Source organism: Hippopotamus amphibius, chromosome 1 (genome assembly GCF_030028045.1).
Source record: "Hippopotamus amphibius kiboko isolate mHipAmp2 chromosome 1, mHipAmp2.hap2, whole genome shotgun sequence".
NCBI classification, from domain to species: Eukaryota; Metazoa; Chordata; class Mammalia; order Artiodactyla; family Hippopotamidae; genus Hippopotamus; species Hippopotamus amphibius.
This window is the reverse complement of record NC_080186.1, coordinates 87,539,308-87,683,486: the sequence shown is the minus strand read 5'-3', so window position 1 is coordinate 87,683,486 and position 144,179 is coordinate 87,539,308. Positions and strand designations below refer to the sequence as shown.

General features: G+C 36.8%; 2 protein-coding genes across 5 annotated transcripts; one reads left to right on the top strand and one right to left on the bottom strand.

Annotated features, from left to right (window-relative positions):
* The first annotated feature begins 28,884 nt into the window (after positions 1-28,884).
* FRRS1 (ferric chelate reductase 1) lies at positions 28,885-75,603 on the top strand. 4 transcript variants are annotated; one of them, XM_057731740.1, is made up of 16 exons: positions 28,885-28,931; positions 38,793-38,990; positions 40,009-40,145; positions 41,864-41,958; positions 43,586-43,733; positions 46,852-47,034; positions 52,417-52,515; positions 55,006-55,153; positions 62,591-62,704; positions 64,044-64,156; positions 65,792-65,878; positions 72,074-72,171; positions 72,414-72,472; positions 73,297-73,440; positions 74,585-74,646; positions 74,727-75,603. In XM_057731740.1, the coding sequence occupies exons 2-16, from the start codon at positions 38,795-38,797 to the stop codon at positions 74,817-74,819; spliced, it is 1,776 nt and encodes a 591-aa protein (XP_057587723.1). In that variant the 5' UTR covers positions 28,885-28,931; positions 38,793-38,794; the 3' UTR covers positions 74,820-75,603. The 4 variants fall into 4 exon arrangements, with proteins under 4 accessions (XP_057587723.1, XP_057554765.1, XP_057603133.1 ...); XM_057739282.1 differs by lacking the exon at positions 28,885-28,931 and adding an exon at positions 29,070-29,089; XM_057698782.1 differs by lacking the exon at positions 46,852-47,034.
* Positions 75,604-85,441: 9,838 nt separating this feature from the next.
* Positions 85,442-133,644, bottom strand: PALMD (palmdelphin). The gene is made up of 8 exons (XM_057720747.1): positions 133,285-133,644; positions 115,592-115,672; positions 110,818-110,942; positions 93,192-93,306; positions 93,019-93,052; positions 92,788-92,901; positions 89,957-91,051; positions 85,442-85,801 (listed from the first exon to the last, which is right to left on the bottom strand). The coding sequence occupies exons 1-8, from the start codon at positions 133,327-133,329 to the stop codon at positions 85,758-85,760; spliced, it is 1,653 nt and encodes a 550-aa protein (XP_057576730.1). The 5' UTR covers positions 133,330-133,644; the 3' UTR covers positions 85,442-85,757.
* Positions 133,645-144,179: the final 10,535 nt, after the last annotated feature.

The window sequence follows — 144,179 nt, the reverse complement described above, 5'->3', positions numbered from 1 at the left end:
CAGACTTCTCAAAACAAAGCTTTCAAAATGGAAGAATGCATCAGATATCCTGACAATAACAGTCATCGGTCCGTCTCTACTACCACAGGGTAAGTTCTTGAGGGGAGAAAATATCTTTTCTCCTTATCCCCAGTTACCTAGAACTGGAGATTGTTGTAAACATTTATTAAAACATCTTGGAGGGTATCAAAGAACATCAGTGTTTCCCTTGCCCTTTCTCCCCTCTCTTTTCCCCAAGAGAGATTGAATCAGACTCAGTAACTTCCTTTATGAAATATAAATATGAAAGTATCCAAGTTCTGCAAATAGTGCAAAAGTGAGCAATTGTGCATTTTAATTTGACTCAGTTTTGTTGAATTGAAATATTTAGATTTTGGTATTAAGAGAGGATTGTACTTTTTTTTTTTTTTTTTACCATGTCACTATTAATTACTTACTTGTTTCAAAGCTGTATAGACTCATGCATTATTTAATTCCCAAAAGTTAAGTTGATACGCTGTCTGAGGGTAGATATACAAACTGTAATATAAAGCCAGAATTGGAAAATAGAGGTACTTTGACTAACTTTTCAAAGTAGGCTTTAAGTTATAGAAAGCATCACATAGTATAGTGTGAAAATAAAATTAGATGACGTGTAATCTATGAGTGATACCTGCTTTATAGATTCTCAATTTGATGACCAACATAACCTAATTTACCAGAACACTTGACTGAAGTGTTTCACTGATGATCAAGTAAATTCTGAGGAAAGGTCAATGGTATAACTACAAAGGGCAATCTATTTTAATTGCCTAAGGTTTAAAAAAAGCCCTCTTCTCAATTTACAGTAACTGTGGGAGTCATTTTCCTGCTTACACAGTGATAAGTGGCTTGTATATCATGAATGCAGCATAGTGGATAATCAGCAAAACTTTAAGGTTAAATTAAATTAATCAGCACTTTGGAAAGTTTATTCCATGAACATAGGTAACATGTTCTGTCAAGGCAAATGATTTCTTCTTTGATTATATAAAAATATTAATAAGCTTTCACTTTTTTTTAAATGTTTTACTGAAAAGAATTTAGGTAGAGATTCAAACATAGTAAAATCTATGTTTTAAAAATATTTGAGAATCACTATGTTGTGCACCAAGAACTAATATAGTGTCATAAGTCAATTATACTTTGAAAGCAAACAAACAAACAAATAAGAAAACTGGTAGAAAAAGAGATTGGATTTGTGGTTACCAGAGGAGGGGAGTGAGGAGGTGTTGGGGGGAGGGATAAAAATTGTTAAGAGAGTAAATCCCAAGAGACCTTATCACAGGGAAAAAATATTTTTTTCTCTTGCATCTATATAGAATAATGGATGTTCACTGAACTTGTGTTAATCATTGCATGATGTATGCAAGTCAAATCATTATGTTGTACAACTTAAACTTATACAGTGCTTTATGTTAATTGTATCTCAATAAAACTGGAAGGAAAAATGGATAACAAAATATACCTGCTTTAGGGACTTCCCTGGTGGAGCAGTGGTTAAGACTCTGTGCTCCCAATGCAGGTTCGATCCCTGGTCAGGGAAGTAGATTCTACATGCATGCTGCAACTAAGAGTTCATGTGCTACAACCAAGGAGCCTACAAGCCACAACTTAGGAGTCCGCCTGCCACAACTAAGACCTGGCACAACCAAATAAATAAATAAATAAATATTAAAAAGAGAAAACCTGCTTTAGGTCTGAAAATAAATAAATATATAAAGTAGTTGATACTAAAAATAAATAAATGAAATAAAGCTTTTCTTTTAAAAAGAAAAAATGAGGCTTAAATTTGATAATAATAGTATTTTTGAAGTACAAATATATGAAATATATACTAAGTTCAGAACGGATTCAATATTTAGCCTTTGAACTGATTTTGTAGATCATATATTCATTTAACATATTCTCTAGGTCCCATCTTGACTTCTCTCCCTGTCCTTCTCAAGGCTTATTGATTTTCCTTTTTATATTTTAAAATAAAAATTTTAAAAGTAATGAAAATTTAAGGCAGTATTGCAGGTAAGCTTAAGAATGCTCTTCACAGCTGTCCTCTTCCCTAATTGGCAGCTCAGTCCCAGGGACTCTCACTACCACTCTAAACTTTAATGCTTAGTGTCTAGCCTCCCAGGTATCTTGTGTCCATCTCTTCATCTGAGATACTATGAGCATGGGCCAAAGTGGAATTTCTCAGCAGCACTGAGAAACATTTAGTGAAATAATGTGATTTTTTTGGTATGAATATTGTGGAACCAATTTATACTTTTTGTGTATATTTTCCAAATTTTCTATGTTGGAAAATGAATATTAAACTATATGAATAATTCATAGTCAAATATTCATATGGTCAAATTTATGATGAGTTGTATCATCTCTGGGTTGACAAAGTTCTTTGATACTTTAGTATAATATTTGTCTGGAACCTACTCAGTGCAAGACAATCTAATTGCCTTATGATCTTGTAATTATCTAATTGGTTTATAATATCAAAAATAGAAAAGATAGAAATTATTGAAGTATAGAATTAGTTTTCCTACAAAGAATAAGTGAACCACAGGATATTGTGACTTTTACAAGTTCAGTACTCATGTTTTATTAGCCAGTACCTAGAGGAATATTTAAACCTATGCAAGTTGGTTGCGTTTTATTTGGCAGCATAACCACAGATCAGGATGTCCCTTTAATGATGTCCCTTTAATCCTTTGGGTTCAAGAGGCAGAATGTGATTTTTTAAAAGTATTTAATTAATTAATTTATTTGGCAGCGCCCAGTCTTATTTGCGGCATGTGGGGTCTTTTTAGTTGCAGCAAGAGGAATCTTTAGTTATGACATGCAAACTCTTAGTTATAGCATGTGGGATCTAGTTCCCTGACCAGGGATCGAATCTGAGCCCCCTGCATTGTGTGGACTCTTAGCCACTGGACCACCAGGGAAGTCCCAGCAGAATGTGTTGTTAACTGTCACTTATTACTCCAGGCTTGGAGAAATTGCTTTTAAAAGTCATTTATTCATCTGCTAAATTAAACTTGCAATATCAATGATAATATTTGATACTTATATATTACTTTACAGATTTTCAAAGTATTTGCAACATTCATAATTTCATTTAATCTTCACAACAATTTTGTGATGAAGACAAGATAGTAACTAACTCTGTGCTGTAGATTAGAAAAATGGTGTCCTGAAAGGTAAAGTGATTTGTGTAACATACTCTGGCTAGTCAGTGGTAGAGGGGAACTCATTTCTAAGGTTTTTGATTTCTAGGTGTGGTCACAAGGTATTAGGGACTACATACAGACAGAGGGAACATATTAGAACATACAGCTATTTTTTTTGTAGGATGAAACAGCACAATTTCAGAGATGGCATGGATCCTGTCCAGGCTGGCATAAATAGGCAAGGATTCAATCTGATTGGGTAACAATAGCCTTAATTACAATACTTTTAGTCAAATGACAGAATCTTTGTTCTGAGGGTGGAGTTGGACCACAGGTAGTAGATACAGAAAGATGTATAGTGAAGAGGTGGGGAAGGGTCGCAAAGACTTCAGCATAATATCAGGGCCCCCAGAAGCCATATTGTGTAGGATCTTTTGCCAGGTTCCAGTCTTAGCTGCAGAATTAGAACACAAGTCAAGACTTGGGTAGCTGCTTGGTCTAAAAGATTGGAGAAACAGTGAGAATTGGGCATGGTGCTTGAGGAGGAAACTGCTGCTATTTAATAGACTGGGGAATGTCCCCCAGAAGTGAAACAGAAGGAAAACAGGCTAATTGTTGACGCTTTGACATATTCCAGGCATTCTCATTAGCAGGACTCAATGTGCTGGTTAAATGTCTTTAGTCTGCCCTCTAGGCAAAGCTCAAGTGGGCAGGGGCAAGAAACAGTGCTCTTTTTCACTTGAAAACATGGTTCAACTTATAAGGCATGTGCTTTACCTGAGAATAAGTGAGATGCTCTGCTCACACAAGTCCACAGATTTATACCTGTAAAGTTTCCATGTAAAATGTGTGCTACTGCCTTTTATGATAAGTCCCATGTGTAATTTCATGGAATGTTGACAGATGAGCATATACTGCTTTATCAGTGCTTCTGGGATTATCTGAAAAATAGCACAGGTATTCTCATGACAGGTTTGTGTTAAAAAGTTTGATTAGCCTAAGCAAAAATTAATTCAATGACTCACATGTAAAGTTAACAAACTCTTGTTTCTCCATGTCACTAATTTTCTAGTCTTGTGAAGGTCTGTACATTTCTATGGCTGAGTGAATATGTGGAAAGTTTCTATTTGGGTTCCCAGGATGCTATGTTAAGTCGGGTGTCATCAGTGTGAAACTTTGCTATTCAAAGTGTGAATGAAGGACCAGCAGTATTGGCATCACCCGAGAGCTTATTAGAAAAACGAAATCTCAGGCCTAATGTTAGGCCTACTAAATCAGAGTGCATTTTATCAAGATCTCCAGGTGATTTGTGAGCATATTCAAGTTTAAGAAGCACTAGTTATGCCTTTGAAGCTCAAGGTCATGTGTTCCTAAACCTCCATTTTTAGGGACCTTCTATTTCCTGCCCTTCCAGAATCTGTAGGCCGTCAGCTAGCCAATTCACTTGATGTTTTTTAAATTCTAAAACCTGTGACACTGTGTGCCCTACACTGTCTCTTCCTTATTTTGTCAGAGAAGGGAGAGTTTTTTCTTTTGCATTCCCCACATTTTTCACCTCTTTTTACTTGATGATTTTTGTTTTTGGAGACAAAGCATTGCTTCTAGCTTCCAGGGGACATATTCTCTCTCTGATCAACTTGAAGACTTTTTCCAACTGCATCTCTCTAAATAACATTGAGGTACTGAGGTTCTGTTTATTGCTGAATTCAATTAGAAAGGTTAGTTGCCACTAATATCAATATTGCATATTTTTAGGTAGGTTTAGAGTGAAATAAAATAAAATAAAACCACCAAAAGGACTATTTGGTAGCTTACTCTGCTGTGTTCAACTTTTTGTTTTGTTTAACTTTTCATATTATAGAAATCTTGGATCTCTGAAATTTCCTCTCTCTCAGCAGTAGCTATACTTTCTGTGTCTTAGTGATAAACATTCTGTTATTTTATTCTAGAACTCTAAACAATTAAAAGAAACTCTTTATTGGACATTTTCTGCTCTCTGTTTTCTTAGCTTTGTTTTCTTTTTTTTCCCATCTTGTTATAAAAGGAAAAACCCCTCATGGAATATGTTGCCATTATGAAATTTAGGTATTTGTATGTATATTATTTTTGTGTATGTATGAGAAATCACATTCAGAGATATTCTCTGTAAGCTACACTTAAACTTTTTTAGTTCGTAAGTGCCAATAGCATTATGGTTTGTTTCATAAGAGCTCTCTTCACTTTGAAACCATATCCTCTGTTTCTTCCTTTTCTTTAAAAACCACACAGGATAATGAAGAAATAAAGTGAAGGAAGTCTGCCGAAATGTATACAACAAGCTATTGTAAATGTCATTTATTGAATAATATATAGAATTTTGTGGCACAAGGGCAGAATTGTCTGAAAGTAACCCCAAGAGCTTACTCTTGGTTACTGAACCACTGGACTATCTGGAACCAGGAATCACCCTTCAATCAGTGTGAAAAGCCACACTTGAACTCAGCCTATTAGACTGATGGCATTATTTTACCCTTGCAGGAACTACAGATTTCTATGGTCACTGCTGTCCTCATGTGCTAGGCAGCTAGCTTTCACAATTACTTCCTTTAAATACATGGCATGCAATCTAGACTGCCTAACATTTAAGTTGTGTGCTTATCTCTTCTGATTAAGGTTGCTATCATGCTTGCCCTGTAAGAAAGGAAAACAACAGTGAGTTGAGGGCTCTGCCCTAGAATACTGGACCAAGTGTCCATCAGATGGCCAGGGGCCCTGTGTGCTTCTTCTTGGGAAGAATGGGAAAATCAAAGGACGTGTGACTTTTCTTGTTTCTGACTCCTTGCGTTTCCTCGATAAAGCCTATTCTTTTTTTTTTAATTAATTAATTAATTAATTTATTGGCTGCATTGGGTCTTCATTGGATAAAGCCTATTCTTTAGTATGATATTGTAAAATTCATCCAGAACTCTGGTGAACCTCAGGGGACCCATTTTGCACAGCGCATTTAATTGATGATAATCAAAGCTTTGTTCTGCATATCCTGCTTTGGGAGAGTTCATATCTCAGTTTGCATATTTGTAGCATAGGTTGAAGTCACTGCCATATTCCTACTTTGCCTTGGATAAAACATCCTTCTATTGATGGCTGTTACCTCATGCATTTTCTTCTCATCCATATGTCTCCCTTATTCACGTCTCTTTTTGTCCAGCAAGATTCCATGATGTACTGTTCAATAGTACTGTTGCTAATAGCTTAAACTTCCTTCCCCTTCTGTCTTCTTTGTGGCATCTGCCAAGGAGTGCAGCCATAGATAAACCAACTGTCTGCTTTCTCTGCATCTGTGCCTGAGCAGCCAAGCACTGCTGGAGCGAGTTACACAATAGGGCATATTGATATTATGAAAAATTAATTAAAGCAATTTCAAACTGTACAGCAATCCTGTAATGATTCTCAGTCAAGCTCTCTCCCACTTTCCATAATGATTATTTCAAGCCTTTTCAAACGTTCTTCCTCTCATCACCCGTGATTCTCATAATATGTTCTTGATTTTTATTTTATAGAGAAAATAGACACTTTTAAATGAGAACTCCATCACCTGTTCCATTATCTATCCATACTATTCTAGTTTCCTTCTGTTACAGTATGGATGTAATTATTTTTGCTAAGGCTAAACCCTCTCCTGTTGCTTTTATTTTACTCCCTCCTACCTTCTAATGTACCTGAAGTTAGGGTTATCTTTTGTCTAAATATTCAAACTCTCCTTCAACTGGAGCTTTTAAAAACAGGATGAAATGCCTCCCAGTTAAGAGAAAGAAAGAGAGGAAGGGGGAGGGGGAGAGAAAGAGAGAGAATTTCCCTTGATTTCTTCATTCCCTTCTAGATATTGCCTTATTTCCTCTGTTCAGAGTTTTGAAAAACGGTTTCCATGTACTGTTTCTATTTCTTTCCCCCTAGCCATTTCTAAACCTTTTCCAATCTAACTTCTACCTACATCGCTCCATCTCAGGATTTCTTAACTTTGGCTCTATTGGCATTTTAGGCCAATGTTTTATGTTTGTGGGACTGTTCTGCACATTTTAGGATGTTTAGCAGCATCCCTGGTGTTTTATTCACTAGATGCCTGTAGTGGCCCTCCCCCCGCAGCTATGACAACCAAAAATGTTTTCAGATATTACCAAATGACCCCTGTGAAGCAAAATTGCCTCTGGTTGAGAATCATTGCTCTATTCCCACGGCTCCTGTTAGGTTACCAACGACTTTCACGATGCTAACTAAATCTTATTGACTGATAACTCAATAGTATCTGAAGTTGTTAACCTCTCCTGTCTTGTAACATTTTTCTCTTGCCTCAGTTGACAACATTCTTTTGATTTTCCTTTTACCTCTCGGATTGTTCTTTTTTTCTTCCTTCCTTCTTGTTTTCCTTTCTTCTTTCCTTCCTTTCTCTCTTTCCTTCTCTCTCCCTCTCTCCTCTTCCCCAAGCCCTTTTGTTTTCTCTTTCCTTAAATCTTTTTAGGTTCATCCTCTGCCAATTGACAATTAAATGTTGGCATTCTCTTCTACTCTGCTCTTTTTCTGGGGACTCTAATCCCCATCCAGAGCTTTAATTGTCACCTTTATACTTCTGCTTCAAGCTTTGATGAACTGGCTTCAGTATGCTGAACAGACCAACCCTCCCACAACCAGCAACAACAAAAAGCTGCATGCAAGAATAGTTTATCCACAGCTTGTGAGCCTTTATCTCTACATGATAACCTTCTCTTTTAGAGGAAACAAAAAAATCTGCTTCTAGCTCTACCCTTTTAAATAGAAAATTAGCTCTTTATCAGAATAACGTAGATAAAGCTGAGTGATATTCGTTACACTGGGCTAGATGAGCCTAAATGATCTGCCCCCCACCCTTACCTCTCACAGCTTCTTCCCCTCCTCAGTCTCATTCTCCATTATCACCCCTCCTGTGTTCCTACTTGAGGCAACTAGCTGTGGTTCAGTAGTCCTTTGTTCATGCTTTACCACAGGACTTTTTTTTTTAAGCTCTTTATTGGAATGTAATTGCTTTACACTCTTGTACCAGCTTATGGGGTACACCAAAGTGAATCAGCTGTATTTATACACATATCCCCATATCCCCTCCCTCCCGCTACTCTCCCCTACCCTCCCCATCCCGGCCCTCTAAGGCATCACCCATCCACAGGACTTTTTTATTTGTTGTTCCCTCTGCCAAGAAGACTCATCTCACCCGTCTCCGCAACTTATTCTTTCAATCTCAACTCAAGCAGACTTCTTCAGGAAGCCTTCCTTGTTCTTCCTGACCAGCTCCAACCTCCTATTATGGAGGTCTTCAATAGCCTTTGTACATCTCTTTCTTACTGCATAGTACAGGAGCAATTTTGCATTGACTTGTGTGATTAGTGAGGTGAGTACAGTTGAGTGTTTAAGAGAAAGGATTTTCAAGCCAAGACTGCTTGGCTTGGAATCCTGGGTCTTAAATTCTTTGTGCCTCAGTTTTCTTATCTTTAGCATGGGGATAGTAATAGAACCTATTTTAAGGGTTATTGTGAGTCTTAAATGATTTATTGTATATGCAATGCTTGGAAAAGGGCCTGAACCATAGTAAGCACTATGTAAATATCAGTTGTAATTTTGAAAAATCTAATTTTCATCTATCTCTTCCACTTATTTGCTCATTTTTTTTCTTCTGTGCCAACATAGTTCATGACACATTGCAGTCATGTAGTAACTGTCAGAGTAATGTAGAAATTAAAGTGTTTGGGAAAAAAAATGCTACATAACTACAAAGCACAATTGTATAAATGAAAAAGTAGAGATTCTGCATTGTGTTTTTAAAAATAACTCTACTATAGTCATTCACTGTTTTTAACTTGTACAACCTATGCTAGAAGGGAAATAGGTGATTTTTTTAATTCTAGGAGAATTCAAACAATATTTTATGCTGGGAGAGTTCATTCTAACAGAATCAGTGAAATCAGAGCCTTTTAGTTAAAATGTTACTCAGATATTTTATATTTGAAGAATATATTCAAATTCAAATTCTCTGTATTAAAAACACAAGAAGTAGACATAATTTTTCATAACAAACCTTAAAAACAAACATCTTAGTCTCGGAGTTAAGGGTTACATAACAAAGAATCATTTTAGTTTTTAAAATATCACATAAGATCTTGTAAACAAACTTTTAAGGACTCAATTTTTTTTTAATAAACTTATTTATTTATTTTATTTATTTATTGGCTGCGTTGGGTCTTTGTTGCTACACACAGGCTTTCTCTAGTTAAGGACTCAATTTTTTGATTACAAGATACCAAATAAATACAAATCTGACAAGTAAACCTGGTTCTGCAAGCATGCACATGAGATTATTTGGTATGGAGGTTGCTGGGTTTTTTGAATCATTATGAATTATTAGACATTAATAATTAAGAAATAACCATGCCACACAAGCAATGATAATTCAATGCAAAAAAACCTAAACCCAAGAAAAAATATTGATAGAGTAGTATGTTGTCATTTGTATTAGTCAGCTCAGGCTGTCATAACAAAATACCACAGACTGGGTGGCTTAAACAACAGAAATGTTTTCCTCACAGTTCTGGAGGCTGGGAAGTCTAAGATCAAGGTGCCAACCGATTTTATTCCTGGTGACAGCCCTTTCCTTTGTTTGCAGACAGCTATCTTCTCACTGTGTCATCACATGGTGGACAGAGAGAGGGCTCAGGGGTTTCTTCCTCTTCTTATAAGTGTACCAGCCCTATCACGTTAGGGCCCTACCCTTATGACCTCATTTAAACCTTTATCACCTGCTCCAGGCTCTATCTCAAAATACAGTCACATTAGGGGTTGGGGCTTCAACATATGAATTTTTGAGAAAACACAGACATTCAGTTCATAACATCATTTAAAAGAAGGAGAGAATATTTTTATTGGGGTGAATATGCCATAAACTTTCAGAAGAGACTTTTAAGATTGGCTTTAAAGGTTTTGGACTTGCAGAGTGGGTAGGGAAATTATACCATGATCTGAATATTATATGTGGAAAGCAGAAGGGATGTAGGATCTGTGTAGGGCTAGTGAGAATTTCAGTTTGATTGGCTTCCTAGTATGTAAAGAGAAAATGAGTGAATTTCAGGTCATTGAAAAATTTGAATGATGAGTTATGTAGTTTGTACTTTATTCTGTGAGCAATAGGAACCCACAGTTTTAAAAAGGAGTGATATGATCACAGCTGTTCTTGAAGAAGATTAATTTGACAGAAACTTCAAGGGGCTAAAATTGGCAGTTTACTACTGGTCTGGTTAGGAGGCTATATGAATAGTCAGGAAAGAGGTAATGAGAGCCTGAGCTATAACAGTGGTAGCAGGTATTCACCCATGAGTAAGACATTGACCTTTCTCAATAGGCCAGCATTCTAATGGAAAAACATACAAATAAACTAGCAATTGCAATATAATGGGATAAATGCTAGAATAAGATTCAATTCACCAGAAACATATAACAATATTAAACTTGTATGTACCCAATAAAATATACTCAATATTTACAAAGCAAAAGTAGATAGAACTACAGGGAGAAACTGATAAATCTACAATCACAGTGGACTATTTCAGCACATATCACAAAATTAATGTTAGGATAAGCAGATAAAATATTAGAAAAGATACAGAAGATTTGAATAATGGAAATAACTGTGTCAATGTTGGCTCAAATCAGAGAACAGTATAGCCTTGGGGAATAATATATATCCAACAATTAGAGAATATATGTTAATGTTGTTTCTCCTTTTCCCTTGCCCAAATTCTCTTTTACAGTCACCATTTCCCAACTTTTCAAGAGAAATACCTCTTACCCATCCCAAATCTTCCATGATGTATCACCCTGGGGTATAAAATCTTCAGAGGAACAATCAAAATATTGAAATTGGAGAAGGCTCTTATAATCATAAACCTTTCATAGACCACTGTCTTTTTCTATCTTATATGAATGTCTAGTAAGGGTGAGGCATGGCATTAGTAAAGGGGCAGTTTGATCCTTTTGGGGATATTCCAGATTCAATCGCATGGGACAGTTGGAGTGATGACAATGGTTGTTGACTGCCTTACCTCTTTCATATTTTCACTATTATCAAATGATGAGTTACTCCTGAGGGAGTCATATCAGAGCAACACACTCACTCAGGTAGGTGAGGAAGGGGGGCAAGGAGGACCTGGCAGAGCTCACCTCCGTGCTGTAGCCCCCATGCCATAGCTTTAGCCTGGCCAGTCAAAGGGCTGGAGCCTCTAAGGGCTTGCCCTGGCAAGAAGCACCTCCTGAGAAAGAAACTGTGAGGAAATGATAGATGTGGCTTAACCAATAACTGCCAATAATGATGAAACAGAAAGCAGCCTTTCTGAATTATCAATAATAAAATGTATCAACTATGTTGAAGAAAAATCTTGATTATCTTTCTATTTTCCCATAGAAAATGATATAAAAAGGTATTGTCATTTGAAGAGATGATGAAAAGTATTGAGCCACAAAGTGTAGAAAAATTGTTATAGAGCTATTAATTAATTGTTTTTAATACTATTATACTTTCCTAGGCTATATGATGTTTGTGGAATTTATCATGCTTTTTAAAATATATAATTTGTCATGATTTTATTCTCATATTACATGAATGTTTACTTTTCCATCTATTTTTTAAAATTTATAATGTTGTATTCTTTTTTAAAAGAGGTCTACAGCTCATATAGGCTTCAGGCTAACAAAACCTGAATCCATCCCTGTGCTTGATACTTTTTCTCTCTATTTCTCTTCCTCTTTGTCTTTCTGTTTTTCTCATCATTCCTTTTCATACTCTTAAAAAAGTAGGACCTGTACTAATATATATAAGGAATGTAGAACAAAATATTTTAAAAAATCACCTATAATACAGTACCCTAAACTTCAGAAAATCAGCTTTATTAAAGCAAATTCCCCCTCTCTGATGTTACTGTTATTCTAATTATCAGATGCAAAATATATACTTAATATATTTTAAATTTTATTAACAAAACTTTCATTCTCATCTACTTACGTATAAAAATAAGATTTTTTAGTGCTATAAATACAAATGAAAAACAGGAATAGCTAAATCCTGACTCATTCTAGTAATAAAGTAGTATTAACACAAGGATAAATAAACTTTCAAACATATTTTAAAAATATTAGATGGTCAACTTAAAAAATTCTTGAAGGATACATTGTTTTTCAAATTTCTTTTACGTGTATATAGGCAAAAACATTTGGAGACAACTGATCTAGGTAAATAAATATGGAAGGCTATATAAATCAATCATGCAACTCCTTTAAGGGAGCTGCCATCTATTTTTAACTGTCCTGTTGGCAGATTTCAGCAGACAGCTGCATCAAATGGATGGAGGCTGCCTGAGGGTGTGAAGAACACTGTGTTGGCCCACTTATTTTCAGTTGTGAAACCTTCTTTACAAACCCTAATATTTAAAAAAAGTAATTGAAGCTAACATTTTTATAGTTTGGGGTGGAAATAGCTCCCATTAGTGCTGTAGAACAGAACATGGGATTTATAGGCCTATATTGGCAACAGTTCTGGTCTATTTCCCTCAAGGCCTTCCTTTTATTTGTCCAGAAATCCTTGTGTACTTATCAGTCCTTAGGAGCCAGAGAGAGTGAGGTTGGGATTGATCCAGACCACCTTGGTGCTGTCTTGTTGACAAGTCTGCATTGGAGGTAAGTGTCTTCAGTTCAGAGTTTTTCCCTGCATACCTGGGGCTAAGTCCCTTGCTTTAGGGGTGCCTAGGAGCTGGAGCACCAGCAGTAGCTGATTTATGAGGATAGGCAATCTCACTTCCCTCATACTATTCTTAGAGAAAAGGAGTCTATTCAAACTGACCATAACTCCAGAGTCATTGTTCTTTTCATTTCTTCCCCCAACCATTTTCTCTGAGGTTGAATCTATCAGATCTGTCCAGGAGAGCATTAAGAGAGTTAATTGAAAAGATGGTTAAGCCTTCAAGAAGCAGGACACAGGGGCATTTTATTTCTCAGTTGGATGCTTGCTGAGCCACAGAACATGTAGGTCTCCCATGGAGCTGTCATGGAAGTATGGTGATGAAATTATTAGGAGAATTTGGCTTGTGCCCTCTGGAATTTGGGACGAACATGAACATGGAGAGTGATGCCTAGAAACCTAGAGATTTTGGAGGGAGTCTCTCTGGATTAGCCCAGGCTTGTGGGACTTGAGGAGATTGGCACAGAAAGAAAGGAGGAGACAGTCCCTTATCATATCCATTTGAAGAGGACCCAGAAGTTCTTGACACTTCTCAGAAAGAAGCATCAGACAAAAAGGAAAACATAGACTGCCATATAGAAAGAGAAATTTGCTCTTTTGTACCTCAGTGGCTTAGAATACCTAGAATTTCCTGGCATCTACTGCCACCATGTGGGTATTTACATTTATTGAATTCAGACTTGAGTATTTTCCTGTAAAGGCTGGTCCTAAGCCAAAGTACAAAGAATTTTACATATGTTTTAGTGCTCTTCAGCCTCAGATTGGCTCCTAATTCCCCTCTAGATTCCCTGTGCTCTCAGACTCATGATAAGGTTCCATCATTAAATATTCTTCTCTTCTGTAGCACTACGTTAAAGTGGTGTTAAAGTTATACTGCAGATACTTCAATGACTGAGTTTTTGATAAATCAGTCTGAGGCAGAGAGACTCTAAAATGGTCCCCAATGATCTGTTTCCCAGTGTTTATCCCCTATGTAACCATTTTACCTGTAGTGTGGGTAGGACCTGTGTCTAGCTTCTAACCAACAGGCTATGGCAGAGGTGATGGGGTGTCACTTCTGTAATTACATTACATAGCACTATAACTTTCGTATTGCTAGGAGACTCCCCTGACTGCCTTCTGGGCTTGCATGCGTGAAGCAATTATCCACATCTGGAAGGCCCAGTGAAAAGCAACTGATGGCAGCTAGTGGCTGTCAGCAGGCAAGAAACTGAGGACCCCAGCCCAACAGTACATGGATCATTGAATCCTGCTAACAACCATGTGAACTTGGGAGCAGATCCCTTTCCAGTTGAGCTGTCAGATGAGATGCCAGAAACCTTGACTGCAGCTTCATGAGAGACCCTGAAGGAGAGGACCTTGCTAAACTGTGCCCAGACTCTGTGAGATGACACATATGTGCTGTTTTTAGCCACTAAATGTGTGCTAATTTGTTTAACGACAACAGATAATGAGTACACAGTTCTTTGGTTTTGCTTACATCACCCCTTTCTTCACAGGACTGCAATATAAGTCCTTGGAGATTGTTCTTGAAAATAAGTATAATTGACAGTCACCACTCTGCTCAGAATTGTCCTTCTCCTCCCACCAAAGCTCTGTTATTAAATCAGCTTGTTGTGCCTGATTCCTTTGGGAAAAGTTCTCTCTCAGGTGATACCTCAGCTCCTTACACAAAGAGAGCTCTGTGGAGTCTGCCTATATCATTCCCCAAATAAGCTTGGACAAGCTTAAATCCAGCAGTGGTACAACTTGGCCTAATGCTGAAAGCTCACAACTTGTCAGATAATTTGTCAACTTCCAGATGCATTACACTGTTGTAGCTATAGTTATTAGATTGATATTAAACTTTATTCTTAATTTTAAAAATGTTTCATAGACCATGAAACGATTAATGTGTAGGAAAGTGGTGCTAAAAGGTGAGGGTTGGGACAGGGAATGACCCCCTGTCATTACAGACCATTAATTTGATCCCAAAATACAACTACGAGTTTTTTATAACTGCACTAAATTTCATGCATGTTATTGTACAGCCAATTATGCTATGTCAAAGACATGTCTCTGATAAACCAGTCTGATAAAGATAAAAGCAGTTAACCCATAGTAGTTAGTTATTTATTAATCTAAGCTGCCCCTAGTGATTAGCATTTGATTTCCCCATAAAACATCTTTTAGTTTATCCATTCTAGAATTTTCTAGAGGCTTGTCATCTAGCTCTGCAGTTTCTAGAATTTAATTTATACCTCTTTTTTGAAAATCAGAATAGTATTTAGCTCTGCTACAGAGGCTTAAATAAACTCAAACTCAAAGTACTATCTTATCTTTTTAGCATAATTGAAACAAGCTTGGCTGTGGGGCATTGCAAAGAGTTTTCAATGGTAAGAGTAAAGAAAGTGTGTGTGTAAGTAGCAGATTATGCTAGAGAGGTAAGCAGGAATCATATTCTAAAGGGCTTTGAGTGTTATGCTATAGAGCTCGGACTTGATTGTGAAAACAGATTTTCAATGTAGAAAATATTTTAAACAGGAAAAGATTTTAATCAAGGAAATGATATAATGGTTTATACTTCAGAAAGATACATACAAACCAGTGTAGTGGATGGATTTAGAGGGGTACAAGACTGGAGGCAGGGGGACCAGTTAGGAGGCAAGAAGCAATGAGGACCTGAATTAAGATAGAGGGGGTAGAAATACATGGAAGAAGATGAACAATATTTTGAAGGTAGGATAGTATTGATTTGAAGATCAATAAAATGTAGAGGATATGTAAAAGGGGAAGACTATGTTGAGTACCAGATTTCTAGCTTGGAGAATGGGTATCCGGAAAAATAGATTTGTTAGGGGAACCACTGACTGAAATTGCCCACTCTGGTGAGGCATGGTAGTAACCACTTGCATGAGTTATCTGACAAGAGAAGGTCCTGGTAAGGAATGCAGAACTAACAAGCTACCACCAACCAGAAGAATTTGGGAAAGGTCAAAAGGAGAGAGGAGATGCCAGTCCATATGTCCTCCCAACCTCCGAGAATACTTCTCGCAGGAATCCATCTTGGCTGAGTGATACGTGAGCCACCAGGTAGGGCCCTGAGTCAGAATGATTGGCCATAGACAACCTGGAAACTAACCCCATTACCATAAAAGCTGAGACTGCGAGCCGCGTGGCAGAGCGGTTCTCCTGGGTTGCCTTACCCTGCTGCTCTCCGCCCAGGCGCCCCTTCCCAAGAAAATCTCTTGCTTTGTCAGAATGTGTGTCTCCTTGGACAATTCATTTCTGAGTGTTAGACAAGAGCCCACTCTCAGGCCTTGGGACAGATCTGTTTCCTGCAACAAATTTATGTATGGAAGTCTGAGGAAGCTTAATGTTTAAGCCTTAAACTTTAAGAGTATAGATGGAAGTCCATGTAGGAGGCTGAGTACAGGATGCCAGGGCCATCAGAGGAAAACTAGGAGAAAGTGGAGTCACAGTAGCTAAGAAAATACCTTAGTCATCAATAGTATTCAATGCCACACAGAAATCACATAAGATGAAAGTTATCTTTTGAGGTGGAGAAGGCTGTGAACAGAGCATGTTTGAAGGTGGGGGACAGTAAGAGTTCAATTTTGAACATGCTGAGGTTGAGATGTCTATTAGAGATAGTAGAACATATGAGTTGAGACTTCAGCAGAGAGATCAGAGCTAAAGATGTAACTTTAATTGTTGTGGACATGGAGATGTGTTTATAGTTGTGAGATTGAATACAATCTTCAATGGAAAGACTGTAAGGTGAGGAGATGTCCAAGAACTGAAACCTAAGGTGTCCTGACATTAAGAGGTCATGGGAAAGTGGAGAACATAGCAAAGGAGACTTAGAAAGATAAACCAGTGTGATAAAGAAAATCACAGAGAGCATTTTGTCCTGGGAGTCAAATGAAATATATCAAGGTAGAGGGCTGGTCACCACGTCAAATCCTTCTAATATGTCAGACAAGATGAGGAAGATGGATTTAGCAGAGCACAGGACATTGCGACCTTGACAAAAGTAGTTTCCATGAAGTGGGGAGGACAGAAGCATATTGGGGTGGGTTTAATTGAGAATGGGAAGAGAAGAATTGGAGTCAGAGAGTGTGATGGTTAGTGTTATGTGTTAACTTGACTGAACCACAGGGTGCCTGGATATTTAGTTAAACATTATTCTGTGTATGTCTGTGAGGGTGTTTCTGGATGAGATTAACATTTGAATTGGTAGCCTGAGAAAAGCAGATTGCCTAAACATACACTTACAATATGATCTAGCAATCCCACATCTAGGTATTTACTCAAGAGAAATGAAAACATTTGTGCACACAAAGACCAGTATGTGAATGTTTCTAGTGACTCTACTTATAATTGCTGCAAACTGGAAACAACTCAAATGTCCTTCAGCTGGTGAATAGATAAACAAACTAATACATACATACAATGGAATATTACTCAGCAATAACAAGGAATGAACTGATACATGCAACACGGATGGATCTCAAATGCACTATGCTAAGTGAAAGATGCCAGATGCAAAAGGCCATAGAAGCTATGATTTTATTCATATGATATTCTGGAAAAGGCAAATCTATAAGGAGAGAAAACAGATTGATAGTGCTATTGGTTGAATTGTGCTGCCCCAAAATTCATATATTGAAGTCATAATTCCAGTATCTTAGAATGTGACCTTATTGGAATAGTGTCTTTACAGAGGTAATCAATTTAAAATGAAGTCTTTATGGTGGGCCCTATTTCAATATCACTAGCGTCCTTATAAAAAAGGAAAACGTGGATACAGAGACATACAGAAGGAAGATGATATAAAGAGACATAGGAAGAAGTCAGTCACTGATAAACCAAGGGGAGAGGCCTGGAACAGATTCCTCCCCCACAGCCCTCAGAAAGAACCAACTCTGCTGACCACTTGATTTCGGACTTTGAGATGTAGATTTTCTTTTCTATTTTTTTAAAAAAATTAAAAAAAAATTGATTGATTTTGGCTGCGTTGGGTCTTCCTTACTGTGCGTGGGCTTTCTCTAGTTACAGCAAGTGGGGTTACTCGTTGATGTGGTGCGTGGGCTTCTCATTGTGGTGGATTCTCTTGTTGTGGAGCACAGGCTCTAGGTGCGGAGCACAGGCTCTAGGTGCAGAGCACAGGCTCTAGGTGCGTGGGCTTCAGTAGTTGTGGCTCATGGGCTCTAGAGCGCAGGCTCAGTAGTTGTGGCGCATAGGCTTGGTTGCTCCGCGGTATGTGGGATCTTCTTGGACCAGGGACCGAAACCACGTCCCCTGCACTGACAGGCGAATTCTCAACCACTGTGCCACCAGGGAAGTCCTGAGAATGCTCCACTTCTTGATTGTGCTGGTTACATGAGTGAATGTATTTGTCAGAAATCATAGAACTGTACACTAAAAAGGGAAAATTTCACTCTTTGTAGAATTATACTTCTATAAACACGACTTGAAAAAATTAACCAAAAAAAGACATTAAAAAAAGACTACTTTTAATAATTAAATATTGGGAAATGACCAAGGATATTTACATTAATGTTGATCATAATAATAAAACAGCAGAGCAAAACACAATGTCCAAAATAGGAGATTATTTGAACAAATAATAAAGGCAAAGCCAATAGATAAAATTCTTTCCCTGACAGACTTTCATTTCTAGAAGATGAGAAAGCCAATACATAAATAAATAAATATATGAACATAATGTGGGGTAGTGGTAAGTTCTGTGAAGAAGATAAAGCAGGGTAAGGGTAGAGAATTAAAAGGAGCACTATTTTAGATACATTGTTGTGATGTCAACTTTGCTAGGTATAATCCCCAGTTATTCCATCAAATGCTAACCTAGACGTTGCTGTGAAGGTATTTTGTATTTGTGATTCAAGTCCATAGTCAGTTGACTTTCAATAAGGGAGACTGTCCTAGATATCTCAGTGAGCACGATGCGATGATGAACATGTTAAAAGGTCTTAAAAGCAGAGACTTCCCTGAAGAAGAAATAGTGAAAGAGAGAAAAACTTGAGAGAAACTTATTATCTCTAAGACCATGTTATCTTAGAGTTTTGTTAACCAAGGAAGGGGCTACATTTTGAATCACACATATTCTTACTATATTTTTAAAGGGCCTGTTTCAAAAAATTTGGTACAGTGGGTCTCAAATTGTAGTCCATAGACTATCAGCATTAGCACTGCCAGGAATCTTGTTAGAAATGCAATTTTTCAGGTTTACCCCAGTCTTCCTGAATCAGACAATCTAGAGGTGGGTTCCAGTAATCTGTGTTTTAAGGAATACATCAGGTGATTCTGATGCATATTAAAGCCTGAGAACCATGGTTTAGAGAAAAGACTGATGTCATTCCAATGACAAACACTCTAATACAGCAACTCTTGGGTCCATGAGAATCACCCTGTGCTTAAGTGCACAGTTCTGAGTGCCTTCCCACAATGTCTGCCCAGTAGGTCTGAGATGGGCCCAGAAATCTCATTTTAATAAGTAGGTAATTCCGACAAAGGAAGTCCATAGGTGACTCTGAGAAACCATGCCCATGTGTCATTTGTTAGTCTCCACTATATTCAAGCTCTCATCAACATTGGACACGATGGACCTCATCCACGTTTGGAACCACTTTCTACATTTTGGGACTCACCACTCTCTCTGTTACCTTCCTACTTTACTGGCCACTCAATCATTTCTTTTACTGAACTTGCCTGTTCTTCCCAACATCTAAACATTAGTGCACTCAAGACTTATTCTTTAGACCTCTTCTTTTTTCCATCCATGCATACTCCATAGTGCCAATGACTCAAATGTGTATTTTCATACATGTATATCAACAGATATCTCCACTTGGATCTTTTAATGGCATCTAAAAATATGTCCAACACTCAACTCTTTTTCTGTACCCTTCAAACTTTCTCCTCCCCTGTTTCTCACCAATCTTCCCATCCAAATAGATGCCACCACTTCCAATTTCTTCCTGTTTCCTTCAAGTTTTCTGTCTTTGGATTCATCAAATTTTCTCTGTCCATCAGAATTGACTCAAGAGACATGGATCTGGTTATTGCTTCCTTTGCTCTCAATGAGATAAAGTTATTAGTAATTCAGGTCAAGAATTTATCCAGTGTTATGAATTTAGAGTCTTATTGTCAACATCTTAAAAGAAAATATCCCATTTCAGTCTAGAGGAGAGCAAACTTGCCCTACTGGGGGCAGCAGAGAACAGTGTGTTAAAGCTTTAGACCCAGAGAAGGCACTGGGAGTGATAAGGCACTGGGAGTGATTAGTCACTAAGCAACTCTCCTAAACACTCAGATCACTGATGTGATCAGTACTCAGCTCTGCTGTTGGCTGATGGGAGGTAAGAAACTGGAGGAGAGTATCAGATGAGTGAAGATGTGCCTATCAGAGTTGAGACCAATGGACAGACATGGCAGTCATCAAAAAGAGACAGCTGCTCCTGTTTGCTCCATAGGGATTATTGAAGTTTCCTGGAGAATCCATAAACTACTGAGATTATTATCTTTGTTGACTCCAGCCAGCCCACTCAATGGCACACTGTCCAGACTGGACTCTTAGCTAGCTATCAGTGAATTAGCTTATACCAAAAAATTCAAAAAGATTCTCCATTTCCAGATTGCCTACAGTTTTTTTTCCTCTCCCCTTTCTCTTATACATTCTGTTTTTGCCTTTGGGCCTTGATAGTCTAATGTCTGTGGGAAGAAGGCCTACGTATAAATATTGTAGGGGAGCAAAATTTGCCACCCCAAAATGTGTCTCTTTGGCATGATGATTAATTTAGGCTGATTATTTTTAAGAAACAGAAGACTCAGGAAGTCTCTCTTCTACATTCCCCTTGGCTGCCTAAATAATCTAGATAAAGGGCCTGTTTCCCGAATAGAACTACTACCAGAGAGATGGGCTAGGTGGGATGGGGGTGGGGGGAACTCAGCTGGGCCTGGAGATCAGGGTCCACTCTGTGTCCCATAGTCTCTGCAGGGCCCAGCAAACATTTATTAACCAAACATTTACTTTTCCATCTCTATGTCAATTACCTTCCTCCTCTATAAAGTCTTCAAACTACTACCCTCAATATCCTCTTTTGTCTTTAGCTGAAGATGGTATCTAAGGAGAGGATTTAGGCCATTTTGGCAAGTTACTCAGTTTTTGTGGATCTCTCCCAGGTGTACATGTTGTTAAACTTTTGTCTGATTTTCTCTTGTTATTCTGTCTCATGTCAATTTAATTCTTAGACCATCCAGAAGAACCTAGAAGGGTAAAGGAAAATTTCTTCATCCCCAACAATATTGAGAAAGAAGGAACTGATAACTGACTTGGGGAGATTAAAAGCAGTTGATTTCAACATTTTGGGCTGTTGCCAACAGTAAGAAATACATTTTTACCTCACAAACTAGGACGTATCTACTCATAGTTATAATCAGAAAAGCTCATGAAACAGCATTTATTTACCCTTATCATATAAAGGTTTTCTTCTATGGTATTTGCCTTTCTGTTTTATTTCATTAATATTTTTCTGATGGTGACCACTAAAGATTTTACAATCCACTAACAAATGGGTTGTGGTTCTGAGTTTATAAACTCTGAGCTGTAAAATATGAAAAAGACAAAAGGTTGGAAGTCATCTCCAGGTTTAGCTTGAGTGGTAAGGAAAATGGGTGCCACTAATTGATAAAAATAAAGAAAAAATTGGAAAATGGAGTTGATTAAGTTTCCTGTGGCTACTGTAACAAATGTGAAAGGAAAATAAAAATGGAGTTGGTGTTGCTAAGAGATCTCTCTAAAATGAGCCAGGAGGACATTGAGGACGTGTAGCTTGTGTACATCTTGGCCTGGATGAAATCTGGCCTTTTGATTCTTGTCTCACTCAGGATCCTTGTTGGACCGTTACTCTAGGGTTGCTCTTGGCAGCCTATCTGCTTGTTGGGCCCTTGCCATAGAGTAGCTCATGATTCCTTGAGGACAGTTGTTTCCTGACTTGCGTCAGGGGTGGTCACGGTTCCTTGGCAGCTGTGTGGCTTTTGTCTTTGTGTGACTTTGACTCTTTCTCTTCCCCAAAACACTCTTTCGGTTTTCTCTGAATCTGTGTCTCCCAAATTGCAATTCCTAAGACCCCAGATAAAACTCATTGTCCTTTGTAGCCTAATATTGATTATTGTTCGACACAAATTACTCTAAACTTGGTAGCCAAAACAACAGAAATTTATTCTCTCACAGTTTTGGAGGCTGGAAGTCCAAAATCAGTATCACTGGGCCAAAGTCAAGGTACTGGCAGAGCTACACACCCTCCATAGGCTCTAGGTGAGAATCTGTTCTTTGTCTCTCCAGTTTTTGATAATTGCTGGCATTCCTCTCCAATCTTTACCCCCAGGGTCACATGGTCTTCCCTTCTTTTATGTGTACTCTCCTGCCTCTCTTTAAGGGACACTTGTGACTACAGTTAGGGCACACCTGGGTAATCCAGGGTAATCTCTCTATCTCTAGATTCTGAACTTAATAACATCTGCAAAACAACCCCACCCCCCTTTTCTGAGCCATGTAAGGTAATATTCATAGGTTTCAGGGATTTGGATGTAGATAACTTTTTGGAGGCCATTATTCAGCCTACTACAAGTATTGGTAGAGGAGAAAATAGAGTGAGTTCAGTTTTTTGAATGGTGAGATGTTCAATTAGCTTGAAAGCAGGAAAACAGGACTGGAATTTATTATTATTATTATTTTAAGAACTTTTATTGAGATACAGTTAACAGACAATAAACTGCATATATTTAGAGTGTACAATTTGGTATCCCAATCTCCCAATTCATTCCCCCCCAACCCTCCCCACTTTCCCCACTTGGTGTCCATATGTTTGTTCTCTACATCTGTGTCTCTATTTCTGCCTTGCAAACCAGTTGATCTCTACCATTTTTCTATAGTCCACATATATGTGTTAATATACGATATTTGTTTTTCTCTTTCTGACTCACTTCACTCTGTATGACAGTCTCTACGTTCATCCATGTCTCTACAAATGTCCCAGTTTCATTGCTTTTTACAGCTGAGTAATATTCCATTATATATATGTACCACATCTTTTTTATCCATTCATCTGTCGATGGACATTTAGGTTGCTTCCATGTCCTGGCTATTGTAAATAGTGCTGCAGGGAACATTGGAGTGCATATGTCTTTTTGAATGATGGTGTTCTCTGGGTATATGCCCAGTAGTGGGATTGCTGGGTCATATGGTACTCTATTTTTATTTTTGCAAGGAACCTCCATACTGTTCTCCATAGTGGCTGTATCAATTTACATTCCCACCAACAGTGCAAGAGCGTTCCCTTTTCTCCACAGCCTCTCCAGCATTTACTGTTTGTAGATTTTCTGATGATGCCCATTCTAACCGGTGTGAGGTGATACCTCATTGTAGTTTTGATTTGCTTTTCTCTAATAATTAGTGATGTTGAGCAGCTTTTCATGTGCCTCTTGGTCATCTGTATGTCTTCTTTGGAGAAATACCTATTTAGGTCTTCTGCCCATTTTTTGATTGGATTGTTTGTGTTTTTGATATTGAGCTGGATGAACTGTTTATATATTTCAGATATTAATCCTTTGTCTGTTGATTCGTTTACAAATATTTTCTCCCATTCTGAGGGTTGTCTTTTCATCTTGCTTATAGTTTCCTTTGTTGTGCAGAAGCTTTGAAGTTTCATTAGGTCCCACTTATTTATTTTTGTTTCTATTTCCATTACTCTAGCGGGTGGATCAAAAAAGATCTTGTTATTTACGTCAAAGAGTGTTCTTCCTATGTTTTCCTCTAGGAGTTTTATAGTGTCTGGCCTTACCTTTAGGTCTTTAATCCATTTGGAGTTTATTTTTGTGTATGGTATTAAGGAGTATTCTAATTTCATTCTTTTCCATGTAGCTGTCCAGTTTTCCCAGCACCACTTATTGAAGAGGCTGCCTTTTCTCCATTGTATATCCTTGCCTCCTTTGTCATATATTAGTTGACCATAGTTTATCTCTGGGCTTTCTATCCTGTTCCATTGATCTGTATTTCTGTTTTTGTGCCAGCACCATGCTATAGCCTTGTAGTATAGCCTGAAGTCAGGAAGCCTGATTCCACCAACTCCATCTTTCCTTCTCAAGATTGCTTTAACTATTCGGGGTCTTTTGCGTTTCCATACAAATCGTAAAATTTCTTGTTCTAGTTCTGTGAAAAATGCCATTGGTAATTTGATCGGGATTGCACTGAATCTGTAAATTGCTTTGGGTTGGAATTTATTATTATATAAAAAGTGAGGGCTGTAATTATATATTGGGTGTTTATTAACATCAAGGAGAAAGTTGAAACTCTAAGAACGGAGGTGTTTATGGAAGCCCAAACCAAACTCATCTTCATAAAACATACAGTGTTGGGTATTGGACAAAGAACTTGCTCAGGTCAGATGTCTGGAAAGCTACTGTTTGCAGGCACATGGGTTTACCAGGTAACTGTACCCCTTCTTTCCTTCCAGGCTTCCTCTTCTTTCTTCCCTTCCTCCCTTCCTTCCCTTCCTTCCTTTCCTTCCTTTCCTCCTCTCCCCCACCCCTTTCTCTCTCTCTCTCTTCCTTTTTCTTTGTTTCTTTCTTTCTTTCTCATCCACCTCAGAAATCACAATATATTACAGTAGATATTGAATCACTTTGTACAAATATAGGTTACTGCCTAGCACAATATCTACCATATAGTAGGTACTTGACAAAATATTTGTTGGATGATTGTGATAATTCTTTATTTTTAAAATGACCTTTCACCTAAAAATCTAGTATTTTTTTTTTTATTTTAGTCCATTATGTGCCTCTTCTTGGCCATCAGAAACCTGCATTCAGAATATGGCATGAGACCTCAGAGAATATTTGGTTCTGGTTGTAACCCCTCAGTTTTACTCTTGAGGTAACAAAAACAGAGAGGATAAGTGATTTGTCTAGAATGATCTAGTGCTCTTTTCACCACACTCCTTTGCATTTTCACATTCGTTTGAAGCTAAGCTTCTCTTGAGTTTACCTGTCAACCTGAAGAATGGGGTAGTACTCTAGGTCTTTCCCCTGTTGGTATTTATTTTCTTCAAAAGCAAAATGCTTCATTCCATTGGTCCCTAGAGTGATTCATCTAATCACAGCCTTACACAGTAGATCTACTCTCATACCTTATATCTGCTCCCCACTATTCCTTTGGAAATATGTAGTGGAATTTCACTACATATTTGGATTATCACTACTAACAGGTATAGCAGGGCTTTTATATTTGATAGCTGGAGTACTGGAATGCTTAGCCATTCTGCAATGAGCAGGACAGTGTGTCACAACAAGGAAATATCTCACTTGAGAAGAATTACTAGAAGACAATGTTCTATTCCACAAAGAGTTATCCTCTATATATTTACATTAGAGTAGACTTTTATGACTTCAGATCATCTCCAAGTTTTTTTACAGTGAAAAAAACTATGGTGAAAGTAAAGATATTTTTCAAGAGATTAATTTTATCTTGATAAGTTAAACCTGGGTCTCAGTAATAACATTAGTTACCTTTTGAAGACACATAATTCTAGCCAGGGGTTGGGTGAAGTGGCAGATGTTCCTTAGGATCACTCATCAGAGAGAAGTCACATTATGTTGAGTAATTTAAGGAGTAGGCTGTGTTTAGAGGAGCATAATGTGAAGTGACCTGGAACTAGTGAGAAGAAAAATATGAAGAAGAATGTTGCTACTACTAATCTAATGCTGAGAATGGCTTTGTGTTGTCAGAGAACATGTAAAATAAGGATTTAGTGAACAGAGTTTGCCCAGAAGTTCATGGGGGGACTTCCTGGTGGTGCAGTGGTTAAGAATCCACCTGCCATGCAGGGGACCTGGGTTCGAGCTCTGCTCCAGGAAGATCCCACGTGCCGCAGAGCAACTAAGCCTGTGCATCACAACTATTGAGCCTGCACTCTAGAGCGCGTGAGCCACAACTATTGAGCCCATGTGCCACAATTACTGAAGCCCACGTGCCTAGAGCCCGTGCTCCGCAACAAAAGAAGACACTGCAATGAGGAGCCTGTACACCACAATGAAGAGTAGCCCCTGCTCGCGGCAACTGGAGAAAGCCCGTGGGCAGCAAGGAAGACCCAGCACAGCCAAAAATAAAAATAAGTAAATAAATAAACTTATTTAAAAAAAAAAGTTCATGATCAATCTTGAAACAATTTCTTATTGTAAAGCACTGGTAAGATGGGGCATTTTATTTACAAATCAAAATTTTGGTTTTCTTTAAAGCAGGATTTATTAAATACTTTTGTGTCAGGCACTGTGATTTATAGATATTATTTCATTTGACCATCTGTCTAGGGAATCTGGACTTTCATTCATTCAGTAATAAGTGATAAGTGAAGGTTTTTTGAGCAGGAGAATTACATGATGTGAGTTATACTTTAGAAAGATTAATATGATAGCATGTGGGATGGCTTATTAGGTTGATGAGAAACTGGAGGCACTTAGTAGATAATGACCACAGTCCAATTGAGAAGTAATGAGGACCTACGCCAGAATGATGGCAGTGGAGATAGAGGGGATGAATTTGGACGAGATGGACATAATTAAAGGCTGAGTGAGATTGAGTCCAGTTTAGACAGTGGGTCTGATTTTATTGAGTTGTGGCAGGGTCTAATCAATTGGAGGTGTTTTACTCGAATGTAATTTTTAACGAAATGCTGAGTATAATAGGAAGGTTTATAAGTTTGGCCCATCAGCCCTCATTCATACTTGGCAGTGAGGCTCAGTGTAGGGAGTTAGTAGCTCTGGCTTAGAGCCCAGTCTTCTCCTGTCTGGCCTTGGGCTATTTACTTAGCTAGGCACATCCTTAGTCTTCTCAGCTGAAGAATGCACAGAACAATTACCTTTTACCTAGAGTCCTTGTGAGACTTAGAGATGATAATTCATGTCTCTTGGTCAAAATGAAAGCTCAATAGATGGTTATTATTATTCTTGCTATACTTGAATATTTGCCTTATTCATTCTCATTCTCTTATGAGTGTGCAGTGGATTTTTCCAGTGGCTGCATGATGTGTTATATGATATTGCAACAGATTGAATACAGAAGCAGATGTGAGAATCCAGCTATCTTCTATTAACCCAGGCACAGAAGAGAACTGTAAAAATTTAAACACTACTACTCGCTAAATTCTTATTTTTGAAAAACACTTATAAAAGAGTAAAAAATATCATGTCAACATGTAATGAGTTTATTATTGTCATTTGTCCATAAATAAATTTGTGGAATTTGTGAATAAGTATTAAATATTTCTCACTGTTAATTTTTTAATGCAATAGATATTGACAGATATCAATAGATATTGACAGATATCACCCCCATCACCAAACATCTCTTAGAGGCTGCAATAATTTAGGAGTTGCAAAGGGGTCCTGAAACCAACAAAAATTGAGAACTGCTAATTTAGAGATATGAGAGTGGGATCCAATAGGCTAGTATCTACTTCTCAGAGTCTAAGGTCCATCGAAGACCTTAATAAATTGGGTTTCCTTTCTGGCAGCTGACAAGTAGCTGATTAAGAAACCCGGTAGAGGTGAACTTCTGGGAGGGAGTGATAAGGGGAATCATAACTGGGGACTTTCAGGGAAATGATAGGCCTGGAAAGGGTGGTTTTAGATAGCTCTAAGCCTCTCCATTCAGTTTTTTCTGTTATACCATACTGCTTCCTAAGAGTGCTATAGGATGAAAGGTTATGATAGTATATTCTAAGAACTATTTCTTTTATAGACTTTTTATCATGCTTTTGGCATGTAAAGTGTCCACTGTGGACTATTCCTGGAAAGAGTCTAATTGTAACTAGAGAAAGTTATGTCACCACTTCACACTTTATATGGAAGGACTGAAGATCAACTGACTTAGTTTAAGTTCATTCACGTTCCAAGCCTCTTTAGGAACAGAAAACCAGAGCTGCATATTCTTTATTTAAAGCTTCTCCCTAACATCCTGTAGAGGGGGCTTTTGTTACTTGTGACAAGTTCCTAAAGAGAAAAAGATTAAAGTGATGGTGTTCCTTCCCTACTTTTCTCCCCTTTTGAAATGGTTTTAGAGAATTTACTAGTGTGATTGCCAACCAATGATCACAGGTCAAGGCGTGTATGACAAAGTCTATTTTCCAGTCTGCACATGTTAGTCATGGTCTGAAGTGTTTAATATTTTCAGAACATTTTTTCCTAGGCCTGATTTTTTTTTTTTTACAAAATAATCTTGAAAAAACAAAGATTAAATTCTTAAAAAGAAATAAAAACAAACAAAACTTCTAAATTCCCAGGTAAATTTGCATAATAAAAGAATTCTTTTGGGTTATGTCATTTACACTTCCAAAGGTTTCATTTCTATGCAGTCTGATCCTATTATACCTTTTATAGTTAATTGGAATAGTTTGCTAATTACTGCTATTTTCTAGATAGAGTTACCAGATAAAATAGAAAGTAAATTTGAATTTCAGGAAAACAATGAATCATTTTTTAATATAAGTATGTCCCCAGTATTGCACAGGACAATACTTATATTAACAAATGATTGGTTGTTTATCTGAAATCTTAATTTAACATCCTATACTTTAATATGCTAAATTTGGCAACCCTTACCTAAGCACAAACAGGTTCTTTTGTCTCAGCATTGTATAGAACAGGCTGTATTTTCAAATGGTTCTATAGTTAAAGACTTAATTTTCTCAGTGAAACAGTTATTAGTTGGTAAAAAATGTTCCTTTGTGTAAAACAGAACGGTTAATTCTCAGAAACTGAGGCTTAAGACTAGCACTGATCTTGCAAATCCAGTTTTGCAGCTTAGTTTCTGAAACTTTCTCTTCTCCTTATGGGTAAACTGGCTCCACCCACTGAAATAAGATACAAGCCGTAACAAAACCGGAAGTTGGATAGGCTGCCTTTGCCTTTTCAAGGTAAGTGTCTCTTGTTTTCTTGATGTCCGAGCTCTTTGCAAAGCGCTTAAAAATTGAATCCAGCTGGGTGACAGTACTGAGCGAGCAGGCGCCTGTGCTGACCCGGGCATCGGCGATGCAGGATGGATGCTTTATTAACAAACTGTGTTCTGGAGCTGGTGAGCTTGTGTTGAGCTAATGAGTGTTCACTAACGAGTTGGATTAACAATAAGTCCTGTGACTTTGACTACGGAGCTTTAATCCCATGAAAAGGACGATCGTAAATAGCGACGTGTTTGGGATCATGAAAAGCGTTGATTTAATTCATGCATCAGTGTTTTTGTTTATCGTTTTTTGTTTTTAATTTTAAGCAATGGAAACTCCCTTTTTATTTAAACCCAATGGTGTAATTACCTATATGGAGGTTATTTATAACCTTATTTGATTTTTCAAGTGTTTTTTAATTTAGGAATCTTAGCTCCCCCCACCCTCATCTCTGGTGTGCCTTTAGAATTTCAGAGAGGCTCTGGGGTGACTAAGTGTGACCTCTGCCCGTAATTTTTTTACATCTTGTGCTGCCCTAAGGGCAAAGGGGAGTTTTCAGTTTGTAAATGTATTATTAGAAGTATTTCTCTATAAAGCTAAACTTTTTATTCAGATATTTTCTTTTTTCTCTGAATTAAAGAAAAAGTGGAAAGATTTGAATGTTTACTTGGCTAATGGAGAGGTGGGAGGCTAAAATTTGGTCTATTGATTTACTGAAAACAATGAACTAGACTTTTTGAAGGATGGCTTTGTTTAAAGGGATGAGTTCTACTAAGTCTTTTAATAAGCCAATATGTTGATTCTTTTTGCTAGCTGTACCTTCCTTTTCACATCTGTCCACCTAGGTAATGTCAGATTCTCTGGAAATCACATTGTATTGCATTGTCTTGAGTGCTGTTTTCAAGGTTGTTTGCTAGTCATTGTGAAAGAAAATCAAGTGGTAGGATGCCTTTACTGTCTTCAGAAATTTGCCTTAAGGCAAGTCAACCAGTTGTGGCAGAAAAATGTGATAATATTTTTTATTAGCAAAAAACCAAAGCTTATGGAGCTTCGCAGAAGAGACCAATTCCAAGGACGAAAGGATTTTAATGGAAGACCTGGTTTATGGTGGGCACTGTGAATGTTTCGTAGATGTTATTTTATTTAGTCTTCACAAAGGCCCTTGATATTGGTAGCATTGTCTCTAACAAAATGAGGAATTTTAGGCCCAGTGATGTTAAATAATTTGCCTAAGGTCAGTCACTAAGGTGGTACTTGCTGAATCCGAACCTAGGTCCATGTGATTTCAAAGTCCTTTATTACTACACACTGTCTCACAGGACAGAGTAGTTGATAGCATTTTAAATGGACCTTGAATGAGGGGTAGAGGTTTTATTTATTAAAAAAACAAACAAAAACAGTAAAAGTAACATAGGATGTTTGAAAATAGAAAAAAGAAAAAAAAATCTGAACACCTTACAATTAATTTAATGTGTTTATTTACAGTCTTCACATATGCATGTTTTGCAGTTTTTTTTAAAATTATGAAGCACTACCTGCTTTAAAAAAATATGCAAAATTCAAAGAGGATTGAAAAGAAGTCCACTCTTCTACCCATATTGAAAACACTTTCCTAGGGTGTAACCACTATTGAGAATGGTCAAAGCATGGTGTTTTTTCTTTTCCCTTTTCTTTTATATGTATTTGGTACATTACGTATCATTTCGTAGTTTGCTTGTTTTCATTCCTCATTGCGACCTGAGCGACGTGAGCATGTTTCCACCTAAGTACATGCAGATTCATGTCTTAGGATTCTGTGGAAAGAGTTTACTTGTAAAGCACTTGAAAGAATGCCTAGCTCCTAGAAAGCAGTCAGTAATTATTAGCTGTTATTTCTGGCATTGTCTACTCTCTTTCGTTCTTTTAAGTGGGTACACAGTATTTAATTTTTTAATTTTTTTCATTAAAGTATAGTTGATTTACAATGATGTGTTAGTTTCACATGTGCAGCCAAGTGATTCAAATACACACACACGCACACACACATCTATTCTTTTTCAGATTCTTCTCCCTTATGTGTTATTACAAAATATTGAGTATAGTTCTCTGTGCTATAGATCCTTGTTGGTTATCTATTTTATATATAGTAGTGGATACACAGTATTTTAGAGTTTGGGTATAGCATAGTATATTTTTGTAACCACCTAAATTGTCTTAAATTTTTGCTATTACAAATAATCCTTGCATAATTGTGTGGGGTTTTCTCTTTCTTTCTTTCTTTAAATTGAAGTATAGTTGACTTACAATATTATATTAGTTTCAGGTGTACAACAGAGTAATTCAAATTTTTATAGAATATACTTCATACAAAGTTATTAGAAAATATTGACTGTATTCCCTGTGCTGTTTGTTATATGGGTTTTTTTTATAGGATAAATTCCTAGAAGTGAAATTCCTCAGTCAAACGTAAAACATATTTTAGTTTAGTAGGAAATTGTCAAATTTCCTCCAAAAATATTGTGACAGTTTACACTCTTCAGTGTAAGAGCATGCTTATTTCTCTACATGCTTGCTTCTATTGGATATGATCAGTCTTTTGCATTTTACATGAAATGGTAGGCAATGTACCTTTTTTTTTCTTACATAGTTCAAGCACAGTGTTCAGATATTTTTATATCTTTTTTTTTCCCATTTAACATATATTTATTTTTACATGAGTAGGAATTCAATGGATGGCATAATGGAGGTCCCAGTTAGAAGACAGAACTGTGGGTAGAAAAAAAAGTGAGGTATTTGTTCCAGGATTAAGCACAAATGGTACATTGTTGCTAGAACATGGATTGGGCTGAATACACATTAAATGGCTAATGCTTTGGTACTTAATTGAATAATTCCTGGAAAGCTGTGGAAGGTTTTGGGGGAGAGGAATGATATGATGAGAATTGTGCCTTAGGAAAATGATCTTGTGGTGTTGTGTAGGACAGATTAAAATGGAGACAGGGAAACAGGGAGGCCAATTGAGAGTATTTCATTAATCTGGGTGACAGGTAATGATGAAGGCTTTGTGCTTGAAGGTAGTGTCCAAATGGAAAACAGCAGACAGATGTAATAGAGGAAATGGGAAGTAGAAGAGAGAAGCAGAAGAGATAGGTAGGCTTACAGAAGGGTGGAGACCATTCCACTTAGCACATAATATTACTTTTAGGACAGGACTATTGTGAAAGTCATGTGGAATGATCCAGATGAAAGCTCTCTGTGTAATAAGATATTTGCTTCAAATCATTTTTCCCGAGAATGAATAAAGAAAATGGAAAAGTTGCTTTCTGATGATGCTATGATTAGAGGAATCGGAATTAGATTGGAAAGCTCCCAGTTCCTTTTACTTCAGTGGTTTTCCTGTACCTTTCCTTTTACTTAAACTCTAAATTCTTTTCAGAATTCTTTTCAACCATTTTAGGTTGTCAGACCTGAAAGATCTCAAAGTGGTATTCAATGTGCAATTTTTTATGCTCTTTGTTTTTTAGAACCTTCACTGAAAATGTCATAACTCCAGTTGTTAATTTAAAAAAAATCATTTTTCTCTGTACTTCCTGCAGAATGGAGTCTGAAACATTTTTATTTGGGGAAGTGAAAATATTTGACCTGTTTCACAGTGTCCCTATAGTTTGAGATTCAGCTATCAAAGTCAATTTAACTCTTGATGTGAAAATTCTCTATGAAGGTAAAGTTAAATTACTGGAAGGAAGGGGAGCAAATTTTCTGAAATACTTCAGAAGGCTTGAACAAATTAAATGCAGGTGAAAGAAATATGTGGCAATCTCAGTTGTTTAATCTCAGGTGTTCAGAAGAAATTAGTACATACTGGTGATATGGAAAGTTAATAGTGATAATAAATGATGGCAATTACCATCTATTGAGAACTTAGTGTTTGCAGGCATTGTACTAGTTGTTTTTATATCTGTTCTTTCAGGAGCTTTACTTCAATGAAAGACATCTCTACGTTGCTTCTCACACTCATAGAGTGGACCCAACATTCTGAATTAAGTAGACTAATTTAGATTTCACATTTGTCACAGTATGCCTCCACTCACACTGTTTGTTGTGAAATTTGGATCCTTGCTCCCTCCCTTGGATCCTTCTCTCTCCAGGGAGGGAGCAATGATGTGGAGTGAAGAGAATGCAAATGTTGGAGTTAGATTTAGGTTCTCAGCCTAGAAGTGTATGTGATTTTGGGTACATTCCTTGGTCTCAGTTTCTTTATCTCTCAAATGATAATAATATCTGCTTGTTGTATGGATTACATCAGATGTACGAAATTCTACAGCCAGAGTGTGGATAATTTTTGGCTCGTTCTCATAGTATCTACCAGTTTCTCACCAAATGTGTGGTTCTTTTTCTTTTCCTTCTTCCTCACACTATGTCCTGTTTCTTCTTCCCTTCTATAATAAAACTGTAATCCTTTCCTTATTGTCATAGAAATTTCATTGCTTTCTGTGTATCTCTTGTGCTTAGTGTTAACTTTTCTGATTTTATCAATGTCCTTATCCTTCTCTGGTCCTATCTATTTTTCTAAAATTCTTTCTGCCTAATTCTGCCACTGTACAAGTGAACATCTATTTGTACCTCTAGCCCCAGTCCTTCTAGGTTTTGGTCACAGGCCTACCAGGTTTCTGCCAGATCCCAGATGAAATGCTGAAATTACATGTGCGCTATGTCTCAAAGTTAATTTTTAATTAATTTTGGAGTTTCAATTCCATTTTTTAATGGCAGCAATATTATAAATGGTGGTTCTGTTTCTAGGCCAAAAGCCCAGAAACAAAAGCATGTTTAACTCGTATTAATTGAAAAATTTTATACTTTTAACAAAGTAAAAGAATATAATGCCATTGTAATTTTAGTAATAAAATAAAACAGTATTGAATAAGAAGTAGTTATTTACTTTAAACATTGTAGAATGTACTTGATGAAAATTCTGAATGGAGCATTTAAGTGCTCTAGGGATTGCAGTGTATTTATATTATGATTATGATGAAATAAATATTCACATTTTCAGGCTAGACAAGAAAAATTTAAACATAAAATTTTTTCTCTGCCCCTTTGGCCACCTCCCTCCCCTCTAGTGTGCACTATGCATCTGTATTATGGGTTAACCATAAGGCAGATATACCTGCTTAACCATTAAGGTCAGTTTTTCTTCTGGCAGATATACCTGCTCAATCATTAAGGTCGATTTTTCTTCTGGCACCAGGCATGTAACTCCTTGAAAGATAGCATTCCTTTTTCAGTTCAGTAAGGGGTTGATTACCCATCACTCACCTTGTACATGCAGACATCTTTGGTAAATTTTATGTGCGATGCCAATATATTATTTCCCTTAGAGATAGTGACTGGTGTAAAACAAACTGGTCAGATGAGCTGGGGAGATACTGGGCTGCACCTAATGGAAGTTCTTAGCTTAAATACTTACTTATAACCTTATTAATGTTACTAGCTGTATTATTTGTATTCTGCCTATTTTACATGATTATTGTTTCTTGCATTACCAAATGTGTGATTGAACTTCAGATAAATTTGGTGAAGATTAGGAAACCTGAAATGATTGACCAAATATATAGTACTATAAGATCAATGATTGTAATGGTATAACTCTAGTTGTGGGAAGAAGCAACAAGAGGGAACCATTTCCTGGACCATAACAGACTAGTAAGACAGGTGGTCTGGAGGCTCTTGGCTACTGTTAACTAGGTCTAGTTCGGTAATAGCATATTGAGTGGCCTGTCAATGAAATCCTTGCTATCAATGAGCATTCTTACTGCCATGGGACAAATTGGTCACAAAATGCTTATCAGGCCTTGGTGAAAATTAAGACTAAAAGGGAAGGGATTGTAAAGAATGCTGCCCAACATCCACTTTTACAAGAATCAAGTCGTCGGCCACTGCAGTCACTGACCTACGGTACACCTGCCCTCTGAAAGGAGTTCACAGAGAAGATCAGGATGAGGCACTCTGTGCTCTGGGAAAACTGGCAGAACAGGGCTTCACATGGTTAGATATGTTCAGGAGAAAATTTTATGAACCCAGTTTCTTGCATCTTCCTGTACTTAGAAGAGCACTAAAACCGTTCACTAAGATATCTCCTCCTTGTGAAAAATAGTAACTTTCTACCAAGATGTGTACTTTATTGCATGTAAGTCCCTCTATAAAGTCACGTAATACTTACTGGCCTCCCACTTTACCTCTTTGGAACTGTTCTTAGAGCTTTCTGAGAGACTGTCTCCTGGGTTATAATCCTCAGTTTGGCTCAAAAGGTTTTTCCATTTCTTTCTCGGATTGACTCTTGGTTAATTTTTTCCTGGTATAGGAGGTCACTGTGAGAAGGCAAATTTATTAGCCGTATTTATAGTTTCTGTTCAGGTTCACAAATGAAATAATACAGAAGAAGACATTTTCCATTGGATAAGTCCATCTCTGTCTCCAAAATCCTCCTTGTGGCTTGGCTTTTTTGTTTCTTCTATAGTTCTCAGAACTCTCTTTTTTTTTTTTTACTGAAATCCCTGATACTCCTAAATTAGAACTTGATTCAAGACTGAACTTTAATGGTCTGTATGTGCCATAAAGTAAAGTTTTCAAACTTCAAGGTTAAGATTCATTGGTAGGTTATGAAATAACAATTCAGTAGGATGTAACCAGCATAAAAAAAAGGAAGGAATAGAAAATATATGAGTTTATCATGTGTGGTAAAGGTAAATAGTCTCTTGAAATGTTTGTAGGATCATAATGTAAAAATATTTCTTACTTTGGGTGTGGTAAAAAAAGTTAAAAAACCCCATATCATACAACAAAAAATATCCTTATCCAAATTACTTAGATATTTTACAGTAAACTCTTTTGGTTAAGTTTTTGCTTTTTTGTGGCTTTTCATAATTGAGAAAACCTTGTTACCTCGTACCTATGCATTAATTAAGACTCTCAGTGCTTACACTCACTTCTTGGATAATGTAGAGTGGGTGTTACTCGCGAGTTCCCACAATTTTTTGTGTGTATGTTAACTTTTGAACTCCTTTGATGCCTTCATTTAAAACAAATGACTGGTAATAAAAGCTAGAGCTTGAATGCACTATAATTAGACTAGATTAGTTGTTTGCTAGCTTAATCATCTGACATGGTTTTAAAAGATGTGCTTTCCTCCATATTTCCTTTTTCTCACATGTCCTTGGAGTCACACAATAAAAAGACATTTAATGACCAATTTATTTAAAAAATCCTAATTAACACATAATCCTTTTTCTTACATCTAAAAATTTTTCAGCTGGATTCTTCTCTTTTTATCTGAATTTAACTTTGTTGTAATAAATAAGTTGTCCTGACTAATGTCTGTGGTTCACAATCACAATAATAATTACACATTTGTCCGAGTATAAGAATTTGGTATTTAAATAATAAAGAATACACTTGTTTTGAAGTTTTATTTTTGTATGAGACGTATGTAGAGCATGGTAAAGGCAGTTGTTATACCTTTTTACTAAGTGCCTGTCTTTTAAGCAAGAAAAAAAACTGTAAATCTCATCAGGTTTGGTAATACTTTGGTTAGAAAATCAGGATAACTTCTCTTTTAACCTTTTAAACTAATAGATCTGTCATTGTCCTGGGATGACAAAATGCAAGTTATGATTTCTTTCTTTTTATTCTCTGTATCATACTCATGGTAGAATGTGAATATTAAAAACCTGTAAAGATCATACAGAATTGGTGGTAGTTTTTCCAGTGCTTTAAGGATGATCTTGTAATATGTTAGCTTATTATCCACATTCCATAATTTTAGCTTAAATATTTCCACACATATAACTCTATTCCTTTTCATGACTATGCAGTCTGTTGGCATAGATTGGCTAATGAATTAATGTATTCATTTGAAAAAGGTTGTTCCTTAAATCGTTAACTGGGAAACCATCATTGGCCATTGTTATAAAAATAGAACTTTACCTTGAGTGGTCAGTATCTGACTAAGGACAAAAATTTTTGTTGTCTACTTCTCTCTGACCTTGTTTGTTGTATTTTCCTAAGGAATGACAGATAGTGGTGTCTTAGTCACTTCCCTTTCCCATCTTATACTTCATGCTCTGATAATTCCCAGTATGCTTTTCCACTTTGCTTTCCTAAAATCATAATGTTAGGACTGGCCCTGAATTTACTCTAGTTCACCTGTTATATTTTGCAAATGAAGAAACTGAGACAGAGATTAAGTGGCCTGATTGATGTTATTTAGCTACTTAATGCATAGCAGAGACTAGAAATAAAGTCTTGTTTCCACTTTCACCTGATAGGAAGTCAGTGCCACATAAATATTTGCCAAACCAAACTAACTCTTCCCATTGTACCATTCTTTAGGTGAGGCACATTTCTGCATTTAATTTTTGTAACTTGGCCAAGATCACATGGTTAAAATAATGACATTGATCCTCTCCAGTAAACCTTGTGTGGTCCTGAAAGCAAATCTGCCCCTAACAAGAGGACCTGGAAGCCATGTTTGAACAGAAAATTTTCCATTGCTCCATTCTTTAGCAGTTATTTTCTTAAAATATTGTTTTCTATAGTAATTAACTGTTTTCAGAGTTATGCTTTAACTCTGAGTCTGCAGAGAAATCTTGTGCTTCTCTTATGATATAGAATTTTTCAGAAGCTCTTGATTGGTTCATTTGTTCCTTTTGCTCATCTTTAAATGAGAAGAATTCTATCTAGCATCAATGTTTGATAAAAGATGGGGATATAGAGCTGGACCCAAAGCTGTCTACTTGGTAGCTACTGGTATAATATGCAGGGCTGGTTAAAGAGTGTAGCCCCAGCACAATTTCTGGTGTCTACCAGGAATTTCTGTAGTTTAGCTCTGGCCCAATGTGGGGTTTATAATTTACATGACTATAAAAGGATAATTTGTTCTAGTGATTTTAAGGGTGCTTTATTTTGCCTATGACCAGAGTTATGGTATAGAAAACTCGCATTTCTATGGAGAATGAACTGTCTCTTGAGCTCTTCTCATCTGCAGCCTGTCCACCGTGTGGACTTTACTGCCATATAACATGTCCCTGCCCATCTGCCTCTAGCCTTGTTAAATACTATGATTTGCAGGTTCTGAATATATGCACAAAGCGAGGTGGCTGATGTGGGCTAGACGAGGGTGGGACTGGTTTTCTATTAGGCAGATGGTAAGAGGCAGATAAATTGGATGAGAGAAGAAAGTTACCTGGGCTAACAATCAAGTTTCTTAATTCAGAAGTGTTTGGGCTATAGGTAATAGAAATATTACCTCTTGCAATTGGTTGTTATCCTCAATTTTCAGTGTTGCAAATTAAATTGTCACCATGACTAGTTTAAAGGGAAGTTGGGAGAAATCTTTTCAGAGATTTATTCAGGTGATGATAGTTAAATCCAGAAGAACCATTGCTTATTTGTTCTTCAAGTTTTCTAGGATGAAGTAGAACAAAACCTTTTGCTTTTATTGGATTATTTTATTATTTCCCAATCATGCTAATGAAAGCTAACATTCATTATCTTCCTTGTCAGACGCTTGGCTGTATCTAAATTTTATTAAAACGGTTTTGAAAAAAGCATTTTCGTTTCCCTATTTTTCAGGTAAGGATGGAGCTTTAAGGGACTTGCTTAAAGTTTCACAGTTGGTAATTGGTAGAGCTGAGATTCAAATCCAGGGCAAACTTCACATATCACATTCTTTATGTTATATATTTTTGAGAATATGGCTGATTATTGAAAACAAATATTTGTCTAGAACTTACTATCCTGTGATATGAAAGCTTTTATATTTTAATTACCTTTGAAAATAATGTGCTTTTAATCTTTTAGAGATGGCAGTTCCTGGATTTACCCTTGGTGCCTTCACACTTCTGTTGCACATTAGTTCTGTGGCTAATTTTCCCAACGGAAAGGTAGCGAAGTCATGCCTTGGAATGATTCCTAAACATGGCCATACTCCACAGTCTGATCCTGTTCACCACATTTCCGTGAGTCAGATGACATTCAGGCCAGGAGATCAGATCAAAGGTACTGTGCTCATATTAACTATTTACATTTTGAATTTTATTTCTTTACTCTGCATTGAATCTTTATTACTATTGGATTTATATAGTTTCATTTAATCTGTTCATCTGCTTTTATAAGATACCATGATCTTATACTTCTCATTTTTGTGTTTGACTACTACAGATGATTGTATTACTTAAGTAGTATATTTACTACCCATTCAGAATAGGTTTTTTTTTTTTTTTTTTTTGGCCACACCACACGTCTTGTGGGGTCTTAGTTCCCCGGACCAGGGACTGAACCCGGCCCTGGCAGTGAAAGTGTCAAGTCTAACCACTGGACTGCCAGGGAATTCCCCAGAAGAGGTTTTAAAATATGTTTTTGTCATTAGTTAATTTCATTAAAAGTACTATTTACTCAATAGAAGAGGAAAATAAAGCTTATTTTATCTGGCTTAAGATGTTAAACCCCTATCCTTCTTGACATAATATAATCTCTTGTGTTTCCCTAATTCTTCTGGCAAAAGGTAGGCTGAAACTTCGTAGTCTGTTAAGGATGTCTCTATAACAGCATTTTACAAACTCTATTTTCTGCAACTTTAGAAATGCAAAATATTAATAGATACGCTCTAACAGAAAGGGTGTGTGGAAAAATAAATTTGGAAAACTCTGTGTGTTATGTACATTATATTTCTTAGAGTTTCATACTGCATAGTAGAATGTTAAAGGCCCTGAGGGGTTTGGAGTAAAGACACAAGTATTTGCTTTCAACCAGCATTTTTCAAACTACTTTGGAGCCATGGCCCACACTCTGACCATAACCTACCTTTTTTTCCCTGTAGAATGGCTATTACATCTCATGGAATAATGTCCTATGAAACATGGTTTAGAATTTCTTTGACTGTAGGATGATGTCTACTGTTTTCTCTCCTGGAGTAGCTTTCTATATGCACACCTGATTTGGCGTTGTGCCTCCTTTAAACAGTTTTTTTTTGGGGATGTTGCTAAACTCGTAACTTATCTTTTTGTTTGTTCCTCAGTTACTTTGTCAGGGCCATCATTTAAAGGCTTTCTCTTAGAAGCACGTGATGCTGAGAATTTGAGTGGCCCTCCTGTTGGCTCCTTCACATTGATTGACAGTCAACTGTCACAGCTTCTGACCTGTGAAGATATACAGGTTTGTGTTTAGTTTGAAACTGATTTCTGTCAGTTTCCATAGGTCTTTTCACTACAAGGTGGTCTTTGCAAGATAAACAATGATATTACCCATGCATTGCAGGCATCTGAATAGATTCACGATGATCAGACTTTCCCCCTAGTTTTTCTACTGGCAATATATTTTTATACAACATCCTAGAAAAGGTAGGGTCGTAGCTTGAAAAGTTTATGGCTTTTGATATTTTGTATAATATCTGTTCTCACTATATTGAATTTTGAAGGCTGTTAGTATTGAAGGTAGAGTTCTAGAGTGGAACAGAGGTCTAATTTTTGTAATTAATTAATTAATTAATTAATGTAACGAACATTTTTATACCAGGAACTTTCCTGCATGGGATATGGTGATGAACAGGACTTGTTCTTTGAAGAGCTCATAGCCTTATACATAAGTAAAGTATATGGGCATATGCTATATGGCACATAAGCAGAACTTATGGCTATAGGACAGACACATAAGTGGAGCAGTGTGATGACTTAGATTAGAATCTTATGCAAAGTGTGTGAGAAGCATAGCAGAGGAGCCACACACAGGCAGGAGGGAATTGAGAGAGAGCTTTTTGGAGGATATGATCTCAGCTAGACCTCAAAGAATGAGTAGGAATTTGCCAGGTGAATGAATGTGGGAAACAAGTTTGTTCAAGAGAAAGGAATTACTAAAATATGATATTACATATTTAGAGGGAGGAATTTTTTCTTTTGCTGAATCTTCTGCATTCTATTTTTATCTATTAATAAAAAATTAAACTTACAGTATAAATGAAATAATGACTGAGTAATGTTCCATTGTACTTATGTGCCACATCTTCTTTAGCCATTCATCTGTGGATGGACATTTATTGCTTCCATGGCCTGGCTATTGTAAATAGTGCTGCAGTGAACATTGTGGTACATGTATCTTTTTGAATTATGGTTTTCTCCAGGTACATGCCCAGTAGTGGGATTGCTGGGTCATATAGTAGTTCTATTTTTATTTTTTTAAGGAACCTCCATGCTGTTCTCCATAGTGGCTGTATCAATTTACGTTCCCACCAACAGTGCAGGAGGGTTCCCTTTTCTCCACACCCGCAGGGTAGGAATAGAGATGCAGACATAGAGAACGGACTTGAGGACACCGTGGGGAAGGGAAGCTGGGATGTAGTGAGAGAGTAGCATTGACATATACACACTACCAAATGTAAAATAAATGGCTAATGGGAAGCTACTACAGAGCACAGGGAGACCAGCTTGATGATTTGTGAAGACTTAAAGGGGTGGGATAGCGGGGTTGGGAGGGAGGCTCAAGAGAGAGGGGGAATGGGGATATATGTATACATGTGCCTCTTTCACTTTGTTGTACAGCAGAAACTGACACAATAGTGTAAAGCAATTATACTCCAATAAAGACTAAAAAAAAAATAAATGAAATAATAAGCAGGCTCTATATAGCATCAACACACCCAGTATTCATAACTCTCTTCAGTTCTTAAATTTCTGCTGACTCTAGTTTATTCACACTGCTAATTTGGTGTCAACCAATCCATGTATTTATTGAGCACCTGAGTCCCTATTCTAAATAAAATAGTCTTCACAAGAATGCCAGGGTTATGCAATGATAAATTACTTTGCAAAATGGTTGTAGTTCCAGCTGTGTTGAACTATTGAGTGACTGAATGGTAGTTCTTTTCCATTTTATTTCAGGGATCAGCTGTGAGTCACACAAATCCATCCAAAAAAACAGAAATTAAAGTCTATTGGAATGCTCCAAGCAGTGCCCCAAATCATGTAAAGTTTCTGTGAGTAGAAGAGTTTACAGCTCTGTAACGAGTATAATTGAAATAATGGTAGTCTCTATCTTTTTTTATACCTATTGGACATTCACCTGTGTGGCAGAGGTTTGGTGTAGTAATGACACCACCTTACTGATATAAGTGGTTGTTTTGCTTTTTTGTTTATTTTTTTCAGCAGTATATGCCGAGAACTTAGTGCAGGACCAGGGACCTAATAGACACTTAATAGACATTTCTTGAGTGAATGAAGTGTTGTAGTGCCTTCATACTAATAAAAGCCATCAATTAATACTTGAGTCTATATAGTGTACAGACCAATACTTTTTTTTTAGATTTGTTCCTGTATTAGTATGAGAATATGAAAAGAAACAGTCCTGAAATTTGGATGGCTTTTTTTTTTTTTTTTGCTGTGTTACAACTTGCAGGTTAGATTGTCAGAAAAGAAAGATCCTGTGTGCTCCTCAGAATTATGAAATTCAGTAGAATTAGAATAGTACTTCTCTCTTAATCTTACATGCAAGGGGGAAATGGAATGTCAAAGTCATACAGTGATTCCTGAGTGGTGTTATAGACGTGTATTTTAAGGGGAGAATTGCTTTCCTGGCTTGTCTCTATTTTCTGCTTCACTTTGTGCACAGGTCACCAACACACAGTAACACAGCTTTGTACCTGTGTGTTGAGTAGAATGTGGAAAAGGGGATGTGACCCCAGTAAGGGCAGATGGTTACTTATGCAGCTTCTATATAGCTTCTTGCTATAGCTGCCTGTTACACATGCCTTTGGAATAATTTGAGTGACCACTATGAAAAGTGTAGTAGAAGTATGTTTTTTGTATGTCAGGAATAGAAATCTGTGCACTTTAGTCCCTGGGTCTGTCATTCATGGCTGCTGTGAATATGCCCAAAGAGCAGACAAGTAAGAGAAGAGAGAGAGAAGAGGGAGTTGGCGGGGTGGAGAGAGAGAGAGAGAAATTAAAGTTCATTTAGTGATGGGGTAGAAGAGAGTCATTAGAGATTTGCCTCATACAAAATTCTGTCAGGTACTACAGGTACTGTAGGTGTCCTTGTTTTATTGTGCTTTGCTTTATTTGGCTTCACAGATCTGTGGTTTTTTTACGAATTAATTTGTGGCAATCCTGCATTGAGTGGGTCTGTGGGCACCATTTTTCCAACAGCGTTTGCTCCCTTTGTGTCTCTGCCACATTTTGTTAACTGTCATGATTTTTCAAACTTTTTCATCATTATTTTATTTGTTATGGTAATCTGTGATCAGTGATCTTTGATGTTATTACTATAATTTGCTGAAGGTTCAGATGATGGATACTATTTTTTAGCAATAAGTTATTTTAAAATTAAGGTATATACATTATTTTTTAAGATATAGTGCTTATCGCACACTTAATAGACTATAGTATAGTGTAAACATAACTTTTATATGCAATGGAAAACCCCCAGATTCTGTGACTCACTTTATTGTGATATTTGCTTTTTTGTGGTGGTCTGGAATTAAACCTGCAGTGTCTCCACGGTATACCTGTATTAAGTTGTTACTAGTTTGCTACTTTTTTTTTTTTATTTGATTATGGTGGGCTGCAATCATGGTTCTGTCTGATCTCACTGGTACTGCATTTCAGAGCCACAGTCGTTGAGAAGTACAAAATCTACTGGGTGAAGATTCCTGGTCCTATAATTTCACAACCAAACGTACTTCCTTTAACAACACCTGAAGCTACAATAGCACCTCTGCCAACATTATCTCCAGTCTCCCATTTAACCAAATCAGTAAGTAACATTTTTGTGGTTTCACTAAATGCAGTCTAAAGGAATAGCTTCCTTGGAAATCGTGGTTCTATGCTTGGGAATGTGTATAGAGAATAAGCTTTCCTGGGTTGCAGCAAGTTTTTGAATTCCCTTCAGGAAATCAGGAGGAAGTCTTAATTGCAACATTATGACTTATTGGTTAGAATAAGGGGAGTGTAAGACCCTGAATGTTCGAGGTGTGGTTATGACATTCACATGTGGTCTGTACTAGCAGTGGTTATGTTTTCATTTGAAAATAAATCTGAAGCAGCAGCTTTCTTCCATTTTTTTCTTTTTTCTTTTTTAAAACACAGCCAACTAGCAAACATGGAGAGGGGGCCTAAAGCTTAAGCTAAATTTAGAGAGGAGTTGTAGGAGAATCTTGAAATGGTGATAAAACTCTTCGATCTTATTTCATTAAGGCCCATGAGTACTGGGGAATTCTATGTGTTGAACCACAGAAACTGTTTTGCAAGCTCATCAGCTAAAATTCCATTTAGGTCCTCTGATTCAAAAGAATTACAGTTAAAAAAACATCTTAGGAAGGGTGTGCATATTAGAAACATTAGAAAGGTTTTACTGAAAGCAATTCTGATAAATTAGACTTAACAATTCAGAAGTGAATATAATGAAAAATGTCTTAAGGAAGGTTATTACATTTGGAAGAACAAATTTGTGCCTGAATCCTGATTTGTCTAATTTCTGTTTGACTTTGGACAGATTACTTAATTCTTAAAGTCTCAGTTTATTCACCTATAAAATGAGAAATAATAATATCTAGCTCTTACTGAATATTACTATGAGAACTAAACAATAGAATGAATATGTTTTCTAATTGCTTTGCACTTAATAGATAATTAAGTAGATATTAGTTCATTTTTTTCTCTTCTTCCCTTTCTTGTCTTTTTATAACTTTGTTCTTAAAAGGAAGACTAAATAAAGCTCTTGTACTCCTGTATAGAGTCTCATGTTGTTTTGCCTCTTTTCTACATTAGGAATATGTGATGAGCCATTTGATTACATTATTATGAAATTTTGTTTGACCAAATAATTCGATCTGTTATTTGCACTAATTCTCAGTGTATTTAGTCTTAACGATTATTTATTTAAAAGCTGCTGTATGGGAGTTCACAGTCAGTTTGGACCTGAGCTTCCCAGTAGGAATCTATTGACAGGATTGTTATCTTTCCATATATTCGTATAAAAGGCATTAGCTCTTGTTGGAGCTTTTTATTGTACCTCTGTGCCAAGTTTATAATCTCTAATTATAGAGAGCTTCGTTCAGAGTCACAGGATGATGGCATTTGCAGAGAGCTAGAAGAGACCTCAGGGTCACTGTTGCATAGTGAAAGGTAAAGAGAGCCTGAGAGAATAAGTTCTTTAGCAAACATGATGGAGTGAAGGGGAGAGCAGAGACTAAAACTCACGTTTCCTAGCTCCTAGTGGCTGTTCTCTCCACTCTACTATGATTTCTCTTTAAGTTCCTGTGAAATAACAAGAAAAAAAAATATATATTGACCTCTGCCTGGTTTCTGCTAATATTTGGCCTTTGACCCCAGTTCCTGATACAGAACTGCTAAATCCCTTGGAATTTCCTGGGTGATGGGCGTATCTTTTGCTCTAATGAGGTGACTCTTGGTGGGCTCCTGTATGGGGGGCTGGTCACTAAAAAGACCAAGCCATGGTTAGATGCTTGCAGCCTTCAGCTCCACCCTCCATTCTCCAGAGAAGGGAGGGAGGCTGAAAATTGAGCTAGTAATCCATCGTGCCTACGCGATGGAGCCTCCATAAAAATTCCAAAATTATGGGTTTCAAAGAGCCCCTGAAACCTGCAATTTGCTGACCACGTGGAGGTACTGGGTGAGTGGTGCCTTAGAGAGGTCATGGAAGCTCCGTGCCCCTTCCTAAATACCTTGTTCTACACATCTCTTCCATCTGGCTTTTCCTGGGTTGTTATCCCTTTATAATAAACTGGTAACCTACTGAGTAAACTATTTCCCTGAGTTCTGTGAGCCATTTTAGTAAATTATCTAACTTGAGGAGGAGGTGCTGCTGGGAACCTGAAGTTTATGGCCAACCATTCAGAAGTACAGGTGACAACCTGGGGCTTGTGATTGGCACCTGTGATTGGCATCTGAAGTGGGTGCAGTCTTGTGGGATTGAGCCCTTCACTTGTGGGATCTGACACTAACTTCAGGTAGATAGTGTCAGCACAGTATCGAATTGTAGGACACCGAGTTGATGTCTGCAGAGAATTGCAGAATCTCTTAGTGTGGGAAATGCCCACACCTATTTGGTGGCCAGAAGTATTGGTAGAGTAGAAGAAGAAATGAGAGTTTTGCTGTACAGTTTCCATTAAATCTACTTACTTAAGTTACTTAGCTGTCTTCTGAAATGTAGTGTCACAGCTCATTCTAACACAAGATGACTGCTTGGTGGCTCTGCCAGATTGTAGAGTTGACATTTTTCAATACTCTTTCTTATTTGCCATACCAAGAAGCTCTGAATTAAATCATTGTAGATTGTTTTTGTTTCTCCCCCACGAAATTGTTATTACTATTATTTGGAGTGGTGGTATATATAGGAGTAACCATTTTTTCTTACTTTATTTTAATGTCAAATTTGAACCTGAATTCTAGAAGCAGAGTCCAGGATCTAAATATAAAAACTTGCTAAGGGTTTGTTTACTTTTAAAAATTATATTTGCAGAAACTAGAGGATACCCTTTAGACAAGAATATCAATGTGGACTTAAATATTCCCTAAGAAATTTCTCAAAATTTACCAGAAACTTTGCTTCAGAACATAATTAATGTGAAGTATTTTGTGTATTAAAGGGATTTTATACTCATGTGTAATTACAGTCCAATTAATGTTGTGTCTTCCAAATTTTAATTAAAATTAATTAAGTTTAAAAGTTCACATCCTAAGTACTGCTTTGATAATTTCTAATTTGGGATGTGTCTTTATTCTCTTGTTTGAATCATTATTATGAAAACGTTTTCTTGTTAAAACCCATACTTCAAGGTAGTGGCTCTTCTGTCATTGGAAATGAACTGCCTGTTTGATAATTAAGACCTTCCCCCCTGTCATTTTTCTAGTTCAATGCTTCAGATTGTGGGAAAAAGAAGTTCTGTATCAGGAGTCCTTTGAACTGTGACCCAGAGAAGGAGCTTGCCTGTTTCTTCTTGTCCTTCACACGAGATGACCAATCAGTGATGGTTGAAATGAGCGGTCCCAGTGGAGGCTACTTATCCTTTGCGTTTTCTCATGACCGATGGATGGTTTGTACCTCTCACTTACATAAGTGGCAATGAAAGGAGAGTCACTGGAGTGAGCTCTCATCAATAGCAGTTTAGCTGCTTGTTCAAGAGTCAAATTATCATACTTAAGGGAGGAATGGGAAGGGAGGGCAGAGAAACTAACTTAGATTGTAAGTTAAGCAGCTTTGAGTTGGGCAATTACCTACCTCTAAGAACAAGGCTGTCCTGAGGAAAGTTAGGAAAACCATTGTATTTCCAGTGGATTTGCCTCTTTATTTATCTACCTCCGTCTGTCTATCTCTGTGATAAAGCAGGAAGTGCAGTTAAGAAAAAGTTGCTCTGCATAAAATCTCGTGTTGTTTGTGATGCTTTTCAGCTCCTAGTTTTCTTGAGTGGCCAGCAACTACAGCATGGGTTGTTGCTCTTCTTGCCCCCATTTTGGTGGTCATTGGCACATTTCCCAAACAGAAAATTAAACCTGGCATGTCCAGGCATAAACGGATTCTTTATCAGGTCTACAGAAAGCAGCATTTGTTTTCATCCAATTCTCCCTCTACTTGGGTAGTGCTGAATGAATTAAAAGATTCTGAGGCGGCAGCGTTGTGCTGTGGTGTGGAAGAGCAGAGTGATGCATCAGAATTCTGATTTCCCTGAGAGAGGGAAGAAGGGTGTAGAGGCCAGGACACATCAGTCCTGTTCCAGCAGAGCTGGCTGTGGAGGGAGATGGCTACAAAGGGAGAAAGCCTCTTACTTCCACATTAGCAAGTGCAAGGAGTCTTTTCTTGAGTATTTTCTTCCTGTCAGATTTTAAACTTAACATCCTTTTTTAAGGAAGTCATTATTTCAAGGAAAAGAAAAGGAACTCAGGTTCTGTGATAGAAGAACAAATATTTTCCTTAAAAGTGCATTCTGATCACAGTGGTCCTTGTTATGCTGGCTGCAAATATAGCAGGAAGCCAGGTGTAACTCTTTTTAGGGGGATGACATTGCTGTATATGGTATGATCTATATATTTTACTGTATAGTTCCAGAATGCACTCATTATCTTCTTTCATTCAACAAAGGGTATACCTTAAACCTATGAGACAGAAGATATTTCATAGGCATCTAAAAATAACATATAAGAAATTACGACTCTTTCCCTTTTAAAGTTGCTTTTATGGGAAATTTTATACTTGTTCAAAGCATGTTGTAGTTCAAAACATTTTCCCCACTTCCTTTTTGTAATTACCATTAGACCTACAGCATATCATTTTGGGTATCCTCAATTCTGGCAAAGATGAACCTTATGCATAGATGCATAAGGAAGCTGGATTGAAAATAAAATATGACCATAAAGCAAAAAAGAAAGATGGTGGTAGTGCTTGTTGTTGTGTGAACGGAACTGACTATGAAGAAAACTCTGAAGATGAGTTCCACCAGAGTTAACAACGGTAACCTTGTTGGAATAAGTGTGTAGTTGCATTAAAGTGCACGTCTAAGGTAGGATCCACATTTACATATGTGTTCTAGTCACTTAAATAAAAATATTCTAGTCACTTTGTAGCCAAAGTTTATGCAGTAGTATACTAACACATTTCCTTTCCTGGTCATATGAAATCTGTCACCCAGAGGAAAAGACACTGTCATTGCAGTGAGTGTTGTGTTGAGGAGCCTGCAAGTAGAACAATTATTTGTTTTCTAAGTTGTAGGCATAGGTGACACAAAAACATTTATCTCTAATTCAAGATATATTTATCTTACTTAGAAATCTTATGTTTCTAGTATAGTATTCATAAAAAATGTTTATAAAAAAGAATTATGCAGGTGTAGTTGCTTTACAGAGCAATCCTATTTGATGATTAAATCATCTGTACACCTGTTTGCCTAAATTGGGGGAAATAAATCATCATCAAAAATATTTTTAAAGTGGTTGTTTCTATCTTTGCTTATTTTTAAATTTTTAGGATATTTTTATGACCTGATATTTCTTATCGGTATATAATGTAAATTTAAATACTGAAGGTATCTGATGTTATGAATACTGATTAGATACCCTCAATTATACCTTTTTTCAATCTGGTTTGTAAAGTAATGATAGCATTGTTTTGGTATTAGACCTCATCACTAAAATTGATGAAAGTACGACTTTCCATATTTTTGCTAACAGTGACTTGCTAATATCTGAATTGTAACTGAAATTCAAAGTATACACATCTTCCTCATCTCAGATATTTTGCTATAGGAGATAAAGTATTCAGGTATGCACACTATATTAGCTTCTGTTCTCTGCCTTCCCCTGCCCAATGTTGTCTTATTCTATACATAATTTCTCAATGATCAAATTCCAGAATGTTCCCAGTCCTGACCTGTCTTGTTTGTGTCTAGATTGGAATTTCCAGCTGCCAGGTGGTCTCTTCCATATGAATATTCTGGACAACACAGACCATCATCTGTAAAACTGAGTTTATTATCTACCTTCCTAATGTCCTTTTGTGTTTCCCATTCTTGTTGATCAACAACAATAGTAAAAAAGCAACTACTGTTATTGATTTCTTGCTTCTTTTCAGATACTGTCCTGAGTAATTTACGGACTGTCTCATTCATTGCTGTCACCTTTTTCTCTGGTGTTCAAGGAAACTTTGTTTGTGATTTAAATTCCTCTCTTATTCATCACTCAGGTTCTTCTTTCTCTTACCCACTACAGCTTTCTGTTTTGAAAACTTTTAAACCTACATGAAAGTTGAGAGACTAGTACAATAAACACCAGTAAGTCCTTCAACTACATTTGTTTTCTCTCTCTCTCTCTCCCCCGTATGTGTGTATGTGTAGATTGACTTATTCGCTGTATATTAACACACACTTTTTATCCTTGAACTACTTGAAAATTAAGTTGCAGATATCATGACATTTTAAGTCTAGTTTTCAGCATCTGTCTCCTAAGAAGTATATTGTCCTACAATTATCATAGCATTGCTATCATAATATATAATATAATAATTTTATGCAATAGAGTCTCTATTCAAACTTCCCAGTTATCCCAATAAAGTCATCTGTTTTTAAAATTTCCAATCCAGACTAATCAGTTATCACTCAATGCATTTAATTGCTTTATCTCTTTAATCTCCTTTACTTTAGAATGGTTACACTACCTTTTTTCTTATTATTTTTTTTGAGGGGGGCCAGTTGTTTTGTAGAATGTTCCACAATTTTTACAATAGATTCAGGTTAAGATTTTCAACCACATTTGAGGTAATCCTAGCCCCAAAAGCCATTGGTGAACCTTTAGTAGTTACAAGAAAATATTTTTTTTTCTTCAGCATAGTTTCAAAACTCTTCAAAGTCACTTTCTGGCCTCACCCTGTATATGTTTTAGCTAACAAAACTACCTGTTTCCTAAAGTTTCCATATATTTTTTATATTTCTTTATCTTTGGTCCTAGAAGTTCCTCAGTTTGAAAAACTTTTCCCTTAATTGCAGCGCCGCCTTATCCACATATATTTTTTATTCTCTAAGGCCTAGTTAATGCTGTCTTTTCTGATAAGCCTTTTCAGTCCTTTGGCCCTACCTAATTTGTTTTTCCATAGCACTTTGTTTAAATCTGTGTTTTATTGTATTTCATGTATTATTTTAACTGTCTCCTCTATTAAAACATAGTCTTTGTAAGAACAATGTCATCATCTTTATTTCCCCCACACAATATTTTTTCATAGAGTGCATTTTAAATGCTAAAATGAGAGGAACAAACAAGGCTAAGAGGTTCTGTTCAACTCAGGGATTTGGTTGGAACTTCTCATGTGTGTCCTTCAATGCTTCAAATTTGGAGTTTCCGCAACTGCCTGGAGCCTGAGGTTGTTGTAGCACCGTCTCTTACCCTCATTGTAGAGTAGTAAGAACTGAGAGTTACCTCTTCTCCAAACCCATCACCCTCTCCAGTATTTGGGAGGCTTGACTTAATGATTTAGTTGACTTCTTATCATCAGTTTGCCTCAAAATCAACCATTTCGTTATATTAAATTTTGTTTTAAATAATAAGAAAATTCCTTTGCCTCATTGATGGTAAACATTCTAGAAAACACACGTTGTTTAAATCAGAGATCAGCCAACTTTTTCTGCAGAGGTCTAGATAGCAACCGCTTCAGAATTTGTGGACCATATGCTCTCTGTTGTAGCTACTTACCTCTGGTGTGATAGCACTAAAGCAGCCATAGACTATCTATAAATTGGTGGCTGTATTCTAATAAAACTTTTATTTATAGACACTGAAATTTGGATTTAATATATTTTTACTTGTCATGAAATATTATTCTTTTAATTTAAAAGAATATGTGGCCTGTATAAAAACAGGCATCTGAAGTTGGTCTGTGTGCCATAGTAAGTAGTGGTTTAAATTATAACTCCAAATTTCTTACCTTGAGTTGCACTAATTCTGATTTGAATATAAGATGTGTAACAGGGAATAATTTCTTTGCTAAGGTTATATACTTGAGAGTTAAAACTGAAACTTTTAAAAATAAATTTAAAATGTGTTAGAATATCATACTGTATTTATAGCAAAATTTATTATAACTGGTTAGTTTTGGATCTTGCCTAAGGAGTTTAGTGACTAAAGCACAATAAATGACCTTGTTCGATAGTTTATGCAGAACAAATTAGAACAGGTGAAAGAATCAAAACTATACACAACTTAAAATCCAGATTATTCATTTGTACCATGATTTAAATGTGTTTTAAAGATGCAGTCTGCAGTCTGATAGTCACTTTAAATAAGACTTAATTTTTAGAGCTAAGGAATATTGGAGATTAAAGGATAGATAAGAATTAGATTTACAGAGAATACCCCTTTGAGCTCAGATATTTTAGTCTCAATATGCAATAGTAAATGTATTAAGTGTGTATGATATTAGCAATATTTGATTATGGTGTCTTATATCTTACAAGTTACCCCCCAAAATCAAGTATAATGCAGTGCAGTTACAGTTATGAAAATTGTTGGACATATTTACTTACAAGTAAATATCCAGAACAATGTTTATGAAAAGTTCAGTGAAAAAGGTAATAAAACTTTATATTCTCCCATTTGGGGAGAAAAATAGGTTATAAATACAAGTAGGTTTGGATGAAAATATATGAAAGCGTTAATAGTGGTGTTCGGTTGGTTATGGTCATATAACCGTGATATGTGTCTATTTTGATCTGTTTTTCACATTGAAATTGTATTGCTTTTGCATTATAACATGATCATTTTTAATTAATATATCATACAGCCAATTCTTTAGAATTTGTGGTATCATTTTAAGATTGAGTCAGTAAATTATGTTTTAAAAGCATCAAATGCTATTTAATATCACTAGGGACTTTTTTTTAAAGAAACAAGTTGTTGAAATTCCCTTGAACTTTTTCTCATTTGCAATTGTTTTTCAGGGTCATGATGATGCTTATGTGTGTATTCTTGAAGATCAGACTGTGTACATACAACCTTCCCATTTGACGGGGCGAACTCACCCTGTGATGGACTCTAGGGTAGGTGTGAAAATTCTGGAAATCTCCATCTGGCTGGTCCACCTTCTGGCTATATGGCTGACAGTGGCATGGCTGTGCTGAAAGATAGCTTCTAAACCTGCAGTTAGCAGCAGAGACCAAGCAGGGACCTGGCAGCAGGGTTCTTCTCTTATTATAATCTGGGAAAAACCTTTCTGCATTTTATTTTATTTTTTATATATATATGTAAATTGTATACATTTAAAGTGTACAACATGATGTTTTGATATCCCTCTACACAGTGAAATGATTACTAGAGTCAAGCTAATGAATATATCCATTGCCTCATATAGTTAGGTTTTTTTTTCTGTGATGAAAGCACCTGAAATCTACTCTCTTAGCAGATTTCCAGTATACAGTATAATATTATTAACTACAGTTACCATGCCTCTTTTCTATGCTTTAGAAAGCACAAGAAAAGTTTCTTTTTTAGGAAAAGATGAATTCTTGTTTGTGTCACTTAAATCCTTTTTCATTGCATCTTACAAAAAATATTTTGTGGTTTGTTAAGAGGGTCGAAGCATCATCCCCTTTTCGAAAGCTTACAGACGGACTTCCTACGTGGTGCAGTGGTTAAGAATCCGCCTACCAATGCAGGGGACACAGGTTCGAGCACAGCTTTGGGAAGATCCCACATGCCTCGGAGCAACTAAGCCCGTGCACCACAACTATTGAGCCTGTGCTGTAGAGCCTGTGAGCCACAACTGTTGAGCCCGTGTGCCACAACTGTTGAAGCCCACGTGCCTAGAGCCTGTGCTTTGCAACAAGAGAAGCCACTACAGTGAGGAGCCTGCACACCACAATGAAGAGTAGCCCCTGCTTGCAGCAACTAGAGAAAGCCTGTGTGCAGCAACAAAGACCCAATGCAGCCAATAAGTAAAATAAATAGATAAATAAATTTATAAAAAAATAAAAGAAAAAAGCTTACAGACAGATTTTTTTTTTTAAGGCTCTTTAATGGAATATAATTGCTTTACACTCTTGTACCAGCTTATGAGGTACACCAGAGTCAATCAGCTGTATTTATACACATATCCCCACATTCCCTCCCTCCCTCGACTTCCCCCCACCCTCCCCGTCCCGGCCCTCTAAGGCGTCACCCATCATTGAGTTGATTTCCCTTTGTTATACAGCAACTTCCCACTGGCTGTTTTACAGTTGGTAGTATATATATGTCTATGCTACTCTCTCACGTTGTCCCAGCTTCCCCTTCGCCCCCTGCCCCCGCAACCTCATGTCCTGCAGTCCATTCTCTGCATCTGCATCCTTATTCTTGTCTTGTCACTGGGTTCACCAGTACCATTTTTTTTTTTTAAGATTCCATATGTATGAGTTAGCATACAATATTCGTTTTTCTCTTTGTGGCTTACTTCACTCTGTATGACAAACTCTAGGTCTATCCACCTCATTACATAGAGCTCCGTTTCATTCTTTTTTATAGTTGAGTAATATTCCATTGTATATATATGCCACATCTTCTTTATCCATTCATTTGTTGATGGGCATTTAGGTTGCTTCCATGTCCTGGCTATTGTAAATAGTGCTGCAATAAACATTATGGTACATGTTTCTTTTTGGATTGTGGTTTTTTCTGGGTATATGCCCAGGAGTGAGATTACTGGATCATATGGTAGTTCTATTTGTAGTTTTTTAAGGAACCTCCAAACTGTTTTCCATAGTGGCTGTACCAACTTACATTCCCACCAACAGTGCAGGAGAGTTCCCTTTTATTCACACCCTTTCCAGCATTTGCTGTTTCCAGATTTTTTGATGATGGCCATTCTGACCGGTGTGAGATGATACCTCATTGTGGCTTTGACTTGCATTTCTCTAATGATTAGTGATGTTGAGCATCTTTCATGTGTCTGTTGGCTGTCACTTACAGACAGATTTTTAAGAGGTTTACGTTTGTTAATGACAGAATTTCTTGAGTGGTGAAAAAGAGATGCACATAGTAGGTACTGATTCAATGCCTTAGGCAATTGTCTTAAGTGCCCGTGATTGGCACCTGCCAAAGGTGACCTGTTTCTGGTAAAGTGTCACTTTCACATGGCAGTTGACAAGCACATGAGCTCTGATGGAGCAGTAGCTATTATCCAATGACATGTAATGTTCTCTGTATAGCTTTCTCATGGGGTTGGAACTTCTCCCCATTTGCATGTTGCATTTTGGCCACAGGGGTATTATTTGCTGTTTCTTCATTGTTGTTGATTGTGTATTAGTGGCCAGATGGGGTTAGTACCTCTGCCAAAGTTTCTAGCCTAGGTAGTAAAGTGGGATGGAGACAAACAAACTGGGAGAATATGTTTCTTGTCCTCGTAAAAGAGGAAGTGGAAAAACAGTGACACTGCAGACCAAACATGCACAGAGGATCTTAAGGAAAGGAAATTGAACGGGTCAGGATTTTGATCATATCTTATTTTTAGGAAATCTTTGGAAAGTGCTGACAAGGCCCATTGTATGTGTTTGCAGGCTTCTCTTCAGGATATAGCTTGGAGGTTGGCGGATGGTGTTATGCAGTGTTCTTTCAGAAGAAACATTACCCTTCCTGGGGTTAAGAACAGATTTGATCTAAATGCAAGCTACTACATATTTCTAGCAGATGGTAAAGCTGATAATGGTAAGTATATTGATAAAAAAACTATCTTTTTAAGTTTTTTTCTCTCACTTTATTCCTTTCCGTCCTTTTTTGGAGAGACTATGGTAATTGCTCTTTTTTAAGATATACAATTCTGGGTAAAAAGTTATCAACCCCTGTTCTGTTTTTGCTTGACAGTTTGACTTTGGTTGACCTTCTAGCTTTATTTCCCTGGAAACTAGGTAAAGGTAGTGTCAATTGTGTTATAAGGCAACATGCTTATGATAAAAGTAATTTCTGGCTGTTCAACTGCATTTAGACCAAGAATAACTGTAAATACCTGGTAGGAAGCCATGTCTTTGGGCTTCCTGAGTGCAGTGACATTGGCAGATCCTTTGCAGGGATGCTGGAAGCAGGACTTTGGGGTTATTGCAGGAGATATTGGCTCCTGTGGATGACCTATCCAATATTAATCTCATATCCTTGGACCTGAGCTTTTTCCAGGAGGTAGAGAGGGGTAAAGAGAATAGCTCCTGGACAGCTGAGCAAGCTTCCACAGGACCTCCCTTTGAAAAAGAATGCCTCATGGTGCCCTGCGGGTGTGCTGTGTTTCCTGTCCTACATCCTTCCGAGTCATTCTGATGCCAAGTATAGCCTAAGGTTGTTTAATGAATTTGAATGTTTAGTTTATCCTTAAGACTTCCCTGGTAGATACTGCAACACATATTAATAAGAATAATTAGATTTTGCTTAAGGTCTTGGCGAATGGTATTCTGAAGAACTGCAGGAAATGCCAAGGTAGTGTAGTATTTAGTGACTTGTCTCCCTATAGATAATACTACCCCCAAGCTTTGAGCATATGGCCTACTTTGAAAATGGTGAGTAGCTGAGCACATAGAATTGAGGGATGGGGTGGGGTAAGGGAAGAGGAGGAGCAGAAATGTGGTACAGGCAAAACTGTGAAAAGCCTTGCAGCCTTGTGTATTCTATCATGTGCTTTGTTTAGTTATTATTTACTTATTTATTTTTTAAAATACATCTTTACTGAAGTATAATTGCTTTACAATGTTGTGTTAGTTTCTACTGTACAATAAAGTGAATCAGCTATATTTATACATATATCTCCATATCCCCTCCCAGTTAAGCCTCCCTCCACCCTCCCTGGTTTATTTATTTTTAATTGAAGTATAGTTGATTTACAATGTTGTGTTAGTTTCTGGTGTACAGCAAAGTGATTCAGATATGTTATTTTTCAGATCCTTTTCCATTATAATTTATTGCAAGATATCAAATAGTTTCCTGTGCTATACAGTAGGACCTTGTTGTTTCTTTTATATACAGTAGTTTATATTCTGTCATGTGGTTTAGATTTTATACTATAGGTAAAGTAGAGATTCAAGAGTTTTAAAGCAGGACAAAACATCTACTCAGTGTTAGAGAAAATCTAGGAATATTTGCAGATTTAGTTGTGGGTGGTATGTTTGGTTATCTTAGTCACATCATGTATTCTGACTTGCACCAGCGATAGCAAATGTAGCTTGAGAATAATTTCATGGTTAAATGACAGTAATGAATAAGCATTGCTTAGTACTTAGTGAGTGCCAGTTGCTGGCTCAGCACTGCCATTAAGGTTTTCATTTTTACCTTCACAGAGACCTACACGAGATATGTACCATTATTATCCCTGCTGTATCTGGGAGGAAATAGGCTTAGAGAGGTTAAGTTGTTTGGCCAGACAAGTGAATGGTAGAGTTGGAATTTGGACTTGAACTCTTTGACCTCAGAGCCCAAGTATTCAATACTTTCTAACATGGGAAATGTAGGAAATTAATTTTTAATGAGAAAAAGGTCAAATATTTGCATTTTAAACAGATATTACTAAAGTGCAGGTAATTGTGTTATTGTTACTGTTGCAGCCATCACTTATTGTACATTACACGTCTCATTTATTTCTCACAGAGGCTTTGTAAGTAGATATTATATTGCCCATTGCAGAAATAAGAGACCTGGAGCCTAGAAAGGTGAAGTAACTTGTTCAAAATCAAACAAGTAGCAGAATCAGGAATTAAACCCAAGTCTGTTCCAGTTACAAAAGTTGTGCCCTTTTCACCTTATCAAACTGTTTCCTTTGGTACCCAGCATGTTATAGGTGCTCCCTCCATAAATGATCATTGACTTGAATGGATGACTTACATTGCTAGGAGATTTAACAGTTTGCATTTGTACTTTAAAAAAGTTTATACTTTAAAGAAAAGCAGTGTCATTTAAATGGGTGAATTCTGTTGTACAATAAATTATGCGTGTCTTTGGGTGTATGGTGATGCCAAAAATTTCTTCTTAGGCCAGCATTGTAGAAAATGGAATGCATTTTCTGATAGAAACAATATTTTAAGTAATAGTTCTAATATTTCCTGGAAAAAAACCTAGTTCATGGATGATTCATGTGCAGAACAGAGCACTGTTTTATCTTCCTCTCCTGCTGGTGTTGCTGTGCATGTGGCATGGTAGGGAGACCCTCTACCTTGTCTTTTGTGGTGTTTCCCAAAGTGTGGGGCTCAAATAACCTGCTTCAGAACCACCTGGAGTGACTGCTCAAAATGCAGTTTCCTGAGCTCCATCTCAGACTCACTGAATCTCTGTTGTTTGTGCTTGGAATCTGCATCTTAACAAGCATTTCAGGTAATTGTTCTGTATTCTGTGGTTTGATTACTTACCGCTCTAGGACAGTGTTCTTCCAACGAAGGTGTACATGTTGTAAGGTAGTCTGGGGAATACAGAAAACAATACTAGAACTTTCTACTTAGATTTATTTTATCTCACTAAAAATTTCTATTTTAATAGTGTTCATAATGTGTTAAAGCAATAGTACATGAATATGTTTATTAACAAAAGTGTACATATGTCACAAACATTTTTTTTTTTAAACCGGTGGAGTGCAAAGCAACAAAACAAAACAAAACCTCAAAAAAACAAACCTGGACATTACCACTTCAGGAAATTCACTTTCCAGTTCCCTCGTATTGGGGAACAAAGTACAGTGACCACGTAAATCATTGTTGCTTCTGTTATCTAGTCATGTGTATGTGGGTCATTTATACGCTGCACGCTGCTTAAAAGGAGTGAGACTTTGTGAGGTTGAAACCATTATTCAAAGCAATCATATAATCTCTGTAACCCGTGTAAATGTAGAATGAGGTCATCCTGGGCAAACCTGACGCTCAGGAGGCATTGTTTAGTGGCAGAATGAAGGTCAGCGGGAACACCATGCTGAGGCAGAAGCTGCAGGTGATTCTTAAAGACTATGCTAAGCTCTGAAGGACCCTACATTATTAGTAAAAATAAAAAAATTAACTACTTTCTTCATCCAAATATGCAAAAATGATTCAGCAAACGTGATCAAAACTGAGATATGGGGAAATTGCTTACCATTTTCAGATTTCAGATTTCAGGTAACTTTTCAGATTTTCATTTTCTACTAATTTTTCACGTCATCCTTGTTTTTGCTGTAAGCCGGCACATAATTATCTTTCTGTTCTTTTTCTAACTGCTGAGGTTTTTTTTTCACATTTTCACGGGTAATTTTATTCTCTTCTCTGGGTGTCAGCAGTGTTCATAGAATGGAATTTGAAACATTCAGAAAGCAGATACCTGAATATTGTCACATTTTTTAACATCACAGTTTAATAACTATTAAACATTCATGTCTACGAAATGCAGTGAACAAAATAGTATACATTTTTACCCGATTCGCTTGTAAACAAGGCTGTTGTGCGCAGTGGTGACAAATGGAATTAATGTCATTGTCAGTGAGGAAAAAAACCTCCTCTGTAAGTAAATTATTCTGTTTATAAATAAACCGTGATATTTTTCAGCACACATTTGCAGACCTGATCAATGGAAAGAAGCAAGATATGTATTTTCCTTTAAAAAGAAAATGTTGAGAAATGGCCCACAATGGGAGAACTCACCTAGGCAAAGCGGTCAGAAGCAAACTAAAGATAATTGACAATTAAAAGTACTGTCATATTTATGACATTTAAAACCTTTTTATAACTGCTGTTTTGCCCCCATAAAGCTGATTTTGTTCTATCATAAAATAAGCAGTCATATGAAATGCTGAGTGTTTGAACTAAAAGATAGAACTCATTTGGATGAATAAGTAATTCACAGTTAACAAACCTACCAATTTAAATAATTAATGAAGTAAAGACCCTGTTATCACATGACCTGTTATTTTGATGATTTGGGAATAATACTTTAGAGCCTTGTACTAAACATGAACCCAACGTCCCTTAGAGCATAATGCCCAAATTATAATGGAGCCATACAATGGAACTCCAAAATTATGATGGACTTCTGCTTTAATGAAGGTTAAGTTCATCTTAGCCCATGGCTCCATGGTGAATCAGTTTAAACACACTTTTCTTCCAACTTGACTTCAGGCTATTAGGAATGTGGTCTGTTTTTTATCGCTACCTCTCTACTGATGAGGTACTTTTAGATTCTTTAGTGCCTTTCTTGTCATTTTCAGTAGTTTTTTTCATTCTTTTCTTCTTGACTTTTTTTGTAGCTTCTGACAGTTATTCTCTCTTTGTTCTTGACACAGGTCTATAGGTGTCACAATATAAAATTCTTCCCGTTTTCTGCTTTATCTCGGATATTCTCTGTAATTAAAAGCCATGATATAACAGTTCACCAAATGAATAACTATTTTGAATAGTCCATTTTATCTATACTGTTTCAAAATCCTCTTTATGACACACTAAAAATCTATCAGTAAATCAAATTATTTATAGTTTATTCTTATATTGAACTATTTGTCTATTACTGCACTGGTTGAAATTACTATGGCTTGATAATAGGTTGTGAATTTTGGCAAAGCATGATTCCCCTCAGCCTCCTTTTTCAGGAATTCTTGCCTCTTCCTTGTGTATCTGCTCTTCTAGATAAAATTCAGAAAAGATTTATCAAACTCCATTAAAATCCTATTGGGGTTATGATTGGAATTGAAATAAAATTTTGGATTAATTTGTGGAATAATCAATGTCCTTGAGTCTTCCTATCCAGGAATATATTGGGATATTCCACTTATTCAGATCCTGTGGTTTTCTTCATATCTTCCTACAGGGCTTATTTATTTTTGTTACTTTGTCCCTAGGTATTTTATGGATTTCTAATACAAACTATTGTGAATGGGATTATTTTTCTTACATTTTCTAAATTTGTTGGTATATAGGAACGTTATTGATTTTTGAATGCTTATTTTGAATGTAGGCACCTAGTTTTGATGGTCTTGAATTTTTTAGATAAAACATCATATCTTATGCAAATAATGACAGACATAGTAGCCTTCATTTTCTTTCTTTCCTTGTCTCACTGCACTGCTTCCTTCTCCCAGAAAAATGTGGAATGGCAGTGGTAATATAGCAAGTATTCTTGTCTTATCCCTGATTTTGGTGGGAATGCTTCTGCTATTCAGCGTTGTGTCGTATTTGTCGTATTTTCCTGGTGGGTATATTTTTTGTGTTTAGGAAATATTCTATTCTTAATGTTACAAAAAGTTTGTGTCATGGATGTGTGCTGAAGTTTATCATTAGTTTTGTAGATTTCTGAATGGTGAACGATCCTCACTTTCTTGGGATGAAAATGCTTGGTCGTGTCTGATTATTCTATTAATGCACAATTGATTTAATTCACTAATATTTTATTTAAGCTTTTTGAATCTATATACATAAATAATTTTGGTATATGGTCATGGGATTGTATGTGTTTGCATGTGTGAGCATGTCTGCCTCATTTTGGTTTCAGTGTTGTGCTAATCTCATAGAAAGAACTCAAGAAGAGTTTAAATAAATGTGAATTTTTAAAGTTGAAAAGTTCTTTAAATGGTATGATAGAACTCATCCACATAACAGCCTGAGACTTTAAGGATAGAAAATATTTGACTAATTAAATAAATTTTTATTGTTATTATTCTCCAGAGTACTACTACTTTGATCAATTTTTGTAATTATAGGTTTTCTCAGAAATTCATCCATTTCATTTAGACTTTGAAATATGTTTGGCTGACAAAGTTGTATGTAGCATTTTCATATAATTTTAAAGGATATGTTCTATGTCAGCAGCTATGTCACTGTTTTCATTTATAATATTATTCTTTTATCTTGTGGTCAGATTGTCAAAAACTCAATAGATTTTATTGGCCTTTTACAGAATTGATTTTTCTCACTTTTAGACTTACTAGTTTGTTAGTTTCTGCCTTTATTTTTAGTTTCTGGTTTCCTGGGTTATAGTTTGTTGTTTTAAACACATCTTGAATTAAATGATTACTTCAGTATTTTAAAGTCTTTTTAAATATATATTTTTTAATTAATTTATTATTTTTTGGGGGGTACACCAAGTTCAATCATCTGTTTTTATACACATATCCCTGTATTCCCTCCCTTCCTCGACTCCCCCCCACCCTCCCTTGAGTTCCCCCCACCCTCCCCATCCCAGTCCTCTAAGGCATCTTACATCCTCGAGTTGAACTCCCTTTGTTATACAACAACTTCCCACTGGCCATCCATTTTACAGTTGGTAGTATATATATGTCTGTGCTACTCTCTCGCTTCGTCTCAGCTTCCCCTTCACTTTTTTAAGGAAATGCTTTTAAGATGATTAAAAACTTCTCTTGAATAGTACTTCGATTACATCACATGTGTTTTGATATGAAATGCTTTCATTGTTATTCGTTTTAAGAAGACGTGACTTTAGTTTTGATTTCCTATTTAATCCAAGGGTTATTTAGAAGAGGAGTTTCTAAAATATCTAGCTGGACCATTTTTTCTTAGCTTTCTGTTAATTTTTAGCTTGTTTCATTTTAGATAGACAGTATAACCTGCATAAATATTTCTTTTTGGAAATCATTGAGGTATAGTCTGTGGTCTAATACTTGTCTGAGACAAATATTCATATATATATCCCATATCAAATTTCTTAATTATTTTTATTTGTTTTGACACTTGCATTGTATTCTAAAAATAATGTATTTTCCATAATTTATTTACTCATTCTCTTAATCATGGACATTTAGCTTGTTTAAATTTTTTTTTGGCCAGTGTAAAAAGAAAGCATCTATGAACATTCTTGTGCATATACCTTTGGTTAAAAAGTAAATATTTCCGTAGGATAGATTTCCCAGAATGAGCACACACCCATACGGAAACTAATTGGAATAATTCTATAATTCACAGATTTAATTTTATACATAATGAATATTATTATAATATATATTAATACTACATATAATATTGATATTATATTAACACGTGACATGTATTAATATAATATCAATATATATTATATATATAATCTCTATTGAAATTTATTTATCTTTTATTACCTTAAGAAATTTTGTTTCCATGCTGTACCATTGTATCTCCATGCCTTCTCTCCTGAGGAAGTGGTTCTTTGTCTTCTTTTTTTTTTAAATTTCAGGTCGAATTCATAAGCATTCTGAGCAACCTTTAATTACATTAGAAAAATACAATGTGACAGGCTATCCAAAGAACATAGGAGGATCCCATTCTTTACTCATTTTGAAGGTTCATGGTAAGTTACACGTGTAATATTATTACAGTTTTGTGGAATAAACTTAACTTTGTGGAATTAATTTAGTGTTGGCTAGGTTGAGAATGATAGCAGGCATAATTTAGCAAATGTTCATAAATTGTGCTTAAACAATAATATTTGTAGGTAGCATTATCTATCTTAATGTTTGCTAATTTTTCTTAAAAATGGAGAGTAGGGATAATTCAGTGGTTTTAATCCTGACTGAACATTACAATCACCAGAGGAGCTTTTAAGACATCTATAATTTTAAAAAAGTATGATAGTCTTTTCTAATTGTAGCCAGGATTGAGTATCATTGGGTTAATTAAACTTTTATGAGACATTATCTATGCCATTTGTTAAAAAATGCTAATAAAAGAGTGGTTTGTGATTGTGATTGTTTAATTATAATAGTAGCTTGGTTTCAGAAATACAAATTTTTTGTTGAAGAACTGATCAATGTACAAGTATTTGAGGGTATACGAAGTACCCAGGGCTATACTTAAGTATCATATGTTTAAAATGATGAAGGGAACCAAGTTGGAAGAGCAGTAGCCTACAAATAAGGCTCTAATGTACTCCGGTTCTACAAGTGAAAGTTGATTCGATTTGAAAAGCATTCCAGTTGATTATTAAAAAACGGGATTAAAAAATAGGGAAGTAATGTAAGTGTATACTATACTATACTATACTATACTATACTATACTACTGTAATATGGTAGTATTAGCGGGAACTTTCCTTAATTGATATATTTCCTTTATATTCTTCAGAGTTATCCATTCTAGTGGAAGTTTCAATAAAGTTTGAAACTATTTTTATTGTTGTTATTTTGCTTCTACTAGTAACTCTAGTTGAATAGTAACTGGATTCAGAAATAACATGCCTGTTTGTTTTCTATTATTTTTTGGAGTGAAATGTGAGAAGATTCTGAGATAACTGCAGACAGGCTGTATTAGTATAATGATTAAGAGCACAATTATTCAAACCAGAGTGGGTTCAAATTCCAACTTTGTAAACTTGGGCAAGTTACTTAACTTCTCTATACTTTCCTTCCCTATACAGCAGAACTGGAGTAATAATTATATTTTATAGGAATTGTTGTAAAGATCAATTAGAATAATACACATACAGCACTTAGAGACAGTGCCTGGCACGAAATAAGAGCTTTGGAAGTGTTAGCTATTAGAAGTAGTAATGGTGGTGGTAAAGGCATTTAGGTTATGTTTTTGTCAGCTGAATGTATTTTGTTGGCTATTTACATTTTCTAAGCTTTTGGCTTCGTCATTTAAGAAACAGCCTAATTAGGTTGTCAGCCATTGCATTTTCTCACCTTGTAGGTGCCTTAATGTTTGTGGCGTGGATGACTACTGCTAGCGTAGGTGTACTGATTGCCCGGTTCTTCAAACCTGTTTGGTCAAAGGCTTTATTTGGTTATGCAGCTTGGTTTCAGGTAGGTGGAGAAAAAGTTTAATGCAATTTCCATATTATTTGAACATGGTAACATGAAAACATATGAAGTATGTGGATTTTTTTTGTGTGTGTATAGTTATAGTTGTAATTTTGGAATCCTCATAATTTCCTTTTGCCCTTTGGTTTCCTAACCAACTGAGAATAGACACAATATGCTTGATAGAGATAAAAATAAATGCAGCTTTATGAAGGGTCAGGCTGGATTGGAGAATATATCAGCGCCATGTGCATTTCTTTGTAACATGAACTTTGGGACACAGATGATCTTGAGTGACATATCTAGTTTCAGAGAAAGAGACTAGAAGAGCATTCACTCACTGCACTGAGTACAGATAGGTCAAGGAAGGTGGGAGAGCGGAAGAAAGAAATAGCAGGTGCTTACTGTGTTGCAAAGCAGCAGTCTGTCCTCTGATTGAGTGGCCAGTAAACTGTTAGGGCATCCCTAGCTCACCAGTCAAGATCATGTATCTCCTGTGTGGGTGGGAAGAGAAACTAAAAGTGTCCTTTTTCATGGTGTCCCTTCTCATGGGATGAGGAGGCAGTCTTTTAATAGAAACATGAGCAAAAGTCAATGGATACCCCTCAAAACAAAATAAACCTTATCCTTCTTTTGTCATGGAGTATAGATATTTGCACGTGTAGTGGAAGATCAATGGGTATGTGTTGAGATAGAATGTACATGTCTGCTTGTAGAAAAAAATATTGCTTATTGGAACAGGTTTGATTTTATTATAAGGTATTCTTGAAATTTCAAATAAATTTGTAGCTTTTAAGATTTACCTTATGTAACATTGTTTCTCACTTTTGGCTGGCAGTGTTAATCTGTTTTATTTGTACTCACTACTGACTGCTACCTGCCTTGCTCCTGTCTGTCTCTGCCTTTGGTTGCTCTCTCTCTCTCTCTCTCTCCTCTTCACATTTGGATATTCCCAGCTGGAAAACTCTTTATGTCTCCTTTTTACCAATTCAAACCCTCCACTGTCTTCAAACCTATGATGTCTGTATATACAGGGTGACTATATGTCCTACTTTCTGGTGAATGTGTATATGTGTGTGTGTATGTATATATATATGTATATATAGTGATTATATGTCCTACATTGTCTGGGATAGTTATCCTGGCATAATCCACTAACAGTGCCCACTTTCACTCTCAGTATTCTCCTCATTTGGATAATGAACTATGCCTTTCAAATATGTTTTCCTTATCTGCTCAATTAAATCCCAAGCTCCCCAGGAAACAGTACTTTCTGTTTCCTTGCAGTTTCACTGTATCCAAGCACAGTGCTTGGTGGTAGAACCTAAGATATGTGTTTGGAAGGAAATGCTGTACTTGGCAAGTAAGTGTGCTCTGTGTATGAAATATCCATTACTGCTGTTCTGTGCAGGTGAAATCTTGGCAGATGCTTTAGAATGACGAGGTCGACAGCTTAGGCTTTTCTTTGAAGTTCAGTGGAATAGTAAGATTTTTTTTCTTTAACTGACCACAAATTGTGGTTAGATGTCAACTGAATGCATGCCTTCTGTGAAGCTCATCCCATGATCTGCATGGTGGCGCCAGCTCCTTTCTCTTATGTTGTTCACCCTCTTCCCATTTGTCATTTCACCCCTGCAGGTGCATCGAATGCTCATGCTCACTACTGCCGCCCTCACTTTTATTGCTTTTCTTCTGCCTTTTACTTACAGGCGAGGCTGGAATTGGGTAAGTAGGTCTTAGACAGAATGCTTTTATTCTATTAATATGTTTAAAATTCATTTTGGTGCCAAAGGAGATAGCTGTTTTTTTCTCAAATGATGGGTAAAAAGATATTTCTGCACATATCCCTCTTTCCTTCCTTTTTGAATCCTCTGATGACTGTTTCACGTGGTTGGTGGTCAGGGATGGAGTGAGAATGTCAGTGCAGATTACTTGGCAATGGAATGTATTTTTAAGCTGCCTCAGACTTTAAATGTACATTATATAGTGAGTTTTCTTGCTACAGAGTGGTGAAAATTGAAAGCATGATAACTAATTCTGTAACTAATTCAATGACTACCACTAAGCTAACACTGGTTGCATTCCTACTATGTGAGGAACTGTGCTAAGTGCTTTACATGTGTTATCAAATTTAAACCTTCTTATAGTTTTCTGCATACAGATATTTGCCTCCTTAGGCATGTTTATTCCTAGGTATTTTATTCTTTTTGTTGCAATGGTAAATGGGAGAGTTTCCTTAATTTCTCTTTCTGCTTTTTCGTTGTTAGTGTATAGGAATGCAAGAGATTTCTGCGCATTAATTTTGTATCCTGCTGCTTTACTAAATTCATCGATTAGTGCTAGCAGTTTTCTGGTAGAGTCTTTAGGGTTTTCTATATATAATATCATGTCATCTGCAACGAGTGACACTTTTACTTCTTTTCCAATTTGGATTCCTTTTATTTCATTTTCTTATCTGATTACTGTGGCTAAAACTTCCAAAACTATGCTGAATAATAATGGTGAGAGTGGGCACCCTTGTCTTGTTCCTGTTCTTAGAAGGAATTCTTTCAGTTTTTCACCATTTAGAATGATGTTGGCTTTTGGTTTCTCATATATGGCTTTTATTATGTTGAGGTAATTTCCTTCTATGCCCATTTTCTGGAGAGTTTTTGTCATAAATAAATGTTGAATTTTGTTAAAAGCCTTTTCTGCATCTATTGAGATTATCATATGGTTTTTATCCTTCACTTTGTTGATATGATGAAATCAAAGATGATACAAACAGATGGAGAGACATACCATGTTCTTGGGTCGGAAAAATCAGCATTGTGAAAATGACTGTACTACCCAAAACAATTTACAGATTCAACGCAATCCCTATCAAATTACCAATGGCATTTTTCACAGAACTAGAACAAGAAATCTTACGATTTGTATGGAAACGCAAAAGACCCCAAATAGCCAAAGAAATCTTGAGAAGGAAAGACGGAGTTGGTGGAATTAGGCTTCCTAACTTCAAACTGTACTACAAGGCCACAGTGATCAAGACAGTATGGTACTAGCACAAAAATAGGAAGGAAGATCAATGGAACAGAATAGAGAACTCAGAGGTAAACCCAAGCACATATGGGCACCTTATCTTTGACAAAGGAAGCAAGATTATACAATGGAAAAAAGACAGCCTCTTCAATAAGTGGTGCTGGGAAAATTGGATAGCAACATGTAAAAGAATGCAATCAGAACACTTCCTAACACCATACACAGAAATAAACTCCAAATGGATTAAAGACCTACATGTAAGGCGAGACATTATAAAACTCCTAGAGGAAAACATAGGCAGAACACTCTTTGACATACATCAAAGCAAGATCCTTTCTGACCCATCTCCTAGAATAATGGAAATAAAATCAAGAATAAACAAATGTGACCTAAAGAAACTTAAAAGCTTTTGCACAGCGAAAGAAACCATAAACAAGACAAGAAGGCAACCCTCAGAATGGGAGAAAATACTCGCCAACGAAGCAACGGACAAAGGGTTAATCTTCAAAATATATAAGCAGCTCACACAGCTTAATACCAAAAAAGCAAATAACCCAATCCACAAATGGGTGGAAGACCTAAATAGACACTTCTCCAAAGAAAACATACAGATGGCCAACAAACACAAGAAAAGATGCTCAAATCACTAATCATTAGAGAAACGCAAGTCAAAGCCACAATGAGATATCACCTCACACCAGTCAGAATGGCCATCATCCAAAAAATCTGGAAACAGCAAATGTTGGAGAGGGTGTGGAGAACAGGGAACTCTCCTGCACTGTTGGTGGGAATGTAAGTTGGTACATCCAGTCTGGAAAACAATCTGGAGGTTCCTTAAAAAACTACAAATAGAACTACCATATGATCCAGTAATCCCACTCCTGGGCATATACCCAGAGAAAACCATAATCCAAAAAGAAACCTGTACTGTAATGTTCCTTGCAGCACTATTTACAATAGCCAGGACATGGAAGCAACCAAGGTGCCCGTCAACAGATGAATGGATAAAGAAGATGTGGCACATATATACAATGGAATATTACTCAGGTATAAAAAGGAATGAAATGGAGCTATATGTAATGAGGTGGATAGAGCTAGAGTCTGTCATACAGAGTGAAGTAAGCCAGAAAGAGAAAAACAAATACTGTATGCTAACTCATATATATGGAATCTAAAAAAAAATAATGGTACTGATGAACCCAGTGACAGGGCAAGAATAAGGATGCAGATGCAGAGAATGAACTGGAGGACATGGGGTTGGGGGGGGGCAGGGGGCGAAGGGGAAGCTGGGATGAAGTGAGAGAGTAGCATAGACATATATACACTATCAAATGTAAAATAGATAGCTAGTGGGAAGTTGCTGTATAACAAAGGGAAATTAACTCGATGATGGGTGATGCCTTAGAGGGCCAGGACAGGGAGGGTGGGAGGGAGTCGCGGGAGGGAGGGAATATGGGGATATATGTATAAATACAGCTGATTGACTTTGGTGTACCTCATAAGCTGGTACAAGAGTGTAAAGCAATTATATTCCAATAAAGAGCTTAAAAAAAAATACAATTTTAGGAGCAAATAAAAAAAAATTTAAACCTTCAGTAACTAGATGAAGTCATTGTTGAAAATAATTCCATGTCACAAAAGAAGAAACTAAGGCTTATTCTCAAATGTCTGTCTCCAGTTTAGACCTCTACCCTGACTTGAGACTCACACATGCAGCTGTCTACTCGGGAATTCAACTTGCATGTCTAAGACATCTCAAAGCGAATTCCTGATCTCTCCGCCCAGTCCTGCTTCACCTGCTGCTGTCCCCATATTAGTTGTTCGTAGTTCCCTTCTGAGGCCCAAACCTTGGAATTATTCTTAACTTTACTCTCACACCCCATATCAAATCCATCAGGAAATCCCATTGCTTTTACATGTCAAATACAACACTTTTCACAATTACTGGTACTACTATGTGGGTTTGAGCCAACATCATCTTTTGCCTGGACTCTTGCAGTAGGCACCTAATTGGTCTCTCTACTTCAGCCCTTGCCCATGCACATTCTGTTTTCAACAACTCAAGCAGAGTGATTTTTAAAAAATGTAAATCAGATTATGTCATTCCTGTGCCCCAAACTGGTTTCTCTAATGTCTCTCAATTTTACTCAGAGTTAAAGCCAAAGTCCTCCATAATTGGCTCCTTATTACTCTCTGAATTCATCTCCTTCTCCTCCCCTCATCCCATAGCTCATTTCATTTCCCACTGGGCTGATGCTGGGCGTGCTCCTGTTTTCTAGTCTTTGCAAAGATCCTTCCTTCTGCCTTGGTCACGGCTCCTCTACTCCCTCACCTCTTCAACTCTTTGCTCAAATAATAGCTTCTCAAAGAGCCCTGCTCTGCTCTGTTTTTTCCTAAAGCAATCTTTACCTTATGTCGCTTCATATACTTTACTTAAATATTATATTTTTTCTTTGTCTTCTTACACTAGTATGTGAACTTCATGAGAGACAGGATATTTACTATGTTTGCAAGTGTATCTCTAGCATCCAGAACACATTCTGGCACATAAAATATTTAGTAAATATTTATCTAATGAATGAATGAATGGGCTTATTGAGAATCAGAGATGTACCTAAGGTCAGAACCTGTGCTTCCATTTTACTCTTCTAGTTTAACAGCCAGTCAGAATTTGATATCAAAATTTAATATTTCAGTTTGGGCTGTTGCTACAAGGGCTAAGATTGATGAATCTTGGGTCACAATATTATTAGGAAACCTCCTTTCTGTTTTTTAGGTGGTTTGTGATTGGTCAACCTATTTTTTTTTAAATTTTTATTGGGGTGTAGTTGGTTTACAATGTTGTGTTAATTTCAGGTGTATAGCAAAGTGAATCTGTTTTTTGTAATTTTACAAATACACATATCCACTCTTTTAAAAATTCTTTTCTCATATAGGCCATTACAGAGTATTGAGTAGAGTTCCCTATGCTATACAGTAGGTCCTTATTAGTTATTTATTTTATATATAGTAGTATGTATATGTCAATCCCAGTCTTCCAGTTTATCTGTCCCCCCCTCACCCCCTGGTAACTATAAATTTATTTTCTACATTTGTAACTCTATTTCTGTTTTGTAGATAAGTTCATTTGTACCCCCCCTTTTTCAGATTCTGCATAAAAGCAATATCATATGATATCTGTCTTTCTCTTACTTACTTCACTCAGTATGACAGTCTCTAGGTCCATCCATGTTGCTGCAGATGGCATTGTTTCATTCTTTTTTATGGTAATATTCCGTTGTATATATGTACCACATCTTCTTTATCCATTCCTCTGTCGATGGACATTTAGGTTGCTTACATGTCCTGGCTGTTGTAAATAGTGCTGCTGTGAACATTGGGGTGCATGTATCTTTTTGAATTATGGTTTTCTCCAGATATATGCTCAGGTGTGAGATTGCTGGATCGTATGGTAGCTCTAATTTTAGTTTTTTAAGGAACCTCCATGGTCAGCCTACTTTTTTTAAAGGAAATTATGAAGATTTTCTGATATGACTTGAGACAGTGAAACTTTATTTTATCCAGGTACTTGGACAAGCCTAATACTTATTTTGTAAACTTTGTAGTTTGTAGTCTTTGCAGTTTATGACTATGGTAGTAAAAATGTTAGGAGCACAATTCTACAGCCAGACTGCTTGGATTCAAATCCTCACGTCATCATTTATTACCTGGGAGACCTTGGGCAAGTTGCTTAACTTCTCTGTCCCTTGGTTTACTCAAATGGGGATAGTAGAGTATCTATCTCATAGGCTTTCTGAAGGTTGAGAGTTAATTAACTGAAAGCACTTAGGATAGTCCAGCACATTCTAAATATATATGAATTTTGCTGCTGCTGTTGCTGTTTTTTTTTTATTAGAGAGAGGCACTTTCCTTCTTCAGGGTCCAGGTAATAGCTTATCTGTGTAAAACTGAGTCCATGGTTTGAAAGTTTTAGTGCTCTTCTGTCAACTTTTAGCCCCTAATTTGCAAAAGCTTCCTATCTTGGCTTGGAAACCACTATGTCCTTGTTCTAGAACACAGGTTTTAGAGCCTACTCAGGCATGGGAGGCAGTGACAACGGACTGCGATATCCCTCTATCTAAACGTGTCATGGATTAGAACATCTTCTTAATCCTTCTCTTAAGTTTTTAAATGAAATAATTGTGCAAAGTGGTCTAATCCGACTGTCTGCTGTTTTGAGCAGGCACACATCACTGAAGGAGGAGTGTAGCTGAAACTGTTGCGATGTGTTAATGATTTTTCTTGGCTTAGACCCTCGTTCTGAACAGAGGAGATGAAATTTTAGTAGAGTTTTTGTGCAGGTTATTCTTGTGATCAGCAAACATTTAATTGAGTGACTAAGGCTCTGTTAAGCACATGAGTTACAAGGAATCAAATAGAACCTTCAGCTTAGGGAAACATAGAGGTCTGAACAAATAATTACAGTATACTGGGTTGACTGTTCCTGACATGCAGATACTAACTAGTCCTAGGTGGGCTTCAAATGGCTGTGCCAGTGTTGGTGGTCATCTAACATCCTGGTGAGAAGACGAAGCATTCTGTGCATGGATTCCACCACAGCCACTTACACGAAGTGTGGCCTTGGATGCGTTGCTCGATATCTCTGAGCCTCAGTTCCCCCGTTTGTAAGTGGGATATTAATAACTGACTGTCAAGTACTATAGTGAGCATTAGTGATAATGATAATGTTTTTAAAGTATGTGCCTGGTATAGACACTCAGTGAATGGTGCTTATTATTATTATTAAATGTTTAAAACTACAGAAAAACCCTAAGAATACATCGGTGTGTATTATTTTTAATTTGAGTGTTTAATTGATGGGTGAGACCAAGACCATTAAAATGATATAACTTTATTCAGGATGCAGGTTTTCACCCATACCTTGGTTGTATAGTGATGATTTTAGCAGTTCTTCAGCTTCTTTTGGCAGCCTTCAGACCACCTTTACATGACCCAAGGTACTTTTAGTCTTTATTTATAAATACTCTTAATGTAGATATCGTTAGTTGACAAACCAATTCCTTTTTTTGCATTTTATAAAATTCAGTGATAAATTATATTTACTTTAAAAGGTTTTAAAATGTATTTCAGGTATCTAATTCCTAGGCAGTAGGGAAATTGCATGCTTTTTGTTCTCTTGGGAATTAATTGTAGTTGCATCACTTTTAAGAATACTGACTGATGGTTCTTTATTTGGTAGAAGGCAAATGTTTAACTGGACTCATTGGAGTATGGGAACAGCTGCTAGAATAATAGCAGGTAAGTAATTGTGATGCCACTTATTCATATATAATTGCAGGTTGTTTATATTGCAAGATGTAATTTGGCTTAAATGATTTTTAGACGCATTAGTAATTGAAGTAATTGGTTGTTGAGGAGAAATCAGTCTTAAACATTGAAATCCAGAAAGTAATTTCTAGAGGTAACTATTTAAGCCATTATTTCAGTTTCAAGGTTTTAAACATGACTTTAAAACTCTCCTTTTAAGACTTTTTTTTTTAGCATTTTCCTTTGCCAGCAGAATAAGTTATGCAGAGGACCAAACATTTAAGTAGCTCAACTTAAGGGTCAGTTGTGGGTTGGGCTGAAGTGGGCTCGGGGGTCCCAGCCCTCTGTCTCCAGGTTTTCTCCATGGGGAAGGTACCTTCCAGGGAAAGGGGTTTTTCAAAAGTCAAGTATGATTATCCAGTATATTTTGATGCTTTATGTAATAAATACCTAAGCTGACACCTCCTACCCTCACATTTCTACGGTCTATAGAAATTCGTGGAAGGGAAGGTATAATCAGAAATGGTTTCCATACTTTTCTCCCTTCCTACATTGCAGACTTAAAACATTCTGAAAAATTTGGGTATCTCTTTTCTAACAGTTGGTATATTGTAATTATAATTTCCCATCTTAGCCTTTCTTGTCTTTTAATAAAAAAAGACTAAATTAACTATTTGGTCTTAAATATTACTCTAATTCATCTCATAAACTCTTTTAGTATATCTTACTTGATATAATGCACACACGTACACACACATACACAATTACCTCTTGAATTACATTTGAATATATGTATTTTTTTCTTACAAATTGAGTGGCAACAATGTTCCTGGGAATGGATTTACCAGGACTGAATCTTCCTGGACCATGGAAAACTTACGCAATGATTGGATTTGTAGCCTGGCATGTTGGGACAGAGATTGTTCTGGAGATACATGCTTACCGACTCTCTAGAAAAGGTAACTTGCTCAAAGAGCAGTGTTGTGTAAAATCACTTTTATATAAACTGTTGGAACATAATTTCTTGACACTAACGATTGATTCTTACATGGCAACTTACTAAAAATTTCTGTTTCGATTACTCAGTCTGTGGTAAAAATAGTGGAAATTTTCTGCCTTTGTGTTTTATATTCATTAGTATTAGAATTTGTGAGTAAAATGCAAGGGAAAGATATGAGGTTTTAGGGAAGAAGCCTTTTTAAGTACTTTTTACTTTGCATGCTGGTCTGATTTGGGGCAAGAATGCACTGAGAGCCCTGAAGAAGAGATGCCCGTGGTAAACACAGGGCAAAGCTGCAGACGAATTTTACCTATTTGACAAACTTCCTGTGTGCGATCGCTTAGGTTACCGCATACATCATATGTAGTTAGCTAACCAGTGTGCTAGTAGCAAAGGACTTAATTTTGCCGGTGCTCTCTAGTGGCAAGGTCCATTTTGGTCCCAGCGCCAGGCAGGGTAAGATACCTGTAGCCATTAGGAGTGGATTAGATTAGTAGAGAATCAGTGACATTTTAGCTTGGTTTCTAGGGTAACTGTCCTTTGTGTCCTGTCTAGTTCTCAGCCCCCCAAATGATAAGTAAAGGTGACCTTCTAAAAACAAAACCTCTTTGTTGTCTAGTGTGTGTGCTGTGAATATAGGAGCATGGGCAGCTTTTAGGAACTGAGTAGTAAATATCTGTCCTACCGTTTTTTGGTTCTTGATAGGGTCACATGCATGGAGTTTGAGTCTTTTTTTTTTTTTTTATTGAAATATAGTTGACTTACAATGTTGTGCGGGGTTTGAGTCTTAAAGGGGACTTTTGATGACCACTAGATTATGGCTTGCTATTTAAAATACATATGTACTTAAAACTTGGATTGTTAGGACTTTGATATGGTGTTTACTGATTAGGAGAAAGTCCTTTAACAAATATATGCTGTAGCCAGCCTGACCTAATTTGTGAGAGCTTTAGGTATTCAAGAAGTTTGCAACATTTGGTTGCTTGAAATGGGAGAATGTACGTGCTGGAAATCAGCAAATGCTACAAATTAGGACTTTTTTTGAGAATTAGTTTACCTGCATACCCACTGGCCTTACAACCTCATATTCTTGTTCTTGACAGATGAAATATTGGATGATGATAGAATTCAGATCCTCCAGTCATTTACTGCAGCTGAGGCAGAAGTGAGTCTTTTTTTTATTTATTGACACAAACCTTAATGATAGTAGTTCCTTTTTTTCATATCTCAATTTTTTTCTTTCAGGGTTATGCTTTTAAAAAGGCGGTGTTAGCAATTTATGTCTGTGGGAATTTGACTTTTCTCACTATGTTCTTATCTGCAATCAACCTTCTATGAGCGAGCGAAGACTTTGGCTTTTGCAGACCAGGTGATAATTACCATCAAGCCAAAAAACTTGATGCCTGTACTGACTGCCTGGAGTGTATTCATGAATTCTAATTAGGAAGACCAGGCCATGTCTATAGAGAAATTCTGAAGTCTGATCTTTAGAGATCAACATTCAGTAGGGTCCTATGGACTATAAACTGATGTCAAGCTTTTATGTGTTATTCTGAGTCTTAAAGGGAAGGTTGTGCTTGAGGAGAAATGACAAATATTTTTTAATGCTGAAAATTTTAAGGGTGTTAGCATGTAAGAAAAGAACTGTTTGGAAAAACAAAAAACATGTCATAGGATAAAATGCAGATTGTATTAAGGTAAATATATTTTGGACTATAAAGGTACTGTGGTGCTTTAAGGAAAACATATATTTTTGCTAGTTTATCTAAATGGTCTTTCTTAGGTTTTTTTTCCCCTTCCCCCTTATCTTAAAAATTTTTGAGAAGCATATTTTTCAGTCTGGATTTTTGAACATGTCCTTTGTTTCATGTATTTTGTTACTTCCCTGGTAAAGGTGAAAATGGGGCTAACACCATTTCATTAACATTTAAGTATATTATTAATATTATAATTTCTTTCTTAGCAGTGAAATGCAAGTGTGCATCTTCTGATTGAGTGTCTTTATATATTCAGTTACAGAGCTAAAATGGCATTTTATATGCTAATTGTTTTGACTATGAGATTGTCTTTGCCTTTGGAGATTGTAGACTGGCATTTCAAAATTAATAAAATTCACTCTTGTGAACATATTTAAGAGTTATTCTCTTTCCTTGTGGTAATAAGATAATATGAGTTTTGTTAGAAGTTCCTGATGCTGTAATGAATTAGAATTATCAATGTTATTTTCCTTCCTATTCCAGTAATTTCTGTTTTATGACTGGGATTCATGTTTGCTATGAGGACTTCTAGCCAGTGGGTGGCGCCATAATACTACTGCTTTGTTCCTGTTTCCTTGTGCTGATTCATTTTTAGTACTTAGATAATATTTTGGGATGGCATTTCCCTTAAAATTCACCAACTCTTAATATTTATTTGAAAAATTTCTGCCTTTTCTTTTTGGCGTAACAGTTATAGGTTAGAGACTGGGATTAGGGACCAATGTTGCTATTTTTTGGTTTCAATTCCATTTGTTTTCTAACCATGATTATTTGTAACCGTTGTTTGATACTTCCCTTTACATTCCTGTGACCCTGTGACAAATGAACACAACTATCTTAGGCAGAGGAAACAAGCAAAACTCTACATTCTTAAGATAAAGTTTACTTTTTTAGGTGTTCTTTCTGATTGGTCTAAACACCTAAATTCTAGGTGTTTAGAATTTAGATATAAAGAATAGCCTCAGCGGTGTATCTTACATCTTTCACTGGGTAAAGTGATATGTTGTTGTTCTTTATACAGGTGTTTATCATAAGAGGCTTAGGGTTTGAGATATGAACCTTCTGTGTTCATGTTCTATAAGTGCCAGGCTACTTACAGTCTAAACTTTCCTTTTGAATGTCTTTATTTAAAAACATTTTTTTTTTAGTACAGAAAGTTAAATGTATACTAAAATATTTTCCTCTAATTTTCAATTATAAGGGTCTTAAAGGTTAATAAATTTCTCTTAATAAATTATATTATACACTTGACAAGGAAAGATTCGTTTAAGGAGAAGATGAACCTTGGTGTGCTTGGTTTTCAAATACGTGAACTTGCTGGATTTCTAGTGCTGAGGCTAACATATTTTAACTTTTCTTTTCCACTGATTCATCTGTTGGCACTATTTTGATATCTATGTCATCAACTGATATACAGAGTTGTGCAAAGAAATCTTTGTCATTTAACCTTAGTAGACCAGCAGACCTTTTCATTAATACCAAATTATGATTTGAATGGTTGATATCTACAAATTGAAAATGCCTGTTCTTTACTCCTCTCAATTTTTCTTGTTTTTGTAATAAAAAATCTGTTTTTTAAAAGGTATCTTTTGATAGGAGTGATTGTTAAACTAAATGTCTTTATATCTTCAGCAATGTTGCCCCAAATAGCAAAATCATGAGTTTTCTTCTTAAAGATGGATTCTTCTATAAAATAAAAATAAGTATGTTTTTTGGAAAAAAGAAAAAAGAAATTCTAGAAAATTGTGGTTGGGGTAGCATTCATAATTGAGGCTATTTTTGTTTTTATTGTTTTCTTATCTTTGGAAATCAGTCTTAAGGATGTAGGGAGCCTATGGCATAAGTTATCGAATAAATGATTCAAATTCACTTTAGTGCCTACTTGGTTATCAGGATTTTGGCTTTAATGTGTGTTAAGTGATATTCATCCCTTCCACATCCTGCCCCAGTCCAGGTTGCAGTGGGAAAAGACAGATGCAGCAGATGCCAACTGGGAAGCCCTAGGAGGACATGTAGTTTTTGGCTGCAGTTCTGTTTATCTGTATATTCTGGTGAAGCAAGGAGGAAAAAAAAAAAGAACAAAGATCCTTGTTTAAGATAATCCATTGTAGATGGGAATGAAAGAAAGGATTCTTCTAAGCTCTTTTCAAATCAGATTAGGTTACACACTGTCACTGTGTACATCCTGCTTCTTTCCTTCTCACCCAATACCCATCGGGCTCATCTCTGCACCCAGGTCACTGATGGTCACCTTCTTGGAATTCCTTTTCTGTTCCCCTCTTCCTAGCAAAAACTAGTTTATTAAGTTCTGGCTCAAAAATCTTTTCTTGTTTTTGGAGCCTTCCCTGACTCTTCCTTCTACATAAGTCTCTCCTGACCATCCTAATAAATGGTGGGCTGGGAGGCAGCTAAACCTGTGAATAAAAAGGACTGGGAGTTTGGGACTGGAGTTGGAAGACCTGAATATGCATGTTTGATTTACAAGACTCATGTCGTTGGGCAATTCTCTCATCTTCTCTGAGCCTCATTCCTTCATCTGTATAGCCCATCTCATAGGGTAGTTGTGAGGAAGAAATGAAGCGGTACCAGCAAAAGGTGCTTTGTACATGTTGTCAATGATGTCATTGCTTTTGATTACAGTGTTAAACTTTAGTAGTTTTTAACCTATGAAATGTGTAGTTTTTATTTGATAAAAAATTTAATGTTCACCTTGAAAACATTATGCTAAGTGAGATAGCCAGGCAAGAAAGGACAGCTATTATATGATTTGTTTACTTGGAGTACCTAGACTAGTCAGATTCATAGAGATAGAAAGTAGAATGGTGATTACTAGGGGCTGGGGGAGAGAGAGGAACGGGGAGTTGTTATTTAATGGGTACAGATTTTCTGTTTGGGATGATGAAATTGTTCTGGAGACTGATAGTGGTGATGCTTACATAACACTGTGAATGTACTTAATGCACTGAATTGTACCCTTAAAAGCAGTTAGAATGGAAAATTTTGTGTTATGTATATTTTACCACAATAAAAAGATTGATGCTTATAACACTATTCACGATAGTTAAATGATGGAAACAGCCCACATGTCCATCAGCACATAAATGAATAAGCAAGTTGTGGTACCTAAATACAATGAAATATTATTCTTCCATAAAAAGATATGAAGTACTGATACATACCATCACATGGATGAACCTTCAAAACATTATGCTTCTCCATGGCTACCAGAGACATCAAAGGACTGAAATAAGAAAAACAACTACAAGCAAACAAAAAAACAAAAACTATTATGCTAATTGAATCAGACATAAAATGTCACATATTATGATTATATGAAATATCCAGAATAGGTAAGTGCATAGACAGCAGAGTGGTGGTTGCCAGGGCCTTGAGGGGAGGGAGTGGAGGAGGGAATAGGGAGTAATTGCATAATGGGTATAAGATTTTATTTTGAGTGATGAAAATGTTTTGGAGCTAGAGAGAGGTGGTGGTTGTACAACATTGTAAATATAAGAAATGCCACTTAAAAATGATTATTTTATGTTATGTGAATTTTACCTCAGTAAAACAAACATTTATCTTATTACTCTCTTGGATTATACCTTTGGGTGGAAAGATCTGGAGGTTTTGTTGGCCCTAAGCTTTGTATCAGCTTAATTTCTAATTTCATTATCAAATAAGTTAATGTAATTTTATATTACATTGGTCATATAGCTCTGGTTTAGAGGAGAGACAGTTCCTAGAACATATCTTTATAAGTATATCTTCTTCATATGATATCTTATTCACATGTAAAAGAAATTGTACTGTACTCTGGCTTTCTTGTAAGAACCTAAACAATTTTTTTTGATTCCTAATCAGATACTAAGACATGGTAACAAGCCTTGCGAATAAGAATTTCCTGGACCCATACATTCTAAATATGTGATTTCCACTGTCAGTGATGGCTAAGATCCTGCAAAATAGACTCTCCTTCAGAAAACTAGAATAAACTTCAAAGAGCAGCTATCTGAAAGCCCCAGAGAGTGGCAAGAAGTAGGAAGATTTGGATGAGGTATCCACATCAGAGGAGGAAATTTGTTTCGAGTTCCCTGGTTTCACTGCTTTTAGTTTCAGGACAGTTGAAATCAACTGTGTGTGTGGTGTTGGGTGACAGGGGAATTGCAGTGTTTCTGGCCTAGAAATCCAGAGGACTGATGGCTGGGCCAACTGCAGCTGTCAGGGAGTGGGGTGAGGGGAGGGGAGTTCCTTTCCTGGAAAGGAAAACACTAGAGAGGGCATCCCAAATCCTGTTTGCCCACAGCTCTGACTGATCCCTGAATATGTTCACATGCGTAAAGCTGATATAGAGCAGCTAGACCAGACAAAAAAAAGTTGACTTGAGATTGGAGCTGTAACACAAGAAATAGAATTTGCAGTCCAACCCAGTTAATTGCCTTCTGAAACAAAAGAAGCAACATTTGTTGGCGAAAAATCAGAGAATCCAGTATTTTATTTTATGATGTACAGATGACAGTCCGTAAGAAGAACCAAGAAACTCTGGCCCATTATCCAAAGCAGGGGTTAGCTAACTTTTCTTTAAGGGGCCTGGTAGAAAATATTTTAGGTTTTGTGGACAACATATGGTCTCTGTAGCATAAGCATTTTTTTAGACAGCCCTTCAAAAAATGTGAGAAATCATTTTTAGCTTGTTGGCCATACAAAAACAATTTGTGGGGTGAATTTGGGCTCTGGGCCATAGTTTGTCAACCCTTGCTCTAAAGTAAGAACAATCAGTGGAGGCCAACGTTTGAGATTTCTCACATGATTATATTCAGGAGATAATTTTAAAGCATGTATTATAACTATTCTCAACTATATGGAAAGAAATTTGCTTGCTATAAATAAATATGCATAGAAATAGAAACAATACAAAAAGACCATGTGGAAATTGGAAAGCTGAAAAAATATAGTATTTGAAAGAGTTCAAGAGAGAATTAATATCAGAATGAAGATGACAGGAAAAAGAGCCAATGAACTTGGAGATAGATCAATGGAAATTAATGTTTGAACAGAATTAGGAAAAAAAGTTGTAAAAGAATTGAACAGAATTTCAAGACCTGTTAAATGATAGCATCTTTAGGTATTATCTCAGAAGGAGAGGAGAATCTGAGTTAATAATGACTGTAAAACCCCAAATTTACCAAAAGCCTAACATTACTGATTTATGATACAGGAGAACAGCTCAAGCAAGAAAATGTGAACAGTCTTGCTTATAGAAATCATAGTCAAACTCTTGAAAGCAAAAAATACAGAGTGGAACTTGAATGGAGAAAGAGAAAAACAAAGCATTCCAAACAGGGAAACAATGATTTGGTTAACATTTGACTTCCCATAGGAATCTGTGGAGGCCAGACAGAGTGGAATAACATCCGAAAGAGAAAAAAAAAGTCAGTAAGAATTATGCTTGCAGAAAAAAACATCCTTCAATAATGAGGACAAAACTGAAGACATTTTGGGGTGAAGAACATCTAAGAAGATTTGTTGCTAGCACATATGTGCCACAAAGTGCAAAAGTAAGTTCTTCAGCCTGAAGAGAAATGACAGCTGGATCCTGGGAAAGGAATGAAGAGCACTCAAATGGTAAAAAAAAAAAAAGGTAAATAAAAAAGCATTTTTGGACTTTTTGTGACTTAAGTTCATTATGACAAATGTCTATTTAAAGCAAAAAAAAGTCTACCTTGTTTTGTGGGATTGATAATGTATGCAGATGTAATACACATGACAAGTTAGCATAAAGAGTGGCAAGAGATAATGTATAGTTGAAATACATCTGCATTTCATGTAAAGTTAGACAATGTTAGTTCTAAGTGAAAAGTTCTAAGTTCTAATGTGAAAGATTAAAGATGTATATTGTAATTCCTACAGAAAACAAGAGAACAAGATGTGTGTAAAAAGCCAGTAGAAGACATAACATGAAATCTTAAAATTAAGTCATTTAATTAAAAAGGCAAGAAAGGAAAAAAAGGAACTAAAAAAACAGAGGGGACGAAGAGAGAACAAATAATAAAATAGTAGACCAAAACTCAACCACGTTAATGATTACATTAAACATTAGTGGACTAAATACTCCAATTAAAAGGCAGAGAATGTTAGATGGATTAAAAAAGTAAAACCTATGATATGATTTAAATATAAAGGGGCAGATAGGTTGAAAGTAAATGAATGGAAAAAGGCATAGCATGATAGAGTAAGCATGATAGGCAAAAATGTCTTTTTCCATTTTCAGTCAAAGAGCATTATTAGAGATAGACTCGTCTTAATTGATTAAAGCATTAATTTATCAAGAATACATTGCAATGACAAATATGAATGTGACCAATACAGAGTTCAAAACACATGAAGAAGAAGTTGACAATTAAAGAGATGTACCCATTTCTGGTAAAAATACTCAACAAATGTGGAATAGAAGATGATTTCCTCAACCTGATAAAGACATCTAGGAAAAGCTAACAGCTGACATCATATTTAATGATAAATGAGTGAACATTTTCTCCTTAAGATCAGAAACAAGAGTGTCTTCACTACTTTGCATCAACATTATATTAGAGATTTTAGCAAGGGCAGTTAAGTGAGAAAAAGGAATAAAAGGCAGCCAGATTGTAAAGGAAGAAATAAAACCCTCACTTTTCACCTATGACATAATCTTATACATAGAAAACCCTAAGGAATCCAGTAAACAATATTAGAAGAAATAAGTTCAGCAAGGTTACAGGATACAAAATCAATATACAAAAAAAACCCCCCAAAAAACAATTGCATTTCTTTTTTTTTAATAAATTTATTTATTTATTTATTTATTTTATTGGCTGTGTTGGGTCTTTGTTGCTGCACATGAGCTTTCTCTAGTTGTGGCGAGCGGGGGCTACTCTTCATCATGGTGCGTGGGCTTCTCATTGCAGTGGCCTCACTTGTTGCAGAGCAGGGACTCTAGGCACGTGGGCTTCAGTAGTTGTGGCACATGGGCTCAGTAGTTGTGGCTCACGGGCTCTAGAGTGCAGGCTCAGTAGTTGTGGCGCACGGGCTTAGTTGCTCCGCGGCATGTGGTACCTTCCTGGGGCAGTGATCAAACCCATGTCCCCTGCATTGGCAGGCAGATTCTTACACACTGTGCCACCTAGGAAGTCCCAAAAATTGCATTTCTAAACACTAGCAAAAGCAATCGGCAAGTGAAGCAAACAATTCCATTCACAACCATCAAATAGAATAAAATAGGAATAAATTTAAGGAGATGTAAGACTTGTACACTGAAAAATACAAAACATTATTGAAAGAAACTAAAGATCTGATGAAATGGAAAGACATCTCGTGTTTAAAACATTTATGGGTGTATGTCAAAGATGCATAGGAACCAACTGAAAGAGCTTCCAGTGGCCAAAGCTGGAACTATTTGAACAACAAATTGTGTTGGATTGTAACTCAAGTGCAGTGTAAACATCCATGAGTCCATACTGATTTAAATTAATGATTGAATAAATAAACAAAATGGGGGAGAATAGATAAACCTCCTGTGCAGATGCATTTGAAATAATTGATGTAGATACTGTGTCCTCAAGGAGAGTGAGCCTAACACTCCTTAAGTATGGGCCATGCATAGTGACTTCCTGCCAAAATATACAGCTAAAAAGAATAATTTTACAGTGAAGTAATCTGATTATATCAGCCAGATTATCAAGGTCAACATTAACAATGATAAATCATGTTGAAAGTATGTACCCTTTTTATGATGTGATGAAAATGGCATTTTACTTCTCTGGTCTTCCTTCCCCAAACTTATGACCTCAGTCTAATCATGAAAGAAACATCAGAAAATTTGCAATACAGGGACATCTTACACAATAGCTGGCCAGTAATTGCAAAACTATCAGGCTTGTCAAAAACATAGAAAGTCTAAAACTCAGTCATAGCCAAGTGGAGCCTAAGGAAACATGACAACTAAAAGTAATGTAGTTTTCTGGATGGGATCCTGGAACTGATAAAAAGGATGATAGGTAAAAACTATGGAAATCTGAATAAACTATGAGACCTTAATTAATAATAATATACCACTGTTGGTTCATTAATTGTAACAAATGTACCATGCTAATGTAAGATGTTAATAATAGAGGAAACTGGGTATGGAGTATATGGGAACTTTGTATTACCTTCTGAATTTTTCTCTTAATCTAAAACTGTTCTTTAAAATAACATGGAATATGTTGAATATATTCTAGCTGTAGAATAACTAGGGAGCATGTGTCTTCTCATTTGGGGGAGTAGATGTGATCTTTATATAAAGGGTAGCTGCATCTTATTAGATGGAAACACTTGTTTTTTAGTTGCTTGAATGGTCAAATGTATGTAGAAGGATAAATACAGAAGCTGAGTAGAAAAACAGGTGGACTGTGCCAGTTCAATGCTTCATCTTTATCTTCATCATTTAATGCTTCATCTCCAAATCCACCCTTCTTTGCCCTGCTTTGTGATGTAAACATTTCTCCTTTGCCAGCTGAAACAATGTTAGGCTTTGGCAATAGAGGGTACTGGAAGGATGGTGCAAGACAATAACAGCAAGAAGACACCTCACTTCCATTTTTCAGCTTTCCTTCCTTTTCATTGAGCACAGGAGCCAGTGGACGGCTGTGTGGATAGTCCAGTCTCACCTCAAAAGCCCTGACTGACCAGCTCCAGCTTTGCGAGAACTCAGGCCCCATCCTGCCCACGTGAGAGCCAATTCTGCAGCAGCTCCAGCTTCACCCCCAGGCAAAAGTCCAGCTCCCGCCTCCCACACCTTCTGGCCATGCTGGGCCACTTCTACATACAAGCCCTGGTCCATGCCTCATGGTAAGTGGCTAGATGATCTACCAGACAGATTCTGGCTCATGTTGCCTGAGCCCAACTAGTGTTACACCGCCTCCCCTTGCAGACTACATCTTTTCCCTTCTGAACCATTTATTCATTCATTTGCTTATTGATCACTTACTAGGTGCCAGGCAGTGTTCTAATAAACTTCTGTGTACAGAAACCAAAACCCAAACCAATGATTCAATCACAAGGACGGCAGAGCTACAAAAGAAAGTGCAGATTTTTTTTTACCTTTAAATATTTTATTTTCTCTTTCCCCAATAGTATATATACACCAAAAGATCAGTGATCTTTTATGTGAAAGTGCAGATTTGACACGTCACTTATGCTAAAGCCAGAGGCAAGAAAAAGAAGGAATGGGACCCTTGGACCTGAACTAGGGGTGATTGTGTGAAAGTGCCTCTGAAATTTGACCCTTCAGATTTCCGAGAACATTCCAGTCCAGCTGAGGAGCTCTTTTCTCCTAGAGAACAACTGCCCCTTGCAAACAACTCATCTGAGACTGATGCTCTCCAGGTAAATGCTTGCCCTCATCAGGATCTGCTTCTCTCACTTCTCATTGCCTCCACACCAGTAGCTAAGATAATTTCATCATTGTCTCACCAGGGAAGTTCAGTGTTTTCCCTGAGAGAAAACAGAGTATTCACTGAAAGATTTGGCAGGACCTGGGTAATTTGCACTGGTACCATCCAGGGGAAGATGTGTTTGAGTGGATTTGAGTGTGTTGGGTGGAGGACAGTATAATAAAGTAAGGTAGGAAAGAATTGATACTGGGGTATTCTCCTTCCAATCATGATTTAACATCTTGGCAAGAATACTTAGGAATGAAATGTACACTTTCTTATTAAGTTTTAATATTAGGATTCTAAGTTGTTTACAACAATTGGTCAAACATTAGATCAGATTTGTGTTGAGAATTTAGCAACTCTTCCATCCAACAGCCTTGGGTCATAAGTCATTGTACCCTGGAATTTACATTGAATTAAATGAAAGAAAAGATATTTCAAGAAGAATGAACATATTCATTATCAACTGTAAAGTCATGTACACTATCAAGATAATCCAAATCCAATCCCCAAATATGAGCCTAATCATTTCATGAACCTTTAAAATGTATGCAAAGGGTGTTAAGTCTCAATTGAATTGGTCCTTAGCAGGAGGATGTAGTTGTCTGCGAGCCTTGTTGACTCGGGATGGCATGTTTACTTGTCAGAGTTGAAGATGAATATGTCTGTGATGAGGTGCAGTGGCTTCCTATGATCTTTCGATCTTTGTGTTAGCAGAATTACAATGTCAATTAATAAAATATAGTCGGACTAGTTAAATAACTTTATTCTTAAATTTAACAAGCTCTTATTAGAAATGCTTTGGTATCAATACAATAAAAATATGTTGGTTCCCCCCCCCCCCCGACCCCGAATCATGTCAAGTAACTGGAAAAGGTAAGCATTTGTTCTCTCCAGCTTTTTTGGAATTTTTTTTTCAAATAATGAGTACTGCTTATTCACATGGCTTAATATGGGTATAACTATAATTTTTTTGTATCTTAGGAAAAAGAAACATAATATCCAGAAGAGAAATTTGCAAATGTTTCTTAGTTTCTTCTTCAAAGGGTCTTTCGTAGATGGTATACCTCTCAGATAACTTTTTTCCCCAGCTTTGCCATTCTTATCCTTAAGGCTGCAAAATAAAGAAAAAATAGAGACAGTTATGAAAAAAAAAAAAGCTTTAATTTTCATTCTAAATGACCATTTCATAGATTGCAGGAAAGTTTGAAACATACCTCAGATGATTTTATCCAACAATGTGAGCATTGTTTTAGTAGCATAAAAAGATAGTAGAAATAATAAACTATGGTTAACTTAGGGAAGAAGCAGGTTCAGAACTAGAAGGAACCTATTTCTATAAAAATTAATAGAGCAAACACAGCATAAATTGAGTAAATACAGGATTAGTGCACAGTATCACTATTAGCCATAGATAAACAGCTATGGGTTAATGATTGTGTTTTGTGCATATTTCTGAGCTATACACTACTGAAGAGAAAAAATCATTGACATAAACCCTAATTCATGATGGCTGGATTATCTTTTAACTCATCAAACTTGGTTATCCCAAGGGGCTTCATCTTTGGCTAAGAATGGCAAGAACAAATTTTTTTAGTAATGAAATAATATGAACCAGTAATTAGGAGTTGGAGTTACTATAAAATGTCTTTGTCAAGATATGTTATAAGTACTTTCACGTGGCAGATTTATCTTTTTGAGAATATTTCACTGCTAATGATACATTAGATGTAGAAACCATTTTTAAAAAGTAGATTTAAAATTCATAACGGTCCTCTGATATTCTGGTATCATGCCTTTAATATTTAAGACCAGAGTATAGCTGCCTAAGTCATGTGCCAAAAGTTGAGAGATGCTGTGAAGGCACTGATTATTACATTCATGTGTAATATGGCCCGAGAACCAACTATTTAACTGTTTGCAAAATTTTGTTTAATTAAAAAAAAAAACAAAAAGGGAAATCATATTCTCTCATTTCACAGCCATATGTTAGTTGTCTATTAACAAATGAAATGACCCTATTTCTAAGAAGCTCTTTTTCACAAATATGAGAAAGGGTTTGGGATCTAATATTGTAACATTTTTATTGTCACTCTACTTATGTGAAATGTTTCATTTAAATGAATTCAAAGAGCTTTATTTCCCTTGGAACCTTAAGGGAAATGATTATTTCCAGTGGCAGGATCAAGAAGATTCCCTTGAATTTAGGACCAGCTGAGAGAATTTCCTTTGCTCTGTAGCTAGGAGGATGGTCTCAACTGTGGGAGATGGTGAAACCTGAGAATGTAACTCTACTTCCACAGCAAGAGGCAAACTGAAGGTAGAAGGCAAGTCTCTATAGGTTTTACTTTGGGATTTTTGGACCTCTACCTTGCGCATTCCAAAAATGAAAGCAGGGACAATGTTCATTTTAAGGGACTTTTGAAGGTCTTTTTTAAAGGCAGAGGCAAAGTCCTCTTCCCTAGAATGACTCCTCAACTTAGATTCATAAATCAGGCATAGCCAGTGTGCTGTGCACTTTCAATGAAGTTCTTAAAGGACATCTTGGATGTCTGCATCCTCAGGAGTGGGGTAATCCAGTAACTCATGGTCCCATTTCTTAACAGGGAAAAAAGAATTCTAGATTGTTAGAGTCTGCTATTCCTTTCTTTAGGCCTATGGTAAGCAGGTGGTGTGAATTCCCCAAGTAGATGTATGGAGACACAGCTTTGGGTGCAATGGGAAAGCCCCTTGGTGTAGCAGCTAAAAATCCTGTCATCAGCTGTCCTATTTACTTCTCTTTTCTGTTCTTCTCCCATCTCTATCTCCTCTTCCCATAGCAATCCAGACACATAGTTTCGGCTGGTTTTAACTTGATGGAAGAGAGCTTGCCTCCTTACTATCAGTATCCTTTGGCTCCTAATGGTTGCACAGGTTGGCAATGTTGGCACCATTAGCTAGTGAATACCCCGGAGCTGAGGTTCCCTACCTCTTCATCCTGAAATGCCTCTGACGTCTATAAGAGAGGAGAACAGAGCTAAGAGAAGTACAAAAGTAGGTTGGAAAGGGAGTCAGCTGTCTAGCTGGTGGGGGTAGTAATGGACTCCCAGGAAAAGCTAACAGGGGCCACTTGTTGGATGTATCTGGCCTTGAGCCAGATACTTTGAACATGACCCTGTTTTATTTATTGATACGTTAGCAAATGGACATAACTTTGCCTAAATTTTCTTGTGTTCAAAGTTTTGACTAAAAAACCTGATCTTTAGGATCTGCAGGCTCCATCCTTCTCCATTTTTCTTCCTGCTTCATGTTCTTTCCAAGTTAAAAATTGCTCTTAGGTAAGGCTTTGATAACAGCATTTACACTAAGAGAAAAAAGACTTACACTTCTTAACTATTATGCCTACTACAAATATTTATATTTAGTAGGGCACCTATAATACCATAAATAAAGGAATGGACTGAAAGGGTGGATTTTCAAGTATGAATGTGCATTTTAGGGGGGGACGTGTTTAGAGGGAGAAGCTCAACCTACTTGGTGCTTGTGAAATTGCATAGGTGGCTATAAAATTCTATGAATATGGATGTATCCTGAGGGCATATGTCAATATGATATACTTATTTTAAAAAACCCATTGAAAATATCAGTTCTGTAATCCACATGCTGAATTGGAAAACAGGAATGTAAAACAACATCATAATAGAAGGCAAGAATTTGGAGCATTCTGTTTATAAGATGTTTAATGGGTAGTACAAAATTTGTATTGTTACTTTGTCTGGAAAAAGCCTTCCTGTTTTCATTATTTTAGTTCAGTGGCATGATTAGTGTTGTCTGGAAACATTAGTCACTTCCTATCTTTTTCTCCAGGGTGTACGTGTTGACATGGATAGGGGAGAAGGAATAAGAGTGTTCAGGAGGAGCTGGCTAACATCCAAGTTAAAAAATGTCAGGTTTTATAGTGGATGATGTCACTGCTCTTGACCATAAACAGCGTGCTCCTCTTTTCTAAGTCTTTTGTGTTGTTGTTTAAGCTGGAAAGTTTGATCATTCTCAAAACAGAAAGGAGCTTTTAGTTTTATCAGGTTTCCATTGTGGGGACACATCATTCACCTCTGATTTAGGAAGATAATGTGTACACTTACCAAGAGGTTAGAAATTCTTCAGATAATTAAATTTACAATTGATATGTCTAATTTACTTAAAAAAATGGAAGAGGTCCATTTTATTGTATTAATGGCAACCTAAGACTGGGTTTCTGGGTTGCAGAGGAAGAATCCTTCCTGAATTGTGTAGGTACTACCACAGTCCTGTAGAATTATCAGGTTCTTTGATTGCTGGATTAGCTGGGACTTAATAGTTATTGCTTTTTAGTGAAAATTCTTCCATTAGAACGTTTAAAATGACTGTCCCTTTCACAGCTCTTGTACTTATATCTGGGTAATTTGATTTATGTCTTTAGCCATGGTAGGAAGCTATTATAATTAATTTTATCATATTCTTATTTATTGTTTGTGAATAAGTAGAATACAATATTTGTGATAATAAAGAATCTAAAATTGATGACCTATCACTTTTGTAGAAAAAGTGTTATTTTTCTATTCAATGCTAAAAAAGCTAGATAGCTATAAAACTTTACAGAGGATGAGAATATATGGAATGCAAATATTTAGAAAATAAAAAAATAAAATTTCTAAGATAGGGAAGATTATGTGACATTAAATGTTATAGATAATATAGAATAAACTGATATTCTTTTTTAAAATGTAGAAAAATTAAGGAAATAAAATTAATAAAATTATAAAAGGATAGAGAAACAAGATATAACAAAGTAATAAAATATCACACTGAGAATAAAACTTGTTTCCTGTTTTTTCTTGCAAAATTAAGGCAATTTGTTAATTTATGTAGGAAGTTTAAGCACGAAAAAAGAGCTGGCTTTGATTCTCATGGGAAAAGACCTAATATTGATGATCCAACATGACAGTAAGTCAAATATGTTCACACACAGTACTGTACCATGACAGAAGGCAAATTTCAAGTTACTAAGGTCAATCAATGCAGTATCCAAATAAAGCGACAAATTTTTGTTTCACTTTCTTTTTCTTTTGAAGTGACTTAAGCACTTTGCTTATGATGATAATAATTCATATCAGCATTAATAAAAAAATATTAGCATTATTAGTCTGTGAAGTGGTCGAAAAAAGCTGAAAGCACGGGGGTTTGGTAACAAGACAAAGAGAAGGTTGTCACATGACTAAACAGCAGGGGCAAGCCCTGTCATTTTTGTTACCTGTTAAGGAGGGATCCTCAGTCCCATCTCCTGCTATCTGAACATCAAGTGGAGAATGGTGGACGGGGCTGCCTAAGCTTTCTTCTTGCTCTTTTAGGGATATGGAATTTTTGTGAGGAGATTTATGGTTTGTGTTTTCACGAGGATTAACTTCTGATCTCTTTCTCGGAAGTGGTGTTGGTTTGGCAGGCTGGAAAACCTGACTGTAGGGAGCTGCGGGATGGTAGGATGGTTTCTCAGCTTCTCCTTCACCCTCCTCCTCCTCATCATCAATCACAACCAGCTCAGCGTGGATGATCCCGTCATACCCGGTCAGGAGCTTCTTTTCTTCCTCGCCTTCTGCCTGCTGATACCCCATGAAAATCATTGTCACAGGTTCTTTCTCATCAATGTCAGAAGGCAGGGAATGAACAATATTATATCTAATGTCTTCCTCATCCTCCTGGCAAGTGGGTGAAGGACCCTGGCATTCTGACTTCCCAACGAGTGCTTCACTGGGACTCAGTCCCACCTTTGGAGAGGGAGCATACTTGTCCTGCGTCACATCTGATTCTTCCCAAGGAGTCATCAGCCTCTTTTGTAGGGTGTGGGGCATCTCCTCTGCCTGTTGAGTCACTGATCGGGGATGAGGTATTGGCCGAACGGGACTGATGTGATTGAAGCTCTTGTCCCCCTCCTCTGAAAGTCCATTGTCCATGCTGTGTATGGATCCATTCATATCATTGCCCAGTCCATTAGCTTTAATCTTTATCCTTTCTTGAAAGTTTGGTCCAGGAGTTACCTTCTCTTTCTGTGGAGTTGTAGGTCTGCAAAATGGATTGGCATATACAGGCTCATGATACTTGGTTGGGGATTTAGAATTTCTCTCTGAGGCTTGTCTTAAAAGTTCCTCTACTTCAACTGGTGCCAGGCCGTCAGTGCCGTTGTATGCTGCACTGTGATTAGAGCTAACTGCATATACTGACTTTTGCCCGTCGTCATAGACTTTAATCCCTGTACCTTTAAAGTCATCTGATGGAAGAGGTATTGAAGACAGGACTGTACTTTCTCCAGTCTTCAGGTCTTTTTCAACTTTGATTTCCATGGCATACAAAGCTGTTGAGAGACAAATGTGATCCCTGATTTAGTTAACATTTTCTCTCGTAAACTAGCTTGCTTTCACTGTGTTTATTTTTACGTTAAGTATACCCTTTGATGTTCTTTCATGAGATGTCTTTTTAAAATTTCTGATTTTATTCATTAATTATATAATGACTAATTTTAATGACATGAGTTTTTATGTAAGGATGTATGAAATTACTGAAAAAATGGAAAGGATTGAAGACGAGAAGCTGATTGGAGAAGCTGATTAGGAACTAACTGATGGTTCCTAATGGTAAGGATTTTCACTGGGGAACCAAAAGATATCCCCTTTCTAATTCATAAATCCAACACAAGAGATTTATACTGTTTTACATTGCTCAGTGGGAGGAATCAGATCTTTTTTTTTTTAGTGAGGAAGAATATTTTGCTCTGTGCAATTACTGTAGGTAAAAGGCCGAGCACAGTATATTTTATTATATCCTTTCTGTACAGGCCAGCAGCCTGTTGAAATTAGAGAGAAGTGTTCTAATAATTTCACAACTGGGAGGCTATTAAATGTAGAACTGGTATTGAAGAAGGAGGGAGAAGGCTACAATCACATGCTTCTGATTTTGCCTTATGTTTCCTTTCATTTTCATTCCCATTTTTAAGAAGAAGAAGAGCTAAAAATAGAGCAATATAAGCTGTACTATAAAACAACTGAACTGGGGAGAACTGGTTGCTTTGGGGGAAGCTGAAATCTGCTTCATGGCCCTGGCAAGATCCTATGGCTGGGATTTTAACTGGCAGAGTAAAGCTAGTGGGATCCTGGGCAAAGCTACAACGTGGCACTGCCTGCTTTACTATGTCCCCACATTCCTCTTTGCATCCTGCATTCCATCTCTCCTCTGTAGCCCAGTGGTTCTTGCCCTTCCCTAGCTACCAAACTAAAACTGCAACACCCTCACCCACACTTGCCCTAACCCCCTTCTCTGTTTTATTCTTCTCTTTAGCATTTTCACTTCCTAACATGAAAATATTTTATTTATTTACCTAATTGTTAATGTTTTCTCCTTTAGAATGTCAGCTCTGTGAGGGCAGAGATTTTTGCTGTTTTATTCACTACTGTATTCTTAGTGTGAGAACTGAGCTTGGCATAGCATAGGGGTTCACTGAATATTTGTTGAGTGAATGAATGAATGAATGATTGCTCCCTGCAGATAGAGTGTAGCATCTCTTTCCACTCTAAAATTCAAAGGTTCCCTCTCTGCCCCCATACAAACCTTCATTTTCCCTGGGGCTTTGAACTATTAGTTTCATGCAAGTCATTCTCACATCGGAGTAAATAATGCCTAGTTCTAAAGGGGAATTTTCACTTCAAACATTTCATTTCATTTTATTCCAGTGGCTACTACATGGAATATATTGGGAGACTTTTTTTTTTTTTCTTAAGCTCTTTATTGGAATATAATTGCGTCACACTGTTGGAAGACTTATTTTTGAGCAGGGGAGCTTTGCTTTAAGAATTTCTTGTCTCAGCCCTTTATCTTCCCTGTCCTTACCTAGTTTGCTGGGGAATAAAATGCATGGAATAAATGTTGTAACCCCATTATCCCTACTTCTGCAAGTAACTCACATAAATCATGGAACTTTGTAAAATGGCCCATTACTTAACCTGGAAGGCTAGGATGTCACAGCAAGTTGCTAATATTTGATACTGTAAAATCTGAATTTGAGAACCTACCATTGAAGATAGATTTTTCATATACCTTTTCTATTTTGGCCATTATCTTCTGTTCCTTCATTTCTTTCCTTCCTTAATCTGGAAGGTACGTAGGATTTTGGAAGGTCAGGGATATTAGCATAGATGTCTTCAATTGACTCTGTAAAATTCATATTAATTCAAAATACATTTAGAATATATTTACAATAAAGGGAAAAATTTCACTGGGTTTATCAAAAAATATCTTAGACATAACATAGACTGCTCAAAAACATACCTCCTGATGTTTCTTCCTTTTCCACCTTCACAGACTATAAGAAAAAAGAGTTCTCCATGATTAATACAGTTTAAAAAATAAATCCTAAATGTAGATATATACTTTGAAGATTTATATACTATTTGTAGACTCATTTTGGAAGGGACTCAGTTTTAAAATTAGCTAATGCTCACCCTTATTATGTCTTCTGTTGTCCTCTCAACTGATTTTAGTTTCTTTAAAATTGCCTCTTCATTGGTTGAGATTTGCAGTTCAGCCTTTTCCAGATCTTGGATCTCTTTATCAAGTCTGAACAAAAAGATATACTTTATATTGCTTAAGACAGTACAAATACAGAGCTCTCAAATACATATTCCCCATGTACAAACTTTACTTGGAATATTGAATGTAAGTTTCCAGATACCTTCTAAGAACTCAGCATCACACCAAACATCACATTAAGTATATAGAAGATATTTAATACCTGACTTTGACTTAACAATTTTCAATTCAAGTTTTTTCTGTTTTCTTTTTGATAAAGGGGATTCTTAGGTAAAAATATTTGACCCTTGGTGCCATTTTCTTCATTGCAACTACTAATGTTACTTCCAAATGAAACTGAGAGATTTCTTTTACGAAGAGACTTAAGTTTAAAGTTGGACCAAAAGGAATGGTCCATCTGTCATTATCCTGTAGATTGCCAATTTTTCTCACACAAGTTTCCATATAAATTATTTGGAGAAAACATTATAATTTTATTTTTAGGCAAGCAACACTTTGTAACATTATAACTATTAACCTTGGTTTAAAAGTCATAGTTATTCAACACTTAAAAACCCTGCATATCCTAACATTGAAAATGACACTTCAGGGACTTCCCTGGTGGCACAGTGCTTAAGAATCCGCCTGCCAATGCAGGGGACATGGGTTCACGGTCCAGGAAGATCCCACATGCCGCAGAGCAAGTAAGTGTGTGCACCACAACTACTGAAGCCCTTGCGCCTAGAGCCAGTGCTCCGCAACAAGAGAAGCCACTGCAATGAGAAGACTGTGCACCACAACGAAGAGTAGCCCCCACTCACAGCAACTAGAGAAAGCCTGTGTGAAGCAATGAAGACTCAACACAGCCAAAAATAAAATAAGATAAAAAAAAGGAAACTGACACTTCATTTTAATTTCACAGTTTTCTAAAAGCTGTGCCATATTATAGTGAGTAGAGTGAAGAGGTGAGAAATGGACAAAATCTAGCACAGTGGCTTCAGCTGCTGCTGTTTATAGAGACTACGTTTCCTAGGGAAAAAAAAATAGTTCTCACATGGCCTGACAAAGTGTAAGGGAACTCATAGGGACAGAAACAGACATTTGAAACTGGATTGTCGCATTCTGAGCTGGTATGTAGACTAGTTTAAAGCTGCATGTCAGATTCAAGTTAATTCCAGGGTGTGGCATCGTGACCTCTATCCTGGATGAAAACACAGAGCCACTGGCATTCACAAAGTTTGTAAGGCTGGCCCTTGGCAGCCATGAAACACATGTGTTCAATAGTTTCTCAGCCAAATACTCGGAGCTCTAAAATCAGCTGCCTCAAAAGATGGCTGCTTAGATATAGCAGCTAGTTCAGGAGATGACAGCTGTGCGTATTAGGGTCAGCTAAAATAATTGTCAGTTTTCTTGACTTCCTTCTTTAAGATGGTCATGTATCTGGTAGCTCAAAATTCCTGTGCTATTGTCACACCAATAAAAGTCCAAGGTACGGTCAAGCAGATCATTCTCCTACTTATTGCTTTCATTTCAAAGCTCTGACTTTCCTGCTGCCTCTGCCTGTTGGTAGCTGGCTGTTTATAGCTGAGGAGGTTTTCCTGCATGTCACAGAACTCCAAGTAAAATTCAGTACCTCTGGTTACTTAGAAGTTACTGAGGTGTGACACCATTCTATTAAATTCCCTCCATATCCATGGTAGCACATTTGCCCATCAGTAGAGTTGTGGGGATATATGTTGGTTGGTACAGTAGAAAGTTCTATACTAAAATTGATAGATCTGGATTATTCTGTTTCTGCTACTCACTACTTGTGAGAGCCAATTCTCTTAACTTCCCTGATCAATTTTGTAACACGTGCAATGAGAATATAGTATTTGCCTTACTTTATACAGAAACTTGGTGAAGCTAAGAAGAGGTGACATATGTGAAAGCACATTAAATATTGTTGATATCAGATGTAAATGTTATTATGAGGTAATTATCAAAGGTTTTTTGCTACACACCGTGTCTTTCTTCCATGTCCTATTCTGCAGGGGCCTTTACCCAACAGCATGTTAGAGACAGTCTAATGGGGAGTCTTTGGGTAGAAAACAAGGAAGTTCAAGTCTGCTGCATGTAGCTCTGGGGCCTCAAGATTCAGCTGTGGAAACAGGCAGACCTGGGTTTGAATCCTGGTTCATCTGTCAAGTTCTTGGGTGACCCTGGACGAGTCACCAGACCTCGCTGGCTGATTGTCTTCATTTATTCATTCATTCAAAAATATTTTTTTAGCATCTACTTTGTACCCAGTACTATCCCTATGTGCTGGGGTATAACAGTGAATAAAACAAAGTTCCTGCCCTCAAGGAATTTACATTCTAGTGAACAATACGCTAATACAGGGGCTGGCGACATTTTTCTGTAACAGACCAGACAGTACATCTTTTAGGCTTTGCAGGCCATATATGGTTTCTGTTGCATATTCATCCTTTTTTTTTTCTCCCTTTTACAGTCCTTTGCTAATATAAAAACCATTTCTAGCTCACAGCTATACAAAAGGAGACTAGGGTTACTTTTGGTCCTGGACCATAATTTGCTGCCTCCTGCAAATGTGTGTGTGTGGCCCAGGATCAAATCTAGCCCTAGAATATGAATATATATATATATATATATATATATATATATATACACACACACACATATATATGTATATAATTTACATATAAACGTACATATGTGCAAATATATATATACAGTAAACAAATGTGTACATATACATGCATACATTTGTTTATGAAGAAAAATATTTCCCCAAAAAAGTAGCATAAGGGCTGTAAACAAGAGAATAAGGGAGACAGAGGGAGGGGCTCTACTTTACATAGTGTGAGGGAGGGTCTCTCTGACAAAGTGTCATTTGAGCAGATACGTGAAGGAAATGAGGGACACACAGGGTGGGGGGAGTGTGCTTCGCAGAGAGGGAAGAGTAACTTCAAAACTTGAAGTAATAGCCAAGGGAGTAAAGAGATGAATGGTGAGAAAGGAAGAGGGGGTGGCCGCCAGATCTTATAGGGCCTTCTGCATGGTAAGGCCTTTGCGGAGCCCTTGGGAATTCTGAGAAGAGGAGAAACATGCCAGGACGTGAAATTTAAACAATGACATGGGCTGCTGTGTTGAGAATAGACTGAAGGGTCAAATGCGGAGGTCTCAGTTGTAGTAATTTAGACGAAGATGGCTTAATCCAGGGTCCTTGCTGGTAGAAGGGTGAGAAGTGATTGGGTTCCGGAAATATTTCAAAGGAAGAGCCACCAGGATTTGTTGACAGATTACATATGAGGTGTGAGAGAAAGAGAGATGTTGAGGGTGATTCCAATGATAGAGATCTGAATAATTGGAAAATGTGAATGCAATTGGCCAAACAGTAATCTGGGGAGGAGAAGAAAGGAGCTTGCTGAGGGATGTGTTAAATTTGAGACAGTCAAATGGTGATATGGAGAAGACAGATATAAAATTTGGGATCCCAGCAAAGTCTGGGGTTGAAGATATAAATTTGGGAGCCGGTATTTATAGCCATACGAGTAGATAGGATTTCCTAGAAAGTCAGGGATTCGAAGGACTGAATCTTGGGGCAATTAAACGTTTAGAGGTCTGGGCAGTGTTAACTACTTTGTGGGGTTTAATAAGGAATAAAAGAGATGGGACCACTTGGCAAATGCTAGTTTCCTCCTGTCTCTGCCTTTTCTACTCCTGGGGCACAGAGAGAGAGCTCTTGGTCTGCCTGGGCAATTACATCTCAGGGAAGTATGAAATGCACTGGTATTTGTCATTGTTTTCCTCTGTAGAAAGGCCCATGGGTAATGTGATATCATGTAGTTCTCATGTATGTCTTTAGAGTAGCATGGTAAGAATGTGAGATTGAAAGCCTGCTAACCTCGTCAGAGTATCTGCTAATGAGCGTTTTTGAAGGTTTTCAAGCCCTTGGTGAAAGCTGCGTTAAGATGAGGTTGCCCTCAAATGACACATCTTACATGTTTGTGAAAACAAAATAGAAACAAACATACACCCCTTTTCTCTTCTTTGTCACTTAGTTGCAACCAACTCTCCATTAAATAGGATAATAAGGAGGCATCTTGGTGCTAATTACTTAGAACTACAAAATTCTGCCAGGAGATGCTTACTGATGCATTTCTTAAAATTCTCACTTGAATATTCTAGTTTTATATGTTGATTTGATGCTTCTGTATATTATTTATGGACAACATAAATATTATTGAGATAAATGTTAGAGATTTTTTTTGCTCTGAAAAAGCTTTCTAAAAGATTAGAATGTCAGTGGAAGTAATGGGAGACCCAGGAAATAGTAATTGACGGCAAGGACCCGGCTCTTCTCCAGCCTTCCTCCTCACAAGGTCAGAACTCAGAGGGGCAGGCACTGTGGTAGCCCAACAGTAGAAGAGGAGGTCTCACAACCTCCACACCAGATAAGGTACCAAGTTTTTGAGGAACAAGGATTTTTGAGGAACATAGAACAAAAATTACAACTGGTAGTCAGGTGCTATCTTTGTATAGCTAGTACAGTAGGTCTCAGCTGAGGATGATTTCCTCCCCAAGGTCATTAACAATGTCTGTAGACATTTTTGGTTGTCACAACTTGAGAAGTGCTACTGGCATGTAGTGGCTAGAGGCTGGGGATGCTGCTATACATCTAAAGCACGGCACGGTCCCCACAACGAAGTCTTATCTGGTTCACATCGTCAGGAGTGCTGAGGTGGAGAAACCCTGGGCACCTAATACGATGCCTGGTATAGTATAGGTGCTTGATACATGCTTTATAAGGGATTTTTAAATATCTATCTCTGGGATGTTTTTACTTTTTCCTCATTATTTCTCTCTTCCATTTAGCTGTAATATAGAATCCAAACTTATTATTTGTTGAACAGAATTTGACCATCCTATTTTAAAATTGTCATTTGGGTTAACCTACTTTTCAAGTCTCTCTCTTTCTCCCTCTCTCTATAAATATAAATATATAGATGAATACAAATAAATATTTATTTCCTAGCTCAGTGATCATTCATAATTAAGAGGATACTTAACTCTGATTTGAAACTCCAAAAATGCAGGGCTTAAATTCGGGCATCATATCCAATCCTTTTCCAAAGGTTTTGGGTGGAGAGAAAGTTTAGCAATTGTAAGTAAAGAATTGGGGAAATATATATGTATATATCTGCATGTGTGTGTAGGTACATTCATATATACCAATATATGTTTATATGTACGTCTGTATTTTTGTGTGTGCATATATGAAATTTTAGTTTTACGTATATAAATATAAATTTATACATGTAGATGTAAAGCAAAATTTTTTTTTACTTGGAAAGCTTTGGGTAGGTCACTGGGGGATAACTCTCTAACCTTCACCTGCTTATCTCTCAGCTGATGGGTTAGAATTTCCATAAGTGCTACCATCCCCATCTTTAGAAGGTATTACCTTTCCAAATGGGACTTGAGCTCCTAGAAATGCTGATTCAGTTTGGCGAGAAACAGGCAGCAGAGAAAGAGAAATATCCTTCCTGGTGCCTCCTGGGCTGTTAGGCGGGGCCTGACAGATGCGTTAGTACCTCTCTCAATTCCTGAGAGATGGTGAGCAGGCATCATGTGCCAATTTAGATAAGCAAAGCACATGAAAAAGGATTTGTAATGCTATCCATTATTGGAATTTTTCCTCTCCTTACTTGCTGGAGAAAAAGAGGGTTATTTTCAAGAGCTCCCTAGGTGAAAGCAGGTAGCTTTCATTTCATGCACTGTTCTAGTAATAACTTTCCTTAATCATCATGAGATAGTATCCTCAATCCAATTCCAACATGCAATTTTTTGTCTTAGAAAAAGCACAGCACATAAATGCTGGATGTGCCAAGAAAGGGTTATTTCAGAAGGCAATGTTTCTGCTGCTAAGGGTTCATTTATCTCTTTCAGGTTTTGGTGGCATTAACAAGAACTAACAACCCGATGGAATTTGCTATTGGGGCCAAACAAACAGGAATTCAGGAGAAAAAAAATCCAAAAGTTTATGCCCTACCTTATAGCACTTTACTTGTTAGCAATTATAATAACATTTAATATGTATTGAGTATTTACACCATACCAGGCGCTGGCCTAATTACTCCTCACGACAACCCCCATGAGTACTATTAGTACCATTCGACAGATGAGCAAGCTGAGCACCTAGAAAGGCAACTGGACCAGAGGCTTACAGGTAGCCCGTGGCAGGATGGAATTTGAAATCAAGTCTCTGCCAATAGAGCCTGAGCTCTTTTTAACTCCTTGCTAATTAGCCACTGTGGAAACAAAACTTTTAAAAAGTGGATTCTTATGAACTTACAGACAGTGTTCATTTGCTCAACAGTACAAAAGGATTTTTGTTTTTTACTTTCTAAGATAATACAGTGAAGATTGAAATGCTAGCTGGGGCCTACCAACAGGTAACAGTGCTGACTCATTACCTATAAAGGTAATATTTCTCTACCGATCTTCATTAGAATGATTTTGTTGTGCCGAGAATTTCTCCACTTAGTGTTCCAGTCAGTATGACCAGGATTAAAATCCAGCTTTCATCATTTTTCTCTTTGGCTGCTTGAGTTTGGTTTTTGGTGGGAGTTCTTAAAATAGACTTTTTCAAACAGTCTGAGTTTCCTAAGCTAGTGCTACTTTGTAGAGAGACTTTCTTTGCTTGGACACAAGATTATCGTTCAAAGTAATGGAAGCTTTAGGTCTTAAATATAAAGCTGGTTATGCAATTTTATTATAATACCACAGTTTGAATGTAATCACCAATGCTATGTTTGAAATTAAATTTATGACTGGCTTTAGCTATATACTTTGAAAGGACTGATGAATTACTTGTATTTCGGTAGCTCAAGCTCCCTGTTATTAAAAGCCAGGACTACATAAAGAGAGGGCCCAATGGCCACTTCTCTGGGATCACCTGAGTCAGCAGGTCTTAGACCCAGACTGTGCCACTACTGATATACTTCTGAGACCAGTTGATGGAAATGCTAGACCACGTCTCCAACCCCACCCCAAGCTGGGACTCACAGACTCTCAGATATGTTTGTCTCCAACAAGGTGCTGAATTCAACATGGAATGGTGAGCAATTTTAACACTTGACTCTTCCAGAGATTCTCTTTCTTTTCTGCCCCACAGAATCTTGGGAGAACAGGAGATGGCTGGTGGTTTACCTGTGTTTTGTGAGTTTTTTTTTGTGTGAAGGTCCACTTTTTTTCCCCTAGCTCTACCCATGGAAATGAAAAGTAAGCCCATATCAAAGCTAACACACTTGACTTAATTATTGAATCCCTGGAAGCTTCCGTTTTCTCATTTGAGGAATAGTAATAGTATTCACAAAGGGTTGTCTTAATGAGGTAAATGAGATAATGTTTGTATGTCAAGCACAGGGCTTGACATAGAGGAATTCCTCAAGAATGGTTAGTTACCCCTTTCTCTTCCTCAGTTTTCTAGGGAAAGGAGGGCTATCTCTGACAACTCTAGTGAAAGAGAAAACCTACCAGGTCCATTTTTGGATTTGATCTTCAACCTTGATATCAATGATTTTAAAGCAAGCATGGTGCTAATATAGCTTCAGGGATACACCTGTCCGTGAAAATACTGTTCTAGACAGAAAACAAAAAGCAGTGCTCCAGCATTATTAGAATTTTCATATCATTTATGGGGATAGTGTCTATTTAATAAATGTTATTAATGAATGACATCTATTTAATTAATGAAAGAATATGCTAGTCCACTTTGACAACCTGCTAATTTCCCCCCAATCCATTCCTCCTGGTCTAAAATAGTAATAGAACTCCTTGAGTTTCATATGTCTCCCTGCTGCCCTACTAGAGACTACATTTTCCAGTCTCCTTTGTATTTAAATGATGTCATGTGACTAAATTCTGGCCAATAGGATATTAACAGGCATGACCTCTGTAATTTTCAGGTCATATCCTTAAAATAGAACTGTTTGCCCTCCATTAATCTCTCCCTTCCTAAGCTGAAATGCAGATGTGGTGATGGCCAGCTGCCTTTGACCTTACAACCAAGGCCCTTAAGGAGTAGCAAAGCAACAAGCAGAAAGAAACAGCGTCTCTTAATCATCTCATGTAATGTTGCTGCTCCCCTCCCGTGCATTTCTCGAAGCTAGAATTGTTATGTGTAGGAGGAAAATGAACCTTTCTAATCTTGCTTAAACCACTGTTCTTCTGGAGTCTTTTAAAGCAATAAAACCAGTATGCTAATTATTGCATAACCTCATGGAGGATGAATCTTGGTGTGACAAATTTTATGAAATTTTTTCATTATTTTTTTTTGTTGATTTGCAAAGTTAACCATTAGTAGCTTGCATTTCAGGTGGTTCACCAGTAAAAATAGAAAAATAAACCAGTTTTTGCTTCTAATGGTTAAAGAATTTATGTGTTTCTAAATGATATATCAGGGACTTCCTAGGTGGTGCAGTGGTTAAGAATCCACCTGCCAATGCAGGGGTCACAGGTTCGATCCCTACTCCAGGAAAATCCCACATGCTGCAGAGCAGCTAAGCATGTGTGCAGCAACTATTGAGCGTATGCTCGAGAGCCCGAGAGCCACAACTATTGAGCCCACATGCTGCAACTACTGAAGCCCACATGCCTAGAGCCCGTGCTCTGCAACAAGAGAAGCCACCAAAATGAGGAGCCTGCACATCACAATGAGGAGTAGCCACCACTTGCTGCAACTAGAGAAAGCCCGTGTGCAGCAACAAAGACCCAACGCAGCCAATAAATTGATAAAGTAATTAAAGAAAATCATACATCAAATCCAACGTGGTTTGTGTTGACATTAGCTAGTTAATATTGAATGGCTAAGGTTTGCAATGAAAAAGTTCTGCTTATTTTATTTTATTTTTTAGTCATAACTCATCTAAAAAAATAGCTCTGAAATTGCAATGGATACTTCTGAGTGCACATAGTTGATGACTTTAATTAGGTATTCTTGACTGTAGTGTGTTGATCACATGTAATCGGCAGTTACATTATTACTAATGGGTAAGAGATTATAGATATTTTATCTTTACAGATAATGTGGCCAATGAGAATGCCAAACTGTATTTTCCCAATAAAATTGAGAGTATGTAATCTAGTAGAAGGTAGGTTGTTTTATTTTTAAAGTTGGGGTCCAATAAGTTTCATCAAACATTTAGCAAACTTTTTTTAAGCACCTACATGTCAGGCACATTTTATTCACCAAACTGAAATAAAAGTATGTCAAAAAAGGTGCAGAATACTCCTACTTGTGGACGTAAGTCAAGAATTGCCTTACAATTGGCCCTTGCCCAAGAGCATGTGTATAATAAGAAAGCTCTAACCCACCGTGCAAACGATCACATGCCATGGGTAAGCCTGCCAGAGAATTAAAGGGCATTTGGCATACTGCAAACACTGTTTTCCCCAAGCCAGATCTACTGCCTCTAATCCTGAGCACTGACGAATAGGGCGAACAATACAGCACGGTAGCTTCGAGATAACTAGAAGCAGAGAGCTGGCTTCAATGACATTGAACAAGTGTCAGTTTGCTCTGATAATTGGGAACAGAGCAGATGTTTAGAAAAGCTGAATAATTTATAGTTACATGTGAGCAGCTTTTGCATGGGTGAATCTCATCTCCTAATATAACACTGTGAATATTAACAGTTATCTTATGGGCAGACAATACTATCATGATTTGAAACTGCTTGGTAGGCAGGTAATGTCAAAAGAGAATGATTCAGTAGAAAAGCAAACCCTCTCACTCAGAATAATATTTTGTAAATTAAGGGTTGCAATTGCCATGAAAAACAGGAAACCAAACCGGTTTTCAGAGAATCAGCTACTTTCATGTGCAAGTTAAAAATGTAATTTTCAAATGAACACATATAAACACACACCCTGGAGGCTGGTGTGATATGGCAAATTGGTTAGTTATGGGCTTCTCAAATGTTCTGCCAGGACAGAAGCAGGGTGTGTGGTTTTAATTAGGGCCTGGAGAGAACCTTGCAGGACATGCCAAACACTTATTAAGTGCTGAATAACTGTAATATTAATTCAAATTGATCTCGACATAGGTGACACGAGTTTTCCAAGTGACCTACAAATACTACTGTAGCCAGGTCATGGCATGTTAACTGCAGATATGCTTACCTATGACTTTGGAAAGCTTTTTTTCTTGAATAAGTTGTGGGGGAAAATATTTTTAGTGGATATATTACTTGCAACCATATTATGAAATGACAAAACATATTCAATGATGTATAAGCCAGTGACTCTCTCTATTCAGAAGTAATTACTGGCTTTGTGTCTTGTAACCCTTAACATTTATCTCTAACGGTATTATAGAGCAGCCACTATATTTTCTACTTTCTATCCACTTCATTTTGAGTTTACTCCTAGTATTAATTGTTCATATTTGATACCAAGAACAGGACAGCTATTATTTGAACACCAAAAATATAAATTCCAACCTCAATATAACATAGAATAACCAACAAAGACCAGTTAGCCTTGGGTGGTCTGAATGAACTAAGTGACATTTGCTTTATATCAGACAAAAGATGCATTGCAAGGGGTGGTGTGGAAGTTTTCTGAGCTGTAAGTTTAGTCTCTGGGGAATGGAGAAGCCTAGGCTCTGTGGCAGCACAGACCCTTTCTCTAACACGATGAGTCTCTGCTTTTGAACATTCTTTCTTCATGACCACCCCCTGATGATCTGGAAGATGGAACACTGAAATAAACTCTCCTCCTACTTTCTGGATTGTTCAGTTGTTCCTTTGTTCCTTCTTTGCTCATGTCAGTACAGCCAAAGTTCTATGACATCCCTGTTAATGGCCTTGAATTTGTGTTTCAAGTCACTGAATATTGTTTTGAATGAGATGATTAATGTAAAAGTACTTTGAAAAGTTAAAGGATGTACAGAGAGGTAAGCACAAATAAGAATCTGCTTTGAGGAGTTTATGATTCTTGAATCTCCTCTAGAAGAACAAAGACTTACATGTGGCAGGTTCTTAATAAATGTTCATTGAAATGAATCAAGAATAAACAGAGTGAAGCATGATGGAAAGGGTCTGGAGTCAGAATGATCTGTGTGCGACTTATAGGTCAGCTCTTAAAAGGTTCATAGCTTTCTGTGCTTTAGTGACCTTATGTGTAAAGCAAGGCTAATTAGACTTCCCTCAGAGAATTGTCATTTTCAAAATAATGCTTAGTACATAATATATACTCTGTAAAGATAGCAGTTGTTACTGAATTGCAGTTGAGTGAGGGCAGGACTCTCAGAGGTTATTCTAATCTACCTTTTAGCCTGTTGCTGTGGTGGGGGAGTGTTTATTCTAGGTAACCATTTAATCCTTATTTCTACTAACATGAATGAGATTGGCAGGTATGAGCAAGAGAAAATGCTGGAAAGTGGGGATAAGGAAATAAAAAGCATATGGAGAAGGGGGAAAGGTGAGAAAGTAAAATGATGACAAGATGGTAAAACATGCCACCAACAATTGCCTCAAAAACCAGGGGCACTACAGCCACATAACTTTGCTCTTGACTGAAGATAGTTGACAGTTTATTTTTTAAAAAATTTTAAGACTTTCCCTTTTAGTTTATTAACATTCAAATCATTGTCTAATCTTCATCTGGTCTCCTTAAATATGTGGCATTTTCAAGTCCATGCACCCATGCATCCATCTACCATCCATCATTCATTCATTTATTAAGCGATGTAGTCATAGATATTCCTACTATGTGCTAGGAATTGTACTTTTTTGTGGGGGAGATAGATTCCCCCTCCCTTTGATTTTGCTGGAAATTTGGTTAACTTAGCTCCTTTTGTTAAATTAAAAAAGCTCCTGAATTAAAAATAATCAGAATATTTGGGAAATTAAAAACAACAACAGATGAACTATTACAAATCTGGTAAACCAGTTAGTCAAATGTGGGGAGTGAAAAACATGCTTGGAATGATTTTGACTCAAATAATTGCCTCGGAATAATTTCTGGAGTGTTTCTAGGCAACAGCAAATTTAAGAAGAAACAAATGGTGGTTTTATTTTTTTCCTCCCTTTTTGCCTTTTCCTCCTTTATCTTCGCTCTTATGTTGTCACAGAAGAGCAGCTTGGCTGTCTCCCTGCAATGTAATGTTAGATGTGGCTGGTTGGGTCCGAGCAGGAAGGCAGAAACATTTAGCATGTGATATTTTCCAGGTAGCATGTGTCAGTGTGTTTGATGAGACATTAGTTTCACTAAGGTACAGTGGGCTTGCACAGGTACATAAGCACATTAGGTAGGGATTAAATTTGGATAGAAATAATAATGAGCTAAACTTTGATCAATCATAACCAGCCACAAAGTCAGTTAAGCTTTATATTTCTATATCAATGCTTTGGGTTCCTTTTTGAAACTGAATCTTGCCTGCTATCTTTTGAGTTAACTAAGTAGATTATTGCTCTATGTGCTGTTAAGCAGAGTGCATTTTCCTGTTGTCCATCTCCACTTGTGGAGGAATTTCCCTTAAGTGATGGGGGTTGGCTACAGCTGTGATGATGGCCCCCTATCCAGCTTTTCTCATGATGTACAATCACATAGAAATCCAATGCTTCACATGCACCTTCCCATCAGTGTGATATGTGGAAGGCAGTTTCTACCTATTTGGAGACAAATGAAAGTGCATTAAGGAAAGGCAGAAGGACAGAAGGGCACTTTGGAATATTAAGTAGTTACTAGGGAACACTTAATCATAAGTAGATAATCCTTCTCAAAGGGAATGCAGTGTATTTACATCATTCTCCTTGGCAGTTCACCTTTTGCATTTTATGCTTATGACATTTCTATCAGGCACTCTGTGTGCTCCAATTGAAGTCAGAAGTCTTTGGACACAGTTCAAAAAGTAGCAAGTGTCTGGAAGGGAGCTTGATGCAAAGCAGTTTGGCAGAGGGAGTTGTGGAGACCTGCAAGGTAGCTGGATAGCAAAGAGGAACCTAGCAAAACAATGACAGAGCTCCTTTTGACACTTCTTAGGGTGCTTGGGGTGTCTTTTGGGTGTAGGTATTGGATGGAGGAAAGCAGCAGAAGTGACAGAACAGGATTTCTAAGCCAACCTATAAATCTGTGCACATGGATATTTGGATTGAGAAGTCAGTGCTGGATTTGCACCTGTGCCAACAATCAGGGAGTAAATGGTTCAGTGGTCACACTAAGAGCAGGGCTCATTTGGGAGGCAAATTGAAACTCTAATTTGAGCAAAGTGATTCAGAAGATGTTCAATATAGTTTTCCTGCTGGGAACTTTTCCTCCTAAGATATGAACCAGGGCATCAGGCAAAGTGCTCACTAATATTGTTCCAGAGCTGAAGTGTGACTCAGAAACAAAAACCATGGAAACTCAATTTCTGAAATGTTGCCTCTCTCTGAAAGGAAAAAAGAGAGGATAAATATGAAGACATACTTTACTTAAAGGTTATGTGTGAGTCATGGAATCTCTGAGTGTTTTTAATATGATAAAGAGTCACATGAATGTCTCTATAAAATGATGCATGTAAGAGTGAAATCATAGCAGGGATTGGAAGTTAAAAATGCTGTAGAGGATAGCTTTTATAGGATTCAACTTTTATAAAATTTTGCTGTGGATCTGAGACACAATTTATTTTTATGATTAGGACTTTTAATTCGATTTTAAATTCTGACTTAAATTTTTAGTTGTGTGATATGGGGCAAGTTAGACTCTATAAATGTCAGTTTTCTCACCTATTAAATGCTATGTACCTTATAAGATAGTTGTGAGAATTCACAAAATAATATATCTGAAGTGCTTAGTACAGAGCCTGGTCTACAACAAATGTTCTGTGAAAATTAGCTGATATTATTAACATTTTAGTCTTCAAACCATAAAGAAAATCCATCAATTATTTTCCAAAAGGAAAGAACCTTAGTTGGGGGATAACCTCAGATTACTCAAAGTAAAAGATTCTTTGTACTAGCTTAAGGAAATGAGAGATCTTGGCCAAAAGATGAAAATCTCCAGATAAAGCTCCAGGCAGGGTCCTTCTTTTAATTATTTTTGATTCCTAATAAGAAATAGTATGTAATGTTTTTCAAACACCTACCATATGTCAGGCACTCTTGAAGTTGCTTCACTCATTGCAGTCCCGTGAAGTGGCTATGATGGTTCACTATTACAGAGAAGGAAATCGAGGCCCAACGAGGTGAAAGAACATGGCCAGGCTTATGAACTATGGTGGGCAGAACAGGGGTTTGCACACCAAAGACCATGCTCTTTCAGTTCATCGCATGAAACCGTGGAAGTAAAAGGAATGCAAACTTCATGGGTCGTCTGGCCTTGCTACAGACTCTGAAGTAATAGCAACATTTCTATTTTGATGTTCCTATTAAAATCTTATCCTGTAGCTGAGAGGCCTGGCAGATGGCAAATGTCACCCTTGAGCAGGCACCTAAGTCGAGTGATAAATCACGTCCGGGGATTGGGATAATTTCTCTACTTAGCAAAGGAGGATGGCTCTGCCTAGTTCAACCTCATCAGTTCATTTGGTTGCCATTCAGAGCTTACAGGAAAATGTGCTGTATTTAGCTGGTAATAAAAGCTTCTTAAGCACTGTGGGTAGTTGTTTCTGAAAAAGAATGAATTTAAAAACATGCACCTGATTATTTAGCAGCTTTAGAAATACCTGAGAAGAAAATGTTCAGTTATCAGGTAAAGCTGCTTTGGCAACGTGATTTCTGTAATGCTGGGCAGTAGTGAGGCTGCTTAATACTGACAACCCACAGATATTCTTTGTCTCTGTATGTTGCTTTTGGACGTTCTGTTCCCAGTACGTTTTTAATGAGATAAACATGCCTTTAGGGGTCACGATGATGCAAATTCTTTACTAGCTCTTTGCAAATACATCTTTTTAGGACTACTCCTTAACCAAAGCAGTTTTCTGTTAGGTGTCAGGTGTTTTACTACTTCCAGAGCATTTACACCTACAGCTCTCTATTAATTTTACAGCTGGAGAGCCCTGAGTTTGACTTGCTTTGAGACCCAAATCTGTTCTTTACTGGCTCTGTGATCTTAATGAAGTCCCTTATCCTCTTTGAGCCTATTTCCTCGTCTATGAAACAGAGGTGTCGATGCTTTATTTCTAGGATTGCTGTGACTATTAAATGACTTAATGGAAGTGCAAGTGCTTTGTAAATTGCATAAGGCCATTTAAAAATGAACCATTACTGTTATTATTATTTATATTTGGGGATTAAAATCATTTGGTGTTAATAAAGGAGCATTGATGGGTTAATGACACCCTAAAGATCTAAAATAAAGTCACAGTGAGATGCCAGAAATTGGGTAATGAACAAACACTTAATTGGTAATTTAACAAAGACATTAACTGGACATGAAAGAAGATCCTGCGTGTGGCAAAGGCTGTTTGAAGAAAGGAGAACCAAGGGAGAGAACATGCTTCAAAGACTTCCTATAAGATAATGCCTTTTCAGTCCACAGAGGTTGCTTTGTGCCATTATTTTACAGGCAGTGTTGGATAGTCAAATTAAGCAGTCTCTGATTCCCAACAGTGTGAATTATTTAATCTCTCTGCAAAAAGTGCAGATCATAACACCTGCCTTATGGGGTTATGAAGATTAAATAGGATGATGTATGCAAAGGGCCTGGTGCATAATATGGCTCAGCAAATGTGCTTTTCTCCTCTTCTTCCTCTTCCTTGTTTTTCTTCTTTTCTTCCTCCTCTCCTCCCTCCCTCCCTCCCTCTCTCTCTCTCTTTCTTTCTTTTTCTTTCTTCTCTCTCTCTGTTTCATCACATAGGAGCTCTAACTAGGCGAGCCACTATCAAAACGACTAGAAGCTTATGTGCTTCTCAGAGCATTCAGGCAAGGCCTGAAAGCAATCACTAGAGTCCTAGTAAATTCTCTCAGATTACTCAGAAAGCAGCCCAAGATCGTTAATGGAGTTTGAGTGTATGTAGCTACTTCAATTATCATCAGATGCAGAGAAAGTTGTAGGTGTTCGGTATGTGGAAAGACTCCAAAGAAGGGGCTCGGAGGGGAAGCAAGGAGGTGTCTGGGCAGGGCAAGGGTTTAGAGGGATTAAATTCAGGGCTCCTTAAGAGATAAGGATTGTGTGTGGAAGGATGAGGAAAGCAATCATCAGCTAAACCAGACTTTGTTAGGAAGCTTTTGCTAAGGGATGCCTTACGAATAATCAAGTTTTCCAAACTGTAGAATTGATTTATTGAGTTATTTTTAAAGTGTTTACTATCTGCCATTCAGAAGTAGTCCATATCATTGAACAAACAACTGAGGGATTTATAAATATAAACATTTCAATTATAAAATATAACTTCAAAAAAATTGTTAATTTAAAAACATCTAACCCTAAATAAGAATGAGCAGTTAATGATTTTAGCTATTAAATATACAAGTATATGAAATTAAGCTAGTAAAATAAATCAATAGAAAAAAGAAAGGTTTTTTTTTGTTTTTTGTTTTTCCCATGTTGTCAGTTTTAGGCCTAATGCAATCTGTTTACATAGTGTGGTGAGTATGGACAAAATGTGGTCATAGCACAACTACTGGATATTTTTATCTTCCAGGTCTTTCCTATGGTCCTCACTAAGGATAACAAATTTGTAGTGAGTGAGGTTTTAAACGTTACCTATGTTCCAAAGAGGTGTAGGCTTTAAATTATTGTCATTATTATACCACAAAAAATTCCATCTTTTTTCCATCTGTAGACTAGAAAATGATTCTGACATTTCTCACATCTCTTTCTTCTGTGCTATCTATATTTTGTGATAATATTAATAGTCCCATCTTATATTTGAGCTTTCCAATTTTTTTCATGTCCAACACTTCATTTTAAGCCAAGGCAATGAGAAAACTTGGCTTACTGTATCAGAAGCTGCTGAGTCTATACTCATTGTGTATGATGGGCAGGGAAGGACACTGAGAAGTGAAGTCAACCTCTGTGACCAGTCAGAGAAGTAGAAGAGAGAAAATGTTAGTGAAGTAGTCCTATAGTGTCTTCTCTTCCAAAATATCATGGCTGTGACTGGGAGGGCCTGGGAAGAGGTGTCATGGGAGGCAGTGTGCACACACCCTTATAACTGTCACCTGTCCTAAGGTGAGAGAGGGGATTGGGGCTGTGAGGAACTGTTTTTTGATCTCCTGCCAAATGCCAGATAGGTGCTCGTTGTTTAGCACATGCATTTTTAAAATGTGTTTAACAACTCTGAAAGATAGATATTGTTTTTGCCATTTTGTAGGTGAGGAAGTGGGCTCAAAAGGCTATGGGTAAGTCACATATGTATTTTAAAAATGTCTCGTGTTGTTATGTGTTGGGGACATTTATAGCAAAATTTCTGTTGTTGCTTTCTGGTATATTTTCTTAGTCTTTGTTAGAAATACAAATGGAAGATCTGACTGTGCCCCTAACAAGGAGAATGGCTTTTATACACTCAACATGGGACAAAGTCAAAATAAAGGTAGTTGTGGAGTATCTCAGAGAGGACCATACCTGAGGATACTTTGTTCTAGAACCTGCATCTGGTGCTGGTCTTGTTGATTTTGTTTCTTCATCTCTTCCTGTTCTTTTCCACTGCTGATTCCATCTAGAAGCCATTTCTCCCTCAAGGCCTTTTTCTGAAATCAGGAAACAAAAATATATGTTCTTATATCAATCAAAAATTCCAAAATCTGAATGCTTTCAAATCTCATTAATTTCGATAGTGGAAATATTAAAGAGATGTTTTCTCTCACTGTTTTGCCCAAATAAATCTGGTAGTTTCCTACTTTGCACCCTTCTTGACCCCCCTTCTAAAGCCAGTATTTGTGTATCTAAATACTATGTATATTCTAAGATCTAGTTCAGGTCCTCCTTCTCTGTGAAGATCTCTGTTCTACTTCTGCATCTGCCTCCCCCCAAGCCCCACTTCACCCTCAGAGAACTCTCTTCAGAATCACACAGCAGTGTATGTTTACATATACTGTGTAATGTCATATAGGGACCTCCTCATGGGGATGCCTTACTATTATTTGTTGGGTTCATGGGTGTATATCTTGTGTCAAAGTAACAAGCTCCTTAAAGCCATTTGCTATTCATCCCAGTGACAGTATACAGTGACCACTCCAAAAAAAAATCTTTTGTGGAATTAATTGGAATGGTGGGCAAGAGATTGTTATTGTATCTTAAACTAATTCAATGACAGTTTCACTATGTCTAAAATGGTGAGGAGAGATGAATAGGGATTTTTGTTATTTTTTTGAGGTTTCTTTCTCTAATACCATGATGAGAATGAAAGCAAGTAAGAAGAATTTTTGTCTTTTTTAAAACACATGTTAGAATTAATACAACTGGAATATAAATATCTCTGAATTTAAAGTAAATTTAAATAAGGTTGACTGGGCTAGATAACTACCAAAGAAAGTTTATTTTAACTAAGGCAATGGTTTTCAAATCATTAAAAATATTACACTGATTACAAATAAATATTGTTTGGAATTATAACTTGTAGAATAGATGAAATGTGGCCTGCTCTAGTTGAAGCAGTGAGGGGTCCTGGAGGCTTACAGATACAGAGAACACAGTTTGAAAATCACTAAATTAGGTCAATAATAGCTTCACCCCATATCATCATATTTGTGTTTTTTTTTTCAGAGTTTCAAGCAATTGTATGTGGACAACACATCCCATAAGAGCAGTTTCTGTTATTCTAGTTTGTAGCCAGATTCTTTCCCCATTGTTATCTTTTCCCTTAATTATAGCTGTTTAGTTGTTTGTTAAAATGTGTTCCCACAGACACAGTAAACATTATTAATAAAGGTCAGGATTTATCGCCTGATAACATACCAAGAAAATCTGAGTATATCAGCATTTAAGAATTTACCTTGATTTTAGTTTATTTTTATTCGATGGAATTTGAGGAGAGCTAATGCACAGTGAAGAAGACAGATGGCAACCATCAAAGTAAATCGCAGTGCTTACAAACCACCCACAAGGGTGGTTTCAGTCACTTACCTCCACATCGCTATAAAGAACACTCAGATGGGATGGTCTTATGATGCTGAGTTGTAGAGGGTGGAGAATGGTTCCTGTGACACAATTAGGTTATCTTGGGGCTACATTCTGTGCTCTTAGTCTGGTTAGGACTAAGAATAATTTTAATTTTAGCCTTAAAAACTTTGTTCACAATTCAGGAATTGTCATTTTACTCTGGCAGAGAACATTTTGCATCTAAATATAAAAATATATAATTTGGATGTGCAATCAAAATGATATGGTATAATCACATAGTATAGTAACCACAACACATTTTGCTTTCATGTCACAGTTTAGACATGCTTTAGTCTATAAGGTTGATGAATAGAATAAAATCTATTTCACAGCAATGACATTCAGAATCAAAAGCCATTGCAACTAAAAGAAAATATAAGTGACGTGCAGGTAGTAGATCTTTTGGCAGTTTTTTAGGGAAAGGTTTCCCTGAAGCACTTCTATATTCTACACAGCAGTTACAGGAGACTTTAGGAATAAATTCGTTTTTCATAGATGATTTAAATGGACTTCAGAAAAGTTTTCTGGGTGGAGTATATTTTGTGTTTCTTGGTGGCATGAGATTGTGATCATGATACTAGGTGAGAAGATCCATAGTGAACAAGTCTCAGAAGTGTTTGAATGTGGGAACGCTGAAAATGGCCGTGGAAACTCCCTTTCCAGGATGTCATTGGAATGAATGTTGGGTTCTGGAGCTAAAGAATATTAGAGTCACTTACCATGACTATTTTGAAGTGTGTGTACTGCTGATACAGAAGGAGTGCTTTGTAAATATTTGTGTTTGTGTTGTTTAAAGTGGGTAATTGACATGTAATGAAATAATTTACAGTTGGGAAAGTGGTGAGGATAGCCACTGGAATGGAGACAAGTGGATGAGAAAAATAAAAAGAAAGACTGGTAATTGCAGAAGCTAACAGAGCTTTTTTGACTGGCTGAATATATTTTGGAATCGATGTTTAAAATACTTCTGCACATTTTTGAACCCTATTTTGGAATTATGCCTAGTTGCTGTTTGGAATAGCCAACCATCTTCTGCAGAACTTGGAAGAATGTACTAACTGAAACAGCCACTCTCTCCTCTGTGTTCCCTTTGCAGTTGATGCCTCGAATATAGTGTTCATCACAGTATAAATGTTATTATAAGTTTATGTGTCAATTACCATTTTAAGAGCACAGATCAAACTTATTTTATATACTTAATGCCTAGTTTAGTACCTTGCACATAATAGGTGCTTAATAAATGTTTATTGACTGAAAGGCTTTCTATTTATCGGTTAAGACTCAGGTTAAATCCCACACCTTTAAGAGAACCTTTATTGGCTACCCCAGATTAAAGAATTACTAATGCTTACACTTTTAAATTTTTTAAATTAAAAAAAATCATCCTTTAACTTGTACTAATTATTTACTTAACCTTGAGTTTCCCACTGGGTTGCGAGCAGAAGGGCTACAACTCTCAGGGCCATTGCTAGTTTCTAAGGTATTAATATGCAAATTAGGAAAAGGTACAGTTCCCCACTCCTACCCTTTCATGTCAGTGCACAGCTTGGGAAGGTGGACAGCACCTTTGTGCAGAGAGAAAGCAACTTTGTCCTCCAGACAGAAGCAGCTCTGTGCCAGGGTGCACAGTTTCAAGAGAGTATGGACAGGATTTCAGCACCCCACTCTCTCAGGTATCTTTACGCAGTATACAATCTACACAACTGTGTAGTCCAAAGCATCATACATGCTTTGATGGGATTGGATTAGAAGAGGTCTCCTGGGTTCTGGAAAGCAAACCTATAGGGAAGAGTATATATCACTTTTTGGACTGTTTTTGTTAAGTATTAAAATGAGGTGTCACCTCAGAAATGGGCCTCTCAGTGTGTTAGAGTTTTCCTGTGTGAAACTTACTTCCTAGAATGAACAGAGAGGACATATAGACCTTTTCTCCTACTGTGAACTCTACTGCTGTTTGGCTTCTCATTCTGCAAGGATAGCAATTACTCAGAAGCAGTAATTAGTTCACTGTGAGATCCAAATTATGTGTCGTGTGTGTGTATGTGTGTGTTTCTGTGTGAAACAGAGAGAGGAAGAGAGGGAGAGAGAGAGAAAAAGAATCATTTTGGAATTAGAAATTGCCTATCTCAAAAAATTGTTGTAGACTTATTTTTGACTTCATTTGACTTGTACCAGAATGACTTGGGTAAGATTTGTTGTTGTTTCATTGATTTTTCTGGGAGCACACAGTGCATTTCTTGGCTATGTCTCCTACTCATGTAAATTCAATATGACATACTGTAAGGATAGCAGGCTGACCATACTTTGAAATTACTCATCAAACATTGGAAATGTCAATTTGTATAGAGCAAAGAAGCAAACAGAATCCAGAGAACTGAGGCTAATTAGAATCTTAAATTGTGTCTCTTTTCTCTCAAGAGGTGGTTACTTGATCCATCAGAAAGGTGGATTTAGCTGAATTCAGCAAGTTTACCAAAAGACTGTGGACCCTACGAGTGTGCAGCATTGTTTCATTGAGGGATTTATGATAACTGGTGATAGAAGCCCTGCCAGATAAGTAGTTTCCTGCTTGGGCCTGTTCACAAGGAGCTCCTGTTTGTCATTTGGTTGCATCCTGTGACTAAGCTACATAATAAAAGACTGAGACTCAGTGTGCTTCAATTGCAAAATGACCACACCCGTGAAAGATGTAAAGTCTGATTTTAAAAATGGAGACTTATTTTTGGTTATGATCTCATATTCTGTCAAAACAAAATAAAACCGAACCTTGAACCACATTCAGACAACATCGAATTCATTGCACTGAGCTTTTAAATACAAGCATCCTTGAGCAGGCCAGACGGTGCCTGCTTTGCACCCCCTGGGTAAGGGCAGGCCTTTCACTGATTTCAAGAGGGACTTCCCAGCTGGGTCCACTCCCAAGGGATGTTAAGCAAGACTGTATTCAGGGTCACACTATCAAGACTGAATTCTCAAGGTTACCCGAGAAGATGAGGAAATTCAGTCATAAAGGACAAAAGTAATAAAACCATGTTTTCAATTTTCCACGTTTGCCAGGAGGTGTTAGTCTCATATGCAAATATTGCTAGCTTGTTGGCTTCCCCTATGGTTAATAGGCTGTTGGTATAACTCTGTTGGAATTTTTTTCCTTCCTAAAGCATCTTTACTATTGAACATTGAGTGCCATTAGAATATTTGAATGCAAAATAATTGAAATGAAATTAAAGTCATAAGTTACCTTCAAATGCTGGTGCTTCAGTTTTTCTTCCTCTATTTTCAGACGCTTCTGTGAGATTTCTTCCTGTATTTTTCTTTTATCCTGAAATAAAAAAAAAAGTTCCAGCATAATCTATTTTTTTCAATTTGCTTAAGTATGTTTCCTTGGGGATGCTGTCATTATTGAATGGCTAGCCAGTGGTATGCTCTTGGCATTGGTATGAAGCTGCTTTGGAAACTCCTATTTCAAAGCAAGGGAGAGCAAAGTGAGACATTCGGAGCATTTTACTGATAGAAAAATGATATAGGGTGATTTTTCAAACAGAATTAAAAAACATTTTAATGTGTTTCCTTCCCCTCTCACCTTTTCTATCTTCCCCATTAAGTCTAGCAAGATTGAACTACTTGAGTGATGCAATGGAAAATGTGAATTTTAAGGAGGGAGTTTTGAAATAGGCATGAGGAAACAACTTGAGGAGAGAGACTGTTCCTGGCACAAGGCTGAAGAAACTGCTGGGTAAAAGGTCTGCTTATGTGAGAAAACAGGATGGCCTACAGAGCTTTAGAACTCGAAGAAGCTAGAAAGTGGGACTGTTTGCTCCTATAAACCTTGCTATGGGAAGAGAGAGAGAGAGAAAAAAGGGATCAGATAATGCATGTCAACTAAGAGGGCTTCTAGTAGAGGTTAAAAAAGTTCATGGAGAGATACAGTGTCTTTCACCAAGTTTAAACTACAATACCTTAAAATCCCCGAGAGCATAACTATTGATACACAGAAGTACTTTTTAGAAAATATAGCCTGTATACTATATAGAAAGCCTAGTTTCAATTTCTGGCTCTGCCATTAACTAGCTATGTGTCCTGGGATGAAGTCCTTAACTTAGTGCCTCATCACCTCATCTGTAAAATGGAGGTACGAATCTACCTCATAATATACAAGCCTTAAATGAGCTAATATGTGCAAAGGCTCCTAGAACAGTGCTTGACACAGTGCTCTATAAGTATTTGTTTAATACAGTTAAGTAAATAAACACATAATCTGTTAATCACATGGAAAGCAACACACTAATTCTGATAATGGTTCCATTGGTCTGAAATCTTTTAGAGATGCCCTGTTTGGAATTGTTTGAGACATTCTACAAGCCATGCAAAAAGGCCCTTATTTCCTTATTTGTTGACCAGAGGTAACATTATCCCCCATCTTATTTATAAAAGTTGGTTTTAAATCTGCTTTCAAAATTGAAAACTCCCAAAGGTAAACATTTGTTGCCAATGAAGACATCTAAAAGAATTTGAAGCAGGATCAGAAGGTAATTTAGAAGGAAGAGTTCCAAAAATACTTGGCAGCTTTATTGAAACAAGTGTGTGGCTTCCTGATGTGACTCCTTTGAAGATTAAAAACTCCTTATTGATGTATAAGTTCAGGTACATTTGTTGAATATTCATTTGAACATACATTGCTGTTCAAATTTGTCATGTTTCTCTTTTTGTGTAAGAAGCATATAAGACCTCATCAGTATTATTTTTTAAATTTCATAAAAAGCTCTTTTGAAAAGAAAAAAAGAGCTGACAACCAGCATGGATCTTCAGATTCACTTGTTTGTTTGGATGAAATCTGGTCATTAGGAATAAAAGCTATGAAGACCTCTGTGAGTCAGTTTTTCACTATATCTCAAAACTGTTATTGAGCAAATATTAGTAATATTTTAAACCCATTGTGCCAAACACTTTGGTAAGTATTTTTCAGGCGCCATTTAACTTAATGGTCATAATAATAGAGATATAATAATATTACACTTAATAGTGATAACAAAGAGATATTATAATAATTTTCATTTTTTAGAAGAGGAAATGAAAGTTTCTGGAGATTAACTAACCAATCCAAGTTCTCACAACTAATAAGTGGCAGAACCAGGCTTTGAACCCAGGCAATCTGAGTTCAGCCTGTTAGCCAATTCACTACACCATTTCCCTGAGGGGGAAATTAGTTCAGCTTCTCACAACTTCCCCCATTGTCCTGTCTGTCGTGAAGTACTGAGGTCTGGAGGCAGTGCCCGTGCAACTAGCACCGAGTGGGGCTTCTCATTAGAAAGCAGCACAGTTTTAGTTCCCTGCGTGCTGGTGTGTAACTGTCCACCTCGCTCCCTGGACGGCTGTAGAGAAGAGCACGTTATGTATGTGTGACCGTGACTGCTGAACCCAGCAACGCTTCCCCACCCCTGCCGGCAGCCAGTTTGGGCTGTTTGTTTCATCCTGGGGTTGGTAATGAGGTAATTGTGGGTAGAGGCAGGGTGCCTGAAGTGTTTTGGCAACAGGATGCTTATAGAAGGGTTGCTAAGGAATACTGATGTTTTGTCATTCAGAGGTAATGCGATGCCTCTCTCATATCAGTCTAGGTAGGTAGGAAGGTAATTTTATAACGTTATGGGCATGACTCTATTTTAAGATAGGAGTACTTTTTCTCATAAAATATTCATCAACAGCAAGTTATTATCCTTTTGTCATCTTTCATAAAGATCTATAAGCATTACTGATAAATAATATGGCAACAATTTAGTTTCATTATGGCAGAATAAATTACAAGCTTAAGGTTTACATGTAGTTCTATTGCTGGTATTCCGAAAGTTATCATAGCCAGCTACTTCCTTCCCAAATTTATCGTGGAATAAATGGATGTGAAATGCCATCTGCTTCCCAGAATTTCCCCAGAAGCTTGAGCATCTCTATGTACACCTGTCATAATCTGGCACATCAGGTATTTATTAATGTTAACCATTGTGAGTAACATATACTGCTGTTTACTTCTTCAGTGTTCAACTAATAAAGACGTTTTGTTCAATGATAATTGCCTAGATTTTCAGCTGTCTGACTTGGAATATTTTAGCAGCTGACACCCACAAATTCCAATTCTGTAAAAGCCTAGCTCTTAATTGTTTTGAAAATTAATTTATTTACCTTGTGTAACTATAAAACTGTGTGACCATCTACGATTCGTTGATATTACTACATTCACATACTTGATAAAAGTAAGCACAGTACTTAGGATTGTGAGTATTTTAGATATATTATTGATTAAAAATTAACTAATTAATTCTATAATGCTTGTATCTATCAAGAAGGGAGGATTGATCCTGAGTTATTTGATTTTTAGTTTCTTTAGTACTTAAGGCCTTTTGTATAAACGCTATGCTCAAGGTGATGTTAAGAGTTGTGCCATGTTTGAAAATTATTCAGAAGTATATAATTTTACCAAGGAAGTTACATTGTCTTTAAGAAGGAATATCATTTATGCAAGGAACTAGAGTCTAAGAAATAAAGTGATAAATGTCATTACTAAGGCACAAGTGAGGTATTGTGAGAGTTGAGGGGAGAAAGGGAGTGGTTGTTTCTAGATGATCTGGTTAGGAGAGGCTTTGAAGTAGCATCCAAACAGAGTATGTTGGGTAGTTGCTGGGGGGCTGGGGGATGGGGGAAAAGGGCATTCAAATCAAGAGCTCATTGTGAGCAAAGGTTTGATGTAGAAAGTTGGGACATTATTTGGAATAGCAAGTCTGAAATCTAAGTTGTCATACAGAGAGCAGTGGGAAATAAAATAAGAAAATGAGCTGAGAATAAATCCTTAATAGAGAATACTGAAAGGCAGGGAAAGGGATTTAGCTTTTCAGAGGGAGAGGAATAATAGAGTTAAAACCATGTTTTAAGAATTTTAAAATCGCCTGATTGTATAGATACTGAAGGAGGACAACTTGAAGGGGATACTCAGGCTACAACTCATACATAAGATCAAGAGAGCTTGAATAAGAAGTAACAGAGGGTATAAAAACAGATGATTGAACCTGGTGTACCCCCCAAAAAATAAAAAATTAAAAAAAAAAAAAAAGTAACAGAGGGTGTGGATGTCAGAGATACCAAGGAGTTAAAATTAGCAGGACTTGGCAACTGATGACATATGGATGCAGGAGAGCAAGAGGTCAAATGGGAATATAAGGCTTTTGTATCCAGGTAACTGAGAGGAGAACAGAAGCACTAATGGAAATAGGATATTCAGGAGAAGAAAGAGAGTTTGGGAGGGAAGATGGTGATTCACAGCAAGTTTGAGGTGTCTTTGGGACAACCAGGTGGAGTAATCTGGTAGGGAGTTGAAATGCTGGATGGAGAAAGATCAGAAGAAAAATCAGAGCTAGAGGTAAAGATGCCAGAGCTTTGGAAGTGATAGCTGAGGCCAGGAGACTATGTCAGAGCATGACATGAGACATATTTATGAAAGTAAGGCAGAGCTAAAGACAGATCCTTAGTGAAACACCTACGTTTAAGGGGTATTGGAGGAAGGGAACCCATATGGAAATTTATTTGGGGATTAATTAGATATTATTGATAATAGAACTTGGTGAATTCAATTAGGCAAATAGTTTCAGATTCATTCTTTTAGAAGTATCTTATAACTTCATGACTACTTTTGCTGATATTTTCACTGTTTAAGGTTTCAAAAGAATAATAACAGAAGCTACTTATTTGGATTTAAATACTACCAATAATGCAGAACTTCCTGGTGAAATGCACATAATGGTAATCTTGAAGGAAAGGGACTGCTAATGCAGTATTCCTAGAAAAGAATCCCGAGCATAGTTAGAGGTTTACTACATTTCAATGACAGTAGAGTTTTAAAATTCTTGAAAAAAATTCTTGAAAAAATATTTTAAAAATTTCTTGAAAAAGAGGCAAACACTTTAAGAGGGAAGATAGATCATGAAGCATGGGCGATTTACGAATGGAAATACCAATACACAAAAATGATCTCAAGTAAAAAGAAAAAAGAACTAAACAAAACCAAACTAAAATAGTTTAATGCCACTGGGAGCTCCCGCAAAGCTCGTGAAACCAAGAATACAGATAAACAAACAGGTGGTATCCATTTGTAATAGTGTAAATAAGATACAAATTCAGGGTGATGAGAAGATGTGAAGCATATGAAAAACACTGAGGACACAAAAAGCATGTGTGTATAAATAAATATATATATTCAATCTTTAAGTTACGTTGAGAGCAAAAAGACTACTGCTGAGATACACAGTATAATATCAACATGACAGAGAAAAACTAAAACTACTTCACTGCTATTCTACTTTCTTTTATTGTTTTTTTGATTAAGGAGGATAGTCTTCATCCTGGAACGGGTAGAACAAATATGCTTAAAGGGAAATCAAAGCCCAAGAGGAAATAAAGCACTGAAGACAGAGCTGCTCAGATTCTGATGGGTTTCGTTTCAGGGAGGAGAAAAATTTATATTCAACAGGAAAATATTGTCAAGTAGTCTTGGAATCTTGGGTGAAGTGAAGAGGCATCAGAAGTCTGAAAGTGGCAAATGACCCAGTTTTTGAAGAGAGAAAAAGGTGAATTATGAATATTTAAAGACTGGTGAATGTATTGGTTAATCCCTGGCAAAATTGTAGAATGAATTATTAAATAGTCTTTTATTTAGACAGGGAATGTCTAAGAGTTAGCTTTCAGTTATTCAAAACAAAGCATTTAAAACTAGTTCTTTTGCTTAATTTTTTAAGATTTGCCAATGAGGACAATTATGATGGTTGTAATAATAGCTAACATTTATTGAGAGATTTTTTATGTGTCAGGAACTACCTAAAGGACTTAAATGTATCAATTTACTTAATTTTCCCTTAGTCTGTAGGAAGTAAGGACCGTGTTTATCCCCATTATGGAGGTAGAGAAACTGAGGAGCACTGGTATCTAGATCATGGGAGTTCAGTACATCTTGGTTTTAGCAAGACTTTTGACAAAATTTCTTCTTTTTTCCTTTTGGAAATTTGTGTAAATGTGTAAATTTGTCTTAACATTTTTTTTTTTTAAATCTATGCTCTGTAAGAGATAGAAAAATAAAACTAAGCTCAATAAACAAGTAAACATAAACATATTGAGCTAACTTTTTGAACCAGAATTTCAAGGGTGAAGTGAGGGTGCACTGGAAGACTTGTTGCTAAAAACTGCTCCAGGTGACTTTAGTGAACAGCCAGGTTTGGAAACCAATGAAATAAAAGATGACCAAGCCAAGATTTCAAACATCTTATCTGGTAGGATTAATGGACCCAAATTAATGATTAATTTTATTATTAATGAATGTAAACTATGAAACTTATAGGATATGTTAATTGCAGGACAGTTAAAAAATCTAGACAAAGAAAATATAAAAATATCCTATACTCTCACTACTTTAAAATAACTACTATCTACATTTTGGTGCATTTTATTCCAATATTTTTTCAATATACCCAAAACACAGATATGCACATTTAAACAAACACACATGTACAAACCACTCAAGGAGGCCCATACACAGTTTTGTGTTCCAACTTTTGCATTTAGTATTGTGTTATGAGCATTTCTCATGTAATTGACTTTAATAAAATTATTGAATTTTATTCAAAATATTGTAACTTGATTAATCAGTCTCCCTTTTTCTGCCTCTCAGGTTGTTTTGAATCTTTTACTGTTATAAATAATTGTGTGATAAAGTTCCTTGTTTGTAAAATTTCGACGACTTTTGTCTTATTATTTCCTCAGGATCAGTCCCTAGAATTTAGTTACCTAGTCAAGGGGTAGGGATGTTCTAAAAATTTTTGATATATATTGGTAAAAAGACTTCAGTTGAAAAGCTATTTTAACTTATATTTCTGCAAAACAGTGTCCATTACCTCACTCTTACTAATTATGAATATTATAAGTAAAAGATCCTTTAGCAATATAAATAGAGCAAAAATAATGTCTTATTTTATGTCTTAATCAGATTTCTGATATTAGTGTGGTCAAATATTGTTCATAATTTTCTTGGGTTTTTGTATTATATATTTTTTAAAATTGTCTGTTTGTGATGTCTACCTATTTTTGGGTAAAGCCTATTAATTATTTAATCAACAATTTGTAAGAACTCTTTGAATTAGGAATAGTAACCTTTTGTTTGCCATACTAGCTGTAAATAATTTTTCTTATTTGCCTTTAAATTTTATTTGTGGTGTTCCTTGAAGTATTGAAAGTTTTTATTCTATTGCTTTTATGTTTTTAATATCTTTTACTGTCTGAGATACAGTAATTGTTCATCCATGTTTTCTTCCAGTTTCCTAGAGTTTTAAAAAAAACTCTTAAATCCAGCTGAATTAATTTTGATTTATGGTAAATGCTGAGAGTCTAATATTTTTTTCCCAAATTTGAAAATAAATCTGAAGTTTTATGACAGAATTCTTTCCTATTGGTTTACTTTTTTATTTACTAATTTTATCATTTGCTAACTCTTATCATTTACATTAAAAAAAATGTACATTAGGTCTGGCTCCAGGTTATCTGTATAGTGTCTTTAGTTATAGATTTTGGTACTAATACTGTGTAGCACCAATGAAATAAATTCACATTTTATTGGGCAAGTTTTCCTTTGTTGCTTTTCTCTAAAATGTTTTGATTAGTAGCAGTAGTTTATTTTTCCAGTTGGACTTTGGAATTGTTTTGTTAAATTCCAATAGAAACTAAATTGAAAACTCAACCCGTTCCGTATGCTTCATCACTCTGTACCAAACCAAAAAAAATCAACCAACCAACCTACCAACCAAACAAGAAAAACCACAAACCCTGATGGAATTTTAAAAATTACTCCTAATAGTAATTATCATTTTCCAGAGATAATCAGAGATTGGTACTGTTATATATGATTTACATCTGCGTGATACATTATAGCTCGTATAAAATTGGAATTGTTTGTTACATACTTAGTAATCTTATTTCTTTTAGTATATCATGAATATAATGATATACCATGTCATTAAATAGTCTTCTAAATTATTTTTAATAGATGCATATTATTCTATTATATATATATGCATATGTGTGTGTATATATATATATATATACACACTCACATATATATGTGCACTGTGTTTATTGAGCTAATCCTTATTTTTGGACATTGAATTTGCTTCCACTTTGTACTACATACTATAAGAAATGATTTTGTTATGTTATGAACTTCTTAGGAATCCATCTTGTATGCATCTCTTATTTTTCTTTAGCATAAGTTTCCTTGTTAATGAAATTCTTGGTCAAAGGGTAAAACAGTTTCTGAGTTTTCTTTTACCAATTGCCAAATTATCCTGTTCCAGTAATTTCATGGTGCCATCAGAGGTGAATAAGAATGCCTCCTTAGAGATTCTGATTGGAATTGTATTAAACTTAAAATAAATTTGAAAATATATGACAGCTTTTTTTGTTTTCAAACTTTATCTCAAGGCGTGGTGTGCCTCTCTAGACATATATATTATATTACTTAGTAAAGTTTCATTATTAGCACAGTTCTGTAGTAGATATAAAAACATAAAGGTTTCTTCATATAAATTCTGCACATTTTCTAAATAGGATTATCTTTAGGTTTTAACAGGTTTAAAAAAAAATGTAGCTATCAGGAATGGGATGTTTTCACATGACAATTTCTGACTAATTATTGTTTTTCAGAAAGCATTGATTTTTGTATATTCATTGTGTATCTGAATATTGAGCTTTCAAGATAGTTCTGTTATTAATTTTAGAGACACTGAATTGAGGACCAGAGAGTTTATCAACTTTCCCAAGTCATAAGGTTGGTCCAGTGTTGGAATTGGTATCAAGCCTAATTTTCTATAATTCCAAAGATAATGCTGTTTATATTACCCCTTATCACTTCCCAAATATATCTGTATAAATACAATTCACCAAACAAAGGAAATTATAGCACTAAGGGCTCTGTAGTGGTCAGAGTGTTCTGTTTAACTCTCAGCACCAACTTTTAGAGTGACACTGACATTTAAAAGTGTCTAGAATGAGCCTGGGATATGAAGAATGATTGAAATCAAGAAAATGAAGCTGTACAGCTTCAGTGGCTGGAGCCATGATTGGGAAGAAGTTAAAGGAAACTAGATTCTGGCACATTATGTCAGAACTCTTAGCACTGAGAGTTCTCAAATGGAACAAAGTATTTTGGGGGGTATTAATCCACCTGATATCGGAAGTGCTCAAGGATAAGCTGGGAGAGCATCTCTTGAGCATAGTGTAATGGGGATGGGAATGTGGGCAAAGAAATCCCCAAGCTTTCTCCTGGTCCTACGATTATTTCTGAATTTAGCTTTGAAAAACCCTAATTTTTACATTAGTCATGGGAATTGGATGTATTCCAACTGGATATATGCTATTTATGGGGTTAATTAAAAAGCACAAATTTCTAAACCTGATTTTATTTAGAAACTTTAGTTGTCTCTCCCAGCTTTACAACAAATTCTGACAGATCTCTAAATGGAATCCAGTTTATGTTCTACTCTTTTATTCCTTTGTCTGCCCTTTCTTGTTTGTTCTGATGAATAGTGACAAAACAAAACAAAACAAGGATAAACAACAAACACAAAACAAGCCCCTGAATAATCAAAGGGTGATGATTGACTTAGCCATGTCTTCAGTAAAAAAAAAAAAAATCTGTTAGCTGGGCAGACAATCATTAGCTTTTTCCCTCCTTTCAGCTTAATGGTATTCACTCATGTACTTATTCATGATGGGCTTTTTTTGTGCTCCAGCTAGTGTTGAGCTCAGTGTAGGGGGCTGTGAGAGATGCAACAATGTCTTGCCTTAAGAAATCCTGGTTGGAAGGGAAGAGACTATGTAATGGAAGTGGGAAAGGGAGAAGGTAGCAGAGGCTTAGAATATGGGATACTCCAGAAAATGATTCTGTCCCAGTCCTGTTAAAGCAATAACAAATGCTTCTGAAATGGCATCACATTCTTTTCTTTCACACTTTTACTCCTATCAGCCTGGGGAAGAGGAGAGGAGCCTGCAGGGTGTGAAGGTTTGGGTTAAAAAATGTGATTAAGTGAAGCAGAACCTCCATAGATTCTTCTCTTTGTTCCACTTCAGACTTTATTAAGAGTAAATAACAGAGGAAGTTCTAAACAAGGGAGAAGTTTATGGTTTTGATGTTTATTAGAATTTATTGTGATGTCATGAGCATGGACTCTGCCATTTTCTACAATTTAACTAATCCCTTAGCTTTCCTTGGTCTTAGGTTTTTCACCTATAAAATAGGGATGGTAACATCTGCTTTTGCAAATACTCATAAGACTGTTTGGACAAATGAGATAATGAATGTGAAAGTTTTTATTTTTATTTTTAAAGCCTAAATGCTATGCAAAAATAGGTGCTTTTATTATCATTATTATATTTTTAAAAAAATTTAAGTATAGTTAATTTATAATATTGTGTTAGTTTCAAGTGTACAGCAAAGTGATTCAGTTTTGTGTGTGTGTGTGTGTGTGTGTGAAAAAGAGTGTATATTCTTTTTCAGGTTCTTTTCCATTATAAGTTATTACAAGATACTGAGTACAGTTCCCTGTGCTACACAGTAGGTCCTTGTTGGTTATCTGTTTTATATATAGTAGTGTGTATATGTTAATCCCAAACTGTTATCGTTTTTTTCCATCTTTTTAAAAAAATTGAAAGTATAGTTGGTTTACAATGTTGTGTTAATTTCTACTGTACAGCAAAGTTATTCAGTTTATATATATATATTCTTTTTAGCATTCTTTTCCATTATGGTTTATCTCAGGATATTGAATATGGTTCCCTGTAGGACCTTGTTGTTTATCCATTCTATGTGAAATAGTTTGCATCTACTAACCCCAAACTCATAAAACTATAATTCAAAAAGATACATGCACCCCTATGTTCATAGCACCACTGTTCACAATAGCCAAGACAAGGAAACAACCTAAATGTCCATCAGCAGATGAATGGATAAAGATGTGGTACATATGCAATGGAATACTACTCAGCCATAAAAAAGAATGAAATAATGCCATTTGCAACAATATGGATAGACATAGAGATTATCATACTAAGTGAAGTAAGTCAGAAAGAGAAAGACAAATACCATGTTATATCACTTATTTGTGGAATCTAAAATATGACACAAATGAACCTATCTGTGAAACAGAAACAGACTCACGGACATAGAGAACAGACTTGGGGTTGTCAAGGGAGAAGAGGGGTGGCAGAGGGACAGACTGGGAGTTTGGTGGTGGTATTATTATTTGTAATCACACAATTCTTGTGCTTAAGATATGTCTTCATATCTACATTTGTTAGCGTAGATTGATTTTGAATAGCTGCTGAGTAGCTCCTTTTAATATGTTGTATCACCTCATATCAATCATCAATGCAGTTGCACATTGAAAACTTGATGCTTAAGACAGAAGCCAGAGGTTCAGAAAATAACCTGGCTCTGTGTCTGAAATGGTTGAAGTGAATCCAGTCACTGGGGTTTTACATAAAAACCGTAAGTGCAGATCTTACTCAAACTGCTCCTACGGTGTTTTAGAAAAATAGACATGTCAAAGGGTACCTGGTAAGAAAACTTCTTGAGCTTCCCAGAATGACACAACTGCCATTTAAATAAATTAAATAGACTGATAAATTAAACTATTCTTATTTTATTTAAAGAGAAGCTAGGTAGTTTGAGGCTGTAGATTAGGAAGTGGAAGCTCTGTTTTGGTTTTAGCCTGAACTATGCTGTACTTGTTTAGACTCTTGTTAGACTTAGTCCCTGGTTTGTTTTAATCACAGTCTTCTACAGAAGCAGCTTTTCCTTTTTGCCATCTAGTAATGTTGAGAAAGTTCCTGGGATTCCTTGTCAGTAGAAGGTTTTGCAATATAGCATTATCACTCTGTAGCACACTGGAAAAACTACCCCTGGTATCAAAAAGCAGTTTCCTTAATAAACTATCAAAGTTATTATACCTCATCACATGGTCTCCTTTGTGGGTGGGCTATTATGTTTGGCAAAGAAATGTGGCATTGCACTTTTGTTTGAAGAAATCTTTCCCTCCCTGGAAGAAACATGTAATCTCAGCATAACACTGTGGAAAACTGTGCAGAGGTTTTATTGTTTGAATATACTGGCAAGGACATCTTTTCTTAGGAGATTCCCGTATCTCCATGTACCATCTTTATGTGAATGTCTTGGGATGCTCATGACAAATTGGGAGTTCTTCCCGTAACTTTGTCTTAACCACAGGTACAGTGGAACAATGGTTCATTATGCTTCCGTTTAGTCACTATTACTTTAAGGAGTCCTTAGAACTCTAAATAACACAGTAATCCAAACACGTTAAGGTCTAACTTCTGTCAAGATCCAGGCTGGCTTGTGCTTATTTTCATGCTCTCATTTGTACAGGAAGAATGAACTGGGGAAAAAAATGCACGTGGCCAGCCTGGGCTTCCTGGACATGTGACCTGTGAAGTCATACATGAAGGCACCATGCTCAGAAGGGCCCAGCGCTTAGTCTGAATGCTTTTAAATTTCTGCTGTTTCCACCTTGAAATTTTGAATACTTTTTGAGCAGGGGTCCTCACATGTTCATTGTGTCAAATTATGTAGCAGGTCCTGCTTTGAGGTCATTAACTGTCTTAATAACTGTTAGACGATCCCAGATATTGAAAACAAAGAGAACAAGATGAGGTGGAGTCAGTGAGAGGAAACATGTGCTAAAGAAGTAACTAGAACCTGTGTATATTTATGTTATTGTTTTAATAGTAGTCTTTGTATTGGGTAGATTTCTGTTTTGTATAAAGACCTTTCTGCCTTCTACATTCCTATGTTTACAAGTCTAGAAAAAATTCCTTGGGAGTGGAACAAAATAGGGAGTGGATGCGGGGAATGTGAGAGCTCTTGATTATTTTGCTTCATGAGCAGCTTTGGCCGGCACGTCTGGCTTTGTTGCTCAAATTCCAGCATCAGGACTTTATATGGCTCATTACCAAACGGAGTCAGTCCTAGGCAGGTGCTAGTTCTTGTGATTACTGCTGTTCTCTAACTTTTGACCACGCTCACCTCCTTCATCTGTGATCAGATGTCACCCTCTCCGTGAGGCCCTTCCTGACCACGCTGCGGCAAATTGCCACCCATCCCATCCCACTCCTGACACTCCTGATTCCCTTTATTTCACTTATTTTCGTGTAAATGCATGAGGCTAGGCACACAGTGGGTGCTCAATAACCATTCATTGAATAAAGCAATGAGACAATGAGTGGATAACATGCTCTTCTGACAGTTGAAGGTAAGCCTTGATGAGAGTAAGCATGTCAGCTTTATTCTTACCCCTTTTCTCCTCAGCTGGGTTTGTTCTTTGTACATTGATTCTAGTTCTTAGAATTCTTCTGCGCTCACCCCCCCAACAGTACTATTTTTGTGAATCTGTGATCTCTAGTCAGTTTAAGGTCTAGGAGTTTTCCAGTCTGAGCACCCCCCTGCTATTTAGTAACATGTTTTCTAATGTCACCAGGGGAGTGGAGATAAGACAACATGTTCCTCGTGGAGGAGGATGTGAACAGTTTAGGATATTACCCATCATAAAGGAATCTTTCTATTTTTGAGGGAAATTCACCTGGGCCTTTTCATCATTCTTTGCTGTGGGCCATGTTTACTTCCAGAGAGGAACTCTGTAGGGATAACTCTTTCAGTCCTTAATCTCAGTCTTCCCGAGAATGCTGGAGACATTTGTATCGTCAGTTCTGGTAATATTCTAAGTGCATTTCAAATTGCTAGCCTATTTCAGTAGCCCTCCTTTCGTATAAAAATCAGCTATTTGTTAGAATACTATGTGCCAACTTGAATCAATGTGATATTTAATTAGTTTGAAGTACCCTGTTTTCCACTTATAATTGAAAACTAAACTCTTTGGCTAAGAGATACTTCGACCATTAATTTCTTAAAGGAAGGGTTGGTATAGGTGTACCTTGTTTTATTGCACTTCACTTTTATTTTGCTCCATAGATACTGCTTTTTTTTTTTTTTTTTTAACAGATTGAAGGTTTGTGGCAACCCTGCACAGAGCAAGTCTATTGGCACCATTTTTTTCAGCAACATTTGATCACTTTTACATGTTGGTAATCCTTGCAATATTTTAAACTTTTTCATTATTACTATATTTGTTATGGTGATCTGTGATCAGTGATCTTTTTGTTTTTGCTTTTGTTTTCATTGAGAGCAGTCTTTTTTTAAAATTGAAATATAGTTGATTTACAATATTATATTAGTTTCAGACATACAAACTAGCAATTCAATATTTTTATAGATTGTACTTCATACAAAATTGTTATAAAATATTGAGTATATTCTCTGTACTGTACATTATGTCCTTGTGATTTATTTATTTTATACCTAATAGATTTTACCTTTAATCCCTTTTGTCTATTTTGCCCCTACCCCCATGCCTCTCCCTACTCTGGTAACCACTAGTTTTTTCTCTGTATCTGTGAGTCTGCTTCTATTTTGTTATAATTTCTTATTTTTTAGATTTCACATGCAAGTGAAAACATACAGTATTTGTCTTTGTCTGGAATAGTGCTCTTTGATGTTACTATTGCAAAAAGATTACAACTTGCTGAAGACTCATGAGGGTTAACATTTTTTAACAATATTTTTTAATTACGGTATGTATGTTATTTTTTAGACATACTACTACTGCATTATGTTATATAGTCCAAACATAACTTTTATCTGTACTGGGAAACCAAAGAATTTGTGGGACTCACTTTTTTGTGATATTTGCTTTATTGCAGTGGTCTAGAACCAAACCTGCAATATCTCCGAGGTATGCCTGTACATGGATAAAGTAATGAAGGGGAAAGGTGAGAGTAAGTGGACAAAATAGAATCCATTTTTGGTACACCCAAATGAAGTACTTTCTTTTTAAACAATCGTTTCTGTGTACTTTCATAATTTTGTCTTTATTCTGCTTGTCTTTTTTTTTTTTTTTGGCTGCGCTGTGTGGCTTGCAGGCTCTTAAGTTCCCAGTGGAACCCAAGCCCTCGGCAGTGAAAATGCAGAGTCCTAACCACTGGACAGCCAGGGAATTCCACCTCTTAAAGTCTTTGAGAAGACTTCCGACTAATCTGAAATTCAACTTACTGATATGAGCAGTGAGTGGCACCATCACAGTAATTTAGTTTTCAATTTGACAGCCTAGTGTCACATTCCATCTACTTACTTTGTTTAATCTTATTTTTTAAAAGGGGGAACAAGAAGACTGGCACTTGATTCTGTCAAGTTATAGGCATATACATTTGTGTTTTAAATTCCTTGCAGTGGAAATAATGACTTTTTGGACACTCAAAACCATGTGGAATAAATATAACAGTGAAGATTATTTCATGTCACAGCTAGGAACTGGAGGAATAAATTTTAGCATAGAAATTAAATAGATCTTAAACTGTCAAAAGTTTTTTTTTTTTTTTTCTAACAAAGTGAAGTCTATGAGTTGCTGTGTTTGGTTACATTGGGCAATTGTCTTATAATTTTGTTCTTAAAGTATATACAAATTATTTCAGTCTAGGGAAATAGGAGGAAAACAGTTAAAATGAGAATATTGTCTCTGAGTTTTAGTCTAGGTCAGAGATTTTGAAGATTTTAAGTATTTCCCAAAGTGAAACAATCCCTGCAAACTCTCTAGACGCTGTGTGTTTTCATCTCGCCAGCGGGAAGGGAAATAGCTGAGGTGGCTTCCTGGGTAAGGCAAGGGTGGAGAAAGCTGGCATCTCCAAGGGTGTCCAGGAGGGAGATGAGTGGATGTGTTGTTTCCATGGACACATCACTGCTCCATTTTTTCCTTTCAGGTGGTGACCAATGTGACTGGACTTAATCTGGGGAGGTGTAAGCTAGTGGAAATTTGTTCCCATAAACTTCTCTCAATTTTTTCTCTACAATCTTTAAAATATCCTACTTCCAAAATAGAATTACTTTGGAGATTTGCTTAATTCTTTCTTATGGGATATGGTAAACTAATGAAATATTCCAAAAAATAGTTATTTATTTATTTTTAAATCATCATAAAAGCACACACTAGTATATTCAGGAAGCTATTTACTCTCTTATCTGCTTGTAAGGCATTTATGGCATTATGACTTTTGTTCTGGCTCTATTTGCATTTGGAACCCTTAGTGAAAATTCCTAGTTTTCCTGAATAACTGTAGGTAGTCATACCTTTAGAACATGTGCTGCTTCAGAACAAGCAAGGTACACTATGGGTAATGAAGGTGGAAGCAAGGGTGGGCTGCGATTGAAAAAGGAAAATGTGGAAGAAGGGGCTACTTGTGGATTTCATTGGGTACATGATTTAATTTAGTTAATTAGGAGATCGAAGTGTCAGGGAACGCGGAGCTTGTACCCGCACAACTCACACCGTCTAATATAGTAACCTTTAGACAACAGCTGTAATGCAAAAGGCCCACGCCAAAAACAACAGAGCAGGGCCCAGTTCCTGTCCCTTAAAGCAGGACAGCTGAAACGGTGGCTGAGTTTAACAACTAAAAAGAACAAAGCAAAACAAACAATAATCCAAATCAAGGTTTTATGAAGAAAGGAAAACTCACTAATTAGAAGCTGGACATTTTGAGAGCACTGTTTTATGGAAAAGTGCCAATTTTATCTGTGGACTTTTGGTTCCTAACCATTGGCTGAGAAAATATTTCAAGTTGTTGAATCCTTTCTGGGTGGAACTGAAACACTGTATCCATTTAATAAAAATTCTAAATTGGGATTAGCATAATAACAATTTATGCTATGGGACTTTGAAGAGCAAAGAGTAATATCTTTCTACCCACCCTGATTTTGCATCAGTTTTCTTCTCACAAAACAATGAAGAGTTATTTTTATAGATAGTAATGTCCAATATACATTGAAATTAATAAATCCACATCTGTGATATCAAGCATCAGTTTTTAAAAAGTACTCCTGATGGCTAATTTCAGTGGCAGGAAATGCTGAAAAATCGAAATGTTGATTTCCAAAGTGTTTTTTCTTTAAAAAGATTATACGAGAAGTTGTAGCTAATGATAAATGATTGTGCCAGAGATTTCCAGGTTACTGGCAAATAGAGGATTTTGTAAGATTAAAAAAAAAAGTTGGGTCATTTAAGGAAGGTAATTCATTTCATACTTTGACTCTTTCCCAGAACAAACATAAAAAATGAACTATTCTCCTTCCCGGTATTAACAAAGTATTTTCCAAATCCATTGCATTGCATGCATTGCATTCCTTTATCAGGATCTTATTCAGTTTGTGACTCTGCTGGAAACTGATATGTTAGAATTAATCTGATACGTGCTTTTACCTACTTTTCTCTTGTTTAATGCTTAGCTTAAGTACAACATTCATTTGAATTTTGTTAGGCTTTCTGGACACACTACCACAACTGAAAATAAAAAGTTTCAAGTCATTTGTCTTATTTCTTTTTCTTTCCTCCTTTTAAAAGATTTTAACTTTTTGGTGAATTAATTGTTTAAAAAAGTTTCCAAGTTGGAGATCTGTTTTTTGATCTATTGTTTGTCAAGTATAAATTTAAGGAAAATCTGCGTTTGTAAGGTATATAGAAGGTTAACAAAACTGCCTTAAAAGCTTCTGACTGCTATTTAAAACATAGGCATGGTTTCTGTGAAAATCAGGAACATTTGCCCTGTACTCAGGTTCAGAAAACCAAGAGTTACAGAGGGTCACCAGGGTTAAGAGAGCGGCAGAGACTCGTCCATGAAAGGTGACAGTTCTGTTTTTCCACTTACGGGGCTCAGCAGCTGGGGCAGCTAGCAACGTGTCTGTTATTCCTGTAAGCAACCACCTTCATGCGTTATAACTACACGTAGACTTACTGTGATGGCCTGGAGTCTCTCCTTCACAAGCTCAGCTTCTTCCATTCTAGAAGTCAAGGACGGGCAGCCAGCGAGGGAAGTCCAAAGCTACCATAAAGCAGGAGCCTCCTTGGGGAGAGGAGTGGAGGTGACAGAGAAGCAGGGAGAAATCCGCTCTTGCACGGGTGGAGAAAAGCAGAAATCCCCGACTCGGCAGGAGCGTCTCTGAGCAGATGTACAGATCAGGCCAGACAGACACATGTAATGAGGGTGTGCTCGGGAGGCAGACGCTGAGGCTGCTGGCACGGGCTGACTGACAAGTTTGAACGGCAGCAGCACAAGCCCTTTTCCTTCAGGAGCTGCCAGCTCTTTGTTGTAATGTGCACAGTTAGCAAGGCACATTTTCTTATTAACTGTTCCTTACCCAATTCATTCTTTTCGAGGAGCAGCTCTAGGATCCCACGCACTGAGTGTTTACTCAGCCTCTGCTCTAGCCACACACAACCAGATCTCTGCATGTGTGGGTCTGTGTGTGTTTGTACAAAGTTGTTTACCTGTACTCTCCTCCACAGTTGCAAAGACAGAGCCTTACCTTGACTGGGCCAAGGCACTTGCTTGCCTTTCTTACCTTGATTGCATGTAGATAATAATACAAAACTTTGGAGTAACTTTAGAATTTACTATAGTGGTAAATTTACATTAGGCTGCCCTTGCCTCTCCCCTTCCCTCCCACTTCAGCAGTGTGTTTCAGATTTTGGAATCTTTAGGCACGAACGTGACTCTGTTAAGAACTTAGTTCACTGGCCGTGTTCAGTGTGGTTTAAATGTCAAGTTCCATCCTCTGTTCTTTCTTTTTTTTTAATCAGGTAAATTCTTTTTTTTTTTTTTTTTAAGATTTCTTTCCCTTCCTTCCTTCCTTCCTTCCCTCCTTCCTTCCTTTCTTTCTGGCTGCATTGGGTCTTCATTGCTGCACACAGGCTTTCTCTAATTCTGGTGAGTGAGGGCTACTCTTCATCACTGTACTCAGGCTTCTCAGGGCGGTGGCTTCTCTTGTTGCAGAGCACGGGCTCTAAACCTGCGGGCTTCTCTAGTTGCGGCACGTGGGCTCAGTAGCTGTGGCTCACAGGCTCTAGAGCACAGGCTCAGTAGTTGTGGTGCATGGGGTTAGTTGCTCTGCAGCATGTGGGATCTTCCCAGAACAGGGATCGAACCCGTGTGCCCTGCATTGGCAGGCAGATTCTTAACCACTGTGCCACCAGGGAAGTCCCTGTCTATTATTTCTTGTCTTGGATTTCTGTGGAATGCAATTCTTTCTTGGACCTTGTTTAGCAGTGACACTCAGGAAGGTGCCATTTTGACCTCACCAATTATACAAGAGAAAGGCGTAAGACTTTGAAAATGTGATGAGACATTTTGTAACTCGTGTAGTCCGACACCATGTGAGTATTCCCTGGCCTTTTAGGAAAAGGAAGTTAAGCCCAGCGAAACTCTTTGGTCAAAGGAAAAGCTGGGAAGCTTTATGATTGAATTTGTCTGTTTTCTTTCCCCTACCATTTCTTTAATTAAATTTTGATGTCATAAATCTTAATTACCATCTACGTCATTGTTACATGTTTAGATGCTATCAAGCACCTTCATGTCAACATTCAGCTGAAGAGTTTAAAAGGACAACCCAAACATTGAACAGATGGTCTAATTTCCTTTGCATTATTGATATCAGTAATAATAATGGCTAATATTTGTTGAGAACTCTCTATAGGCAAATGCTTTACGTTAGATTTATCTTACAAGATGCTGGCAGATATTAGTCCTGTTTTAAAAATGAGGGAACTGAGGCTCAGAGAGGTAATTTGCCACATAGGTAATAAGTAGCAAAGCCAGGATTGGAACCTGGAAATTCTTTTTTTTTTTTCTTTAGACTTTCATTTTTTATTTTTTAAATTAATTTTTGTTGGAGTATAGTTGCTTTACAATGTTGTATTAGTTTCTACTGTACAGCAAAGTAAATTAGCTATACGTATACATATATCCCCTCTGTTTTTGGATTTCCTTCTCATTTAGGTCATCATAGAGCACTGAGTAGGGTTCCCTGTGCTATGCGGTAAGTTCTCATTAGTTATCTATTTTATACATAATATCAATAGTGTATATATGTCAATTCCAATCTCCCAATTCACTCCACCACCTTTCTCCCTTGGCATCCATACGTTTGTTCTCTACGTCTGTGTCTGTATTTCTGCTCTGCAAATAAGATCATCTATACCATTTTTCTAGATTCCACATGTATGTGTTAATATATGACATTTGTTTCTCTCTTTCTGACTTACTTCACACTGTATGACAGTCTCTAGGTCCATCCACATCTCTACAAATAACCCAATTTCATGGAACCTGGACTTTCTAATAACCATTCATCAGGTCTGCCCAAGAAACAGGGCAAGGTGAAACACTGGCTGAAAGTTACATCAGTCTTTACAAGAAAGAGTTGGACCCTCAGCTTCCTCCTCCATCTAGCTCCCAGAACACCTAGAGCTGGGTATAAACTCCTTAGCTGGAAACCTGTGGGGTCTCTTCTGGGTAAATTTAGCGCCCCTAGTGAGAAAAGATTTCCCCATATTGTCATTTAAAGCCACCCCACCATAGAACCCTAAAGTGAAACCCACCAGTTTCCAGAGTCTGAAGTCATACTTGAGAGTAGTTTGTCCTTACTCATACATCCTCAAGAGACATTTAGAGATTTAGAGAATGGGAGAATTGACAAAGTGTGGGCCAAGTTTGATTGCTATTGGGTGGATACTTAAGTTTAAAAAAATCAAAACCTTAAAATTTTTTGATTTTGTTTATCTGCAGATCCTGGCTGAAATGAAAGACAAGAGAGTGGTAGTGATAAATATGTCAGTCAGAATTGCATATTTGCTGCCCAGAGCAGATGGCAGTCATCCAATTATTAGTCTGGATCCTTTCCTAAAAACAATTTACCTCTCAAATTCATTTCTGTAATTGGAAAACCCAAGTGTTTCCTAGTGTAAGGGGAGGACTAGATTCAATACGAGAATCAGGGAATTTAGGAGGGAGGAATGTTGTGATAACTGACTGGGATCATCATTGTTTATTCATTTATTTAGTTGATAATACTAATAATTGCTACCTTTTTTTAAGTTCTTTATTGGAATATAATTGCTTTACACTCTTGTACCAGCTTTTGAGGTACACCAAAGTGAATCAGCTGTATTTGTACATATATCCCCATATCCCCTTCCTCCCGCGACTCCCTCCTGCTCTCCCTGTCCTGGCCCTCTAAGGCATCACCCATCATTGAGCTGATCTCCCCTTGTTATACAGCAACTTCCCACTAGCTATCTATTTTACAGTTGGTAGTGTACATATGTCTATGCTACTCTTTCACTTCATCCCAGCTTCCCCTTTTCCCCCTGCCCCCCAACCCCGTGTCCTCCAGTCCATTCTCTGCATCTGCATCCTTATTCTTGCCCTGTCGCTGGGTTCATCATTACCATTTTTTTTTTTAGATTCTGTATATATGAGTTAGCATACAGTATTTGTTTTTCTCTTTCTGGCTTACTTCACTCTGTATGACAGACTCTAGGTCTATCCACCTCATTACACATAGCTTCATTTCATTCCTTTTTATACCTGAGTAATATTCCATTGTATATATGTGCCACATCTTCTTTATCCATTCATCTGTTGATGGGCACCTAGGTTGCTTCCATGTCCTGGCTATTGTAAATAGTGCTGCAGTGAATGTTATGGTACATATTTCTTTTTGGATTATGGTTTTCTCAGGGTATATGCCCAGGAGTGGGATGACTGGATCATATGGTAGTTCTATTTTCAGTTTTTTAAGGAACCTCCAGACTGTTTTCCATAGTGGCTGTACCAACTTACATTCCCATCAACAGTGCAGGAGAGTTCCCTTTTCTCCCCACCCTCTCCAACATTGATTGTTTCTAGATTTTTTGATGATGGCTATTCTGATCAGTGTGAGGTGATACCTCATTGTGGCTTTGACTTGCATTTCTCTAGTGATTAGTGATGTTGAGCCTCTTTTCATGTGTTTGTTGGCCATCTCTATGTCTTCTTTGGAGAAATGTCTGTTTAGGTCTTCCACCCATTTGTGGATTGGGTTATTTGTTTTTCTGAGCTGCATGAGCTGCTTGCAGTCACTGCCCCAACTGTTTGGTGCAAGATACTTTGCCTCTGAATCAAGATGCATTCCCTTTTGCTCTCTGGGGTTCTAAAGCTTTGTAGCTGGCTGGTCTAGGCTCTCACAAAGGAAAAGCAACAGACACCTACCTATGGCAAAGATGGCAGCCTGTGTGAAGTTGGTGCACACGTCAGTGCAGTACCCTCGAAGCTCCTCCAGCACCTGCTGCATGTTCCCATCGTTCACCAGCTCACACAGCACCTCCACCTTCTGGAGCAGCCCTTGGGTGGACTTTATCTGGTAGGTTTTAGGAGCAAGGCCAGTATGGTTAGACAGTGGGACAGAATGGAAGCATAAAAGGAGATGTGATGGTAAATGTAACAGATTTCAGTCCCTGCACAGGTCTTTAAGGCCATTGTAAGGACTTTGGCTTTTACCCTGTGTGGGGTAAGAAGCCATTGAGGTGTTCTGAGCAGGGAAGTGACATGACTTGCAAGGATGGAAGTGGGGAGACTAGGTAGGATGCTATAGCAGTAATCTGCTGAGAAATGATGGTAGCTTGAGCCAAGGTGGTAGCAATGAGGGTAGTGGGAATTGGTTGAACTGTGGATGTATTTTAAAGTAGGACCCACAGTGTTTCCTGAGATTGGATATGGGGTTTGAGAGAAAGAGAGGATTCATGATAACTCTAAGGCTCTTAGACTGAGCAAGTGGAAGTTGCCATCAATTGAGATACAGAAGTTGTGAAACAAAAATTTTTTTGAGAGAGAGAGTAGATACCAAGAGCTCAGTTTTGGACAAGTTGATTAGTTATCATGTGGAGATGTTGAGTAGACAATTGGATATATGGGTTTGGAGTTCAGGAAAGACATATCATCTGGATTTATAAAATTTGTTTTATCTCTGGCAATAAGTAGAGTCACAAAATATCTAGACTTATAGTCCACGAAACAGCATAATCTAGTGAACTAGTGTTTATTCAATGTTAAATATATATTTATGACCAAAGTCAGTCTTTGTAAAATAGATACACAATAGAGCTCCATCTTCTCTCAGTTATCTTGTTAAACTAATTTTATTAAATATTTTATTGTTTGCCAACCAATATAAATGAGGATGGTAAGAGTTAAAAGTTACAATCAATTACCTGACATTATATTAGGAATTAAGAGATATAAGAGCTTCTGAGACAGTGCCTTTTCTTAAAATGAATTTGCTTCCTGGTTGGAGAGGTCACACATAGGCTTGAAACAATGAGAGGACAAAAGAATAGTAAACCGTCACTGTATTCTGATAAAACATAGTGCTAATTATTGGATTATTTGAGACCAGGATAGTATAGCGTGGTTAGTAATAGTGATGTATGGCATTAAAAAGTAAGAGCAAAATAAGTTGAAGAAGACAGAGAGTAATGTGAGTTTCAGGAAAGCTACTACAGGGTTAAAGCAGAAATTAAAAGCAGAGAAGTCATTTCTAAGTGTCAGAGGGAGGGAAATACAATGTATTAAAAGACCAGAAAGGAAATTGTCCTACCTGGGGCAGAGAGGAGAATTAGAAACACTGATAGAAATATATATCCATACATAGAATTTGATGTTCAGGGAAAGTGAATTAGGGGAGTGGGAGAAAAGAGATCAAATTCATATTTCAGAAGAATAAAACTGTCAACTATTTTCAGAACCTATAGGAAGAGGGAAAGATTAGGTAGGAAGATCTTTTAGGAAGGTAGGAAATATGAAATATGAGTACCTGTGGAAAGAGCCTAAAAAATTGACAATGTTCTGTAAAAGGAAAGGTGCCCAGTCTTCTTCCTAACCTTCAGAAGATCTGAACCTGGAGACCAAGGAGTAAATGAACAGGTAGAACCAAGTAAGTGGAGTAGTACTTAAGGTGCTAATACAAATATTTAAAAACCCAAGGGTGATGGCAGTGGGAATGATTTAAAGGGAGAAATCCAAAAGAAATTTCAGTAAGAGGGCTAAATTAGAGAGGTGGATGAGAGTTTGATAGGTTTCAAATTATGGAAAAAATAGAGACTTAGATTAGAGATTTTGGATTGCGAACCACAGAGAAATAAAATCCAAATAAAATAATGGCAGGCAGAACATTGAAGGAAACCTAGACTAGAAAATAAATAATTCTAAGATGTATACATGAAAAGACTTTTCTAGAGCCTTTCCGAAGCCAGATTTCATTAAAAATGTGGATGCTCTCTCTCTGACTCCTGTCTCTTTCTTCCCTTCTTTCTTTATGACTTCTCAGACTTCTGGAGGCCAGAATTGGTGTCTGCCTAAGGAGAGAGAGTTTCCTTCTCATAGTCTGTAGATGTTTAACTAACGTGTGATGTATGGATAGACGAATGAACAAATGATCAGAACTAGGCACTTGGGCTCCCATGTAGTAGTGACAGCACTTTACAATTTCATATCCAGTTCCATAATTGCATCCCTGCGGTCGTCAAACTCTTCTTTGAAACCTCTACATCTCTGAAAGAATCATTAAAAACATCCTGACGCTCAGATTTACTATGTCATAACCAGACCATCTCTATTCTTCTTACCCTTGACTCTTACTCGCCCATATCCCTAGACCATGTGAGTTTTTCCATATCATTTCCTTCTCTAGTATGGGATGGGATTTAATTGCTATATGCAAGTAATGAACAGGTATGTAAATGGAGTGACCACATAAATTCCGAGATTCTTGATACTGCTTTATAGTCATGCTAGGGTTCTCTATATAGTTGGTTGACAATAATGACTATTTCTTTGTTAGGTAATTTGAGCTTTATGGTTTAGAGGCTAAGTGGGGGAAATGCAATAGGCCTCAAGGCCATCTATGGTGCAGGTGCTCATTTTACTTGAACTATTCATGGCACTGAGCAGAGTTGGTTCCTCTTTCTTTCTTTCTTCACTTGGCCTCCAGGATATGCACTCTCCTGATTTTACTCCCACCTCACTAGTCTCTCCTTCTTAGCCTTCTTTGTGGGTTCCTTCTCTTTTCCCCAACCTGAGCATGAAGGTTCAGTTGTTGGTGCTCTTTTCTTCTCTACTCACTCCCTAGGGATCTTATTTCATCTCACTGTAATGCCACTTATATGCCAAGACTGCATTTATTTATATTGACAGCTTAGACTCCCCTTCTGCTCTGGGATCTTAGGAACTCACTTACCCCAAGTACGTGTATGTCTCATTCAGTCACCTTTTTTTAGGTCTTTGCCAAGATATCACCTTCTCAGTGAGGCCTCCCTGACCACACTATAGAAAACCACAAACCTCTCTCTCTGATTCTAACAATCCCCCTCACTTTGCTCTATTTTTTGCCATAGCCCTTATCGTCTTCCACAATACTATATAACGCACTCCTTTTGTTTGTTGGTTGGTTGGGTTATTGTTTGTTTTCTTTTACTAGGGAGGCAATTTCCACCTATATTTGGTTTTGTCTGTATTTGGAAATCAACACTTGAAAAGATTCAGTAACCTATCAAAGGGTTACATATCCAGTAAGCAGTGAGACCAGGATTTAAATCTTGTCCCAAAGCTCCACCTCAGTCCACTATATCATTCTACCTCTATTTTTCCTCAGTTGTAATGAGCCACCATAGCACCAAGTTTAACTACATGTATTATTACATGCCTAGAATAACACATTATGCATGACAAGCAAACTTGATCATTTTGGTAATTTGTGGAATTGAGTTTTTAAAAACTGCCCACAGTCTGTAACCATTTTTCCTTAGAAATTTGTTTAGAGATTCAACTACAACTTTTCCATAAGTGAAGTATTCCAGAGGTATACCAATACCCAAAAAAAAAAAAAAGAAAAAAAGAAAAAAATCAACAAACCCTTCTACTAGCAGATATTTGAAGAGTGTGTGGTTAAGCATGCTGCTTTCTTTTTGAACAGCCTACAGTTCCTCAGGCTGAGTCTCCTAGAATTCAAACAACTGCTTAATTTAGTGGAAAAGAACATTTAAACCAATTGTTGGACTTTTTGGAGATGAAGGAAGCAGCTGTTTTCTGAACTCAGCCTCAGTTATCTAATAGCCCATCAAAAATAGCCACAGACAAAAAATAACCTTTTAACAAATGAAACATACGTAGCGAAATAATCCCCCCAAACACCCATCAAACAAAATACAGTTGTCCCAAAAATTATTTCTTTTCTCAAATGTGCATAAAATAAGTTAATATTTAGCATATTTAGGATCTTGTATTTTAGTTTCCTCTAACTCAATTTACAAATGGACATGAAAATAATCAGCATCTAAAAAGTGTTAGCATTACTCTAAATCAGAGAAAAGCAAGAGGCTAAGGAGTCTACAGTGATCATACCCCCAACATCAAGCACGACAGGTGCCTCAGCACAATGAATTCTCCTCTGTCAAATCACCACTCACACATCCAAACCTAGTGGCTTTCTTCCCGTGTGTAGTGTGTACTGTAGAGGGGATGAAAGGACCACCTAAGTTGAACTTTAAGTGTACTTGTTTTGAGTCAGAGCATTTGGTCAGGACCGTTTGCCTTATTCATTTTCCTGCCTTTGTTAGCAGTGTAAGGAAGCTGCCCTTCCCTCGGCATTGTTTTCGGGTTTGGGTGTTTTCAAAAGTGCTGTTCCACTGTGATACCTTCACTTCATGCTTTCATTTTCAGTCGGTCAATTCAGTACCGTATTTAAAATATCTGGATCAAGAATGTTCCTGAAGGCAAAAGTATTTTGAATGGTGTCCACAATATGTGATACTACACGTATTGAACTGGATGTTTAAATTTTCCAGTTTGCCTCTGTGGGTACTCAACTGCTTTTTAAGCTTGAAAAGTTTGAACTTTGTTTTTTGTTTTGGAATTTTTGGTTTTGTGTTTTTCTCCTCAAATTTGTGATTTTATTTTAAAGAGTAACTGAGAGTTTTAACGTTTGAGCAGTTGAAAGTTTTTGCCCTGGATCTGCACAAAGAAATATTGAATGGGGCTCCTTCTATGTATTAAATTTTTTGCATTCCCTTTTTACTTTCTCCTTAAGTTTGAATCTCAGTTTTTGCTGGCATAGCAAAATAAATAACCTTATATCTGTACTGGGATCATAAATGTAAATAGAGGAGTTGAAACTGATCATTGAGGTGTTATCCTCTCCGTAAAGGAGTCACTAACTCCATAATTCTGCTAGATTCTTGAATTTAGACATGGGGATTCCTGGTTCTCATATTAAAATCTCAAGCACCTGTATTCCCTGAGAAGTTTCAAAGAACAGTTTGGTCATCATAGGAATGCAATTATGGAATTGGATATCGAATTGTAAAGGGGTGCATGGAAGCCCAAGTACTCTGAGTTCTGATCATTTGTTCATTTACCTTCCATACATCACACATTGGGTGAACATCTAACTATGCAACTGACATCGTGCTATGTGCTAGAGACAGAGATGAATAAGACAATGAACTCTTTTCAGTGGAGAAGACAGGAGGTAAACAGAAGACAAGTAAACACTGTGTGAAAAGTGCTGGGTCACCAAAGTCAGACTCAGGGCAGAGGGAAGGCCAGAGTTCAACTAAGTCATCCTAGCAGAGGTGACAGCTGAGCCGAGGGTTTGAATCTTTTAGATTTGGACAATTAAGAGTTAATCAATCAAGGGAATGAGTTATATTGGAGGGTGGGGAAGCAAAGGGGAAATTGTACAGTCACAGTCCCTGATTTTCTAGATTATCCTAGACAAACTGAATATTCTCTCCAAATATAGGTTCCTTAGCAGATGATAGAATGACTTACCAGATTGCCCACATACAGGCTTATAAGTCCCCGTTTATTACGTAAGGTTTGTGGTATTCAAAGACTATACATATGTGTGTGTATACACGCACACACACACACATTATAAATGTCTACATATATATTTATTAGTGATCCTTAACTAAGTCACATATATCAAAATCTTGATTTCTTAATTAGAAAGTTAATAAATATAGGTGGTTTTGGAATCAGAGAGACATGGGCTTTATTTTCCAACTTTTCCACTTACTAGGTGAGTGAACTTAGAAAAATCACTATCTCAGAGAGTCTGTTTCTTCAGTATAAACTGAGTAATTATAGTTCTCATAAAATTTTTTGATCAAGGTCCAATGAAAATTTAGGTAAGGGTGATAATGGAACATAATAGTTGCTTAATAAATGGCAACTGTTATTATTAATTTCTTATTGTACAAGTCAATTTCTTAAAAAGGTCTATTAAATCTTGCAGGCACATTACTATTTTTTTGAGTACTTTCACATTTGCTGAGTGCATCTTTCTACACATACAACCTAATACTGTGATTGACTTGTTCAGGAGAAAGACCAGAGTCTCATCCTTCTCTGTGAACTAAGAAGCTATCAGATGGGTTCATTTCTGACATGGGGAAACTGAGGCTTAGGTGGACTGACTGATTTGGTGGGAACCAATTCATTAAATGGTAGCATTCTGTGTCCAGCAGTCTTTCCATTGGACTGTCTATGGAAATCTTGGAAGTCTTGGCCTGATTCTTTGTTATTATGGAAATATGCTATAAGCTTAGCCAATTAGATTGGCTACTAGGTAGAGTTATCACTCTAAAAGCAAGGGTGCGAGCCAGTTATGTTAAAGAGGATTTACATGGCAAAGCAAGAAATGAGCCAGCTGTCAGGGTGTCTACCCTTCAGTCCATTTTACTATTAAGAGTGAAGACTCTGAGGTTTAGCTTACTGACAGATTGGATTCCAGACAATTGTAATTCTAGCCTGAA

Coding starts and splice junctions, on each gene's coding strand:
- PALMD (XM_057720747.1), bottom strand. CDS start 133,329: ATGGAAGAAGCTGAGCTTGTGAAGGAGAGACTCCAGGCCATCACA. Junction 93,307..110,817: donor CTAGAACAAAGTATCCTCAG/GTATGGTCCTCT, acceptor CTTTTTGTTCAG/ACTTGATAAAGAGATCCAAG. Junction 91,052..92,787: donor TAATGGCCAAAATAGAAAAG/GTATATGAAAAA, acceptor GTCTCTCAACAG/CTTTGTATGCCATGGAAATC.
- FRRS1 (XM_057731740.1), top strand. CDS start 38,795: ATGGCAGTTCCTGGATTTACCCTTGGTGCCTTCACACTTCTGTTGCAC. Junction 52,516..55,005: donor ACCCTGTGATGGACTCTAGG/GTAGGTGTGAAA, acceptor ATGTGTTTGCAG/GCTTCTCTTCAGGATATAGC. Junction 73,441..74,584: donor TTACCGACTCTCTAGAAAAG/GTAACTTGCTCA, acceptor TGTTCTTGACAG/ATGAAATATTGGATGATGAT.